At 50.3% G+C, this 103258-nt stretch overlaps 1 protein-coding gene across 6 annotated transcripts; it reads left to right on the top strand.

Moving 5' to 3' along the window:
- The first annotated feature begins 235 nt into the window (after positions 1-235).
- Positions 236-86280, top strand: BMP1 (bone morphogenetic protein 1). Of its 6 annotated transcripts, none has more exons than XM_043503038.1 (20): positions 236-366; positions 40433-40546; positions 43319-43480; positions 44817-44934; positions 49356-49534; positions 49768-49873; positions 57462-57586; positions 63598-63713; positions 66799-66901; positions 68617-68733; positions 69040-69185; positions 71525-71720; positions 72241-72366; positions 72566-72726; positions 73490-73673; positions 82239-82364; positions 82648-82775; positions 83290-83503; positions 84177-84427; positions 85563-86280. In XM_043503038.1, the coding sequence occupies exons 1-20, from the start codon at positions 303-305 to the stop codon at positions 85695-85697; spliced, it is 2871 nt and encodes a 956-aa protein (XP_043358973.1). In that variant the 5' UTR covers positions 236-302; the 3' UTR covers positions 85698-86280. The 6 variants fall into 6 exon arrangements, with proteins under 6 accessions (XP_043358973.1, XP_043358974.1, XP_043358975.1 ...); XM_043503039.1 differs by having other exon boundaries at positions 73493-73673; XM_038385011.2 differs by lacking the exon at positions 236-366 and adding an exon at positions 2690-3128 and having other exon boundaries at positions 73493-73673.
- The last annotated feature ends 16978 nt before the right edge of the window (positions 86281-103258 follow it).

Genomic DNA, 103258 nt, shown 5'->3' on the forward strand with positions numbered 1-103258 from the left:
ATACTCTCTGACTGATGCACACACTTTTATATATATATATATATATATATATATATATAAACACAGTATCCTTCCACACACCTTAATAAGTAAGACCACTGCTCCCGCCCATATGCACACAGCCTACACCTACACACACTCACCATATCAAAGGTGTGATATCCAGGGCTGCTGGGAAGGGACTGCAGTTTATGGCCTAGCCCCAGTCACGTGACCTGGGTAAAGGTTTCAAAAGTGTCTGCACAAGCTCCATTATAGTAGCCAACAGTTTCTACTACTCCAGCAGTTGCTAGTGCATTGAGATGCCAGGCACTTCTTCCCAGACCGATCATGCAGCCCAGGGAGTCCTAGGGGCAGGAAGGAAAGGTGAGGATCTCTTCAAAGTGGGAGATGTGCTGCCTCTGGTCATAGCTGCCCTTGGGATGGAGAATAACCTATAAGCACAACCCTACTGCTGTTCTGCAGATTGGGCACAACCAGGGTCCTGGGGAGATCCGAGCCTTAGCCAAGTCGAGGGGGCTAGTCCCAATCCGGGAGCAGGACTTGGAATGTTTGCTGAACCCTGTATCTAACTGTGCTCTGCACTCACCATGCTATCCTGGTAACCCCTTCCTTGGGCCTTCTGTTTGCAAACAGCTTGCTTCCCAGGGCTCAGCTTCCAAAGGGTTAAGAAAAACACAGGCTGGGTGGGCTCCTGACAACAGGCGGTCTCAGGGTCATTGTGCAAGGTAGCCAGCAGCCGCCAACCACAAGAGAGGCCTGAAGTGACATGGCTTGACCTGTAGGTGTCGCCCACAGACCTCCATTACAGGGGTGCTGGGCCCAGCTTCCCATGGGGGGAGCTCCCTGCAGGTGTAAAGGCTGTTCATCTCTCCTGGCTGGGGCTGCTGCCAGGGCCTGGCTTTATCCCTCCACTCACAGCTACTGCACCACCCAGCAATTCCTCTGCCCTGTTCCTTCTGCACAATACAGTCACCCGCTCCCAGCACACCAGTCACCCCAGGGTGATTTCCCTGCTGTTAACCTGGCTGAACACTGGGGCTCAGCAGCACCCCGGGCTGGTCAGACACCCTTCTCCAGTGGGCAGAGTCCATCCCTCTGCATCAATCCTGTGGGGAGAAGCATGTTGCACAGGTACTATGGTGACCAGATGTCCCAATTTTATAGGGACAGTCCTGATTTTTGGGTCTTTTTCTTATATAGGCTCCTATTGCTTGCCATCCCATCCTGATTTTTCACACTTGCTGTCTGGTCACCCTAACAGGTACAGGCCTTGTGCTAGAACAAGCTAGTGGGTTCTTGTGGGGCCAAGTGTCTACCTCACACGTGTGCAAGTGGAAACCCCTGCTGCAGCTGGCATGGCTTAGCCTGGGCAGCTCCAGCAGAGAGGTCCAGGAGCAAGTGGGCTGAGGAGAACTCTGTGGCTGAGTGCATTGGCGGGGCCCACTGTGTGCATAGGGGATGCTTGCCCCAGCTCTGTGCTAGCTCCAGGGCTAGAGGGCATCCTGCTCCAGGGCTGTCAGGCCAGCACATCTCACCAGCATGAAATTCACCTTGTGAGAAGGGCTGCTAGAAAACTGAGCAGGGCCAGATTTGCAAAAAGGTGCAGTCCCCAGCACCTGTGATTGCTCCTGGCCAAGGGTTCACACTATCCAAATCAGACTCTTACAAACTCTCCAATCCTAGTCCAGACCAGGCCCACGAGTGACACAGATTCACGGGGCAGAGACTGTGCTTCCCATCCTCAGTGCACCTACTGAAATGAGCGCAAACCAGCTGAGGGACTTCCCCCTGCAGGGTGGGGAGGGATGGCTAGATTCCTAGATGGAGAACTCACAGGGGCACTGCACTCCTCCCTGTATTTCCTCAGGCACTGGGGAAGCATGCTGTCCCCTTCCCAGCCTGGTTCTGTAGCCATTTACCCCTGTGACGAGTGAGTTGAGACTCCAGCGCACCAGAACGGCCCTTCGCACCACCAGCAGCACTTTGCACCCTCTTTGCATGAAGCCAGAGGCAGGGGGAGAATGTGATGCTCCGATCCTGGGAATGGCTGGAGCTAGAGTTTTGGTTCAGGCCTGTGGTGGAGACCCCAAGGGAAACCCCAATGTGAATGCTAACCGCAAGCCCCTATCAAAAGCAATCAACAGACTGGGAAATGAGCAGCCTCCTTAGCAGTTTCCTTCTCAGCAAGCAGCTGCTTTGGGGTCTATCCCATGGCACTCAAGCCCTGCCTCCCACAGACCAGCCCTGGGATCACAGCAGGGGATGACTCTCCCAGTCCTTCTCCCTCCCCAGTAAACATCCCAAGGGCCGGCGCAGAGAGGGGGCAGCGTTTCCTAGCTCCCCGGGTCTCTTCTCAGGCAGCTGGGAGCCCTGCAGCCGGGGGCTGCCCTTTCCTCTGGGCTTAGCGGCAAGGAGCAGCATCCAAAGCGGTGGGCGAGGGGACTGGACCACGGCGGGGCCCCCCCTCCCCCGGGACCCTGCAGCTCAGAGAGCAGGTCTGAACCCCCCGCTGCCGCCCTAGAGACACGAAGGGGGCCCCGCAGCAGCACCCTGCAGACCCAGCCCTCGGGGACCAGCCGCTGCCCACGCCGGGGCGGGGTCTGACGGTCCCACGCTGCGCCACGGGAGGCCGGGCACGGCCAGCCCCGGGCGGGCGGGTACCCCAGCGGCGGGGGTTGCCCGGAGGGCCCCAGGAGGGCGCTCCCTGGCCGGTGAGCGGCGATGCAAGAGCATCTCTGGGAGCCGCTTCTCCCCCACCCCGGGCTGGCCCCGTTCCCAGCCGGGCTGCGAGCAAACTCTGCAGGCTGGAGGGGCTGAGCTCCCGGCCTGAACCCGCCCCCGCCAGCTCTCATTTCCCTAAAAAAAAAGACAGAGAGCGAGGGGGGGAAACCCTCCCATCTCCTTCCACTTCTCTCCTTCCCCCTCCTTCCCGCTCCGCTTCTCCCTTCGGTCCCGAGGCGCGTCTTCCCGGGACTCGCCAGCCAGCATGTCCGGCGTCAGGGCGTGCTGGCTGCTCCTTTCCTTCGCGGTGCTGGCGCCAGCCCTGGACTTTCCCGACTACACCTATCAGCTGGAGGACGAGGAAGACACGGAGCCCATTGACTATAAGGATCCTTGCAAAGCTGGTAGGGCCAAAGGGATCCCCCGCCCCCCCCCGACCCCCGGTGCAAATGCGCCCCTTGATGGGCGGGTGGGGGGAGCAGCGAGGCTCCTGGAGGACAGGGGCTGGGTGAGCCTGGGTCATGCAGGCTCCGCCTGGCTGGCAGGGCAGCTGCAGACAAAAGAAAGGGGCCGGTGTGTGTGTGTGTGTTTAAGGGACGCTTTCAAAGTTGCTGCTCCTGCAGCCGGGGCTAGGAGGGAGCTGAGCCCGGGCAGAGACAGCCTCGGGCAGGGAAAAGCTCCGGGGCTGGAGACTTGAGTTTTCTGGGTTGTTTTGCCCCCTTTGTGCTGCAGGAAATGAAACTTTGCCGCCCCCCCCCCCACGCCGCCCCAGGATTTTTTCCTCTCCCCGGGAGTTTTGGGTTTCTTTGTGGGGAGGGCTGGGGGGGGGGGGCTAAGCATACCTCATGCAAGGGAGACGGGGAAGGAAGTTGCCACGAGGTTACGCTGGGGGGGGGGGGGTGAATCCATCCATCTGTTTATACTTCGGACGTGGAGGAGGCTGGAGGGAGAGGGGGGGCTCTCGCGCTTCCGCAGGAGGAGCTGTCAAAAGCAGGCGGACTCCTCCAGCCCGGATCATCCCCCCCAAGTCCCCGGCACAGCTGGCCCACTAGCAGCTAAGGCTTTGTGGCTACGAGCTCTCTGAAAGTCTCCTCTCCTTCACACCGATTTCACTCCTATCTCAGTCCGGTGTGAAGGGTGGGATCCCGCTCCAGAACCCAGTGGGGCAGGATCGGGCCGTACGCGAGAGGAGGATCGGGACCCAAAGAGTTTGCAAAAACTTTGTGTTCTTTCCTTCTCCAAGCTGTATACGCCGCTGCAAAACAGCAGCGGAAAAGCCTGGCGGTGATAAACCTGGGGGTTGGATTACAATTGATAAAGAGGGATTTTGGCTGGGAGGAGTGTTATCTCAGTTAGTGATTGTGACATGTTATTTCATCAGCGCCTTGGGTGTTGAGACTTGGGCTGGGAGTGAGGAGACTTGGCTCTGTTCCTGGGTCTGCCACCAGCCTGCTGCCTGTCCTTGGGCATGTCACCTCATTGCTTGGTGCCTCCTTTTCCCCAAAGGTAAAATGGAGATAAGGAGGACTGTCTTTTGTAAAGTGCTTTGAGATCTGCTGAGGAAAAGAGCCCTGTAAAGCCTAAGTAGTAATATATCACTGTTTATTATTATTCCAGTCATTATTATTAATCAGTCTAGCATGATGCTTTACCAACCAATAGTAAGGGAGTTTTAAATTTAAAGCTGCAATGGGATCCTTAGGGGTCCTGGGGTCCCCTGGGGCAGATTGGATTGTGGGAGTGGGGCTTGACTTTGTGTGTATACCACTGTGATCATACAAAACACCCTCTAAGTGCAGTTATTATTGTATTAGAATGATGTTTATAATCTTTCTTGAGCAAGCCAGGCCAGGAGATGGCTAAGGGGTTGGTATTTAAATTACAGCAGCACCTATAGGCAGGGCTTTGGAGCTGTGCTCCGGCTCCGCTCCAGCTCCAGGCAAAAACCTGCAGCTCCACTGCTCTACAGCTGCTCCGTGCACCAGCTCCGGGCTCCGCTCCAAAGCCCTGCCTACAGGCCCCAGCTGAGATCAGGGCTCCATTGTGTCAGGTGCTGTATTGAATGAGAGATGTTCCCTGCCCCCAAAGAGCCTGCAATTGAAATAGATAAGAGTGATGAAGAGTGGGAGGGGAAACTGAGGCCCAGAGAGCAGACATGAGTTGCCCAGGCTCACACAGTAGGTCAGGTGTTGCAGAGCCTAACCTTGTGCTCTGGACACAGGAACCAGTTGTCCCTTTAAATCTGTCCTGTTCAGCCTCCACTTCGTCACCTTGCGTGTGTGTGTGTAGGAGAGGGGGCTTTAATTGTTGATTAAATTAATAGAGGATAGGTAGGGACAAGAGGTAGGTCCAGAGACGTTCCTTCTGATTGTGCTTGTTGGTCCATTGTATGTGAAACACATGCAGAGCAGCATGCCGGAGCCCTGCCCCCCACCTTTATTGGATCCATATGTGACTAAGTCAGTTATTGCCATTTGTATGGTGGCTGCGTCCGGAGGCCCCAGTCTGAATCAGGCTCCATTAGACACTGCACAAACACAGGCCTTATCCCGAAGAGTTCTTTATCCCTCGATTAGCTTCAAGTGCAACTCAGGATCGGGGGGTTGGATGGGAACTCGCCCATTGCTTCTTACAGGACAGGGAAGCAGTTCCTCTGCTAAGATTGGCCTGGCCAACTACATATCCCACAAGGCTCTGGGAGCATGTGTGTGTTTTTGTGGTGGGTTTTTTTTTTTTTTTTTCAAGGCACCAGCTGCAGTAAGTTTCCTAGGACTTTAAGAGCAGCCGGAAACAGCTGACTCCTTGGCACTTGGAATTATTCCGTGGCTCCCTTAAATTCCACATGGAGAAGGAGCAGTTGGAATAGCCAAGAATGGGATTTGGTTTTCACTGCACAGTTCCTGCTCCTGAGGCCACCCGCCCACCAGGGATAACTCCCTGTGGCTCACAGCCTCCATAACTTTCCCCTTGCCATCTCTCTCCGCTGCAGCTGCAGAGCTTCCCCCAGCCCTGCCCCACGGTGGTACTGGCCCAGACCCTGCTGTAGTGCCAATAGGCGTTTTCCTGAGAAATGCAGCCAGGCTTGGGGGCCTGCCAGCTTTGGCATCAAAGCTCCCACATCACAGCTGTGCCTGCTCCCTAGATGGAAACAGTGGCCCTGGTCCTGCAGTCCTGTCTCCTTACCTCCTGTCAAAATAAACCTCCCTGGCTCTGATTCAAAGTCATGGCGGCGGCTGCTGCCTTAGCAGTCCAGTATCGGGGGTAGCCGTGTTCGTCTGTATCCACAAAAACAACAAGGAGTCCGGTGGCACCTTAAAGAATTTATTTGGGCATAAACTTTTGTGGGTAAAAAACCCCACTTCCTCAGATGTCTGGAGTGAAAATTACAGATACAGGCATAAATATACTGGCACCTGAAGAGACGGGAGTTACCTTACAAGTGGAGAACCAGTGCTGACAAGGCCAATTCAGTCAGTTAGCAGTCCAGACTCCACAGCGCTGAGGAGCCCCTTGGTAGTTTGCCAGGAGCAGTAGCTGCATCAGAGTCTGTGTGCACTGTGGGTTCTGTCCTAAGCACTGGGGTCCCCTGCAGCTTTCAGACTAACACCCCCTTGATTTCAACCCAGGGGGCTGGCAACTGTAGGAGAGGAGCCCTTCGCTGTAGTATTCACTCCCCTGTTTGGACCGGGAGAACCATGTCCATCTATTCTGTTTTACTGTGTATAGGTTCTCATACCGCCTTCATCACTGTCCTATCTGAAGTACTTCCAGCCGTGCATTAAGCGACATGCCTGACACCCTCACACGTGAGTTGTTCCCTCCCCAGGGCAGTGTGCAGTGTCTTGTTTGTGCAGTGAGGTGTCTTGTTTTAGAAGGGCTTTGTTTAATTTTTGTATATCTCTGTCCACGGTGCTCTGTACTATTGCTGTATTAATAGGGGGGCTTGCCCGTGGGGTTAGCAAGTCCTGTGGGGGGCCCATCTTTTGCCACTGAGTCAATCTTTTGTGACAGAGTCAGTTTATAAAGCAACTAAATATCGCTTTGTTTCCTGTTGTACACCGTGGGCTAGAGGAATAAGCAGGAGTTTAGCAGGCAGAACTCCTGGGTTCTCTTTCCAAGTCTGGGATGGAAGTGTGAATTTGTGGCTGGACTAAGTGGGGGGGACTGGCAGTCAAGACCCTTGGGTGCTATCCCTGGGAGGGAAGTGTGGTCTAATAGCTAGAGCATAGGGGTCTGGATTCTGCTCCCAGTTCTGCTACTGACTTGCTGTGCAGCAAGCCCCTTTGCCGCTATATGCCTCAGTTTCCCCAGCTGTGAAATTGGGATATTGATACTGACTGACCTTTACTGGTTTATTGTGAACAAGGCTGAGTTAACATTTGCACAGAGCTTTGAACACACAATGCCTTATTAAGTGCTAACCAAACACGTACAGCTAGTGTTTGTGCTTGCATTGTCCTTGGGAGATTAATATACAGTTGTTGAGCTCTTCAGCAATGAAAACAAACTCCTGGGTGTCTCCTGACCCGTTGGAGACGGACAGCAGCCGTGGGTTTGGCCCTGTGTGAGTCACTAGTTCCTATCAGCCCGATGTGCTACTGTTGTAACTCTGCCTCTGTGATGTGACGTCTTTGGGGGTGAAGCTGTAAAATATGGATCCAGATTTTGGACCCCCCCTTCCCAGAGTCAGGGCTGATTTGAATCTTCCCATTCTGAAGTGTAGTGGCATTCTGTTCCAGGGGTTTAGTCTGGACCCTTTGCTGGTCAAAATGTCCTTCCAATATGAAAGGGTGCGATGACATTTCATGGGCCCTGATTTCTGGATCTCTGAGCATCCAGGATAGCAAAGGGTGTGGGATACTTGATCACCAGGAATAAGATGGGAATTATCCCCCAAATAATTGGGATAGTTAGCGAACTCCACCATCTGCCTATGTAAGAACTCCAGAAATCATACCTTGGGTATCTCTACCATATACACCTGGTTGCAGGGGAGCAGGGCTTGACCTAAATTCCAGTTTCCATGTTGAGACAACTGAAGTCACTTGTTACAGTTGTATTTGTCATCATGATGCACAAACCTATTCCAACTGTTGTCATTTATTCATCCAGGGTGAAGTGCGCCACTGAGCAGAAGCCAGCGTGAGGCTTTTGTTTGGAGATTTAAAGCGGTGCATAGACCTTGTCAATTTCACAGCTTGACATTTGGATCTCCTCTATCAGTGCATTGTTTGCAGATTTAAAGCGGTGCATAGGCCTTGTGAATTTCACACCATGACATTTGGATTTTGTTTGTTAGTGCAGAGGCGTGGCTCATTTCACACTGCAGCATCCTCTGACTAGACACTGGTCAGGGATGGTCTTGGTCTTGGACTTACTCCTGCCTCAGTTTCAGAGTAGCAGCCATGTTAGTTTGTATTCGCAAAAAGAAAAGGAGGACTTGTGGCACCTTAGAGACTAACAAATTTATTTGAGCATAAGCTTTCATGAGCTACAGCTCACTTCATCAGATGTAGTTCACGAAAGCTTATGCTCAAATAAATTTGTTAGCCTCTAAGGTGCCACAAGTCCTCCTTTTCTTCCTGCCTCAGTGTGGTTGGGGCAAGGGGGAAGACCTTGTAAAGTCTCTTCCAGCCCTACATTGCTATGATTCTATAATAAACTGAACTGGGGAGAGGTCAGCTCTCATCCTGCAGCTTTGGGAGGGCCTGGTGATGGCAGTGTGGTTAATAATAGGTAAGGTTTAGTTGCATGCTGAATTTTGATCCCTGGGGTTTTAATCCTGGGGCGAGCTGGCAGGATTTCCCATGGCAAAGCACAAGGCTGCGTGCTTGGCTCGGCTGCACCTCCCATCTGCCCTTCTGTACACGCTGCCAGCAGCTTGGGAAATCCTCCTGTTATTGATTCGTGCCAGCGGGTCATGTCGACAGGGACGCAGGACTTCCCAAGGCTTATCAACCAGCACTGCCGCTGTGCAGGAACAGGGAGCACCTGCAGTGCACTTGGACAGGAAGGATGCTTCAGCCTGCTAGAGACGGAATGGGACAGAGACTCCCTGCAGATTTCTCTCTCCTCTCTAGTAGAGGAAGGAAAAGAGAGAACAAAGCAAAGCATCCCCAGGCAGCACAAGCAGAAGGGGAGAGATTGGCAAGAGAAACTAGATTGGAAAGATTTGAAGGGGCTTTAATTTGTGGATGAAAGAACTGTTTGAATGGAAGAGGAAAGGACCAGTTATCTCCAGGAGTTGATCTGCCTGAGGACTGCATTTCTTACCTACTTTTGTCTTTAAGGCAGCACCTAGAATCATACTGGGCATTGCTTGGGAGGAGAGAATGCCACCTCCCCCCCCCCCCCCGGTCTATCAGCAGCCCTGTGTGCTTCCTGGAGGTTTCCAGTCCAAGCAGTGACCCTTTGAAGATGTGATACTATCACAGCTTGAGACAGGGCCGCAGCACCTCCCTGACTAGTGAGCAAGTGGATTGAGAGGTCTTGGACAGCGCTGACTCATTATGAGGTCTCCTGGGGTCAGCCCCACGCAAACAATTTCCGGCTGGGAGAGGAGGACCTGAGAGCCGGCAGCATCATAGGCTGGAAGAAGGAGGCACTTGGGGAAGAAAAGAAAATGTCCTCTTTCCCCAAACCTGGGCTGGTGCACTAGAGAGACTGACAGTAACTCTGGCATGTGTCCTTCCCCACAGAGAGGAAATCCCTGCGTCCCCCTGGGCCTCATAGCTCCATTTCCCAGTGGCTTCAAATTTCCAAGCCAGGGCTACCTGGGGTCTGATAGTTCCTGCACCGTTGAGAGCGGATGCTGCTGGGGACATTGCCTCAATGGCTGGGATCTAGCAGGTCCTAAAGATGAGAAGCATCTGTAATAACTATTGGAACCTAGTTATTGAGCGAGACTGTATAACTACTGTATTCGGATAGTGGAATGCTTATTATACACGGGTATTGTGTTAATTCAGTAGGGCTGCAGGCGAAAGAACATACTAGCTCCCAGATAAGAACATCCCAGCACACAGTTGAAAGAAAGTGGGGAAAGCTATTAGCTTGGAAGATCCTACAGCCTGTCTCCAAGGAAGTTGCAAGGTTTATTTTGCCAGTGGTGGGAGGTAACACATCAAAGGGCTATAGACAGTTAAAAAACGACTTGATCCCTGGGAAGGGGTTGATCAAAAGATAGAGCAGGATTTAAAGGCACACTCTCTGAAGCAAGCAGGGAAAACTGCCTGGTTTAGTTGAGAGAACAAAGTATACCACCCAGACTCTAGAGGTCTTGAAGTGTCTGTAGGAAGTTTAGATCTGGATGTGGACGTGGAAGGTGGACAGATACCTGGTAAATTAGACATGCATAAATAAACAATATGTTGCTTTAAGAAGGCTGTTTGGTCACTGTCTACCAGAGGAACAGAACAGAGGGCATTGAACATAAGTCAAGCCTGATGAGGCAATCACAGTTAGTATCTGGGGTTGCAGTCCAGGGTCCAATCTGAGGGTGAGAGGATTGTGTGATTCCACCCAAAGAGAGGTGACGGCCCGAGGCCTGAGAGGGGATGCTCTTGGAGAGGCCAGAAGGGGTCCAAGGTGCAGTTAGCTTGGTAGCTGTGACACAACACCCCTGCGAGGCAGGCAATTGCTCTTCTCCCCATTTCACAGATGGGGGGAACTGAGGCATCAAGAAACTCAGGTCTGGTCAACATTTAAAAGTTTTGCTGGCATAGAATCATAGAACTGGAAGAGACCTCAAGAGGTCATCTAGTCCAGTCCCCTGCACTCGTGGCAGGACTAATTATCTAGACCATTCCTGACAGGTGTTTGTCTAACCTGCTCTTAAAAATCTTCAGTTATGGAGATTCCACAACCTCCCTAGGCAACTTATTCCGATGTTTAACCACCCTGACTGTTAGGAAGTTTTTCCTAATGTCCAACCTAAACCTCCCTTGCTGCAATTTAAGCCCACTGCTTCTTGTCCTATCCTCAGAGGTTAAGAAAAACAATTTTTCTTCCTCCTCCTTGTAACAACCTTTTACATACTTGAAAACTGTTATCATGTCTCCTCTCAGTCTTCTCTTTTCCAGACTAAACAAACCCAGTTTTTTCAATCTTCCCTCATAGGTCATGTTTTCTAGACCTTTAGTCATTTTTGTTGCACTTCTCTGGACTCTCTCCAATTTGTCCACATCCTTCCTGAAATGTGGCGCCCAGAACTGGACACAATACTCCAGTAGAGGCCTAACCAGCATGGAGTAGAGTGGAAGAATTACTTCTCGTATCTTGCTTACAACACTCCTGCCAGTACATCCCAGAAGGATGTTCGCTTTTTTTGCAACAGCGTTACACTGTTGACTCATATGTAGCTTGTGGTCCACTATGACCCCCAAATCCTTTTCCACAGTACTCCTTCCCAGACAGTCATTTCCCATTTTGTACATGTGCAACTGATTGTTCCTTCCTAAGTGGAGTATTTTGCTTTTGTCCTTATTGAATTTCAACCTATTTACTTCAGAACATTTCTCCAGTTTATCCAGATCATTTTGAATTTTAATCCTATCCTACAAAGCACTTACAACCCCTCCCAGTATGGCATTGTCCGCAAACTTTATAATTGTACTCTCTATGCCATTATCTAAATAATTGCTGAAGATATTGAACAGAACCAGACCCAGAACTGATCCCTGTGGGACTGCACTCGTTATGTCCTTCCAGCATGACTGTGAACCACTGATGACTACTCTCGGGGAACAGTTTTGTAACCAGTTTTGCACCCACCTTATAGTAGCTCCATCTAGGTTACATTTCCCTGGTTTGTTTATGAGAAGGTCATGCAGGACAATATCAAAAGCTTTACTAAAATCAAGATGTACCACGTCTACCATTTCCCCCCATCCACAAGGCTTGTGACTCTGTCAAAGAAATGCATCCGATGAAGTGAGCTGTAGCTCACGAAAGCTTATGCTCTAATAAATTTGTTAGTCTCTAAGGTGCCACAAGTACTCCTTTTCTTTTTGTCAAAGAAAGCTATCAGGTTGGTTTGATTAGATTTGTTTTTGATAAATCCATGCTGACTGTTACTTATCACCCTATTATCTTCTAGATGTTTGCAAATTGCTTAATTATTTGCTCCATTATCTTTACAGGCACAGAAGTTAAGCTGACTGGTCTGTAATTCCCTGGGTTGTCCTTATTTCCCTTTTTATAGATGGGCACTATATTTGCTCTTTTCCAGTCTTCTGGAATGTCTCCTGTCTTCCATGACTTCTCAAAGATAATCACTAATGGCTCAGATATCTCCTCCGGCAGCTCCTTGAGTATTCTAGGATGTATTTCATCAAGCCCTGTTGACTTGAAGACTTCTAATTTGTCCAAGTAATTTTTAACTTGTTCTTTCTCTGTTTTAGCCTCTTCTGATCCTACCTCATTTTCATTGGCATTCACAACGTTAGACGTCCAATCACCACCAACCTTCTTGGTGAAAACCGAAACAAATAAGTCATTAAGCACCTCTGCCATTTCCACGTTTTCTGATGTTATTTTTTCCCCCTCATTGAGTAACGGGCCTACTTTGACCTTGGTCTTCCTCTTGCTTCTAATGTATTTGTAGAATGTTTTCTTGTTACCTTTTATGTCTCTAGCTAGTTTAATCTCATTTTGTGCCTTGGCCTTTCTAATTTTGTCCCTACATATTTGTGTTATTTGTTTATATTCATCCTTTGTAATTTGACCTAGTTTCCACTTTTTGTAGGACTTTTTTTTATTTTTAGATCATTGAAATCTCCTGGTTAAGCCACGGTGGTTTCTTGCCATACTTCCTATCTTAGCTACGCTGGACAGGTGTGTGATGCGGTATGATCCCTGACCAGCAAAGCTGTGCTGGCAAATGGTTCCCTAGTGGTTAGAGCAGAGGACTTGGAAGTCAGGACTCCTGGGTTCTTTTTCCAGGTTTGGAGGGAGTGTTGTCTCATAATTAGAGTACCGGGGGGAGGGGTGGATTGGAAGTCAGGACTCCTGGGTTCTTTCTCAGCTTTGCAATAAGAGACATGACTTGCAGGTTGTATTCTTGTCTCTGCCAATGACTGGCTGTGTGACATTGGACAGGCCACTACACCTCTCTATGCCTCAATTTCCCCATCTGCACAATGGGAGTTAGTCAGTATTATCAACCCCACAGTCATGCAGCAAAGCCAGGAACTGATCCCAGCAGTCCTTGCTCCCAGTCCTGTTCATGAACCACAAAAACTGTTCTTCCTTCTGAAAAACCTGCTCACACCTCTGAAGATCCTGTTTCCATGCAGATGACCTTGATTATGAAGAACTGGGGAAGGATTAAAAAAAAATCTGGTACCCCCGCTGAATAGATTCCAAATATTTTTCATTCCAGCAGCTCTTCTTTCAGCAAGTGACTAGCTCTGCTGGCTCCAGTTCTGTCTTCATAGTCAACTTGAATTTGCAGATTGAATCCAAACTCAAGAAGGAGGGAGTGAGTGTGTGTGTGTGTGTGTGTGTGTGTGTGTGTGGTCCCCCCAGTGTCCTTTTGCAGCTTTCTTTGATTAATAAATATCCTTCCTTTTCCGCTTGCTTCCAGAGAGGCTTTGACGTGCATTGGGTTTGCTTCCTCGCCCTGCTTCCTTAGCTGGCAGCTGGGAAGCATCTAGTCTGTTCAGAATAGTGGAGCAGGAGCAATAGGAAGATGAATCCCACCCCTTAAAGAGAGTTCCCCTCCCTCTCTCTTTTGGGGTGACCAGACTATCTCCTGTTTGTGACCCATCTCTGAGCATGTGTTAGCTGGAAACCCTTTTATTGCTATGCAGGAGGTCAGACTAGATGCTCACAATGGTCCCTCTTGGCCTGAGAATCCAGAGAGCTCAGCTGAGCTCCTTTCATTGTTGAGTGGGCTCTGATTAAGCTGAGAGGTACCCAAGTCAGAAGCATTTTTCCACCTGCCCCACCCCAAGCTTTGTGGGATCCAGATGTAATGGGTGTGCTAACTTCAGAGATTTACAAAACAAGACCCAAAGCCACCCGGGAATTATCCCATCCCTAAGACACCACCTAAACAGCCTCCCCGTTCCACAGTCTCCGCAGCTTCCCCCACGAACATGGCTAACTTCTCTACCCAACCGCAAAGTAGCCTGCGGGTGGATTGGGCTAACTGCACTGACATCAGTGAGCCCAACTGCCCCAGTGTCTCCTGCCTTGGGCAGCTGTTCACCTGCGATAGCCTGGGCTATAATAGCAGGACGAAGGAGGCAAGGGGAGAAATGAAGGCAGAGAATAGAGCTGTGCAAGGCCTTGAGTTCTGGAAAGAGAAGTTGTGGACAAAAGGGGGAGAGGGCAAAAATGCTGAGCTTGCTACAAAAAGGAGAGAGAAGGGGCAGGGGACAGTGTGCTAGACTGAGACTCGGGAGGCCTGGGTTCTAGTCCCAGCTCTGTGTGACCTTGGGCAAGTCACTGTCCTGTACCTCAGTTTTCCCATCTGTAAAAAAGAAAAGAATAATACTTCCTGTCCTCTACCTTTATCTGTCTTGTCTATTTAGTATCTAGACTCCTCAGCACAGACAAAGGGCAGGAGGGGAAACTGGGGTCCACAGAGAGGAAGAGACTTTCTGAAGGTCACACAACAGGTCTCACATTTCCCCATCTGCTTTCCCAACAATCCATCCCACTTGCCTAATGCCCTGGTATAAAAAGGCCCTTTCCTCCTTATCCCCTTCTAGATTCCTCTGTTCCCCATATCTGAACCACCAACACCCCCATTTTCTGTTCCCAAGGATGCTGGCTCCCTCCCTTTTCTGATTCCCTCCACCAACAGTTAAAGAACATGAGAGGCCATCCTGGGTCAGACCAATGCTCCATCTAGTCTAGGGTCCTGTCTTCTCACCTGGTCAATACCAGGTGCTTCAGAGGGAATGAAAAGAACAGGGCAATTATCAAGTGACCCATCCCCTATTGTTCAGTCCCAGCAGCTGGCAGTTAGAGGCACCCAGAGCGTGGGGTTGCATCCCTGACCATTTTGGCTAATACCCATTGATGGATCTATTCTCCATGAACTCATCTAGTTCTTTTTATAGCTCACTTATATGTGTCTTGCTCTCTCCTGTCCATGCACCATCTGCTGTTTCCATCCTATGTGTGCCTTGGCGCATAGCATTCTCCTCGCGCTCCCCCTCGGCCAGCAAGCCTGGGTTGCGCTCTGCCTTTGCGCTCGGTTCGCACAGATGCATCCCGTGGTACCGATAGCTCTGGCGGCTGATCGGGCTGTGATTAGCAGCGATTCGGAGCTCGCCAAGTCTGTAATTACACACTCGCCGTGTAAGCCAAGAGGGAGGGAGGCAGAACAGTTAAGGAGACGAGCAGCTGGGGATCCACTCGGAAGTAGGGGCCTAGCAACAGACATTTAGCAGAGCTCGAGGAATACTGTGAGGGGCTCACTGCAGGAGCGGAAAACACACTAACTCCAGGCCCAGGGGCAGGGATACAAGGTGCACTGAGGAGGATGCATGCTGAAGAAGGAACCCTCAAGTTCTTCATGCTACTGCCCCATCCCAGCTCCATCCCAGAATCCCCCAGAGCCTTTGCCCAGCCCCTGCATGATATTCCCTGTTCCCCAGAATCCCCCAGGGCTCCCACTCTTCCCCAGCACCGTACCCTGTTACCTCAAAGCCACCGGCTCTGCTGTGTTATGACATGATGTTTTTTGTCATGCAGGAGGTATGTCCCGAACACTGATGTTAGCCTGGTCTCAGCACAGAAGGGAATTTTTCTCAACCTCAGTTAAATCAAGTCCTCTAACTGACACAGCTGTACCAACTGTTCACTCACTGCTAGCAGATACTAGTAAACGATAGTAAGATCTATATCTGGCTCAGATTGGGCACATGCCAGGAGAGGGTCCTTGGGTTCTATCCCCAGCTCTGATACTGACTAACTCCCTGGCCAGCCACTTCTCTGCCCAGTGCCTCGATTTCCCCCTCTGTTAAAACAGCATCCGTGAGAATGACCTGCTCCACAGCACACATTGTGAAGCTGAATTTCTTTTTTGTGTGTGACAGATATGAGTCTGGGTCAGAAGGAAGGTGCTATGGGAAAGCAAATATCCCTAGCCAGTGTTCACAGGCTGTTTCCTCCCCATCCCTGGCTGGTAGTGAGGGGCACTGCCAGGGGGCTGCAGAGTGGTGCATCTGGGAGGAATCTCGCAGAGGGCCTCGTTTGCTTTCCTGGTTTGTGTCTCCATCCCTCCTTGCTGTTCTCGGAATCTCTTTGCACAGCCGAGGCTGCTGCCAGGCAAACATTCTGGAGCCTGCCTGTTCAAACACTGCAGCAATCAGGAGGTGCGCTGGGACAGAGGAACAGAAGCTTCACCAGTGAGCAAGGCTGGTGCCAGGTAACCATCCACTTCACCCCAAGGAATCTCTAACGCTGCTGCTAGGGATTTATTCCCCCTCCCCCCCGCCATGACAAATGAGCAAGCTGAAGTTGCAGGACTCTGATCAGGACTGTGGATGCGGAGGGTTAGTGCAGAGGGTCACTCCCTCTGCAGCACATGCACTGGGATATATCCCCACTCCGGTATGTGCTCATAGGACTCCCTGCACGGTGCCTGGGCTCCATGGCTGGTCTAACATGAATGCCGTGCCTGGCTCTGGCCGAGCTTAGCAAATGCTAAGCATTGTGGAATGACTGCCTGCCTCTGAGCTGAGTGACTGCCCAAGGCCAGATAAACACTCCAACCCTGTGAGGTTAAACACAGGAAGGATATGGGGTGGGGATGGGCTGTTGGCCCTGTCCAAATGCAATGGGGACATGTTACTGACCATTCAAGCTAGCGTGTGCTCTCTGCACACTCCTCTCAGCTAGGGTGACCAGATGTCCCAGTAAAATCGGGACTGTCCTGATTCTTAGTTCTTTGTCCCGCGTCCTGACCAATGCACGGTCGGGATGCCATTTGTCCCGATATTGCGGCTTTGGCCACTCTGGCGTTTTTTTTTTTTTGCTTCCCCCATGTGTCCCGATATTTTGTCAGGTTCATCTGGTCACCCTAGTCTCAGCTGACAGGGTACACAGCAAGTCTACATAGTACTGTGGGTTCATGAGGCCCCATCCATGTAGGCACAAGCAGGATGCGCTTTCTCGGTTACACTGTAGGGGTGCTGTTTGCACGACTTCCATCTAAACTGGTGTTCCTGATCCACCCTGGTCCATCAAAGAAGAGCCAATCTGGGGGATTGGGTGGGCTCAGGGGATTAGAAAGGGGATAAGTGGAGCCTTTTGGCTGCAGATCACATTTCTGTCCAGCCTAGGAATGATGGGAAGGTGATCGGGGGTGTGGGGGTCTGTGTGAAAGAGCTGGACTGAGCCCTCTGCACTGAAATGAACTTCAGTTCCTAGCAGGAATGTGTCCACGGAGCAAATCAATGAGAACGGTAATCAACCTGGCAGAGAGGAAGGATGGCCCAGTGGTTAGAGTGCAAGTCTGGATCTCTGGGTTCAACTCTTTGCCCCATCATAGACCTTCTGTGTGACTTTGGGTAAGGCCCTTAGGTTTCCCAGCTGTGATGGAGGCATAAATAGCACTGCCCTGCCTCACTACTCCTGGGGTGATGGGGGCCACACAAGTCCCTAAGGATAAAGAGCAATAGTAAGGATTGAGTGGAGCATGAGGCCTGACCCTCCCCCGCCCCCCCAAATGTTACATCCTGATCCCACAGGGAAAGCTAATGCAGAAGCTCTCAGAGAAAGGCAGGGGCTGGTCCACACCCAGTTGTTAATTACACTGGGGCAAAACCCCTCTGGTGTAAAAAGTGCCTTGGTTTCAAATCACATTTAGTTCTGATGTCCTCCGGGTACAAGCAGAGTCATTAAGATCAGTGGTTTTCACCAGCGCTAAATTCACTCCCATAGAAGGAAGCCTGCAGGTTCTTTGGTCATATTGGGAAATGATCAAGTTTGGGGTTTTTTGGGTTCTTTTTTTTTTCTTGGCCAGTGCAGGATTGAGCTCCTTCCTGCAGCCCTGCCATCCTCCGCTGTGTCATGGAGCTCCAGTATTTCAGGGGGAGAACCTGGAACTGGCTGAATTCTACTCTTTGCAGCTTGGTGTCTCTGTGTGCTGGGAGCGTAGCATGTTCTGTGTGCAGCAGCCAGGCTGGCGTGAGCTAGCGAGGGGGAGGGGGAGCATTCCTGACATATTTAACAACTTTGGGATAGAAGTAGGATGCTGAGCTATTGAAGCTGAGGCTGTATTATTTGCCAGATCAGCACTTGTCCGGGATCCACATTTTTAAACTAGGGTGACCAGATAGCAAGTGTGAAAAATCGGGATGGGGGTGGGGAGTAATAGGAGCCTATGTAAGAAAAAGCTCCAAAAATCGGGACAGTCCCTACAAAATCGGGACATCTGGCCACCCTATTTTAAACAGATCTCCTCCTTCCACTGAGCTGCCTTCCTGTTCTGGGTAAACCCACAATCCCTTCCAGTGGTGCAGGAATGCAGGTCAGGGTCTTGTCTTCCTAGGGACTACACATTAAGTCCATTCCAGGAGGGCACAGGAATCCAGTTTGAGATCTGGAAAAGATCTTTCAGATCCCATCCAGTCCACCCCCAGAGATTTTGGAATATGAGACTTCCCACACTGGAGCAGATCCATAGTCTACCTAGTCCTGTCTCTAACAGTGACCAACTCCAGATGCTTCAGAGTAAGGTGCAAGAAGCCACACAGTTATCAGTGGTGACACAATCTGCCCCACCCCATATCAGCCGAAGCTTTCTTGCAGGAGTTTTCCTTACCCTTTGTTTTCTAGAGTTGTTTCAGGACTTGTTAGAAACCCCCTCATGTAGTGTGTCTGGCGAGAAGCTGTGTTGGCAGGAGAGCGTCTCCCACCTACATAGCGCGATCTGGCCGCACTTTAAGTTGATGAAACTTACGTTGCTCGCGGGGGCGGGTATTGTTTTCACACCCCAATCAACGTAAGTTACATTAACTTTCGTGGTAATGTAGGCCAGCCCTCTGTCAATTGGTACTGCAGGGCTGGGTCTTTTAGCTCAGGCAGTAGAGGTTTGTGCACATAAAGCCAGAGGACCCAGGTTCAATCCCTGATACCAACAACTCACCCAGCGTCATGGTGTTACATTGGCAGTCGATCAGAGGTAGCTTTTCCTCTGGCTAAGACTTTCTAGAGCATAAAACTGTCTCCTCGCCATTCCCTGGGAATCTCTTTGGTGGTATATGCCCAGCTGTGTTTATTATCCCTCAGACGTCTGGATAGTTAAAGTCTCTCCTGTGTAACTTCCTGCAGTTTTAAGTATCAGGAGAGTTGGCCTGGACCTTCTGTTTGCTTTCTCTCTCTCTCTCTCCTAGCTTTGGTCATCTGTGGAAAATGCCCAATGTGGTTTCTTCTTTGTTTTTCTTCCCTTTTATCCTTGTCTGGAGTGTTTAAGGCCAGAAAGGACCATTGTGATCACCTAGTCCAGGGGTGGGCAAGCTTTTGGGCCCAAGGGCCACATCTGGGTATGGAAGTTGTATGGCAGGCCATGAATGCTCACGAAATTGGGGGTTGAGGTGTGTGTGGGGGGGGTGAGGGCTCCGGCTGGGGGTGTGGGCTCTGTGGTGGAGCTGGAGATGAGGGGTTGGGGGTGCAGGAGGGTGCTCCAGGCTGGGACTGAGGGTTTCAGAGGGCAGGAAGAGGATCAGGGCTGGGGCAGGGGGTTGGGGCACAGGAGGGGGCAGGGGTGCAGGCTCCGGGTGACACTTACCTCAAGCAGCTCTCAAAAACAGTGGCATGTCCCCCCTCTGGCTCCTATGTGGAGGCGCAGCCCGGAGTCTGTGAGCACTGCTCTGTCCGCAGGTGCCTCCCTGCAGCTCCCATTGACCTCGGTTCCTGGATTTGGAGCCTCCTGGCTGCCCCTACGCATAGAAGCCGGAGGCGGGACATGCCACTGCTTCTGGGAGCCGCACGGAGTGGGGCAAGCCCCTGACCCCGCTCCCCAGCCGGAGCGCCAGAGCGGGGCAAGCCCTGGACCCCGCTCCCCAGCGGAAGGTCGAGGGCCAGATTAAAATGTCTGGAGGGCCGGATGTGGCCCCCGGGCTGTAGTTTGCCCACCAGTGATCTAGTCTGACCTCATGTATAGCATGGGCAAGAGAATGCCCCCCAAGTCGTTCTTGCATCTTGTGACCATGTTTTGATTTTGTCACCCCCTTTTCATTCTTAAATTGCAACTCACTGGTATTGAAAATACATTTGGAATGGGGCTGTCAATTAATCAATTAACTCAAGCGATTAACTCAAAACAAATTAACTCAATTAAAAAAATGAATGGCGATTAATCGCAGTATTTAATCGCACAGTTAAACAATAATAGAATACCAATTTAAATGTATTATAAATATTTTGGAGGTTTTTCAATGTTTTCAAATATATTAATTTCAATTACAACACAACACAAAGTGTACAGTGCTCACTTTATTATCATTATTTTATTACAAATATTTGCACTGTAAAAAAGATAAAAGGAACAGTATTTTTCAATTCACTTCATACAAGTACTGTAGTGCAATTTCTTTATCATGGAAGTGCAATTTACAGATGGAGAATTTTTTTTTTATGTAACTGCATTCAAAAACAAAACAATGTAAAACTTTTGAGTCTACAAGTCCACTCAGTCCTAATTCTTCTTCAGCCAATGGCTAAGACAAAGAAGTTTGTTTACATTTACAGGAGATAATGCTGCCTGCTACTTATTTGCAATGCCTCCTGAAAGTGAGACCAGGTGTTCACATGGCACTGTGTAGTGAATGTTGCAAGGTATTTACGTGCCAGATATGCAAAATATTTGTATGTCCCTTCATGCTTCGACTTGTAGATTGCACTATTTTTTATCTTTTTTTACAGTGCAAATATTTGTAATTAAAAAATAATAATATAAAGTGAACACTCTACACTTTGTATTCTGCGTTGTAATTGAAATCAATATATTTGCAAATGTAGAAAAACATCCAAAATATTTATAATAAATTTAAATTGATATTAAATTTATTGTGATTAAATGTGATTAATCGTGATTACTTTTTTTTGACACCCTAATTTGGAATAGGGGCCATATTCTCTTGGGGCGTCTACCCAGACAGAGTGTGTTGCAAATGGATAAGCTCTCAAAATAGTAAGTGGGACTGAAGTGGTGCAAAGGACTTGATCCGGCATTGCACAGAGGTTCAATTCACTCAGGTTGAGTTGAGATGTGATCTTCTTCTGTTTATCTGCATGACCCTCCTTTGCCACTATCATTCCCCCTAGTCCATGTTTGCTCTTGCTTGCTCACAAGAACACTGTTCACTTTTTGTGTGCGTGACCCCACTCATGGCCCCATTGCTCCTCCCCATTCTCCTGCTGTTCCGCCAGCCTAGCCAGTGTGGATGTAGGGTCTAACTTGTCCTGAAGTGACTGCTGCAAATGATTTGGGAAAGAATATTCTTTTGACAGAGCAGTGCAATTTTATCATGCCCTGCAGGATATTTCCAGCTTTGAGGAGCTACTGGAAGGCTACCGAGCTACCAGACTCTTTGGTTTGCCAAAACAAACCATCTGGGGTTGCTGGAGATCTTTTAACCTGGTGTGGTGCTGAGGTAGGGAGTGGGGGATTAGAAAGGGTGACTGAGAGAGGGAATGGGCTTTCTGTTTGTTAAAGGAGCATGCCTCTTGCAGTTCAGGGACTGGATACTTCAGGGACTGGCTTGTGTCATAATAAGAGCCTTGTTTGTACAAAGCTCAGCCCTGGGATTATATCAGCGTTCCAAGAAGCAAAAAAGAGAGAGAGACAATGTCAAATAGTTGAGTATTAAGTTATCTTCCAGCCGTTGGAAAAATCTGGTCAACTAAGTTCTTTTGTTCCAGTGAGAATTCCCAGGACTTCTGACACAGCAGCACCTCAGTGTGACCCATTCACAATAAAGCTGATACTTAGCAGCTTTCTAGTACCTTTCCCATGAGGAGCTCATGCACATGGCCCATGCGCCACTCAAATCTCACATGAGATTAAGCACAAAGACCGTGTGCTTCAGTTTGAGTAGGGCTTAATGAGGGCATAGACTTCTGCCCAGAGAAGAATTGTACCCTAAGCCTTTCAGAAATAGGAACTGATTTAATTCATTCTGGGGGGAGTGTAGGTCAGTATTATCCCAGAATTACTGATGGGGAAACTAAGGCACAGTGGGTTTAAAGACAAATTATTCAAAAGTAGCCACTACTTTGGGTGTATGTTAGGTGCCTGACCTGAGACATGTGGGTCTGATTTTCAGAGACTGAGCATACGCGACAGCGAACAAGATAACAGACTCTTTTTTGTGTTTGTGATTTCGTTATGAATTAAGGAACAATGTGCAATTGATTGGATTCTTCATGGCCACTCCCAATTGTTTGTTTACAGTAGAACTGCAGAGTGACAAACACCCGGGGAATGGAGGTTGTTAGTAACTCTGAAATGTTCATAACTCTGAACAAAACGTTCTAGTTGTTCTTTCAAAAGTTTACTACTGAACATTGACTTAATACAGCTTTGAAACTTCACTATGCAGAAGAAAAATGTTGCTTTCCCTTTGTTTTTTTAATAGTTTACGTTTCGCACAGTACTGTTTGCTTTTTTTGTTGTTGTTTTGGTTTTTTGTCTCTACTGCTGCCTGATTGCATACTTCCGGTTCCAAATGGGGTGTATGGTTCTCTGGTCAGTTCATAACTCTGGTGTTTGTAACTCTGAGGTTCTACTGTAGTTGTGTTAGGGTAGCGCCTACAGGCCCCAGTCAGGGACCAGGGCTTCATCGTGCTTCGTACTGTACAGGTGAACAATAAAAAGATCCTGCTCCAAATAGCTCACACTCAGAGTTATCTCTCAATTGACCCATCACCATGATCCCTCTACCCCCAGATAGAAGGCCTGATTGTCAGAGGTACTGAGCCCCCCACAATTCCAATTGAAGTCAATGGGAGGATGTCAGGCCTGTAGTATCAATCTCTGTCATCTCTAGGTTATTGTATTACTGTCAGCAATGATTAGGTCCAATGTAAGATCCACCCGGAACCCCTCCATTCCCACACCCGCCTCCCCTCCTACCCTAGCAATAATCTGGGAGAGCAAGCCAGACCAGAAGTTGATGCGCCATTTTGGCTTTGACAGGCGAGTAGAGGAATCAAATTGCAGAGTCCCTTCACTGGGGATGCCCGGCATCCTGTCCCCGAGGTGATCAGAGCATTAACTCCGTGCTGCTAAGGGAGGAGCTCAGCTGCCATGGTGCAGCATGGGGAGAGGGGCTCTCAGTTAATCAGGATGAAAGCACCTTGTGCCGATCACTCCATTGGAAGCAGGGAGTGCTTGCGAAGCAGATAGAGAGCACATTGCTGCGCTGTTAGGAAAGGCTCTTTTCAGCTTTGCAGCCCCCTTCTTTTTCACAATTTCTTTCCTTTTTCTCCTCCTCTCCCCCACTCAGCTACTGTTGATAGGAACTAGGTCGAAGGTATAGTACAGGAAAAACCCATCAGCACCAAGCAGCCGCCCTTGAACCTGCACCTGTGCAAGATAGCTGTGTTCTCTCCCTCCTCTGGCTCCAGCCCAGGCCTGATCTGCTGAGCCGTTATTTTGTCTACCCATGTGTGTTCAGCCCGCCATGCACTCGCTTGGGTCGAACCCGGTCTCACCCCGATAAGGCCCATCTCTGAAGAAGACAAAACAGCCACAGGCAGAGCCAAGTGGAGGTAAACCTGGACTGAGGTGCCCGGCTCCCTTGTGAATGAAATGGAGCACTGACATGAGAGCAGGGCTTGGTCCTGAGCCCCTTGATCAAAATATCCCCCTTCCCACTGGTTTGCATGGTGCTTTGCATCTGTCTGCTGCTCTCCTCCCCAGAGGTGGCTGCATTGCCATGGGACTGCATGTATAGCATTTGTGTGAAGCAATTTGGGACCTGTGAAAGCCAAAGGAAAACACCCCTGGTATTCCCAATGGCAGATTGCATCCTGCGATGGCGAGTACCTTCAGGGAGCACATTAATAATGGCTGTGACTGGATGCTCCAGACATGTAACTGAGCCAGGATTGACTGCCCTATAGCTCCTAGCTTTCCTCATGCCCTTGCGGCTATTGCTAAGTGCTTTGGTGTCCGTGACTCTCCCTGACCTTGCCTGAGGCTTCTGTGTCTGAGTTTTCCCCAGCAAGCCAGCTCCTACTCCCTGCTCAATTCAGTGCGCAGACCCCTAAGGCTGCTTGCTCAGCAGTTTTCTGATGCCCAGTGACACCCAACCCCGGCTTCCCCAGGTATAGACAGGCCACTGCACAGCTCCGGGACGAAACCCCAGGTGGCGAGGCTGAGCTGTCTGTCCCTCTGCCCCAGTAACTCTCCCACTCCTCCCCTTCCCTGGTGTCTCTCCCCTTTGCAGCGCTGGAATTTACAGTAACAGAAGTCAGTCGGAAACTTAAGCAAGGGATTTTTCTAAGCTCTGTGCGGACTAGCACAGCTGGCAGCCCCGAGGGAAGCAGCGCTAATACACATCCCCACCCTTACAGAAAAGCTTTACTCCTTTCACAAAGGCTCATCACCTCTCTGCAGGGTCTTTGAACCACACTGTAGAACTGAGTAGAGAATAAGAAAAGGAGTACTTGTGGCACCTTAGAGACTAACAAATTTATTTGAGCATAAGCTTTCGTGAGCTACAGCTCACTTCATCAGATGCTGTAGCTCAGGAAAAGCTTATGCTCAAATAAATTTGTTAGTCTCTAAGGTGCTACAAGTACTCCTTTTCTTTTTTGCGAATACAGACTAACACGGCTGCTACTCTGAAACCTGAGTAGAGAATTGCATCCCTGCTATAGAGTGCAATGGGATGGGTCAAAACCTCACCCTTTGTTACATTCCATGGACCAGATCCTTAGCTCATGGTCTCCTTGACCTCTGTGGAGCGGCGCTTTTTATACCAGCTGAAGATCTTGCCTGATAGGTCATTGTAATAATAGAACCCTGTTGCTTTCATCTCTGTTAAATTCTACCGGACTTTTCCCTGAGGAAAAGGTACAAAAGGACATAATGGGTTATGCCAAGCCCCAGCCTTCTGGCTTATTGCTCTGAGACCTTTAGAGTGAGGCCAGGGTTCAAATCACCGTCCACGTGTTGCTTGCTTTGTGGGAACGGGAGAGCCTTGTGGAGGCAGCACGTGCAGCCACTGTGGGAGGACGGCTCGGCAGCTGAAGAGCGGTGATTCTGCTCACCCAATCCAGGGCTTAGTGGTTATAGGGATCATGACCCGGTGGTGACATCTCTGATGTGATGGAGGGCAGGGCCTAGGGCCTAGGCTATGGTATTCGGAGGGTCACTAAGAGGATAAGAGAGAACACAGCACAGGATCTGAGGAGCAACCCCAGGGACTTCAATCAAATGCATGTCTGGGGCTGGGCAGGAGCCCGGGGTCTTTGGGTAACAGTGAATGTGACGCTGAGTTTGGCAGGAGCCCTAGTGGATTCTGGGTAACAGTGAATGCAGGGCTGGGCAGAGGCCCCTGCGAGTTTCTGGAGAACACAGTGCATGTCGGACCACAGTAAGGAGGAGGCACCAGCCTTGGAACAACAGGGTTTGTTTTCTATCCCGTCAGCTCACTACATATATCCCTAATTAGCCAGGGCTCACTTTTACCATTTTGCTGCATTATTTTTTAGACCTGGGGTTGGAAACATAGAACAGGAACAAGAAAACATCAAAGCATTGAGAAGGATTTGAGGGAGCCCATTGCAGGCGGGTGATACCAAAACCAGAACCCCTCTGTCCTGGGATTTGAGTCTCTTAATCACATACTTGATGGAAGCTCATTCCTAAAGACTCTGCGATGAGACTGCACAGGCAGACAATGCCACGCTTTGGCTCTTGGAAAGAGCCTTCGAAGACAACGCTGTAATTCCTGTGAAGAGAGAGGCCCGATTCAGCAAGGTGCTTTAAGCACGTGGGTTGCCATCAATGGGACTTCTGCTAAAAGTCAGACCTTGTCTGCACATAGAAGCTGCAGCACTCTGCTGTCTGGGTAGAACTAGGGAGGTGCAACCCCTTAGTGTGGATGCAATTACACTGGTATAAAGGTGCTTATATTGGTACAGCTATTGCTGTATGGGAAGGGGAACAAGCTATCCTGGTAAAAAGCATTTTTAATGGAATAAGTATATCTATACTAGAGTTGTACCAGAATAGCTATACAGTAAAAAAAAATGTCACTCCTCTCCGATGTCCAAATAGATGTTTCTGCAGTTATTCTGCAGCTGGGCTTCCACTACTCCTCCTCCCCACAGGCTGAGGAAGTCCAAGGCTTCTTTCCTGGACCAGGCAGCAGCACCAGGTTTGTCTGGAGCTTTACATGGAGCCATACCTGTGTGCTCGCCAAGGTGGGCTAGCAGAGAGAGAGGCATTTCAAAAACACGGTAGAGGTTTTAAAGGTAATGGGCAGACTTCTCGTCCCTGCAACTCCTGGGCAGCAGAATTGTGACCAGAGCTGTGGTCGTCACAGGGATGGGGCCATTGTGGGACTGTTGCTGGAAGACTGTTGACAGCAGATCAGCGAATGCAGCATCGACTCAGTGGTGGCACCTCTGGGATAGGGCTCTGAGATGGCTTGTGTTATCCATGGAGTTGGCTTACCAAGACACATAGAAAGTAAGGGTTTTACCAACAGAATGCAAAATTGCGTGTGGACACATGCAGAGATGTGTTGAAATGAGGCAAGTTTTACTGGTAAAACTTGGAGACCAGGCCTAATTGACGTTGTTATGCTGCTACAACATCTGTATGGAGACCAGGCAGCAGGCACACGGTTAAGTGCCATGCTGAATGGTGGCCGTAGCATTGGTCTCCAACCCAAGTTAATGTGCTCACCTACTTTTTTATTTTGTCTTGTGTATTCTGTGTTCTTGATAAGTACCAGGCTGACTGTCATGGCGAATGAGTGCCTTTAGTTATTGACCAAGCGGATACAGCATGGGCAGCATCAGGGCCACCTTTCCTGCCATGCTGGCCTGCCAAGAGGCATCCATGAGAAGGGATTTCAGTTTGGATGATCCAGCTGGTCCTTGGTCTGTGAGCTGGGACTTCCCGAATATGTTGTTAACTGCTAACCTGCAGGGGTGTTTGTTATGTAGGCAACTGTTTGGGGAACTGGGCTGAGACCTCCCACCCAGCACCTTTCACATGGTAATAGCCATGTTTTACACTTCTGCACAGGTAGCACTTTTTGGCCAAGGGGCTCAAAAGTGTCTGGTGACTTGGAAGTGCTCAGCTTGTGGCTGGCCGGCTTTAGGCCCCTTAGAAAGGTCTGATTTTCAGACCGTGCTGGGGACCTGCCATTTGAAACCAGGCCCCTTTAGGATGCCTTCAAGCTAGACAGCCAATATCTCACCTCCCTGGCCCTTTTGAGACTGAGGAGGGTAAGTCTCAGTCCATTGGTCACTGAGGAGGGTGGTGGTTGTAGTAGGAAGAGAGGCTGAGCCATAAGCCGTTGTATGAAGAAGTCTGGTATGAGGCAGGACCTGCTCACAGAATCTGGCAAGAACAGGGCTGATATTGCAGAAATACACATTCCTAAGAAGTGCTAGTCACAGAGTGCTCACGCAAACACATCCCAATATCATGGATGGTACAAAAACGTTCCCCAAGGATAACAGGAACACACTGACCCCTCCTAAAAGCTAAGGTCAGGATGACAGTACGTAATAATAATCAAACCAATATGTAAAAGGTGATGGATGATAACTAGCCATGTCAGGGGCAGTAATTAACTATGTCAGAAGGGCGGTACTAACGTGTTTGTAAAACTTGGTTTGTACCTCAGAGGGAGTATCTTTGCCCAGCATCAGGGGCAGTGAAAAGTCCCACCACAGATTGAGCTGCGTTCATTGTCACGATGAAGTGAGCTGTAGCTCACGAAAGCTTATGCTCAAATAAATTTGTTAGTCTCTAAGATGCCACAAGTCCTCCTTTTCTTTTTGCGAATACAGACTAACACGGCTGCTACTCTGATCCATGTCTTAGTATCCTTGTAGAGACTACCAGATGCTATTACTGTGCTTTGTGGACAATAAACCTGGCCGGGTGCCTTCATACCTTAACGGATCTTGTGGTCATTGGGCGGTTTGATCGAGGTCTGCTGTGCCAACTGTCTGTGGAGAGCTGGGACAGCACGCAGGGAGAATACACACATGCAGCCAAACATCTAACCACAGTGGTAACTTTCAGTGACTACTGGTCTGAGCTGGGTGTGCCCTAGAGGTGAAAGGCCCCCACATATGATCACCATTCCCCTGAGACATCTACCCCACCTCCTTGCCAGACTAATGTGTATTTGAGTGCATAGTGCTTAAAATTAAAGTGTTGTATCTTCCAAGGCTGCCATTCACCTAACTGTCTGCCTACTGTCTTCCTGCAAAAATGTGAGCAACCTCTTCTGTTCATAGCCAGGCATCTCCTGCACACCTGACTTCTATAAGCCGCCTCAGAGACTTCTAGCAGATTATGCTGTCTTGTTCCCAGGGAGATCATTAGCAAATTTAAGGCAGCCCAGCTGTTGTTGTTTATGGTGTATACTCAGCATATGGAGGAACTTTGTCACCATACAAAAAAACAACAAATCAACATGTCCATGTAAGATCAATTTGGAGAAATATGCAGGCCATTCCCAAACCTGTCCAGGAATGGTTCAATCCAGGAGTGTCTCAGCTTGTCTGTCTTGAAATAGCTCCACTGGTTCACATGGGGTCACTTTAGTGTGTAAAACAACACGGTTCATTGTCAGTGGCTGAGCTTATGAATTATATTGTAAACTCTTCCGGGCAGGGGCCATGGGTCTGATCCACCAGTGCCTTGCATCTTGTGGCATCATACACATGAGTGCAAACTGAGTGCAACATGCTGCTATTATTATTGCTTGTGCTCAGATACTGTGGTGATAAAACCCTAAAATAGATTATTTATATAGCAGTAGTGCCTAGAGCAGGGTTGGTCAATAAGCGGGACCGTTGGCCAAATCCAGATCATCAGATGCTTTTGAACGGACCCCACAATCTTTTTATTTACTCATTATTAGTATTATCATTATTGTTGTTTTTTATTATTTTCTCTGGATTCTGGACCTTGACTATACCTTGACCAAGAAATTTGGACCTAGACAAAAATAATTGACTCCTCCTGGTCTAGAGACTACAACCAAGATCAGGCCACCATTGCGCTAGCAGCTGCACAAACATCTGGTGAGAGACAGCCCCACCCAGAAGAGTTTATAGTCTAAATAGACAAGACAGACAATGGGTGAAAGGTGAGAGGAGTTGCCCATGGTTATGCAGCAAGTCAGAAGCAGAACCAGGGATAGACCTCTGGTCTCCTAATTCACCAGCTAGTGCTCGACCCACTAGACCGCACTGTCTCCCCTTTCTGCTGCACATGTTAGCCTCATTCATACAATACCTCCAAATGGTGCAGGGCAGTGACAGATCAGGTCCCTTTTTTTCGTACGTGTTTGTACAGCACCTAGCAGAGTGCAAACCCCACTCTTGAGTGAGGCCTCTGAGTGATGGCAGAAGCAGTATTGCCAGCCCTAAACGTTAAAAACTCAGGAGTCAGAGGTAGCCCCCGCACAAATCAGGAGATTGGCTTTAAAAATCATGAGATTTTTATGAATTTGGGGCTCTTGTTTTATTTGCCTTCTGGCTTTTGAGTATTTGGGGGAGGGGGAGTGTCACATTTTCAAGCTCATTTCCACAATCATGAGGGCCAGAAACTTTTTTTTTTTTTTTAAACAATGGAAGCTGCCATTCTCAGGTATTCACTTGACTCCAGGAGCTGGGGCTCAAAGAAAAACACCAAATGTCACAAGGCTCATGAGAAAATGGTGAGTTTGGCCCCATCAGCAGCATATTGGGACATGGGAAGCCCATTCCCTGTTTGTTCAGACACCAGTCACTACTCGAAGCCCTGCAGAGACTTGCTACCTGTGCGCTAAACCAGTTTCCTCCATCTGACAGCAGGATGAGAGGAGGAGCTGGCCCGGAAACCAGTTATCTCTTCCCTTCTGTCAGCTCTTGCTTGTGACCCCACAGTCTGTACTGCCATGTCCTGCCATCTGCCTGAGATTTGGGGTCTAGTGCTGGTTGAAGGCTGTTAAAATTCTCCGTTTCCCCCTTGCATGCAGAGAGGGTAATTTACAGGGAGCGCTCTGCTTGTTAATCTGCTATCACCTGTGAACTGCAAACATCAGACAGCAACAGCCATTATGCTAATTGGGGATAAACAAGTCACCACAACATTGTATCAATTGCAGCCAATGCTGTCAGAGAAATTAAAAGTGTCTTGGGAATCTTTGCAAATGGGTTGAACGCTCCTTCACTCCATTATCTGTGATGTGGCAGCGGAAACTCCAGTGGATCATTTTATGGCATTAGTTGAAATCTTTTGCTTGAAAAAAGATTTTTGATGAAAATTGCCTTTTCTTAGAATAAAAAAAGGTTTGTTCTTGTGACATTTTCTGGTTTTTTTTCTCAATGAAAAAATTATATATATTGGACATTGAAAATTATTAAAAACTGAAAAACAGTCATGAATTTTTAAAAAAAAATGTTTTATTTTGTTATGAAATTTTTCTTGGAAAATCTTTGCCATTATCTGACCAATTCTGTTAGTTTCTAATACCCGTTAAGCCCTGTGTGACAGTAGGGGGAAGGGATAGCTCAGTGGTTTGAGCATTGGCCTGCTAAACCCAGGGTTGTGAGTTCAATCCTTGAGGGGGCCATTTAGGGATCTGGGGCAAAAATTGGTGATTGTGCCTGCTTTGAGCAGGGGGTTGGACTAGATGATCTCCTGAGGTCCCTTCCAACCCTGATATTCTATGATTCTATGATTCTATACCCCTCTACCCATCTCAAAGCACTTTTCAAACAGTAATTAATTCAATCCCACAACCCTCTGCAGAATAGATGAGTATCATCATAACCCACTTTGCAGATGAAGGAAAGAGATAGCACAGGGAAGTAAGCGAGTTGGGATGTTGATCCTGCGCCCATTGAGACAATGGTAAAACTCTCATTGGCTTTAACAGGAGCAGGCTTTGGCCCTAGCCCAAGGGCACTCAGCAAGCCAATGGCAACCTGGGAATAGAACCCAGGGGTCCTGACACCTAGTAGCCTCCTGTACCTCAGTGAACACCACTTGCTTTCAGCCAAAGGAACCCAGGTGTCCTGATTCCCACTTAGCTGCTCTAGGCACAAGACCACAGTCCCCTCTCAGAGTCAGGGATAGAAACCAGGAATCCTGATTCCTAGTCCCCTGGTTTAAATACTTCTGCCTCTTTGGGTCCATCCCAGTATCTGCTCAACTCTGCTAGTGGTGCCAATGACTACAGACTTTTTAACCCCCAAGTCACTTAGGCTTGCGCTGAACAGAGTTAGACAACATGCCAGTAAAAACACTGACGGCTGGAGCTGATCTGGTGATAATGGGGGAAAAAGAGCTAGCGTACGTAGAACCACAGTCCTTCTCTCCAGCATTCCCTGACACGTTCCCTGACCTACAGTGATCCTCCCGTACAAGTCACCCATGGTGCACTGCAGTCATGTTGAAAAGGAGGACTTGTGGCACCTTAGAGACTAACAAATTTATTAGAGCATAAGCTTTCGTGAGCTACAGCACACTTCATCGGATGCATGAAGTGAGCTGTAGCTCACGAAAACTTATGCTCTAATAAATTTGTTAGTCTCTAAGGTGCTACAAGTACTCCTTTTCTTTTTGCGAATACAGACTAACACGGCTGCTACTCTGAAACCTGCAGTCATGTTGGTACATGTGTAGCTGAGCTCTTTGAAAGTGCTTATGGAAGGAGCTCGCAAATGATACTTTGCTGCCTTGGTTTTGCTGAATATTTTAAAAATATACGAATAATTATTGGTTTCCCATTTCCTGCCGGAGGCTTTAGGAGCTTGGTCAAGAGGGCAGATTTTAGACTGTCTATTCCTCTGATGGGCATTGTTGCCACCTTGTTGCAGTGGCCAATATGTTCTGTTTTTGTTCTGTTTTGTTGCTGCCGCGTGGGGGGGAAGATGGAACTTTTCCAAATCCTAAGTGTGCAGTTTGTCTGTGTTGATTCCCTTTACCAACGATCCCTTTGCTGCAGAGAATGATGTTCTCCACCCACGTGGCTATTAAAATACATTGCTTCTTAAAAACACATAAAGCCACCTTCATTTAGGGATACACCCAGCTTCAATGAGCCAGATCCTTAGCTGCAATCAATCAGCATTGCTTGGTTGAAAGCATCAGCCACTTTTCAGAGGAGATGCATTTATTTGTCAGTTATTGAAGATAATGGAATGAGGCTAAGAATCTGGCTATAAAGAGTTGCAGTTTCATTACCCAGGTCTTGCACGTACCATAAGTCTCCCCATGTGGCTTCTATACAGTCTCTTAATTTATATCTCTTGGGTGCATTCATAGCCTTGCACCTCCTTCAGCGAGTTTACTTTCCCTTGCCTTTCTGTACTGTTCTTTCGCAGAAAAGGATCTGTGGATTACAGTGGACAAGAAGCAGGACATGAGTCAGCAGTGTGCCCTTGTTGCCAAGAAGGCCAATGGCATATCGGGCTGCAGTAGTAGGAGCATTGCCAGCAGATCGAGGGAAGTGATTATTCCCCTCTATTGGGCACTGGTGAGGCCACACCTGGAGTATTGCATCCAGTTTTGGTCCCCCCACTACAGAAGGGATGAGACAAATTGGAGAGGTTTCAGAGTAGCAGCCGTGTTAGTCTGTATTCGCAAAAAGAAAAGGAGGACTTGTGGCACCTTAGAGACTAACAAATTTATTAGAGCGTAAGCTTTCGTGAGCTACAGCTCACTTCCGATGAAGTGAGCTGTAGCTCACGAAAGCTTATGCTCTAATAAATTTGTTAGTCTCTAAGGTGCCACAAGTACTCCTTTTCTTTTTACAAATTGGAGAGAGTCCAGCGGAGGGCAACGAAAATGATTCGGGGGCTGGGGCACATGACTTACAAGGAGAGGCTGAGGGAACTGGGGTAATTTAGTTTGCAGAAGAGAAGAGTGAGGGAGGATTTGATAGCAGCCTTCAGCTACATGAAGGGGGGTTCCAAAGAGGATGGAGCTGATGGGCAGGATCCCCTGGGAGAATAACATGAAGGGGAAAGGAGTCCAGGAGACCTGGCTGTATTTTAAAGAATCCTTATTGAGGTTACAGGGACAAACCATCCTGATGTGTAGAAAGAATAGTAAATATGGCAGGCGACCAGCTTGGCTTAACAGTGAAATCCTTGCTGATCTTAAACACAAAAAAGAAGCTTACAAGAAGTGGAAGATTGGACAAATGACCAGGGAAGAGTATAAAAATATTGCTCGGGCATTCAGGAGTGAAATTAGGAAGGCCAAATCACACCTGGAGTTGCAGCTAGCAAGAGATGTTAAGAGTAACAAGAAGGGTTTCTTCAGGTATGTTAGCAACTAGAAGAAAGTCAAGGATAGTCTGGGCCCTTTACTGAATGAGGGAGGCAATCTAGTGACAGAGGATGTGGAAAAAGCTAATGTACTCAATGCTTTTTTTTGCCTCTGTCTTCACGAACAAGGTCAGCTCCCAGACTGCTGCACTGGGCAGCACAGCATGGGGAGGAGGTGACCAGCCCTCTGGGGAGAAAGAAGTGGTTTGGGACTATTTAGAAAAGCTGGACGAGCACAAGTCCATAGGGCCGGATGCGCTGCATCCGAGAGTGCTAAAGGAGTTGGCGGATGTGATTGCAGAGCCATTGGCCATTATCTTTGAAAACTCATGGCGATCGGGGGAAGTCCCGGACGACTGGAAAAAGGCTAATGTAGTGCCCATCTTTAAAAAGGAAAGGAGGAGGATCCGGGGAACTACAGGCCAGTCAGCCTCACCTCAGTTCCTGGAAAAATCATGGAGCAGGTCCTCAAGGAAGCACTTAGAGGAGACGAAAGTGATTAGGAACAGTCAGCATGGATTCACCAAGGGCAAGTCATGCCTGACTAACCTAATTGCCATTTATGACGAGATAACTGGCTCTGTGGATGAGGGGAAAGCAGTGGACGTGTTGTTCCTTGATTTTAGCAAAGCTTTTGAAACGGTCTCCCACAGTATTCTTGCCAGTAAGTTAAAGAAGTATGGGCTGGATGAATGGACTATAAGGTAAGATAGAAAGTTGGCTAGATTGTCGGGCTCAACAGGTTTGTCAATGGCTCCATGTCTAGTTGGCAGCCGGTATCAAGTGGAGTGCCCCAAGGGTCGGTCCTCGGGCCGGTTTTGTTCAATATCTTCCTAAATGATCTGGAGGATGGTGTGGATTGCACCCTCAGCAAGTTTGCAGATGACACTAAACTGGGAGGAGAGGTAGATACGCTGGAGGGTAGGGATAGGATACAGAGGGACCTAGACAAATTAGAGGATTGGGCCAAAAGAAATCTCATGAGGTTCAACAAGGACAAGTGCAGAGTCCTGCACTTAGGACGGAAGAATCCCATGCACCACTACACACTGGGACCGAATGGCTTGGCAGCAGTTCTGTAGAAAGGGACCTAGGAGTTACAGTGGACGAGAAGCTGGATATGAGTCAACAGTGTGCCCTTGTTGCCAAGAAGGCCAATGGCATTTTGGGATGTATAAGTAGGGGAATTGCCAGCAGATCGAGGGATGTGATTGTTCCTCTCTATTCGACATTGGTGAGGCCTCATCTGGAGTACCGTGTCCAGTTTTGGGCCCCACACTACAAGAAGGATGTGGAAAAATTGGAAAGAGTCCAGTGGAGGACAACAAAAATGATTAGGGGACTGGAACACATGACTTATGAGGAGAGGCTGAGGGAACTGGGATTGTTTAGTCTGCAGAAGAGAAGAATGGGGGGGGATTTGATAGCTGCTTTCAACTACCTGAAAGGGGGTTCCAAAGAGGATGGATCTAGACTGTTCTCAGTGGTAGCGGATGACAGAACAAGGAGGAATGGTCTCAAGTTGCAGTGGGGGAGGTCTAGGTTGGATATTAGGAAAAACTTTTTCACTAGGAGGGTGGTGAAGCACTGGAATGGGTTACCTAGGGAGGTGGTGGAATCTCCTTCCTTAGAAGTTTTTAAGGTCAGGCTTGACAAAGCTCTGGCTGGGATGATTTAATTGGGGATTGGTCCTGCTTTGAGCAGGGGTTGGACTAGATGACCTCCTGAGGTCCCTTCCAACCCTGATATTCTATGATTCTATGTTCTCTGTGGTGGCAGTGACAGAACAAGAAGCAATGGTCTCAAGTTGCAGTGGGGGAGGTCTAGGTTGGATATTAGGAAACACTATTTCACTAGGAGGGTGGTGAAGCACTGGAATGGGTTACCTAAAGAGGTGGTGGAATCTCCATCCTTAGAGGTTTTTAAGGCCCAGCTTGACAAAACCTTGGCTGGGATGATTTAGTTGGGGTTGGTCCTGCTTTCAGCAGGGGATTGGACTAGATGACCTCCTGAGGTCTCTTCCAACCCTAATATACGACGATTCTTGGGACTACCTAAGCGAGGGTATTGTCCATTAATGTATTTGAGAGTCAGAACTCCTGCAATCCCTAATCTTCCCCTTGCAGGTTCTGACATGTTCCGTAGAAGCTCTATTTTTTTTATTATCTTGTAATTATTATTATTATTTTTGCACTACTCCATTGCCTCCTTGCCCACATAAATGGATAGCCAATCCAAATATTGCACAGTTCATAGCCAGGTTCCTTCTTCTAGCTGCATGAGGCAGTGTGACACAGTGGGTAGAGTGCCAGACTGGCAGCCCAGACACTTGAGTTCTTCACCCCAGGCCTGCTCTGTGACTCTGGCAAGTCACCCTTTGTGTGTCTCGTTCTGCTCTGCTGTAAACTAGGGAGAAAACCCACCCTTCTGGGGGAAGTGTGTTGAGATACTGGAGACTTCACAGCACCGGTGCTGCGGTAAGATCTCTCGTGTAGCCGCTCTATGCTGATGGGAGAGAGCTCTCCTGTTGACATAATTCAACAGCCCCAGTGAGCGGCAGTAGCTATGTCAGCGGGAGAAGCTCTCCCACCGACATAGTGCTGTCCACACTGCCACTTCTGCCACTGAAACATATGTTGCTCAGGGTGTGTGTGTGTGTGTGTTTCACACCCCTGAGCAGCATAAGTTTTGCTGACATAAGTGGTAGTGGAGACGTGGTAGTGTAGAACATCATTGTTCTGTATCTGGGTCAAAGCTGTGATCGCTAGAGACTGGCCTGAACCATGAGGTCCAGAGCCAAAGGTCTCCAAGTTTTGTTCAGAGCTGGGGGGTTGGTGCAGCCATTGTAAAAGGGGGGCAGGTACCACATTCATCTCTGGGTTGGGATCTGATTCTAGCCCAATATTCAGAAGGCTTTTGGTTTTCTCTAGTTACTCTAATTGTCCTGCCTCATTTTCATAATTAAAGATATAATTAAAGATGTTCAATTGCATCAAAGCAGGGACTGGGCATCACCTTTCCTTACATGTTAACTGATCCTGTCAGCTTCCTTTTCATTTTTATTACTCTCTCCTCTACCTTTTCCTTGGTGCCAGAAAATGCTGGTGAGCTAGAAATGCAGGAGGAGGTGGCTTATTTCATTAAGTCCTATGATTCTGTCCTCCTCATTCCACTGTGCTGGCTCCTTTCCCTTTCAATGATTCTAACATGGACTGTGGCTGCCCATTGATTGCATTGTAGAGGGAAGGGCAAGACACTGCCTCATGCAGTCTGCAGCTCCCCGTTAATGGACCTGGCCCATGGTGCTAAGCACTGTGCAAACACAGAACACAGAGATGGATGGTCCCTGCCCCAAAGAGCCTGCAGTCTACTTACGTCTTTCGACTCTGGGCTCTTAAAGGAACAAGATAAATGACCTAAACCCCCTGCTCCAGACCTGCACAGGGTGTTTCAGTGAAAGACTGGCTCCCAAGGCAGACAGTTGAGCCAAATTCCTGTAACTGAACTGAATCGCCATTCCAGGGCTGGCTGGCTGAGTTCTGATGGTGTATCTCTGAGATGCAGCCCCTAGGGTTTGCATGTGGATTCCATCTACACAGCGAAGAGGAGAGCTTAGATGGCTTTTCCAGGGGAAGGGAATGGAGGGAGGAGGAAAAAGCCATCTGCCAAGCCAATCGTTAAGTCTGGGGAATTCTTTCTCAGCCTCCTTTGGCCAGAAACCATCCTGTTTCTTTTTAGCACTGTTTTTTTCCCTCTGTGGCAATGCAAGTTATATCCTTTAAAGATTAGGTTGCTCCCATGGCCCCCCTGTGTGCAGCATACAGCACAGGCTTTGTTTACCCTGGTGATTCCAGCTATCAGTAGCCAGTCACTCACTAGTGCAGAAGTGCAAGCCCAGAGTATGTATTATCCAGTCAAATGGCTGTGGGCACTGTTCCCTCTAAGCTGTGCGCGTGCCTGCGCACCCGGCGAAACACTGCGCGCATAACAATTTGCACAGAAACACAACAATTTGCACAGAAGAAATTTTTTGCGCACACGGCCTGTCAAAAATAAGAGGGAACATTGGTGGTGGGGCAAGTCTGCTTGATGAAATAGGAAGGAGGCTAGAGCTGGGCAAGGGGAGCGAGAGGAGCAGAGAGAAGGACCAGTTGTGTGATAACAGCAGAAACGAGTCCATGAAGGGTTTTAAACACAAGAAGGATAATTCTGAACTGGCTTCTGGTCTATTTAAATTGTAGGCTGCTCTGGGCAAGGACTGCCTGGTTTGACCATGCCCAGCACAGTGGGGTCCCATTCTTGGTTGGTCCCTAGGCGCTACCGTAATAAACATGATTAATAGTAATAATGGGATTTCAGAAGCTGGATACTGGGATTCCCTCATCTCCTTTCTCCTACCACATGTGCTAGGTGTCCCCATTCCGTGCATCCCGAACTCTGCTGTCACGTTCTGGCTGTGGCTTCCATTCTAGGTGTGTTCTACACAGAGGATTGACTGGCATTATCTGCTTGCATGGCGCAGTGCGGTTCTTAACTACCCAGAGCTCTACTGTGATGCCTGGAGAGCTTGTTGCTGTAGAATTGCCTTTGTAACCAGGAGGACGGATACTCCATCTTCTCTGAGAGTCAAATTCCACTCATACACCGAGCACTGGGCCAGGACTACGTCTATGCACGAGGCAAGGCCCAATCTGAGGGCTTAAGTAGGACTAAAGTGGTGCCTAGCCTTGTGGGTACTCTGCTCAGGGGTGAATTTCATTGGACACATGGGGAGAAATCTTCTGGGCCTTCCTTACCCAGGCGACACTCCCAGTGGTTGTAGTGAGATTTGGCTGAACGAGGGCCGTGCCGCAAGCTCAGGGGTTGGCTTGCAGCTCCTGATGGACCCGAACCAAACCACTGGATCAGATCCCAGATCTGAACAATGCGCTTGGGCCACTAATCTTTATACCAGGACAGCCCCAAACTTAGCTCCAAACTTAAAATGCGAGTAAAATCTGAATCCAGACTTTGCAGCTTGAGCCCCATCTACCCTTTGAACGTTGGACCCCCTCCTCCAAATCGGGCACAGGGCCCCCACCCCATCCTCTGAGGGCCTCCGTTGTGACTCTGGGGCTGTTGTCCGCAGTGGCCATCATGCGAAGGAGCTGAATCCAGGTTCACTGTGGGGAAGGAGGGAGGCAGAGGCCGTGTTTGCACCAGTGATCTCTCAGTTGTACCATATGGTTTATATTCTCTTTGGCAGAGGAAGCTGAGGTTATTTGAGTATCCCTTGGCCGTAGACTGGTGTGTGTGTGGAGACACAAAAAAGGGAGGGTACAAAGAGGGAACTTGCAAAAGAAGCTTCAGGTTAAAACAATGTATGTAATAATAATTAATAAAAAAAAGTCCCGAGGCCTGTTGTATCCAAACCAGATGTCTGAGCGTCACTGCTGCCAGCAGAGCTGGTGAACCGGCACAATTGTGGGGCACAGAGCACCGGCGGGTGCTCCAGCTTCATCAATCTTCTTTGTTGCTGCTTTCCCTGCACGCACTGTGTTTTTATTTAAAAAAAGAGAGTGGGGGGGAAGGAAGGAGAGGAAAAGCCAGCTACATTCTTTCGGAGGTGCATCTGAGGTGGAGATTAACTCCTCACTTTTCCTGTCCTGGGATTCAGGGGAGGCTGGGCAAGAGGAGAAATGGAGAGAGAATCTGCCTTAGTTATCCCTGGATTGAAGCCGCACTTTGCTCCAGTAGTGTGTTTTCTGAGATCGGTTATCTGGGATTATGACATGGCCTGTGCACAAGAGAATCCATGGGCAGGTCCCGGGACACCAAATACTGTCACCCCCCTCGCCTGCCCCATTCGTTTACAATGGTTATCAGTGTCCCTTGTGAGCTGGCAAATGTGCCCCGACCCAAACCTGCAGGATACTCTGCAGCTGCTGTGCAGCTAAGGAAATACGGTTGATCTGAGCTCAGTTTACTGGCGGCAATGAGAACCCAACAGACTAGAGCGTGTGCACTGGGCTTCTAACTCACCGAGCTACAGAGTGGAATTCTCTGCCCTGTGATTTATCGCAGTGTTCCTGTCTGGCCCTGGACTCTCTGTATCCATGAGGCACCCTCTGAGCTGCACGTCCAGGAGCCTGATCCTGCGTTGTCCACTTTGTGCAATCATTTGCACCAGTGCCAAGTGACTGTAAGATGCCAGTTCTGAAGGATAGCATTTGACACCCTGTTGTGCTGGTGTAAATATGACTGCACAGGGCAATAGAGAATCGGGTCTCCAGTCTTTTGCCCTGCCTCCTTACTCTTGTCAGAAGGTCCAGTGGAATGTTCTGAAATAATAACCCTGGAGAATAAATATACGCTGGCAGTATCGCTAATGTCAAGCCTTTATAAATCATGAGCTGTGTCCCAAAAATCATGGAACTGGCTTACAAATCATGAGATATGGGGCTGGGGGGGGGGACCCAGCAACTGTTGAGTTCTTTTTCTTTACCTCCTCATGTCTGGGCCTTTAGAGTGCCTTTGGGTCCTGGTTTCAAGCTTTTCTCGGCAACCATAAGTGCTAGAAACTTCCTCCTTTTTTTTTAATGAAAGTGGAGATTCTCACCTAACCATGTTCATCTGTGGTCAGAAAGTGCCTTGAGAAACACACCAAATATAGTGAGACTCCGTGACAGAATCACAAGAGCTGGCAGCGCTGAAGTCTTGTGATGCCTACAAGTCGTCACCAGTTGTCCGTCACTCTCCTGCCCCTTCTACTTGGACTATGATTATGGTACCATATGGGACCCTGGAACCAAGACCCCAAAGTCCCGTTTCTAGAGCATTGATTGCTCTGGCAGCTAGGTGCTGGTCTTAGCCTTCCTGGTGACAGAGGGCCAGAACAAACCCGTGCATCACTGAAACCCTGAATGTCCCCGTTTTTTACCTTCAGTGGGGCATAAGCGCTGAAAAGGCCACGTACTAGGAAATTTTACCCATAAGCATTGCAATGGGAGCTGAGCTCTTGAAAATCTGGCCCAGCAGTGGCTGCAGGACATTTGAAAACCCAGCCCTGAGTATCTGATCTTTTTCTTGATTCTTCCCAAGCTGTCAGCTTGAATAATATCCCATGACTGCAAACTCCAGGGTTCCCCTTATAAAACTCCTACCCTGGAAGGGCAGCAAAATTAAAACCTGACGATTTCTGCCCCATAACTGGCCTGTCCCCTTTTCTGTTTTCCAGCTGCCTTTCTGGGAGACATTGCATTGGACGAGGAGGATCTCAGGTTATTCCAAGTGGACCGACTTGTGGACCTCAAACGCCACACCATCGAGAAAACAGCCACCAACACCTCGGGTACAGTAGCACCTTAAGAGCGGTCGTAACTGCTCAGCTGCCAGAGCTCTTTACTCTGGTCCCTTCCAGGTGCTTCCTTTAGATGCCTCCGCACATGGGGGGTCAGAGAAGAGTGGGGTTGCCAAAGTCTTTCACAGTTACTGTTATTTGGTAAGATTACTAAGTGCCTCCCAGCCCCAAAGCAGAGGGATGTTTCTGCCCCATCTGCGGAGCTGCTGATGCTGGGGTGGTCCCCGAGGTCACATTTCTAAATGATTTCCGGCAGGTAGTGTCACATGTTGTGCTACACAATGAAACGGAGGGAGAGTCCCCAAAGCAGAAGGGATCAGCTGGCAGGGGATGGCTTGAGCCAGGGCCCCTTGAGAAGAGGGGATCATGGACTGAAATTTTCAAAGGGTCCTGATGGGAAAGTCAATGGGAGTTGAGAGCCCTGCTCCCTGAAAGCGCCTTTGAAAACTCCATCCTGTATCGTTAGCCCAATATTCGTTACTGGGGAATGCCTGGCTGCAGGATGCTGTTAGAAGGGAGACCTTGACTCAATGGTAGGGCACTGGCCTGAGAGTCGGGAGGCCCCAAGTTCCCGGCTCTGCCACTGCTATACTGTGTGACGTTGGGTGAGTCATGTCACCTGTGTGACTCAGTCTGGGAATGAGTATCGCAACACTGGCCCGTCTTCATGCAGTGCTTTGAGCTTGAGTGATGGGAAGCACAGAGGTTTATTATTCATGTCCTGGTTGTCTCTGGCAGGGCCTGTGTTGTATCTCTCTTAAAAGGAGCAAGATATAGAAGGGACCTAAGAGATTTAATTCCCCCTGCCCCCATCCATTTTACGATATCAAGCATCTGGATTATTTATAGTATCCATAGCTCGCAGGAGCCCAGGTCCTGGACCAAGACCCATTGTGCTGGGTGATGTACGAACGCAGAACAAAGGGATAATCCCTGCCCCCAAAGAGCTCACTGGTTTAGCCCCGAGAGCCACAGGTAGGAAGGACACTTCCCTGTCTCCAGGATTCTCTTTCCTTGTCACATTGCAATCACAGACCCTCCTGTTCTAGCTCTGTTCACCACAGGCCCTTAACTAGTGTCTTGAGCACAGGAGCCATTTGGTGCAACCCTAACATCAGGGCTCCCCAGCCGTGTTCTCCTGCCTTTCTTTCATCCTTCCCGCCCTGCACCAAAGATAAACAGAATGGCCTGGCCAGCGCTGAAGGATTGCATAGACCCTATCACCCGTCCTGTGAGAGGTAGGGGTCATTAGCCCTGCAAGCTGCCCCACTGTTAGCTCAGCTGCTAGTACTGAGACAGACTGAAAAAGGGGCAGCCACCTCTGGCATGGCTCCACTGATAATATTTGCAGGCTGCACGTCTGTTTGGGATAAGACAAAGGTACCCCAGCTCAGGGCCAGTTCCCACAGGCACCTCAGGGTAGCTGTTTAACCATTCACATTCCCCCGGAGTTCCTGGGGATCTGTCCTCCAGTCTTGCTGTCTCCCTGGTGGGGGGATCTATTAAGCTGTAGGGAGACTCTCCCCAAAGAGAAGAGCAGATGCCCCATTGCTTGGAATTGTAGTAGCTGGGCTAGGCAAAGTGCTGGGAAATAGGATGGAGGGGACAGTCCTGCTATGGGCCCTGGGGGCAATGGACCAGTCGGGAGCTAATGGGTTTTCTCCATCTGTAGTTTCTCCTACCTCATGCACCATCGTGGCTCACACAAAGTGGGCCCCATGGTCCGCTCTGGCTGAGATTCTGTAAAGTGATTAATCCTTGGGGATATCTCTGTTCTCAGGTGCCTGGCCCAAAACCATCCAAAGGGGCCTGACTTTCAGACGGTGCTGAGCACCCGCCCTCTGGTGACATGACCCCTTTAAGACATCTTGAATTGGGCATCGAAAATCACTCTGGAAAATCTCTTCCTATGAACCAGTCGGGGTCCCAGGGCAGAGCTAGGGACACAGCATAATCCCAGTGCCTAAGCCCTTCCCACAGACCTGGGGACGGATCTGTGGCAACTCGCTCTCCTTTGACTCCTGTCCTGGATATTGTCCGTTGCGAAATCAGCAAGCCCCATGCACTCTTTGCCAGGGGGCCCATCTGTGCGGCCTTGGCCATGCCATGTCCCATCACAACCCCAGCCCATCCCGACAGGCAGCATCTTCCATGAGCCCTTTGATGGCAGCATTCCAGACTGTCTGGAGACCAAGAACTTGGTGCGCCCCGGCTGCTTTTATTTCATTTTCTTACAGAGAGAGGAAAAATTTTGGAACGGCTGTGATTCCCAAGCCAAGCACACATCACTTGAGATCCTGGGGGCACTAGCTGGCCTCTGCTCTGCCCCATTCTAATCCAGCTCAAGAGGGACCACTGTCTCCTCGGCACTGTAGAGAACTGGTGGCTTTGGCAAAGGCCATACTAGATGAGTAATTAGTCCATTCTGCCTGTAATCTGGGCTAGCGGGGAGATCACATCCTGACTTTCCACTGTGAAGTCCTGGGTTCAAGTGTGATGTAGACTCGTTCCTGCGATGAGTTTGGTGGTCTCATCTTAATCCCTGTTATCATGACCGTCAAACTGGGCCTTGGATTCATCACCCCAAAACAGATGTAACGGAGCATGGATTATTGATCGGTCTGGTGTGTTGGGTTCGCTGGGCCAGGTCCATCGCTGGCGTCACTGAAGTCAGTGGTGTTACACCAGGGAGGAATTGGGGACAGTCAGGTCACCACGGTTCCATGGTCACATCCCCTGCCTTCGCTGCCCTCCTGTCCCCAGGAATCAGCACCAACAGCACCAGCCTGAAGTCCAGGAGGCAGCGGAAGAGACAATGGAGGCAGGGCCGGGAGCGGTCTCGAAGCCGCCGGGCAGCCACTTCCCGTCATGAGAGGGTGTGGCCGGATGGGGTCATTCCCTATGTGATCAGCGGGAACTTCAGTGGTGAGTGGGGGTGATCGGCATGTGCTGGGCCCGCCGGCTCGTACGCTGGGAGCGCGTTTCATTGCCAAGCTGTTTTCCTTTCTCGTTATCTATTGCTGAGGAGAGAAGGGCTCCAATGTGGCAGCAGCGCAGTCCAGTGGTTAGAGCAGGGGATTGGGAGTCAGGACCCCGGAGTTCTATTCCCAGCTCTGCCCTCAACTTGCTGTGGGACTTTATATAAGTGGCTTCCCCTCTATGAGCGTCAGTTTCCCTCTCTGTTAAAATGGGGATGGGGATGACTAAGGCCCTACCAAATTCAGTCATAGGATTTTAAAAAAAACATGATTTCAGATATTTAAGTATTTCATGCTGTTGTAACTGCCGGGATCCTGACCCAAAAGGAGTCGGGGGGTGAGGGGGACAAGATTATTGTAGTGAGGTTGTGGTATTCCAACCCTTACTTCTGCGATGCTACTGGCAGCGCTGCTGCCTTCAGAGCTGGGTGGCTGGCCAGAAGCTGCCTTTCTCCAGCCACCCAGGTCTGAAGGCAGCACAGAAGTAAGGCAGGCAATACTGCGACCCCCTGCAATAACCTTGCAAACCCCCCACCCTCGTTGACCTCCTTTTGGGTTGGGACCAATGTTCCCCTCTAATTTTTGACAGGCCGTGGGCGCAAAAAAATTTTTCTGTGCAAATTTTTGACAGGCCGTGTGCACAAAAAATGTCTTCTCTGCAAATTTTTGTGCGTGCGGTGTTTCGCCGTGTACACGGGGTTTAGGATCTGTGTGCGCACGCACATGCACACAGCTTAGAGGGAACAGTGGTTGGGACCCCCAGTTTGAGAAATGCTGGTGAAATCTGTATGGTTTAGGGTAAAAGCACACAAAAGACCAGATTTCACAGGGGAGACCAGATTTCACGGTCCATGATGCATTTATCACGGTCGAGAATTTGGTAAGGCCCTAATGGTGACTCTTACCTCCCTTGGTAAGAGACCTGTGGATTGTGCATGCAACTGCTTCCACTGAGAACAACAGGAACTGATGGGTGCTGGGCCCCTTTGAAAATCTGGCTGTGCAGGGCCATGTAAGAGTGAAAGATCATTGCTCATTCCAGCACGTTGCTCTGCCAGGTACTGTAGGACTCTGTGACAGGTCTGGCTCAGCCGTAGTCCTGTGCTGCCCCTCACCCACCTCAGCAGGGCCAATGGTGATTATTTATTATTACAGAATGTGGGCTCTCTAGTTACGAACCATGGCCCCCTGGTGCTAGGCACTGTACAACTCGAGAACAAAAATCCCATGGGGCTTAGAGTCTAAGGAGCTGAACTCCTGGTCTCCTCCTGCCTCTCTTGCAGGCAGCCAGCGGGCGATTTTCCGGCAGGCCATGCGCCACTGGGAGAAGCACACCTGCGTCACGTTCTTGGAGCGCAATGCTGAAGAGAGCTATATTGTGTTCACGCACAGGCCATGTGGGTGAGTGGGGCTGAGGCTGCTGCCGGGCGGGAGGTGGTTCTCGCTCACCAGAGCCCAGGGGGACATTGTGCACTGGACAGAATCACCCATACTGGGAACTAAGGCTGAGATTTACAAAGTAGTCCAGGGGAGTTAGGTACCTACTTGACTTTGAAATTCAGTAGGAGCTGTGCACCTTATTCCCATAGGGCCCCTTTGGAAACCCTAACAACAAGTGGGGCAACATTGCCGAGTGATTAAAGCACAGCCATGGGAATTCGACCTGTCCTCTAATCCGCTTCTGACTTGCTGGGTGACCTTGGGCACATCACTTTGCCTCCTGGGACCTCAGTTTCTACATCTGCCCAGCGATGATAACAGTGCGGGCCTGCCCCCACAGGGGACTGGGAGGACTCGTTTTGTAAAATGCTTTGAGATCCTCAGATGGAAGGGGTGAAAGGAGCCTTGGCTTAAGAACTATGATTTTAATTATAAAGGACATTGGCAAATTGGAATTCAGAGGAAAGGTGGCAGAAAATTATGATGAGCCAAGTTTGAAATGTGGGTGCCTGGCTTTGCAGTGGATACAAAGGGCCTGACTCTCCTCTCACTCTGGTGTAACTCTGCTGAAGTCAAGTAGCTATGTGGTGTAAAAGTGAGGAGAGAATCAGGCCTCCAAGTTTCATGCAGCCCATGAAAATTTTATTCTTTTCATTACAGTAAGGCCTAGAAGCCCACGATCTGTGTTGGGGCCCCATTGTGCTGGGTGCTGTCCATGCACATAGTGAGAGTCAGTTCCTGCCCTCAAGAGCTTACAATCAAAATAGACAGGACTAGACAAAAATTAGGAGGGTAAACTGAGGCATAGAGCAGGGCAGTGACTTGGCCGAGATCAGGCAGCAGCTCAGTGGCAGAGCCAGGGATAGAACGCAGCTCTCTGGAGTCCCGCTCTAGTACCTTAACAACTGGACTTTGCTGCTTATCTGACTCCCCTTCATTTGAAAGAGCAGGTCCATAATATAGAGCAGGTCCATTGCATGCTCTGGGGGCCAATCCTGCAGCCCTTGCCTACCCAGACGGTCTCATTAAAGTTAACAGGTCTTCTCGCTGCAGGCTCAGGTCCCGTGCTAGAAGCAGACCACATGTGCCATTCCGGTGCAGTCCCGTCTGTCGCGGTCACTGCTTGTGATCATTCAGCTGTTACACAGCGATCCTTTCCAGAGGGCAGAGTGTGTCAGTGTTGTGCTCAAGCACCAGGCTGCGGGGGGGAGGTTCAGGCTCTAGGGCAGATGTGGCAGGGATCCATTTGCTCAGAGGTAGGGGTGGACTCCTCCCCTGTGTGATGACACTCAGCTGCCGGTGAACAGAGTGGTGGCTTGTGGGGCACTAATTAGACCCACTTAGGTATCTTGGCATTGAAACTCTGCCTAGCAGAATTTGCTCTGCCCTAACTCAATAGAAACTTTGGTCCTGATCCTGAAATAAATGGAACTTAGGCACTTGAATGACTTTGAGGATCTAGCCCTTTGTGCCTGATTTGGGAATTTCTTTTTTAAGGAGTTGGGTGCAAAGATCCTTTCAATATAGCACTACAAATTGGGGTTGCCCAAGTTGGCCCTCCTAGCAGGATAAGAGGAAACACTTTGTCACACAGTCACGCTGTGGAACTCATTGCCACATGATATAGTTGGGGCCAAGAGTTTAGCAAGTTGCAAAAAGAAGGATTGGGGATTTTTATGTGGATAATAAGACTAATCAGAGTCCTAGTAGTAAGAAAAAAATAAAACAAGAGCTTGGAAAGAGAGAGAAATCTTCATGCTTCAGGGCATGTACCAATCTCTAACTAATGAAGGTCAGAAAGAAACTTTTCTTGGAGGGCAGGTTATCCCACATTGGCCTTTTGCAGTTTCGTGCACCATCCTCTGAAACACCTGGTGCTGGTCACTGTTGGAGACAACGCTCTTGGCTAGGTGGAGCCCTGCTTTGACCCAGTCCCTATGTTCACAGACCCGTTTGTGCACAGTGTGCATATGCCTGCAAATTAGAAACTTTGGTAGAATAATGAGGATGGATTCAGACAACCCAGTCTGATTGTGCTGGTGAAGCAGCAGTGAAAAGTAGGTGGGGGATGTGATAGTTGTCCACATAGTCAGCGAGGAAGGAGGAGAGCCCTTGGGGTGGGGGCTGAAATAGGATAAAATTAAGCAAGGGGAAAGGCAGGCTGACTCTGAGCAAATATTTCCTGACAAGGAGAAGTATCAGGCTGTGGAACAGCCTCCCTGGGGAACTGATGGATTCTGCAGGCCTTCAGCTAGCCTACTGCAGGGATCAATCCTGGGCTGGCCAGGCTGGTTAGACAGGACGGGGCCAACCTGCTTTGTTCCATCTCCACATCAAGGCAGAAGGCAACTCTAGCTGGAAGGAGGGCTGCTCCCTGGCATGGCAGGAGCTGCGTGTTCTCAGCAGGTGCGGTGAGCTGGGGAGGCAGCTTTTGCTGGGAGCTCCCCAGCCCAAGTGCTGGAGCCGCATGAAAGCCGCCTTCTCCTCCCCGTACCTGCACCTGCGTGTGGTACAAATGCAATAAAGCAGGGTTATTAATTAATCCTCTGGTTTAGCGGAGTCAATCCACGGAGGAGCCATGGACCCACCCTCTTCCCACAGCCAGCCAGTAACAGCCAGGAGCCCTGCTCATTCCCTGGGAATGAAGCCTCTTGGTAGGAGACTAGCAGGGACTTGGTGCACTGCAGAGGTGGAGGAGCAGGAGTGATGAACTCGGTCGTGCTCTGGAGCAGCCCCTATTGGCCAGCATAAGTAGCAATGCCAAAGCATGACACTCTCGAGGTCCCTTCCAGTCCTAGGATTCTTTCATCCCTCCGTTAAGTGACAGCGGGTTCAGCTTCTTGGTTGCTTGCTTTGTTCAGATCCAGTTCTTCCTCTTCCACCTCAGCCGTGCCTAGCCATAGAATAAGGTGCGCTATTGAATGAAACAGCTGGATTCACTAGAAGCCTGCACACTGAGCTGAGAGTACTATCACCTGAGACGAGGTGCCCAGTACCTCACCGGATCAGGCCCTAAAGGATACATTTTACCTTGATTTGCTGTCAGCACATTCAGGCCTCCAAAAGTCTTGGGGAGGAGAAAGCGCCTCTCTCTGGCTACTCAGCCTGGTGCGGCTTTGGCTGACTCCACAAGTCTTTAAGGAGAGGTGTAGACAAAAACAGGGCATTCCCAGCGGATCCACCTCTAATTGCAGGGGAGAGAGAGAGACATGTGACAAAGTGCAAGATGTTAGAACCATCACCCAGGAAACGTCCACGCATCCTGAGCCAGGGGGCCAGATTCTGACCCTTTTGGAAACTGGCCAACTCCTGCTGAAGGCAATGAGTATCTCTCCATTGACTTTAATGGGTGTATAGACCAGGGTGCGCCATTGATTTCAGGGGAGCTAGATCAGTCTGGTCCACAGAGTGCAGCGTTCTCCTCGTGGGCCCCAAGTGGCAGCAGCATCCTGGGGTTCGGTTCAGAGCAGCAACCAGCAGCTTGGACGCTCATGCAGACCTCGTCGGAGCTCTCGGAGCCTCTGGCGTCTGGCCAAGGAGCCTTCCTGGTGGTATTTTGGCTCTACTAGTTCCAGTCCTGGCCAGAGCGCAGAGCTACAGAAAGGAAAGACAATTGTTCTTAGGAGTTAACCCCAAACTGGTCCCAGGCAAAGATCCAGGCCAGGTCTTTCTCCATCCAAATTGGTTCCCCCATCCCCACCTGGGGCAGCTTCTCCCCCCGCCCCCTCCTTGCTGGTGACATTCACTTTTCCAGCTTCCACTTTTCCATCCACAGGCAGCTGCAGCCTCTCAGCCCAGTGGGATGTGCTAAGCCTTCCCAGTTTCCGACTAGACCCTTCTCGAGTTAAAGTCACACAGGGTTTTGTTTAAATAAAACCTGGGCAGGCCATTAAAAGTTTCCAGAGAGTAATGCTTTTCCATATGCGCTGCCTCTTGTGGAGACTTTACAGCGCTAACACTTATGGCCCTGCTGATTTTCAAACGATTCGAAGGGTCATAATTTCCCCATGGTCAGAGGGGGACGCTCCCTTCTCCACCCAGCTCTCAGACGTGCTTCGGTCATGGGAGGAGGAGGTGGGGTGTCCCCGCGAGCACAGGTTACTCCAGACCTTCCATCATGTGATTGCAGACACCTGCTCATCTAGGATGATGGATGGAACCCGAACTCTAACTCCAGGCCACTTAGCGCCAGGGGAAGAGCATAGCCTTAAGACCATTAACCCTTTGGAGACTGGCATATCGGCACCTCCCCCTGAGCACTGCCCTCGGAAATGGCAGTGATCGAAGGGTTAAGGAGAGTTGCTGATGGGCTGGCTGATTTCTTGTTCTTGCTACGCATGGGGTTCGATGGGGCTCTTATTCGCCCTTTCCACCCACTCCAGGTGCTGCTCCTATGTGGGCCACAGAGGAGGGGGACCCCAGGCCATCTCCATTGGCAAAAACTGTGACAAGTTCGGCATCGTGGTTCACGAGCTGGGTCATGTCATCGGCTTCTGGCACGAGCACACGCGTCCGGACCGGGATGACCACGTGTCCATCGTCCGGGAGAACATCCAACCAGGTAAAGGCCCCTGCACTCCTCTCCACTGCCATCTTCCTCTGTCCTCCCTTTCCCTTCGTCCCCAAGCCCGGCACCCTCAAGGATGCAACTGGGAAGTAGCTGGCAGTAATCAGTCCATGCTCAAGGGGAGAAAGCGAGACCAAGGACGTGCGTGGCTTATCCAGGTTCTCCTTCTCCACCCACTGCTGCCTCCCTTGCTTTATTCATGCCTCTGTCTCCCCCGGTTTCCGCAGGGCAGGAGTATAACTTCTTGAAGATGGAGCCCGAAGAGGTGGAGTCCCTGGGCGAGACATATGATTTCGACAGCATCATGCACTATGCCAGGAACACCTTCTCCAGGTAAGAGTCCGAGGAGATGTTGCTTCATTCACTTGCTCAGCCCATGTGCACACACCTGGCCTCTCCCACCGGAGTTTCTTCGTGAAAGCCACGCCTTGGGCCCGAGCCCTCTCTAGTGCCCTATGGACCTGCCACAGGGATGAGCCTCGCCCACTGCGTGAGACATAGCAGGCTAGGATGAGATTCCCAGCCGGGCGCTCTCTGCTGGCTTGTTGGCCAGTTCAGGTTAGGATAATTGTTCCTGTTGCCCTGGGAAGAGGCCTGAGGGGACCAGATGTCTTTCTTGGAGGATGGGGGTTAAAGAAGCCAGGGGATGTAATAGGGAGGGAATTTGCAGGAGGAGGCAGAGAAAATTCCTTGACTCAGGCTTCTGCAGGTGAGCAGCTCCTGAGGAGCTGCAGAATTAGACCCCTAAGCCCAGTTTGTTACTGGCATCACTCCACTGACGTCAGGGAGGGATCCCTTGTCCGTGTGTGCCTGGTGATGAACCGGCTGCGGCTCTAGGGAAGTTCACCATCTTCCCCCTCTGAGGGAAAGCCAGGAGGGTACTCTCCTAAGGCGGCTGGGCACAGACAGACCCTACAGGTCTCTCTTGCTCCCTGGCTGTCGCTGCCCAGTGTCCCCACACAAGCTCCCCCACAAGTCCTGGCCTGGATTAGACAGTCGGGGCTACTGACAGCATGCAGTGGCCAGAGGGGAGATGGAGAGCGGCCAGAGAGAGAAGCAGCCACCTCGGTCACACGGCGAGGAGGTCGGGAACTGGATTGGGAGATGCAGCCTCTAGCAGTGAAGCCTGCAACTAAGGGCACTGAGAAGGGGAGGAAAAATCATCGTCTCAGGGAGGCTCGGTGCCTCTGGGACATTTGTCCAGAATCTCAAGGCACATCCTGCTCTAGGTCCCATGTGGAGGCAGCGTCCTTCAGAGGCCTGTGCCAGAGCATTATTTGACAGAAGCTCTTGAATCAGCCTGAGCTAATACTCCAGTAAAAGCCCATCCCAGGCAGCCCACACAAACAACAACTCTGTCAAAATAGTCCTGGCAGTGCTTACAAGGGCTGGCCATGGCCGGCTGCCTCCTAGGAGTCAGGAATAGGAGCTGAGGGTTTACCTTAGAAAGGCAGAGGAAGTGCAGAGCTGGGCCTGGAAATCCTCTCATTGCCCTAGGGAGAAGGCTATGCACTCCCAGGTTGCGCACACCTGCCTCCCACGCTTCCCTTCTTCACCCCTGATTCAGTAATTCCTCATCCACAGCAGATGTGGAAAGCCACAGAATAGGGTGCCTGTGTACTAGCATGGAGAGAGAGGAAGGAAGGAAGGAGAAAGCAAAAAGCTCTATTTAATAATGATACCCAGCTCTAAGATAAACATTTAGCTGTAGTACTGAGGCCTCTCCTGGGTCTTCTGCCCTGGCCAATGCAGGATTGTTCCCTGCAGTACATTCTCCAGGGTTTCGTCCCATCTAGGTTTCAATGTTTCAACTCGTGAGGCTCTTCCTCCTTACCAAACATTTCCTGCTCTTCAGCCCCAGTTTCTGCAGGATGCAGCTGGCAATAGTACCGGCTGAAACACGCCAGGCAGCAACACACACACCGCAGGTCAGGTGTATCTCATCCCATCTTCCATGGCCATGAATGATTCTCCTACCCCCTCTGGGATCGCACCTTTCAGTGTTTGCAATAGGAAAGCTGGGATCTCCTCCGAGGTGCATTGGAGCAGAGAGAGAGAGAGAGGCCCAGAATGCATTCTCACTTGCAACAAGCTGTGTATGAATCCTGATTTTAAATGCATGAAAAATCCCCTTAGGAGAAGTTAACCTTCTGACACAGCTGCAGCCAGGGAAAGGGCTTTGAAAATACAAATCGCTAATTACTGTATCTTGCGGATCGCTGGGAGCGAGCCAGCAGCACCCCATCTGGATCTGCCACTGCAGCCTGACTGCACTGCGCCACAGCCCACCTCCTGGCGGATTGCATCCTTGCATGCTATGAGCTGACGATATCCTCTGCTGAGCCTGTGGGCTCCAGATTATTCCTCCTTTTGTTGCCGCTGTTGGGCTTGTTGGTCTTTTCCCCGGGGAGGTTGGCTCGGCAGGTGAATACCAGATTGTGAATTCCTTTCGGCCGAGCCCGTCGGTGCGCGCTCTGCAGACACATGTCACTGCAGGCTACGAAGGTGCAGCTGGTGCAATTTCTCCTAGCGCTGTGTTTGTGTTGCTGCCTGTCATGTTTCAGCCGGTACTATTGCCAGCTTCATCCACGCTGCCTGGGACATGCTGCTGGGGCTTGCTTTCGTAAGAGACACACAACGTTCCCCAGAGGGCATGAACCAAACCTACCCAAACCACCTGTTATCTGTAATGGAGGCAGGTCCCTCTGGCTATTTACCATGGAGTATAACAGGACAGGGGTCCAGAGACACAGAGTCAGGCCTGAGTTAGCATGGGGGCTCCCTTCCTCTGCTGCATGTCAGTGGATTCAGTGAGATCAGCCAGGATCAGGCCCCGATTCAGCAGGTGCAGAAGCATGCGCCCAGTCTGTTACACTGACGTCAGCAGGACTACCTGGGTGCATAAAGCTGGGCGGGTGCTTAAGTGCTTTGCTGGATCAGACCCTGCAGTGTCCTAGGCACCTTGGTCCTACCGGGTCACGTTTTCAAAAGTCGCTAGTTAGAGCAGCCTGAACCAAGGGGAGGGGTCTTGGTTCTATTCCCAGCTCTGCCACTGACAGACAGGGTGACCTTGGGCAAGTCACTTCACCTCTCTGTCTCACCTTCCTTTTCTGATTTAGGCTGTAAACTCCTCTCAATGGTGGCCCAATTTCTGTGTGCTACCATAATAATTTGAGGTGCTTTTGGTGCCCAACTCAGGACCCCTCTTTGCAGAGGTGGTGAGCACTCTCAGCTCCAATTCTGGGCAGTGGGAGATGCATGCATCCATCTCCTCTTAACCAGGAGAAGAAGAAAAGTTCAGGTGAATTCTGCAGAATTCTCCACCAGTTGGACACCAAGCCTTCAGGCACCCTGAAGGAGGGGCGGCTTTTGAACAGTGTCCTGCTGATCTGGGAAGCTGGACACCTGCCCGTCACTGGTGAAGTGGCATCTGGAGAGCTACAGCAGCCTTGATTGCCAAGAGGTCCTGGCCCTCCATCAAGAACATTGCAGAATTGCGGTTGCTCGGCACTTTTTTTTTCTCTTTAATAAAAAAGCCTGTACTTCCACCCTGCCCTGCGATTCCATGAAAGCTGGGCACGGGAGGCTCAATATGGGACAAACGCTTGGGCTGCTCCCTCATGCTTCATATTCCCAGGGTCACTGTCAACTCGCCACCTGGTTACTCACTGCGGAGCAGCCCTGAAATTTCATCACTTATTTTCCATCTCTGGCCAAAGCCAGTTGAGGAAGAAAAAGGCTGGACATGAGGCATCTTCTAGCATGATTTGCCGCACACGATGGTGCTGCTGCTGGTCAAGAATGTCCCATCGGCCTTGCCTTGTGCTGCTCTTTTAAATTCTGTTGCCTCTCCTGTCTTTGCCCCAGTTGCCAGATGAGGATCCCTGCCAACTGGGTGAAACGTAACAATAACTCCACGGGGCCGGGAAAGCAAGCCTACAGATCACTCAGGATGGAAACTATAGAGAAATAAAAGCCCCCTTTCCCCCCGCATACTCCCCCTTCCAGATTTAAACAGATCCATATGGTAACAGGAGCAGGGAAAGATTCCATTCATTAATGGCAGAGTCCCGACCCGTTGGGGGAAAGCGAGCCCAAGCTGCTTGCACAGCCTCTCTCTGTCTCAGTGCCTGGTTCTCATTCTTTTCCATTTTCCTCCATTCCCTCTTCCTCTCGTTTTCTTTCATTTTCTCTCTCTCTCTCGGGGGATGTCTACACTGCCACAGTGCGTCAGGCCTGGTCTGCACTGGAAAATGAGGTCGGTTTAACGACGACGTCGGTCGGGGTGTGCAAAAGCCACGCCCTCGAGCGGGGTAGTTCCGGCAACCTCTCGGAGAGCTGGATTAACGACAGTGCGGGAAGCGGTTTCCCCATCGCTGTGGTAACCCAACTCCCTAAGAGGCAGTAGCTAGACAGACGGAGGAATTCTTCCGTCCACCTAGCGCCGTCTGCCCCGGGGGTTAGGTCAGTGTAGCCTCATCCTAAATTCCCCTAAGCTGTGCGGCCGCGCAGCTGCCTATAAGCCCTGCGCAGGGCTCAGGGCTGCAGCGGGGAGAGGTGCCCCTCCCGCCGGCCCCAACACGAATCTGCTGCAGCCGGGGGAAAGGAGCCCCTCCCTTGGCCTGGCCCAGCCCAGCCGGAGCTGCCGCAGCTGAGGAGAGGCGCCTCTCCCCCAGCCCCGAGTTGCTGCGGCGAGAGGGGGCTGAGGGGAGACCTCTTTCCCCAATGCAGTCCCTGGGCAGCCTGCAGCCCAAACCCTGCATCCTTGGCCCCACCCCAGAACCTGCACCCCAACCCTCTGCCCCAGCCCTGAACCCCCTCCTGAACCGGTCATCCCCAGCCGCAGCCAGAGCCCTCACCCCAGCCAGAGCCTTCTCCCTCTCCCCCACATCCCAATCCTCTGCCCCAGCCCTGAGCCTTCACCCCCAGTCAGAGGCCTGATCCCCCCAACCCTCTGCCCCAGCCCTGAGACCCCTCCCACACCCCTCATCCCTGGCCCCACCCCAGAGCCTGCACCCCAGCCAGAGCCTTCCCCCACCAAACCCCAACCCTCTGCCCCAGCCCTGAGCCTCCTCCCACACTCCAAACCCCTTGGCCCCACCCCCACCACATGAATTTTGTTGTGCGCACCAATATGGAGGTGATGTGTTATACATCACTTCCATATTGGTGCACATAATAAAATTCCTTCTGCACATGGACGTAAAATAGAGGGACCACTGGCCACATCTCTCAGAGGCGTGGATTTTCACATCCCTGAGAGATGGAGCTTTGCTGGTGTAACTTCCCTGTGTAGACCAGTCTTCTGTTCCTCTTCCATACACATTCTTACTCATTTTCTCTCCTCCTTTTCCTTGCCCTTTATTTTCTCTCTTTCTCTCACTCACTCACTCACTCACTCACTGTCTTTAGCCTGCCAAGCAGCCTGTGGGCACCATGGAACTTGCTCCCTGTTGAGCTTGCTTTTGAAAAGAGGCAAGAAATATAGACACCAAAGCATGGGGCGTAGGATGGGCCAATGCTATGTCTGCAATACCTTTTGGGCCCGATCCTGCTCCCGTTAAAGTTGCTGGGGAAACTGCTGTTGCCCCAGGATTGGGCACACTGGCGTATCAGAATGTGGGGGAGTTAATCTCTTTGGTTTGGGCCCCAGGGGAGGCCCGGCTGTAAAACTGGGTGCAAGAGCCTTGCCCTTCGGGATGGTGTGTCTGTGGGGAAGGTCCTGCCTTCTTTGTAGAGAGCAGTTGGATTAGATGGTGTGAGAGACGAGGGGCTTCCCAGCTGGCATCCTGCCATCTGCCTTGGCGATGGGGAGTGAAGCTGCTTCCCTGACCCGCTCCTGTTTGTGGGATGAGCTCCGAGCAGAGGTGGGATAATGCCCTCAGACCACAGCCTGGCCCATGAGCAATCCCTCTTCACTCCCCCTTCAGGGCACTCCTCCGGTGGTTTTGGTCTCCGGTGACGACAAAAGCTTCCCCCGGAGGTTCTCCCTGCATGTCTTGGGTGCCCTGCTTGCTGGTAGCTGGGTTTCATGACAGCTCCGCACCCTTGTTTACATTTTGGTGTATTTTCACGTTTGGTTGTGAAATGGCAAAGGGCCATGGGGAGCTGCCCTGCTCTGTACAGCTGCTGCTGGCTGGTCAGGATTATGCATCAGGTCACTCCAAAGGCACATGCTTCATGTAATCAGTGTCAGAGATGGAACTAGAACCCAGGACTCCCTCTGCTCTCACCTCTCGACCCCACTCCCCTCCCAGGACTAGGGATAGAACCCAGGAGTCCTAACTCCAAACCCCCTCTGCTCTAACCATTAGACTGCATTGCCCTCACAAGACCCACCCTAATTGGGGAATGGCACAACCCCACCCCAGCCCTGCTGCTCCCACTGCACCCCAGGTCTCAATCACTGATTGGCTGATGAGTTAGCTGCCCCTCTCCCCCCACCAGCTGCATGCAATCCTGTTCTTCCACCGGTATGGGCCTCCGGCTTGTTTGACTCACTTTCCTTCATATATTCAAGGAGCACTTTAATTACAGGGGCGTGTGAGCTGTTTTTAGCAGCTTGCCCCTTTTTCCCCCCGGGAACAGAGCTGACCTCCGCCTGGAATTTTACAGCTGTGCCACCCTTTCAGGGGCGCGGTGTGTGACGCCCACACTGAGTCCCAGGGGAGGAAGCCAGCCCACATATTAGGGAGTTCTGACTCAGCTGCCTTGATGTGGACCCCACAAGCTGGGCTAGATCTGGCACAAACAGGGTCGTGACCCCCTCCCCACCTGCCCTCAGCTAGGAGTGCTGCTGCTGCCTGCTGTACTCCTCCTGCTCCAACATCAGCCCCCTCCCCTCAGCACCTTTCCCCACACAGTCATGATTGTTACCCCTGGATGGCTGATTTAAAGCCATGTGTTTGTTACAGACTCCTGTCGGCCTGGCCCAAAGCAGCACAGCTCCTCCTGAATTGTCCCCCTCCTGCACCCCGAGCTGCTGCCCCAGTTCCATCGAGTGGCTGGTGTCAAAGCAAACTTCCCTCTGGTTGATAACTGACGATACTGCTGACCGGAGCAATGCCATGGCTGGTACTAATGCTACCGATAACTGACGATACTGCTGACTGTAGCAATGCTAATACGATGCATCGCACTGTGGTGCTATAATATTAATATTGCTATTCATAGAATCACAGAACATTAGGGTTGGAAGAGATCTCAGGAGGTCATCTAGCCCAACCCCCTGCTCAAAGCAGGACCAACCCCAACTAAATCATCCCAGCCAAGGCTTTGTCAAACTGGGCCTTAAAAACCTCTAAGGATGCAGATTCCACCACCTCCCTAGGTAACCCATTCCAGTGCTTCACCACCCTCCTAGTGAAATAGTGTTTCCTAATATCCAGCCTAGACCTCCCCCACTGCAACTTGAGACCATTGCTCCTTGTTCTGTCATCTGCTGCCACTGAGAACAGTCAAGCTCCATCCTCTTTGGAACCCCCCTTCAGGTAGTTGAAGGCTACTATCAAATCCCCCCTCTCCCTCTTTAACTGTGTGGCCAGTCGGGGTCTGGGCCACGTTCATCTCTGGGATAATTCCACTGACTCGAGCCTTTCGCCAAGCGCGGTGAGTGGGGTTTGCTGTGACTGCATACAGCTTAGACACGAGCGGACCTGGACTCTCGCCAGAATGGGTGAGCCATGCCCACCGAGCCTCACTTAGGCTCTCAGACTGGGCCGAGGCTTGCTACAGAGGCAACATGCTCAGAAAGGAGAGCAGGACCCTTCACTGCTCAGCAGCCAGTTTGGGCAGCCGGGGAGCACTGCATGGAACCCATGAAGTGTGAATCTCTGCCTCAGGTGCAGCTTTGCTATGGAGGCCCCAGGGGAGCTGAATAGCTGGCGTCCTCATTCCCCTCACCCCTCTGCTCTTGTTCCAGGGGGGTTTTCCTTGACACCATCAAGCCCAAATACAATGTGAACGGGGTGGTGCCCCACATCGGCCAGCGGACTCGGCTGAGCAAAGGGGACATAGACCAGGCACGCAAGCTTTACAGATGCCCAGGTAAGAGCCACTGGCTACTCAATATCCAAGATGCGGGTAGGGTAGGTGCAGAACATACATCTGCCTGCTGGGATCAAGGGGAAAAGGGCAACACAGAAACCAGCTACACTAGCCTTACCTGATACTTTATTGTTATTACTGGTATTACAGTAGCATCCAAAATCCCAATTGAGTTTGGGGCCCTATTGTGCTAGGCGCCACACATATGCTTAAGTCAGGGACAGCACCTGCCCAGAAAAGCTTGCAATCTAAAGAGAGGAGGCAGACAAAGAGTAGAAAAATGGGGGATTATTATCCCCATTTTACAGAAGGGAAACTGAGGTCACCCAGGGAGTCCATTGCAGAGGCAGGAATTGAACCTAGGACCCCAGGAAACCTTAACCACATATCCCTCCCAGTTGAAATTGTTCACATTTTGAAATTTCCACCAAAAAGTTAATCAGAATTTCAAATTTTTGACCAAAAAAATGATGATTTTTTTTCACCCGTGCTCCCTGGTTTTCAATCAACCATGGAGTGGCTAATTTTTTACCTTTAAATATATAAATATATATATATAATTTTTTTTTGACAATCTTCAAACAAAAATAAATAATAAAACCACAGAAATAAATAAATAGAGAGAGAGGAAAAAAAATGTTAAAAACCCAAAGCCCAGCTCAAATACTCACGCTGTGACTGCGATCAGAATGTGGCATGCATTCTTTATAGGTCTATAATGTATTTTGACCCACACACCTATTTTGTTTGTCTCCTAGCTGCATGAGTGTAAAATCTTTGGTAAGGATGACTCAGAGGGCAGAGAATGAGTCAGTGACCCGTAGGGAGTTCCACTGGGAATGGAATCACAGCCTCCGATTTGATAACACCAGCTGGAGTAAGCTGAGCCTGGTGTCCCAAGTCCTTCCTTGTGTGTTATGTCCCCTGAGTTCTGACATCATGCTCTGATCTGACCGCTTCCCAATGCTTTATGAATGGAAATAGCATGACATAACCCAGGTCTGAGAGCCCAGTCTGGACCGACAGCTTCCATCTTCACCAAGGCTTTGGAGACCGTCCAGCCATCCCCAGCTCTGGCGCCAGCAATTAAACAGATGTCAGAAAAGAAGGCAGGGACAAGTAGTCAAGAGAAGAGCCGGGAGTGTGTGAAATTTCTGGTTCCCATTTGACTCCTGAGTCTTGTCAGGCCGGAAGATCCCAGACAACCGGCCTCGCTCACCCTCTATGCTCACAGAGAGGTCAAAGGCTCGTAAACAGAATAGGCTTGTTTTTCCACCAAGGAGTTCAGTGATGGCTGCGGGAACGTTTCTGAAGGGAATGATGAGTCAGGGCCAGGGAATAGGGGGTGGTGCAGCAGAGGGGGAGTTACTGGCAGAGTTGAGTATCTGAGGAGCTCGGGGCTTGGATAGCAGTGGCAGGATTGAGGTGCATTGACGGAGGTGGGGTGGGTAGCCCAGTGCTGGAATAACAACAGGTGCAGTGGGACAGGACTGAGATGCTCCGGCAGAGTTGTGTGTAGGGAACTTGCATCCCACTCTCCTTTTGGCTGGCTCTAACTGGTGCTGATCACTTTGGGTACCACTCCATTTCCCCTAAATATAGTCAAAACAGAATGAAAATAAAAATGATACAAATCTGCTGAGTTTCCAGAGCCCTAGAGGGGCCTTTTCTGTTGCTTTCTCTGGAGCCCACCTGAGAGAGTCGGCAAGCTGTTATAAACCTTCCCCCTTGTGCCTTATGGGTTGCTGCCAACGGAGGATGTTACGAAGAACCAAAGCACGTGTCAGGCAAATGGAATGGGGCTCTGGAGAGCCACCCACAAAAAATAGCCATGGAGACACATGCCTTGTGACTGTTGCCTCTCCAGCCTCCCCCACTCCCAGCTGACAGGATCTGGATGGAGAAGACAAGCTGGTCAACAGCTGTCAGTCTCTTGTCTTCACTAGGGCTTCCTGCAGGCATCAGAGCGAGTATCTTCCAGCTGGTTTTCCTGATGTGCACCTGACCCACCTGGCTGCAGAGGCAACAGGGTCAATAATAGTATTGTTCTTCAATGTCAGTGAGAATGAGTCAGTTTTGCTGCAGTTGTCCATGGCTGGGGGAGACACGGTTGAATCTCCTAACAAGTTCTAATCGGCTGCCTCATTGCGCTAGGCGCTGTACATACACATAATAAGAGATGGCCCCTGCCTCAAGGCACTCAAAATGTAAATAGACAAGACAGACAAAGGAACAACTGAGATCCCCGTTGTACAGGTAGGGAACCGAGGCACAGAGAGAGAAAGTCAGCGGAGTTACTCCCCGTGCAGCCTGAGATCTGAACCTGGCCCTGTTAGCCAAAGAACAATGCTGTGTAGGAGCCGGGGTGCCTGGGTTCTATTTCTGCCTCTGTCACTGACTAGGCTTGAGCAAGTCATTCCACTTATCCATGCCTCCGTTTCCCCATCTATTAAATGAGGGTAATACCCAGCTCCTTGGGCCAGAGGAGAGTGGAGTGCAAGGTTGAATTCATCAATGTGTGCAAAGTGCTTTAGGATCCTCAGGTGAAGATGTTAGAAATGGGTAATGTATTTACAGGGCATCTGTGGTAGATGCTATGGTGACAGAGGCATTACAAATGTGTGCTATCTAAAAAAGAAAAGGAGTACTTGTGGCACCTTAGAGACTAACAAATTTATTTGAGCATAAGCTTTTGTGAGCTACAGTTCACTTCATCGGATGCTTATGCTCAAATAAATTTGTTAGTCTCTAAGGTGCCAAGTACTCCTTTTCTTTTTGCAAATACAGACTAACACGGCTGCTACTCTGAAACCTGTGATATCTAAGTACACTACAGATAACAGTCTGAGATTCAGAAATCTAGATGGACCCTGACTCAGGACAGGAGCAGACCATGCAGAAACCCCTGCTGCTCAGAGATAATTTTTACAGTGGAATAAAATGAGACATATGCCTTATTGTTGCTTCTTTATAATGGAGAAGGAAACCTGAAAGGAGGTTTGTTTTTGTTCTGTTTTGTTAATTAATCACATAAGTAAGGAGGAGGGACAGCTCTTCTTCCGTTTGTTTGTTTGTTTTTCTTTGTTTTAAATTGAAATTCGGGTCCGCTCTCAGGTGGAAGGCTCTATGGAGAACTGGAGAGCTAGGAAGAACTATGACATCACATAGGCAAGGAGAGCACAAGTTGGGCAATTGAGTGGAAAAGGGATTTTTAGTCAAATATCTTAGAACTTTTTGTGCCAAATTGTCTCCTGGGATAGATGGACACAGCTCCTTTGGCTTCGCTGGAGTTTTGTCCTTTTGCCCTTTGTTGATCATTTGTTCCTGTTTAACTCCAGTGACTAATTGGCCTCTTGGAGAACGGAAGTCTTTGTTAAACATACAACACCTTTGCCTGGCCCTTGCAGTGAGAACACCCCGGAGACCTTCAAGAGGTTCTCCAGCAAACTCAGGGCAGAGCAGAGTTGAAATTGCTGATATTTCTAAGGTTAGAAATCAAGCAGGGAAAATTATTATTAAAAAGAAAGGGACAGGGAGGGACAAGATCTCCTTTTTTCCATGGCAGGGACAGGCTCAAACCCCAATTCTGAAATTATCTTTTACATTTCACCTTTAATCTTGCTCCATCAAAATAGTCCCCAGTGCTGGCTCCACACTCAGGGAGGCGGGGAAGGATGTCTTGGCCCGTGGACAGCAGTACTGAAGTGCCTCTGAGCTTCGCCACAGCCGACTAGATCATGTGGCTTCCAGATGGTAGTGCTGGGCTAGCTCCAGATAGTGCTAAGCAGTAAACCTGTCATGGGCCCCACTGGCTGGCTGGCCACGGCATGGCGTGGCAGGGTTGGGGAGGAGGAGGGGATTCCTGCCCTGATGGAAGCGGGGCTGCCATGGGGACATGACTTCAGATTCAGCTCCTGGAAAGCCTTAATTGACACTTGGATGCAGCTCACCCCTGGCTGGCTTTGAGGCTCTGGCTTGGTGGCTATTGGAGCTGGGAGGCAGGGGAAATTGTTTATAGGAGAACATTCAATCCATGGTGCTGTGCTGGAAAGGCTGAGACTTGAGGGGCGGGAGGGGGGGTGACACGAAAACTCTTGTAAGGTTTAATTTTCCATCTTAAAGTTGGGACTTCTGTTGCTGTGGCAACATGGCACCAGGTTGGGTTTCCATGGCTACTTGGGAGCTTCAGTCCAGGCTATTGATTTGATTGGAGGGGTGAGGGGGATGCATCTTAAAAAGGCCAGCGCTGCTATTTGGGTGACAAGAAGCAAAGCCTACAGATAAAAGACAAAGATTTCCCTTGGAGCAATGCAGCCAGAGGGGTTGGGGGTGTGTGTTAAACATCAGGTTTGGAAGTGCTAACTTCTGCAGGAATGCAGGGTCAACGCCCAGCCAAGGTGATTCAGTCCAGCTAAGGGGGATCAATTGTCCTCTGTGTGATGTGCTGTCTGGGGGAGGTCTTTGGGATGGGATCTTTGAAAGCTGCTGGTTGTTGAGCCTGATCCAAACATCCCTGAACTTTGCATTCAGATCTTGCAGCAGCCTCCCTCTGGATGGGACGCTGGAGTCCGTGAGCGCTACCCGGGGCAGACATGCACTCTGGCAGTCCAGAGAGGCAAGCTTGGCCCGATTCCCTGTCTGTACAGTAACTGGGAGCACATTGTGCTGTGCTGTACGGCCCTGTGGGAGCACTTCCCAGGGCTGCAGAGTGCACCCTCTCCTAGTGCCCAGGATCAACTCTCCAGCACACCTTCAGCGCTTTCGTTGAGCCATTTCCTGTGGGCACTTGCCTCCCTTGCCCTGGAATCGGCCTCAGGGTCCAAAGGTGCCTCCAGTCCCATTACAGCCTCAGGAGCCCAGACTGTTCAGAGCTGCTGGGCCCACAGAAGGAGGCTAGAGCAGCGCAAGAGCAGAGAGCTATGGGGTATACCTGGCGCACGTGTGAGGTTCACCTGGTTTGGCATCAGGACCACAGACCGGTCAGAACGCTGGGAGTTCAGAGTCAGACCCCAAGCAGGCCCTGGGGTTTCTAAGGTTCCCTATAGCTTTAGTTCCCCGCCACTACCCCAATCCATATAATCCTTCTCAAGAAACCACCCCACACGCAACCCTGCGACCATCCCTCGCTCACATCAAGCTATTATTCGGGAGCTCTTCAAGCTTCTGCCCTCCTCCCACTGCTGCTTTTCCTCCCTAATACAAACCGAGCAGCTCTGGACACTTCATTCCACCTGCTGCTGCTAGTGGTACCCGGCCTCCCCTTAGATGCTGGAACTAGGGCGCTGGGGGGCAGGAAGGGGGGCTGCCGCATCCCTTGGTTGAAGTGGATTCCATCATATAAAGGATTTACAGTTCGAGTCTATACAACTTGTTCCAGTGCCTCTGCCCACCTGGCCATACAGCTCCTTCTGTCACAAACTCTTTCCTTGGCTCATCATGCACCTTGCGAATATCAGCCAGTAACATGTCCCCGTGTGTCTCCACAAAAGCCAGGAGAGACACTAAAGTCAGCCAGCCTGGATACCTTCTGCTCACATTTGCAGAGCTGGTGGGAGGGTGGGGGGGTGTTGCAGATGGGAAAACTCAAGGCACTGCTTTGGGTAGTGCTGGAATCAGAAGCTGGCAAGGGCAGGGAGTGGTTAGCGACACGTTAACCCTTGTAACAGTGGGAGCAAGTAGCTTGGATCCAGAGTTTGATTTTTGATATGTCGTCTGTCTGGGGTCTTCCTACCCTTGTGCTGGACTTCGGGGAAGACTGGAATAAAATACTTTCATCTCTCCGATTTGGATGTTTCTTACCCCCGATCTATCTGCCTCTCACTCCCTGCCCTGGCAGATTTATGGGGGCGTGGGTGGCAGTCCGTCGGCATTTGTTCCTTCTGACCCAACCTGCTGTTGAAAGGGGGATCCGCTGTGGGACTGCTTGTGAGGGATGCGATGACTTGGCTAGGTGTTGGGTTGGCTTTGCTGCTGGGTTTTTAACCTTCCGCCCTTTCCTGTTTCATCCCCAGCCTGTGGAGAGACCCTCCAGGACAGTCAGGGGAATTTCTCCTCCCCAGAATTTCCCAATGGATACCCTGCGCACGTGCACTGCATCTGGAGGATATCGGTCACCCCGGGGGAAAAGGTACCAGAGCCCACCCCGAAGTGTCTGGGGTGGGGCACACAGTTGCAAAAGGCTGGGGGTAAAGGGATTAAATGAGGGAAATCCAGGTGTTGAGTGATGCTTTTCTTTCTTGTTTCAGAGTAGCAGCCGTGTTAGTCTGTATTCGCAAAAAGAAAAGGAGTACTTGTGGCACCTTAGAGACTAACAAATTTATTAGAGCATAAGCTTTCGTGAGGTGAAGTGATGAAGTGAGCTGTAGCTCACGAAAGCTTATGCTCTAATAAATTTGTTAGTCTCTAAGGTGCCACAAGTACTCCTTTTCTTTTTTCTTTCTTGTTCCTCCTTCTTCCTAGTCCCCTTTTCCTTTCTCTGTCTCTCCCCCCTCTCTTGTTCTCCTTCCTTCTTTTTTCTCCATTTTTCCCTTCCTGTCTTTCACTCTCTGTCCCTTTTCCCTCTCCCCTCTTATCTTCTCAGTAACACCCTCCCCCCGTGGAGCACTGGATGTAATGCCATACAAATCGTCATCTTCTCTCCTTCCACACCTTTGTGCCCCTTGTGTAGTGGTTCCTTCTCCTACACACACACACACACACACACACATATGCATGCTCCTTTCCCATTGGCAGGTCAGCCCCAGCTTTCAGCGCACAATGTGGTGTTAGCTTTCTTATGGCCATACCTCTGCTCTGGCTTGCTGGCTGGGATCCCATGTTCTGGGAACTGTCTTGACAGCTGCAGCTATTTAACTGCGCGCTCCCCAAGCTCCAGGGCACGGCTCTGCATTACCAAGGATCCCCTGGAAGGGCCTCGATACAGAGCACAGGGCAGGGAGCAGAAACGGGGTGCAGAGCGGGAGTGGGAACCACTCCTTTGCTGCACCCCATTGGAATCTTACCCCCTCCTCTAGTCTCATGCTTTTAGGGTCACCAGGCTCCTATCAGTTAGGGGTGGGAAAGGCCAGTAGAGCATGCGCCTTCAATGGGGGGCATTGGGACCATCCTCCCCTTCCCATATTGCCAATAGGAGAGGATCCTAACTAGATCCTGGCTTGGGGGCAGGGAATGGAAAAGGTGTGAATCACTGCATTAGAGTCACCAGAGCCATTTACTCTTGGGGCAGGGACTGTCGCTTTGTTCTGTGCCTAGCACCATGGAGTCCTGGTCGATGGCTGGGGCTCTTAGGTGCAATCGTACTACAAATAGAAAATGATCGTTAGAGCACGGAGCCCATCCCCCTTCAAGGACAGGGTACAGGCCCCAGAGCCGGGACATCACAGTGAGGTGATACTTCGCCTTTGGCTGTGCCTACCTGTGTGGGAGGGGCAGTGGGAAGGTCAGTAGCCAGCAGCTGGTGCCTCTTGGGGGTCCGAGTGCTCCTCCCCAGAGTGGGGGATCACTGGAGAACCGGGGCGGTTTGGGCCAGGACCCAGCCTGCTACTCGGGTCGCAAGCAGTGGGGTCCTCACTCTTCAAACAACCTGGTTCTCCCCTTTACCCTCAGGCCTTCATAGCCAGGCGCGGTGATTCAGCCCTCCCGTGGTGCCCACGCATTGTCCGTGCCACAGTCACTAATGGGATGGCCACACGTTCATGCCAGCTGGGGAGGGAAAAGGCCTTGTGGGCCATCCCCAGTGGGGGATAGCACAGAGGCATGGGCTATTCCCTGGGGCTTTGGCCAGCCTGTTGGAAATGTCCCAAGCACAGGGGGGCTCCCAGTGCTTTCCCGGAGAGGGTCTCAGAAAGATCTCTTCTTTGGGAAGCTTTTCCCCCCGATGAGCTGCCTGAAGGCTCAATCCAGAGCCTACTGAAGTCACTGGGAAGGCTCCCAACGAGTTCAAGGGGTGTTGGATCAAACTCTAATTGCTCCTCTTGTTCAACTTTACCCCATTCCCCTGAGTCAGACACTCTAGAGTTCCCCAACCCTTCACCCCGGCCTTGCTGTTTTCTGCCTGTGAATCGTGCAAGCAGACAGTTCTCTTGGCTTTCCATAGTTAGCAGCTAGCCAAGCTAAGCAGCTCTACGTACTTAGTGCCTCTGGCTGCCATATCTCAATGCAAGCACCTATCCATCCCTGAGCCCTTCAAGACTTTGGAGAAGGACCCAGATCTGACAGTGCCCATGCGTGGGTTGAGTGGTGATCTGGAGCCCGGCTCTGCAGCCTAGGCCCGTTTCTAGCAGGAGGAGTTAAGCAGCAGAGCTTTACGTAGTCACGATTGCCTGAGTTGGGGTTTCATTACGGACTCGTAGCTTGAACCTGGGTCCTCTCACATGAACCTGGGGCTGGTGCTTTGCTTTTCTGACACCCTGGGATGCCTGTGGTTCCCACCTCAAAAATCAAACGAAAGTCTGCTCTTTCCGTTGGAGTTTCTGCCATTTATTCCACCCTGACGTTCAAAGCTAAACCCAAGGCACGTGGCCTCCTACGAACGTTTTCCTGTGTTAACTGACAGCTTTCCTCAGCCAGCGGTTGCAGCGCCTAACGATACTTGCCTGGGGTGATCACAATAATGGATGGGCCGTGGGCTAGCTGCAGTGCAAATGCTCTGCTTTTGGAAGTTTGGGCCTGTGACTAGTGGTACCTCATTTGTTAGCTTCCCAACTTGAAGTGCCTGAATGGACCGCGGTTTTCAGACAGTGCTGAGGATCCCGCTCTGCAAGTCGGGCCCCCTGTATGGTGTCTAGCCACTTCTGGAGATGTGCAGGCCTTTGATCAAAGTGGCATCTGGATATGGTGGCTACTAGAGATACCTGAGGTGAATGAAAGAACTTTAGTTGAGCAGAGGATGCGATTAGTTCATGATTGCACCCAGTGGAAAGCCCTCCTGCTGCTTTTGGGTTCACTCACTCCCCCTGAAGCCTGTTGGAGGGAGATGGCTGGAATGGCCTAATGATCTCCTGGATGCGTTTGAACCTGGGAGCTTCAGTAATGCAGCACAGGCTAATACCACATCAGCTCAAGGAGTAACTCTGTGAGCTGGCACCAGTAGTAGGCTATTATCCTGTCATGGACGAGCTATCAGAGGACGAGGAGATACTCACTTGGCCAGTGTGTTACCATAGGGTCCCTCCATGGGGGGTGTTTTAATCTCTGCTTGTTTTCCCTCTCAGATCATCCTGAACTTCACATCCCTGGATCTGTACCGAAGCCGGCTGTGCTGGTATGATTACGTGGAGGTGAGAGACGGGTTCTGGAGAAAGGCCACACAGCGAGGTAACCAACAGGAATCTCGGGCAGGCGGGCCAAGCTATGCTGTGCAGCTGAAAGTCAATCCCTCTAATGACCCTTTCCTCCACCATTAACTCCCAGCTCCAGGAAGATGCTCTCCCTCCCCACATTCCCCACCTTCTCTGCTTTATTTGCTTGTGGCAAGGAACTTTCCACAGCAATGCTGAATGATCCACATGCCGTCAGCCAGAGTAGGGAGAATAACCAGTGTCTTGGGCCTGGTTTTCCTCTCACTCACCCCATTGGTTCAAATGGGGATAATCCCAATTGACATGAGTGTGAGATCAGAAACTCACCCACAGAATCATAGGAACAAAATGCTGGAAGGGACCGAAGGTCCATCTAGCCCAGTATCCTGTCTTCTGACAGTGGCCAATGCCAGGTGCCCCAGAGGAAATGAACAGAATAGGTCATCATCTAGTGATCCATCCTGTTGCTCATTCCCAGCTTCTGGCAAACACAAGCTAGGGACACCATCCCTGCCCATTCTGGCTAATAGCCATTGATGGACCTATCCTCCATGAACTTATTTAGTGCTTTTTTGAACCCTGTTATGGTCTTGGCCTTCACAACATCCTCTGGCAAGAAGTTCCACAGGTTGACTGTGTGTTGTGTGACGAAATACTTCCTTTTGTTGGTTTTAAACCTGCTGCCTATTAAACATCAAGGAATCATCTAGTCCAGTTTCATAAACGACTGGTTGGGGACTGGCGTCAGTCCCTGAGATCTCCCTGACACAGTTTAGGAAGGCAGAAAGCCAGTCCCTGGTATCAGAGGTTGAGAAACCCTAACTAGTCCATCCCCCGTGCCGAGGCAGTATTAAGTCTACCTAGATCACCCCAGACAGGTGTTTGTCTTGCCTGTTCTTATGAGCATCCAATGATGGCGATTCACAACCCCATGTTCACCCGCATCTTCCAAGTGCTTTGCAAGTGAAGCAAGTGCAACTCCGTCAACCTCAGTGGAGTGACCCCTGCATATGTGAACGCTGCATGTGACCATTAGCAGATTAGCCTAATCCACATGGCATCTGGCAGGCAGGCAAGTCAGTCTTCCCATTTTGGGAAACAGAGGCACAGACAGACATGACGGGCCAGATTTTCCAAAGATCTCGGCCCTCATGCATGAAGCTCTTTTGAAAAATCTGGCCCTCGAAGTCTCTTTGAGAGTCCCACAGTGAGTCAATGCTGGGAACAGAACCCAGGAGTTACTTGATTGCTAGTCCCCAGAACAACCACTAGCCCACGTTGCCTTTAAAAAATGGCTGATTCAGACTTATGGCTGCACAAGCTATTTTGAGCCAACCAACGTAGGGGCCTGCAGAATTCCTTACCCAGGAACAAACTGGGTTTCCCCGGGGCGGGGACCTTTTTGGTAATTTGCTCTAGCCCCAGAACTTGATCTCTATGACAATGATGACATAAATGTTCCCCAGAATTCCACATCCTTACATTCTGGGCCACTTCACCCGCCCCCCCACCGGCCCCGGAAACATCAGATGTTTATGAAATTGCCATAGAAAGGCCATTTTCCCATCCAAAACTGGCCGCGTTTCAGGGCCAACCAGGTATTGTTGGGAAGCGATGTTGCCTTGCCAAATGTTTTGCTCCGCAATGACAGGGAGCAGAGGGCGTGAGCCGCTGCCAGCCAGCAATAAATGCCGTCGAGAGATACCCAATAAAGCACGTGTCCTTCTCCAGGTAGGTTCTGCGGGAATAAGCTCCCCGAGCCCATCATCTCCACCGACAGCCGCCTCTGGATTGAGTTCCGCAGCAGCAGCAACTGGGTCGGCAAAGGGTTCTTCGCCGTCTACGAAGGTACCGGGCTCTACCCCGGGACTGGCTGGGTCGCTCATGTTGGTGTGGGGAGGGAGATGACTCCATGCGGGGAGAAATTCCACGCTGTATCTTAAGGGTTACTTTTCTTTGGGGAGGGCTGATTAGGATTCTCTGTGCTAAGCCTTCTCCTGGGAATGGGCTGGGTGGTCCCAGGCCCTCCAGATAACTTTCTCCCCGGGGGCTGCCCCAGAATGTGAGGGCCGACCCTGGCAGCAGCGTCACCTCTCCCCCAGGCCAGCGCCACCCTGCTGCTTACAGCTGGGCTGGCGTTACCTTCCCTTACAGCCATTTGCGGGGGAGAAATGAAGAAGGATAATGGCCACATCCAGTCTCCGAACTACCCAGATGAATACCGGCCCAACAAAGTGTGCACCTGGAAGATCACGATCTCTGAGGGCTTCCACGTGGGGCTCACCTTCCAGTCGTTCGAGGTATGGGCCGCATGAGTGTCCAGCCCGCACTGTGAGTTCGCGCAGGGCAATGGGGACAGGACACAGAGCCTTGACGCTCACTGTGGCCCGGATCCTGAGACATGCTGAGTCTCTGGGACTCTCTCTGGCCCTGTTGAGGCTGGCAAGAGCCCAACACCTCTTGGGATTTCACCCAAAACTTCACTAGCGCCTTTTGCGTGAAGATCTCAAAGCGCCTCCAAAGCATTAATTAGTTAATCTTCGCAGCTGCTGGGTGAGGGGGCAGCATTTCCCAGTGGATAGGGCATCAGGCTAGGATTAAAGGTTCTATTTCTGGCTCTGCCATGACATACTGGGTGACTTTGGGCAAGTCACTTTCCCTCTCCCTTCCTCGGTTTCCCCATGTGGGGGTAATGGTCCTTTAAGGTTCCTGGGGGAAAAGCCCCATATAAGAATTAAGTACTGCTATCTTACCCATGGTAGAGCTGAGACACAGAGAGGGGAAGTGAGTTGGCCGAGGTCATTCAGCAAGTCAGTGTTGGGATTATAACACACAATGCTTGATTCCCTATCCTCTGTTTAAAACCCTTCTAAATCCTTTTGGCAGCACTGAGAATCTGAGCCCTAGATCAGTGCTTCTCTAGCTATCTGATGTGGGAGACCAGCATTTTTTCCCCCAATGTGCGCGCAGATCGGCAGCCGATGGCTCGCGGACCGGCACCGATCCGCAGACCACCACGGATCAGTAGCACTGCCCTAGATCACACCTCACTCGTGTTTACAGCAGTTCCCATTAAGCTGCAGCAAACGCACACTCTCCTCTTTTTCACAATCCCCTCTTCTTGCCCAGCAACAGACAGGCTCACAGAAGTCACCACATGCCTCCACTCCGTAATCAAAGCCAGAAAACTGAGTCATCGGCACTCATCCGGAGTCACCCACTGGCTCTTTCCCGTTAGAACAGCATTCCTTAGCAACGAGAAACCTACTGGTGAGCTCGCCTGCAGAGACAGTCAGAACTCAGAACTTCCATCCCCTGGGAAATCCTGACATTGCAAAATTTCCTTGTTCCCGAAATCACATCGACAAGTCAAAATTTCCAAAAATTCCCATGAAATGAAATTTCAGAAACATGGTTATGTGCTAATATCGAAATGACCTTGTCAAAGGGCTTGGTTCTGAAGGAAGCATTTTGACTCTGATATGATATTAATCGAAATGTAGCGCTTTGCCTTATCGAAACAAAACGTGCTGATCATTTTTCATCCTAATTATTGAGAACACGCGAAATGTGTCGATTCCATTGAAACGATATTTTCCGACAGTAAATGGTCCCGCTGGAGGATTTCTGTCCAGCTCAGCTCTACAGCGGTAGGAAGCCAGCATGGGCTTGTGGTCAGAACCAAAGGGGGCGGTGAGTTGTATAATTGCACCTCAGCCCCACCTTGGAACAGCTCCGCCAAGGCAAGCGTCATTTGCCTTTTCAGGGTCTATGTACACTGCAGTGGAGAGGTCTCATTGCAGCAGGGGGTGCCCTCCCCGTGCTAGCTGTGATTGAGATAGCTTGCTAAAAATAGCAGTGGAGACTTGACTTAGCGCAGGTGAGTCCATACCGGGAATCTAAGGAGGGCTGCTAGCCTGTGTGGCCCTGTCTTCACCACTGTTTTTAGCAAGCTAGCTCGATGGATGCTAGACCAGGTACACATGCTGCAGTGACACCTCCCACGCTTCGCGCAGACATGCTCTTACATGCACTTTACCTACCCCTTGTGGGCTTGCTTGTGCTTTCACAGTGGTGTAAATCGGGCATCCCTGCTGAAGGCATTAGGATCATACCAGTATAGAAGTGGTTCACGGGAAAGCAGGATCCAACCATGCATCCACAACTTCCATTTTGTAGCTGCAATACCATGACCCCCATTCATACACCTGGTCTACAGCTCTCAGGCCTGGTTGCATGTCGAGTTTGTGTGCTGGAGTATGAAATTGTTCGCACCTTAACTGAACCTGTAACGCTTCTCGTTTGGGTCAGTTGAACTAGCTCCTACTCCCTTCTCTGCCACTGACCTGCTGGGTGACCTTGGGCAAGACCCTTCCGTGGCTCAGTTTCCCAAATTTTAAAATGGGGGTCATGGTACCGCCCCTGCCTGCTGGGGCTGCGTTCAATTGCTTTGGGATCATTAGCTGAAAGAAGCTAGAGCTGCCAAGTGAAACCACAATGGTTTGGGCCATTGCTACTGGATTTGGGAGGTAACCTCAGCAGGTGAAGTTGCCATCTGGCTGATCAGGCCCCTGAGGAGCTGAGGGATCCTTGGGAGCCCTCCGGTGAACTGATGTCTTGCTTGCTCCCCCTATCCCAGATCGAGCGGCATGACAGCTGTGCCTACGACTACCTGGAGATCCGGGATGGTAGCACCGAGTCGAGCAGCTTGATCGGCCGGTACTGCGGCTACGACAAGCCCGACGACATCAAGAGCACTTCCAACAAGCTGTGGATGAAGTTTGTCTCGGACGGCTCCATCAACAAGGCTGGCTTCGCCGTCAACTTCTTCAAAGGTACCGGAGCTGCCTCCGCCTCTCCTCTGCCTGCGGCGTCTAGAGCTCATGTGGCAACAGACCCTTTCTTCTGAGCCTTGAGGTGTATGGGGTGGGCTTGGCACAGCATGCTGGGGCAGATGGACTCTGCTTGCCAGTGGGAAAGGGGCAGGCTGAGCTGTTTCCCCCATGTCAGCTGGGGGAAGATCTTTGGCTTTAAATTCTCAACCTTTACCCTTGAGTTTCCTGGAGCAGAGGGACCAAAAGCAAGCCCAGTCCAAGGTATGATCCAACCCTGTAGCAACTGGCCAGGAGCTTAGCTTGTTCAGAAGCCTCTCTCTTTCCAGGCCACTGCTCCCCAGTTCTTCTCCTGAGTGCCCGACTGGGGCTGCAGTCCCCCGCCCAGCTTGGTTCCTGTCCTCCTTGGGGGGCTCTGAGAGTGGCACTACCCCCCTTGCTGGCCAGCGCAGAGACATGGCCCTAGCAGCCTGTTCCAGGTGTCCCGCTACCAAAACCTTTCTCTGCTTTTGTCCCCTTGCAGAGGTAGACGAGTGCTCGCAGCCCAACAACGGCGGGTGTGAACAGCGCTGCGTGAACACTCTCGGCAGCTACCGGTGTGCCTGCGACCCTGGCTACGAACTGGCTTTGGACAAGCGCCGGTGTGAGGGTCAGTATGTACGGGCAGCCAGGACCCTTCCCTTGACCCTGCTGACCGCTCCAGAGCTGTAACTGCTCTTCCCCACTGCACCTAGCCCCGCCCTGCTCCAGCACGCCCATCCGCTTCTGAGTGGTGCCTGGCCTAGGACAGTCAAAGTGTCACGCAGGAGGGAAGCCTGGCCAATGCTCCCATGCTTTGTACCCTTCAGCCGCCTGTGGAGGCCTCCTCACCAGACTCAATGGATCCATCACCAGCCCTGGCTGGCCCAAGGAATATCCGCCCAACAAGGACTGCATCTGGCATCTGGTGGCGCCCTCCCAGTACCGCATCTCACTGCAATTCGAATTCTTCGAAACCGAGGGGAATGACGTGAGTACCAAGGCCCCATCTCCTTATGGGAGGAGCTCCTCCTTTGTGAATTCCTCACCACCACCTGCAAAAGACTAGCTTGCTGCGTCTCTGGGTGCAGATCCCCACAAAGTTTTAAGCCCCTCCATGCATGGTCTGGGCTTGGGGGGAGGCATGGCTGCAGAGGGAGGTCAGATGTTCGTTTCTCATGGTGGTACTACGTCCTGGAAAGTGCATGGGTCAAAGCCAATGTAGTAGCTCTCAGAGGAAGCGAGGGACTTTTCTACACCAGGTTGGTTGTTGCACGAGATTCATAGACTCTAAGGCCAGAAGGGACCACAGTGATCATCAGAGAACTTCCCTGAAATTCATTCCTGTTTGAACCAGAGCAGATCTTTTAGGAAAACATCCAATCTGGATTTTAAAATTGCAGCTGATGAAGAATCCACCATGACCCTTGGTAAATTGTTCCAGTGGTTAGTTACTCTCACTGTTGAAAACGTACCCCTTATTTCCAGTCTGAATTTGTCTAGCATCAGCTCCCAGCCACTGTCTAGCTAGGGCTGATACATTGGTGCAAAGCTTTAGCATGCATGTATGCACTGCTGTAAATTGTGACCTGCCTCCCCCAATTGCTAGTCAGTTTCTGCCCACTGTAGACAAGCCCTGAGCTCAGTGGTCTAAGCCCTGCTCCAGATTAGCAGCTGGTCAGCTCCTGCTGGCTGCCTCTCCTCACCCCGTATCAGCCTGGCTCCTCTGTCTGTCCTCTCCACCCTCACCCCAGCAGGTTTGCAAATACGACTTTGTGGAGGTGCGCAGCGGGCTGTCGGCCGACTCCAAGCTGCACGGCAAGTTCTGCGGTGCTGAAAAGCCCGATGTCATCACTTCCCAGTACAACAACATGAGGATCGAGTTCAAATCTGACAACACCGTCTCCAAGAAGGGCTTCAAAGCCCATTTCTTCTCAGGTAGACCCACTAGCTTGCAGCATGGGTGTCCTCTGTCCCTTCACCCCCACCCTCTCGCTAACCACCTCCAGCCACTTACCTATGCCTAGAGGGTGCAGTCCCCAGCCCCTTTCACTGGAGGACACTCTGCTGCCTCCAGGAAGTTATAGATTCATAGATACTAAGGTCAGAAGGGACCATTCTGATCATCTAGTCCGACCTCCTGCACAGCGCAGGCCACAGAATCTCACCCACCCACTCCTATGAAAAACCTCACCCATGTCTGAGCTCTTGAAGTCCTTAAATCATGGTTCAAAGACTTCAAGGAGCAGAGAAGCCTCCCTCAAGTCAACCATGCCCCATGCTACAGAGGAAGGCGAAAAACCTCCAGGGCCTCTTCAATCTGCCCTGGAGGAAAATTCCTTCTATGTTCTATGTAAATGCCTCCCCCTCTCCACCTGCAGCTGCACTGGAGAGCCAGGGAGGAGTGGGGAAACATGTTCGAGGTTGTGCAGCTCGTTCCAACTAGGAGCAATGGCCAGATCCTCAGCTGGTGAAAACCAGCATTGGTGCTACACTGATTTGCACCAGCTGAAGATTGGAAATTTAAAAAAACAAACCTGGAACTAAGGCTGTTTACGAAACTCTCCGTTTAATAGGCAAAATCTCGGTCCCTCTGGAGTCGGTTTCTGTGGCGTCACTGTATGCTACGGGGCGTGTACAGTATATGGGCTGCAGTCTGCCCCCCATTAGACGGATAAATCCAGAAGATGCTGAAGTGGCTGCAGGTCTGCACCAGCGTACTGGAGATGGGAATCTGGCCTAGTGTACCTGGGCCCAGATCCTCCGGTATTCAGGCACTGAACTCTCATTTAAAACACTGCGAGTCCGGTGCCAGACTATCTTCAAGGATGTGGGCCTCGTGGCTTACTCTGGTCCTGATTCCACCACCCTCACTCACTCCAGGTGTGCTAGAGGAGTCAGTGGTACAAAGGCAGGACTCACCATGAGTGAGGGCAGCAGCATCTGGCCCTGTGTGTGTCAGATAAAGCTGGCCACCCCCTGGGATGAGCCCGGGCAGCCCCAGTGGATCCCTCTGCGCCAAGTTCAGCAGTGACATAAAGCTGCACTGTTACCGGGGTGAGTTATATGCACTGGGCTAAATTCGGCTGTCAGCAACATGGCCGCTGCTCCCGTTGACTGCTGCGTGTGGCTAAGGATACGTCTGTACGGCAGACAGGGGATAGCAAGCTCTAAGTAAGGGATACATGCCAGCTAACACAGCCTTATGCCAGCTCATGCCTATGGGCCTTCATTGGTTTCAAAGAAACTCCCCATATGACTATTCCTCCAGCTAGGGAAGCTTTTAGTGGCATTGATGCAAACAGGGCTTGTCTACACAAAGACTGAGTGCGTGGCCAGCTGGGGTGTGAATCTACAGCCTGCCGCACACTAAGGGGCTGTGGACCCTGCTACCATGCACTAAAATTTCCCTACTGCACTTTGGCACCTTGCTGCTTGAAATTCCAGCTTGCCACGTGCTAGGTCTCTGAATAGACAAGCCCACGTGCTTTTTGTTTCATTTGCAAGGCTAGACCTTGAAGTCAGCCTCTAAGCCTTTGGCCCCTGCAGTCAATTACAGGTGCAAAACTACCAGAGCAAATGACAGAACCAGCGTACAGCTGCACAGCCAGTTGTTATTGCCTGCCTGACTTTAAAAGGTGCTGAGCTCCCACAGGGCCAAATGAAGTTAATGGGGCCTGCCAGCGTTCAGCACCTCTGCAAATCAGACCACAGATATCTAACTGCTGTCATTTGTGTCTGTAATTATGAATTATATGTATTGCAGTAGCACCTAGGCGCCCCAGTCATGGACCTCTTGTGTTAGGTGCTGTACGAACACAGAACAAAAAGACAGGCCCTGCCCCAAAGAGCTTGCAGTTTGATTAGTTGTGCTACATTTAAAGGGACAACTCCTGGGAAAGCAATGAGCTGCCCTAGCCCCTGACTGCCCTTGGTGCTGGCCTTTCCTTCCCAGGGCACTGCATTCTCTAGCATAATTGTATCATAACAGCTTCAAGGAATTTGAGCTTTCCGAGTGGGCCACTTCTCGCCTTGGCTACGGGTTTCTCCTCGCATAGCCTCCTCCGCTTTGCCTGTCCCCGCGGTGCATCCCAATCCCTGGCTCTGCTTTTGTGATGCCACTGTCTGCTCAATGCCTTTGCCACTTGTCCCTTCTCCTGCCATGCTGGGGACGTGGCAAAGTATCGGCGCACCTTCTCTGCTCGAGGGTGTCCTCTCTCCTCCTCCTCCTGCTGGGATGTGCGCTGATCTAGAATGGACTAAAAACTCCCCCTACTTTCCTAGACTAGTAACAGCAGTGAGATATTGACCCGTCCTACTCTCTTGGCTATGCAGGGTCATTTGGATCCCTGGCTTGTACCTTATGCAGCAATGGGATTGCACTGGGTCTAAGTCTAGGGCATTGCACAGGGTCTAAATCTAGGCAGGATTAGTCCTGAGGTTCCTTAATTATGCCGCGGAGGTGAATCATCTTTGATACATGGAGCCATTCAGCTGCCTACGCTCCCTGGGTTGGGTCTCCTTCTTTTAAAGCAGACAGGGAATGTTGGGACAGTTCCAGTAAAAACCATTACCTGCTTATTTCCTGTGTGTCTTTCTCTTCTTTCCTACACCAATGCCTTGAAAGCAGCGTTAACTTTTGGAAATCCTTTATCCGCTTCTTTTAAAAAATACAAACTCCTGGGTGAGCCCTCCAGTTGATGTAAATCAGCGTAGCTCCATGGAAGACAAGTTCAGGGGCTGGCTCTAGGACCCCAGTTCATTTTTGTTTAGGACAGGTTTTAAGTCTGGGCAGGATTTGTCCTGAGGTCCCTTCATTACGTTGCAGCTGCGAATCGCCTTTGATACATTTCATACATGTTTAGGGCATGGTTATCTTTAAGCGCATGCTGAAGTCCCAGTGAAGTCCAGGCAGTTGAAGGACATGTTTAAAGGGAAGCACATACTGTCTTGAATAGGCATGGATTTAAGCCTGTGCATATGCCTAAGGGCATTCCTGAATCGGGGCCAAAGAAAGATTCCTCAAGGTCTTGGCCCCTTCAAGCCGTCTGCCTGAGCAGTTTTGCCCTCAAAGCTCAGAGAATTTTCTTCAGCTCCTGGTGAGCACCCTGCCCCATCCCATGTGGCCACAGGAGACGTTCCAAAGAACCCACCCAACAGGGCTTCTGCAGCTCCTGTTGTGCCATCACGTCGCTCGTTAATCAAGGCCTTCTGCAGCTGGCTGGAATGAATGAAGAGCAAATGGGCAGGCTTCGGGTATGGTATTTTTGCTTTTTTTTTTTTTTTAATGAAAACAAGGCAAGTAAGGTAATCTGGCCTGGCCCAGCTGGCAGGAATCGCCACCATCCAGCAAAGAACGACCTCAGATAAGCCTCAGCAGCTGATCATCCAGCAGGATTGCCGAGGCATCAGGGTAAGTGTCTTATTCTCCTCCACTTCTTAGCTTAATGGCCTGCTCCTGGATCCTTTACTCACCTAAGTGAATGAAATCCAGGCCCTGCTGAAGTCAATGGGAATTTCATCATTGACTTCAATAGGGTCAGGATTTCACCCATTGGTTTTAGTGGCACTACTTGGGTGGGTAGGGGCTGCAGGATCCCAGGTGCCAATTTAGGTCTTTCTCAGCCTTTTGATGTGCCTTGTGTTTGTTTGCTCCCCTGCCCGATCTGCTGTTGTAGAAACACAGCGTTCCCCAAAGACTTCCCAAATTGCGCTACCCGCCCACAGAACCATTCAGACCCAGGGCTTTATAACTGCGATGGCCACTACATACTCTTGTTCACATTTTGTGGCAACTAGGGAACCGTGGGTGACTTCTCGGGGAGCCCCCAGTCTGTCCCATGGGCTCTACTCGCTGGAACGTCCTCAGGCTATGGATTACCAGAGGTGCCCACTGCAAATGAGGCCATAAAAATATCCCTTCTGTCTCTTCACTCAGGTCACAGCAAGGTGAAGCTGGAGGACACAAAAAGAACTGGATTCCCTATTTGGCGCATCACCCCTATTTGCTCCCAGAATATTCTATTGTTACAGTCCAACATCAGGCAGGGCCAACCATGAGCAGCTCCCAGATGTTTGCTTGGCTGGCTGGTCTCCTCTCTAAAGGTATTCCTATTCCCTTGGTCCTCTCTGGAGTTCTTGGGCCATTCATGCTCCCGATTCAGGCCAGAAGCAAAGCCTGGCTGCCACTGTCCTGTTGCGCAGGAAGGAACCCTCCCGTCTTTGTGACGGAGTCATCTTCCTCACCTCCTGGGCTGCTTTGGGAACTGGGGATAACCAGAGTCAGCTGGCAGGAGGCAGATTGCTCTGGATTCTACTGGAGAAAGCACCGGCTGGGAGCAGAGCTAATGGCCTGGGTTAATGTGGGTGTGTGCATTAGACAAGCAAACGAGATCAAGAGCCGTGGTGGAACAGCAGCTGTTGACCAGCCGAACAGAAGACATTGGCTGGAATGTCCTATTCCTTAGCAGATGCTGCAGAGTCTTGGTGCTTATCCATTTCCACTGGAGCTGCCAGTGTCAGTGCCCAGGTAAGCTCCCCTTCTAATGTCCTTTCCACACCGGAACATTGCTTCACTGCTGTATGTTTGTGTGATTCAGTACCTCTTGGGCTTAGGTATCTTTCTGATCCTTCATTACTATTGTGCAGTGTTATCTGCCTAGGTTGTTGCCCTCCACCCCAGTGGTGGCTGCATTTCATCACCGCTACATGTGGTCCTGCTCCAGGAAAGCACCTAACCACATGCTTAACAGTGGAAGTCAGTGGGACTTAAGCACGTGCTTTGGCCAATGGTGTGCTTTCGTGGTATCGGGGTATATGTCGATACAAACAGGTGTATACGGCCCAATGCTGCATCGCTCGATTGTGGTGGGAGTTTTGAGTGCAGACGGAAAGCAGAATTGGGCCCAGAGCTTGTAAGATGCTTTGGGAACCTTCAGGATAAATGTCAGACGATATCATTATTGCTGATTTATTTATTTTCAATGAACGAGTTGATAGAATAAACAGTTACTAAAGACAGCTTTCCAGTGGGCTCTTTTCCTATGCAAATTCTCTTTCTTTTATCTCCCCATCCCAGGTGTCCTTCCTGAAGGGAGTCTATTACACACAGTCCCCCTTGCAGACACCTCGCCTCGATTGAAACGCTTCTCCCCCCTGCTCTGTTTGCTGCCTGTACAGTTAGGCCTTTCAGAGCCCCCTCCTCTGCTGCATCATGAACTTTGAGCTTTCTGGTTATAGGCTTCCAGGAAACAGGTCTGGCTATGTGCAGCAGTGGGTGGTCAGAACAAGGGGGTACGTACCGTTGCACAAAGGGGTTGTAATGGCACGTCACACCTGTTCTTAACAGTAGCCAGGCTCGTAAGAGTAACTGGACCATGCATCGTGCTAAACAGAGCCTCGCATGCATGTCTAGATGAAAGAGCCTCCTGAATGCAGCCTGTAAGCAGTGTCTCACCTGGAGCCTTGGGCATGGGAGACCCCTGGCTTCCTGGGGGGGTGTTCTTTTCCCCACAAGACAGAATGGTCACGGGATTTTTGCTATTCTTTGTATCATAGTAGCAGACCTAAAGGCTCTAACTGAGACCAGGCTCCTATTGTGCTAGGCACTGCCCGTGCACAGAGTTGACCTGCAGAGTTGACAATCTAAACAGATGAAGGAAGGACTGTTAAGCCCCTGTTCTACAGATGAGGAACAGTAGCAGAGAGGTGAAGTAACTGGCCCAAGGCGGCATGGGGAGTCTAGGAACTAAGCCTGGATCCCATGAGACCCAGTGCGATGCCTTAAGCATAAGACCAGCCTTTTGCTCCAGCAAACCTTTCCTGGATTTGTGCTGTCTTGTGGGGAAAAGAACACCCCCCAGGAAGCCACGTGTCTCCCGTGCCTGAGGGTCCAGGTGAGATGCTGCTTATAGGCTAAATTCAGGAGACTCTTTGACTCGCTGACTAGAAACAGGTGCTTCTTGCAGACTAATCATTCTTGATGTTTAAGCCCCTGATTGTGTGCTTGGCACGGTACAGGGCTAAAAGAACCACAGCTCCTGGGGGCTTACAGTCTGAACAGGTAGTGCACGCAAGAGCTCAGTGCAAGACCAGGGGCTGGGGCCGACTTACTGCCATTTTTAATACTTGGTTGTCTGCCCCCAGAGTCAGGATCTGCCATAAGTGGAAATCTCCAAATGCCCAATCTTAACTGTCCTGTTATTGTTATTTGTATTACAGTGGGGCCGCAAGACCACAACCGAGATCAGGGCCGTGCTGTGCGAGGTGCTGCACATATACATAGTGAGCAACAGTCCTTGCACAAAGAGCTTACCACTTAGACAAGACTGGCTAAGGGTGGGAGGGGAAACAAGAGGCCGAGAGAGGGGAAGTGTCTTGCCCAACTTCACACACACAGGTCAGTGGCAGAGCTGGTGAATAGAACCCTGGTCTCCTGGCTGCCAGTCGAGTGCACTATCTGCATCACCGCGTGGCCTCTTGGCCTGTCCTACAGCCAAAGAAATTGCCCCATGGGGAGCCCTAAGTAACCAACCTTCCTACACATGCTCCAAAGCCTTGAGACGACGTCGCCTTTCAGGGGGTTCTGCCATGTGCAGGGGCAGGTCCTTCCCGTAACAATTGCAGCCAGGGTTCGGCGGAGCGGAGGTAAGTGGGTAGGCGGGAGGATTTTGCCTCCTCCCATCTCCACGCACCGTCCCATTGCAGGTGCTCAAAGCGCAAACAACGATCCCTCAAAAATTCCAAAACCTCCTCCAAATTAACACTCTGCAAACCCTGTGCCCTCTAAGTTATGTATCTGGAGGGCTATCCCTCATGATGTGGAATTTGTATTGGCTTTTAGCAGGTGACACCTAGCGAAGACTTTATTTGACTGATAGCTTGAAAGGGCCAATTTGCTCCCAATACTCCCTTGTCTCAAACCTCTCTGGAGTCTGCCAGCTCACCTCTGCCTCCTCGCATTCTCCTCTATGCAGAGCTAGAGCTGTGTTAGGCCAGTGAATGTAGGATAACACGGGAAAGGAGGAGACACTTCTGCCCTGAAAGGAACACTCCCCCAAGCGCCTTGAGGGGGTGCTGCACCTGAAAGTTCCTCCCGACTGGCCCATCCATCACTTAATGCTGGAGCTAAAGTTTGCTTTCAAGAGCCAAAGGGGACGGGTGGGGTGTGACTCAGTGGGCTCCAGGAGATCTTGGCGCCTTTCCCTTGTGCTGTGCCTCTCCTGTAGTTTGGCAGCAGTAGCTGTATCTGTGCTTCCCCTTTCGCTCAGCTCTGTAACACGTGCTACTGAGTATGGCCCCCGCTCTCTGCATGTCCCTCAGCCCCCCAGCCCTTTCCTTGGCTCTCTTACCTTGGTGTCCAACTCTCCTTCCTGGCACAGCAGCACAGGTTCGTTTTCATTTTCTCCCTCTGTCGTTTCAGAAACAAAGCAGCAGCCGCCACCGCCCCCGAAAGCTCGCCCACCCGGCTTGAAGTTCCGCCTGCAGAAAAGAATACGAGGCCCTAAAGGAACTCGGCCAATCCTCCGTTCAGTTCCTCAGGAACACCACTGCCCCTCCAAAGGATCCAGGGAACAGGGAACCAATGTCCTTCCGTTCTGTCCTAGCTCACAGCCTCGCTCAGAGAGCAGCCCAGGCCCCAAATTCCTTGCTTGACAGAACTGGTTGTTGGCCTTATTATTTTTTTATTCACCATTGTTTTAGACTCCTCTGGTTTGTCATTGACCAGTTGACCTTTATTTCCGATTTTTATTGTGTCTGTGACATTTCCTATTGATAAGTAAAGAAGGACACCATGTCCTGGTCTTTCTTGCATCTTTGGTTGTCCTTGTGTCTGTTTTTCTACCTACCCGTCTGTACAGTAAGCAGGTAATGGTTGTGTCCCATATATATTGAATTGATTTCCATATGGAATTAGCACGGGGCAAGATTTGCAGACACGGAGCTTGATTCTCCTCTCGCTTGCACTAGTTTTGTGCTTCAATCACTGCATTCACTCTGGTGGAAGTGAGAGCAAGGGTCAGGCTCATAGATCTGGTTGCTGCTGGAAATAAGAACTTGCTTGTCTGATAGTTTCCTTCCACTGATAGCTGAACGTTTCGAGTCCAGCTCCGGGGACTTTCAGTAACAGAGCACTCAGAGTCTGAGAGTAGTGAGTGAGGTATGATTTAGTTGGCACAATTTGTCTCCATGGAAGATGTTTCCACTCGAACAGGCGGTGGTATGGATTGAGGTCCCTTAAGCTGATGTTCACCCCAGTGCAGAAGGGTCACAGGGAGGCACTGGACACCAATTCAGTTATGGAATTTAAGTGGGATTTTGCAATGCACAGAACCTTGTGAGTGAGCCTTCTGCACTGGGGGTGAGTCTGAATGGCTCAGCTGCCCTAGATTTTACCCCATTGAGAAGGGTCATCCATTGCAATGCTGGCAATTCACCATAACCCAGCAGGGAACAATACCTAGGCCCAGCTAAACCACGGACTGCTTCTTTTCTTCTCCTTAGACAAAGACGAATGTTCGAAGGATAATGGGGGGTGCCAGCACGACTGCCTAAATACCTTTGGCAGCTACCAGTGCCAGTGCCGCAGCGGCTTTGTGCTGCACGACAACAAGCACGATTGCAAAGAAGGTATGTTTATCCCCAGGACAGCAGGGAAGGTACAGTTGCCTTGCTAGGCTTCTCCGTGCACAAGGTCTCTGAAGGGTTTGCTGCCAGTTTCCTCTGGACCATGCACATGTTTCCCCATCTCTTCATTTTTCCCAGCAACAAGGGGCTGGCGAGGGAATAAACAGCTTAGCTACCCCTTTGGGAGTGTTAGGTGAGTGAGTTTTGGAGGTGGGGGAAGGATGGAGAAATGATCCTTTGGGGGATAGGCCCCCTGGCTGACTCCTTTGGGATTCTCTTCCTGCAGCTGGCTGTGATCACAAGGTGACGTCCATCACTGGTACCATCACTAGCCCGAACTGGCCCGATAAGTACCCGAGCAAGAAAGAGTGCATCTGGGCAATAACTACCACGCCTGGGCACCGCGTCAAACTGGTAACGTATAGCGCAAGGGACTAGCAGCAGAAAAATACACATGTGATATAGCGACCGCAGCCACCGGTCCCCGTGTGAAGGATACAGCACCTAGGAATTTCCAGTCTGCTTCAGACCAATGTCTGTCTAGTCCATTGTCCTCTCTCCAGCTATGTCCAATACCAGATGCTGTGCAGGGAGGTGGATAGCCTCTCTAATGGACAATGGAGCCAGGACACACATGGGAGGAAGGGGACAATTACGCAGTAACATCCCCATGGGACGTTTCTTGTTAACGGTGCTTTGAGAGCAGTCAAATGGGATGGGAGTAGATTGCAGATAAGGTGACCTCTGCACAGAGAAACTGCCCGCTGCATCCAGACGAACGTGGGTCCTAACAGCATAGCCAGAGACGTGCTGTATATGGGACTTGGAATGGCCCCCATCACTGTCGTGACTTGAGATCCATAGAACTTCGGTGCTTTGCCACCTACTATCATTGTAAGTTTCCCTCTGTCTCCTCCTGTCTTCCCAGACCTTCACAGAGCTGGATATTGAGGGTCATCAGGAATGCACTTATGACCACCTGGAGGTTTACAATGGGAAGGATGCCAAGGCTCCAGTCCTGGGCAGGTTTTGTGGGGCTAAGGAACCGGACCCTGTCATCTCCACCAGCAACAAGATGTTCCTCAAGTTCTTCTCCGATAACTCCGTCCAGAAAAAGGGCTTCCAGGCCACCTATTCAACAGGTAACCGGGTTTTTGTTGCTTGGTATTTGGTTCAGTGGCAGATAAAAACTCCGGAGAGTTGTGGCGATGTCAGGCCAGGTGTGAAGCTCTGGTCCCAGAAGAGAGGGGCTGGAATATTATCCCACTTCACCCTTGTGTCTCCCTAGGAACTGTGGTGTTTTAAAGACTCCGAGGCTTGGCGTGGTTCAGTATAATGTGTATGTATAATGTGTTGAATGTGTGGAGAGAATCAAGGGGAGGAGAAGAACAGAAAGATTAGAGATCACTGGCTGATAGTAAAGCAACGTTGATAGGAGCAAGCAAAGCAGCTGCCATGTTTCTTTTTGAAGACGTGCTTTTGGGGGGCAGATGGCTCAGGAGATCAGTGATGGGACAAGGAGCCGCTGACTTCTGCATGGCCCATTTGGCCATCTATCTCACGGTTGCTCAGTGGACCCTGTGCAAAAAACGCCCACGGCTGGCAGACTAAGCAGAGAGGCCAAAGGCTGGATGGGGCCAGAGGCTGAGCTGATGGGGTGGGTGTTTGGTGAGCTCCTGGGTAGAGAGAGGCCCCCCCTGGGCTGCCAGAGGGAAGACATTAGGAAATAGGGAGGAAAGAAGATGACCCTCTCTGGCAATAGGTGTGCACCCTTCTTCACCTCCTTGCTATGCACGTGCATGTTCTTACTTCCAGTCTGCGGGGGCCAGATGCGAGCTGAGGTGAAAACCAAGGACCTGTACTCACACGCTCAGTTCGGAGACAACAACTACCCTGGGGGCTCGGACTGCGAGTGGGTGATTGTGGCGGAGGAGGGCTATGGGGTGGAGCTCATCTTCCAGACCTTCGAGATCGAGGAGGAGGCCGACTGTGGGTACGACTACATGGAGCTCTTCGACGGCTATGACGGGACAGCGCCACGCCTCGGGCGCTACTGTGGATCTGGGGTAAACTTTCCCTGCTGTCCCCCCTCCATCCCACCCCCACTCCCGCTTGGCCCCAGAAGTCAGGGATAGCGGCACCACATCCCAGAGCAAAACCGTGCGCTCTGAGCCAAGAATTGATTGTTCGGTTTGGTGGCTGAATGGAAAAATCTAGGGGAAAAACAAAATGTTTTTGTTTGACCTACAATGAATTTTTTCCCCCAGTGGTTTTATTACGGTTTGGAGTGGTCTTCAGCCTTTTTTAAAAAAGTTTAAGCAAATCTAGCTACATTTCTAAACAAAAAGTCAAAAAGGTTTGTTTTGAAATGTCTAAACGAACCATTTTGACTTTTTCTACTTTTTTTTTCATTTGTTTTGGGACAAAACTATTCACTGAATTCAATCTGGATTTCCAGCCCGGATAGGGGGCGGAGTTTGGACTGAAAAATGCCTTTTCTGGCAAATAAACTATTCCCTGAAGAAAAAAAAAACTGGCCCAGCTGTAGCACTCAGCTACTGCGGAGATGGGCACAGTATAAGAACCTATAGGGACTGGAAAAACCAATGATAATGCAAAGCACGGCAAGCCCATTGAAGGAGAGCAGGAAACACCTCACCCCTGGCGGGGAAGCGATTGAGCTTTCAGAGCTGGGGGCGGGGTGGTTAAGACTAGGGAGGGATATTTCAGTTTAACGTGGGTCCCTTTGGAAAGAGGGGTAAGCCAAACCGAAATCAGTGCCCACCCAGCGTCCGTGGCCATGGAACTAACCCAGTTTAGGTTGGTGCATAGATAAGCCTGTTGGTGCTAGCCCAGTGACCGCCTACGCTCAACCCTGCCATTGGACGCTGCCTCAAGCAAGATGGGGTGCAAGCTGCCCCACCCCAGGAGTTGCCCTGGGATTCAGACATTGCTGTCAGCCCCCCAGGCCTTCGCCCTGCTCCCTCCTGGCTCCAGGGCCGTTGATGGTTTGCTGCTGACCTCTCTCAGCAGCAACTTGTGCCACTGGCCCGTGAGGAAGGGGAAGATGGCTTGGCTCCACCAAGCCGTCCCAGAGAACCTGTAGACTCTCAGGCCCCTGCAGTCTCTCACCCTCTGGGTCTATGAGGGAGAAACAAGTGTGCCCTGACCGGCTCTCTCCACTCCGTTGCCTCCCCCCAGCCCCCGGAAGAGGTCTCCTCCGCCGGCGACTCGGTCATGATCAAGTTCCACTCAGACGACACCATCAATAAGAAGGGCTTCCACCTGCGGTACACCAGCACCAAGTTCCAGGACACTCTGCACACAAGGAAATGAAGCCCCACGGCCACCAGGGTCCTCGCCACCCCACGCTGGAGGGACAGTTCTTTTCTGTATAGAACAAATCCATGCGCGGGGAGGTGGGGGGAACCAGACAGACTGGATGGAGAAACACACAGTCAACCTCAGCACTAAGACACACTCACACAGAGGCTAAGATGCAGTCAGCTGCTGGCATCGACCAGATTGAGGGCGGGGGGGGGGAGGGGGATGTCTTCTATCTCTTTAAATATCCATTCCTTGGCCTCTTTTTGTTCTTTGAATCAGGGCACTGCCCAAGCCAGGAGCAAATGTTCTTCTTAACCACTTTGCAACTACCGTTGATGAATCGATTGTATCCCCCAACTCCCCTAACACCCCCCCCTTCGGGAGGTATTGCTTAATGCAGGAAAGTCCAACTGTATGGCAGACGTTTACCTTTTTAACTTGACAAAGCAGGTATCAGCTCAGCTCCCTGAATGTACAAAGCCCATAGGAGTGAAGAGCCCAGCACGCGCACAGAAGCTGCTGGCTATCTGTTGTAACGATGTAATAAAAATTCTGTCTTGTAAGGAGATGGCCATCGGCCTCTTTAACTCTCGTCTGTTTGGGGTTTTGTTTTAGTGATGCTTTTATGAGAGACACCTAATGTATCGGAGTCCTTTTCCCCCAATGTACGTTTGTTCTTTTTAAAAGTCTGATCTCCAGTTGGAGCGTTGTCCTCTTTCATGACACATCAGTCGATCTAGAGACAGCCCCGAAAGCAATTGCGGGAAGGAGCCATGCACTACCTCCAGCCCCACTTGGAAAGTCCGCATCTAATAAATGGAAAGTGTTGCAAACAAAACCGCCTGGAGTCCTTGCTGGTGTGCGCCTGCTATCCAGGTATTCCCATCTGTGCGCTCTCTCTTTTGGATCCTTTTTGGATTCTCTTTCATCCTCTGCCATCTGGTGGTGGTTTCCAGTGATGCTGTTTCTTTCTGGGGTCCTGCTTTTCAGAAGCCATTGTCCCATTGGGTTCCAGCCGTGCTGGATCCTTCTTGGGAGAGATTCTGATCTCTTGGATCCTATTCTCGTGCCTGCTCTCCAGCTCTGCCATCTCCTCCAGGGCTCCTGCGGTAGTGTTCTACTCTCCAGATGTTTCCAGCTGTGATCTCTCTTTTGTCGATCCTTTTCTGCAGTATCTCTTAATCTTCCATGCGTCTGATTCTCCTTTCACACTCATGTTAATCTGGAGGAATTCTAGTGGACTCAGTGAAGTGTCTCCACTGTATGGTAAATGAGAAGACTGAAAAAGGCCCTATTTATCTGGGCTTGAGTCAGCAAAGCAATTAAGCAGTTGCTTAAACTTAAGCGAGTACTTAAGTGCTTTGCTGATTCAGGGCCTTAGGGAGACAGGAACGGCTTTATTGATCATATTTAATTTTTTTTTACATGTTTTTATATTCAAATAACTTTTCCCCTCACCCCACGTTGCAAGGGGAATAGCCGGAAAATATTGCAGAGCAATTAAGAGAGACAAGAGAAACCTATAAGGTAACATGGGCATTTACAGTCAGCAAGGAGCGGAGTCCTGGCTCTGAACCCTGGCATGGCTGCAAGTCAGGTTTGCTAATGTGAAATGCTCATTTGCTGGCTCATTCTGCAGGAGGCGCTACACGAGCAAGGCGAATGCTGTTCACACATGAGTAGGTCTCTCTGAACCGGAAACGCGGCCGAACCCAAACTCCAGAGCTTCAGGAAAGCACAGAGCCAGGCCTGCATTGTGCAGTCCAGGCCCAGCTCTGATTGCAACAGCCATTCTGGAGCCTTTAACTGAGGCTTGAAACAAATTTGTAGAGCTTCTGGTCAAATGCATGTCAAGGGCAAAATGCAGACACTTGGATCAAACTCCATTCTCAACCCAAACAGTCTCCAGAATCCTTGTGGGCAGAGGAGTCACCAGCTCTGTCATGGGTGTGCGAGAGGCACGTGGAAAACCACACCCTGGAAACATTTATCCTCAGCCCTTTCAAACTCCCCCCCTCCCCCCCGTACAATCCAAGAAACAAGCTGAAGTTTGATATTGCCTCCATCCCCTTGCCCAAGCCTGCCTGTCCCTCTTCCGTTCCGTCTTGTGTCTGTCTCTACATGAGCTGCTTGGATAGCTTCGCTCCTGTGGGTCTGAGAGTAATACAGTGCTTTTCCTCCGGAAGGCTCCCAAGGCACTTTGTGAGCCCCATACAGGGTACTTAGCAACACTGGGAAACAGTAGCCCCTGGGGTAGGGTGGCAGCTCTGTCGACAGCTAGCATACAGGGCTGTGGGAGATTGGGGGACACCAGCAGAAACACTGATTCCAAGTGCCAAAAGATCTTAATGTCTTTGTAGAGGACACAGGATGTCAGCCTTCTCCAAAAGAAACAGCCTGGGGTCTCATCTGATCTCCCTTGAAAGGATAACGGTTAGATGCACTAAACACCACCAGAGACCCACATGGCCAAATCCTCAGACCCTCACTCAGTTTTTAGGCCACCCTTACTCAGCAAAACTGCCAGTAACTCCAATTAGAGTTTGCTTGATTAAGGAAAGAGCAACTATGGAGTAAAACCTGAGTAAGGACCTCGGGAATTGCACTGTTCTTTCCATCTGCTTCATCGTGTGTGCTGTAATGACCTTGCTAAGCAAACTACTTCATTCAGCGTGTCCCTCCATCCAGACGCTTAAGTTTCTGTTTTGCCTGCTGTAGCAAAATTATATCCCTTATACATTTTTAACTCAAATAATCTAACTGAGAATTTCCTATTTACCCATATGATTTCATTTGTTTTAATCCTCTTTTGCCCGCTGTTGCTCCTTCCTCGGCCCAATTATGCTAGAAAAAGAGAATGATGCCCAAATAATGTGACGTTGGATATCCTAGAGTAAATGGGGTGGATACGTTAGTTATCATCAACCTTTTCCATAACTGTGCTCTTCTAGCCAGGGCCTAGCTGGGACCCACCCCATCTTTCATTTAACAACATGAGAAAGGCAGGGAGGGCATGACCCCCCAGCACCAGGTCATGGCCCCCAGCTGGAGAACCCTTGAATTCAAGGATTCCATGAAACAGGTCACTGAACTTTGTCCGGAAAGTGATGAAACTGAAATCCACCTCTTGAAGATCTCTGATGACAGCCTAGGTATGAAGCATGCTTATGACATCACCCAGGCAGCTGCTGATGTCACAGAAACCCCAACGCCGGGCACAATACTCAAGTGAAGGTAGTATGGAGATGGGTCAGGTGAGCGGAAAGGGAGCAGCATGAGACTCCAGAAAGAAAAATGGAAGGAAATGCACTACACCCCACGGCAGCTTTCCAAGAAGATTGGCGTCACCTACTCCATGGCCCAGTTCATAGTGCAGAGCTATCGCAGGCCATGCCACGCCAAAGCTTGCCAACGTGTCACCCACCTTCAACCAACTCCCAAAAAACAGAATGTGACTGTGTATAAGGCCCAGTGCACGTATTGTGTCAGGACCAGGGGCCGACGCCAGGAGTTAACAGACTCTGGTGCATCTTTGACATCTTGCTGCAGAGCAAAGGGGAAAGCGGAGGAGGATATGCGTGGCTATGACGCTCCGTTGACATCTAATGCCGGGGGAAAGAGAGGAGCCAAGAATATGGGTGATTCTGCTGTGCCTTCTCTTCACATCTATTCAAGATCTTATTCCAGGGCCAAGTCCAGAAAAGAGCACGTGAGCCCCTCCACATCCTATTCCAGACCCTGCAGGGGAAGAAGCTATGTGGCTTCTCCTCTTAGAAAAGCAAAATTTTCTAAAGGAAGGAGGGGAAGAAGGAGGCAAAATGTAAAAAGGAGAAAAGGAGCCCAGGGCGGGAGATACCAAAGGGTGAGAAAAGCTGTCCCTTTTGTGCCTTCTAAGCAGCCCTGCCAGGGAAGAGGCAGAGAAATACCCATAACCCTCCTTCTGGATGTACCATTGAACATATACCTGGAGGATGAACAATGGACAGTGAAAGGAGAGCAGAGGCAAACAGGCAAGAAACGGAGGAACAAAGGTGTTGCTGTCCAAGTCCCTTCCATCTGCACCACCGAGCTCATAGCAACAGATGGCTATCAAACCGATTCTTCTTGCGGACACGGGGAATCCAGGACCAGGCAGTGGGCTGCAGATGCATCCACGACTGTAGATGAGAGCCCAGGGGAGAGGAAGGTTCCTGTCCCTGAGGAGATTTCCTGTGAACATGGGGCTTATCCAACAGGTGGAGAGGTCCCAACAGAAATCAGCAAGGAATGCACTGGCTCTGGGTGGTGGGAAAGGATCCAAAACTGGCTGCTGTCCTTCGGAATGTATTTGGAAAATATAATAAAGTCCTAGCTCTCCCAGCCAGATCCTCTCTTGTTTGCTATTGTTTCATTCGTCCCTAATGTGAGCATGCTTAGAGTGCTGAACCAGGGACCATCTGCATCACAGTGGGATGTGGGCACTTGCAGGTAGCCTGCTGTGAGGCGCTGGAGAATCTAGCGAGCAAGGCTTTGAGGACCTGATTTAAAGGCCACAGGAGTCTTTGCACTGACTTCACTAGGCTTTGAATCAGGTCCTTATACAGCCCTCACCACCAACATCTGCTGACCACCTCACAGGCTGCACCGCAGGTGATGAGGATGATCAAGTGATTACCTGCTCCCTGGCCACAGACCCATCACCTGGGAGGCAGCTTAATTAATCACAGGCTGGGGACTGAACCAGAATCCCTTTAAAGGACCAGCCCATCCTGGGAGAGTCCCTTGGATTTTAGGGGCCCAAATTGAGACCCCTGACAGGGGCCTGTTTTTCAGAGGGAGGGAGGGTGGGTAGGTAGGTGGGTGGGTAATAAACACTGTCTAAAAATTAGCCCCCGTTAAGTTACCTTAAGTAGAGCTAGGTGGGGAACAGTTCTTCATCCTGGTAGTGTTTTTGAGAGTTCCAAGTTTTTTCCCATCCTGAATTGGGATGAAAAGTCAAAACTCAAAAAATGTTTGCAACCTGGCGATCTGAAAAATGTTTTGTTTCGATCATTTTGAAATGTCTCATTTCCATTTCAACCTTTTCCCCCATTTTTAAAAGCTTTTTTTGTAGTATAAATTAACTAAAATGTCTGAACAGAAAATCGCTTTGCACCAGAAAACGAAGCTGTTCATTTTGGTAATGTCAACGCGGGATGGTTCTACAATTTCAGAACTTGTTCTTCTCAAAGGGGGAGAGTTATCAGAACCGACCCTCTCCCACAAACAGTTCCAGCCCCAGCAAATTGACATTTTCTGACAAAAAAAAAGTTGGGCTGGAAAACTCGCAACCAGCTCCAGTCTCAATTGGGCCACTTGGATGCACGAGTTGCTTTTGAAAACCTCAGCACGCAATTGCCTCTCCTTGGAACCTCTGGGTCGCCCTTTGATTTATGGGTGCTGCCAACTGCCAGGAACACTGGCCTCCTTTTCCCTTTCCCTGTCTCCCTCGCATCTGCCCAGCTCGCATCTGGATTCAATCTCTTTTGGCCCTAACACTGTCTTTGTATCATTGCCCAGCCAGCCGTTAACATTTCAGCAGCCCCAGTTCTGTCACTCGGGGAATGCAGCTTCTTTCAGCTCCCCGGGCTATATCTCAGAGTTGACATAAAGGGCATGCCCGGTCACCTGTGAAATCTGCAGCCCGATTTGCAATAGTTTGCAGGCCAGTCCCAGTTTTAACCTGGTCCTTTCAGTAGCTGTCGATCAGCCCTGTGCTAATTGGGCCAACTTTTAGGCAGAGACTGAGTCGGGAGAGCGGACCTGCCGCACTTCTCTGCTGACTAATGAAATTCTGCGCTAACTGAGCTGGCCGATGTGTATGTGCACCACTGCCTTCTACTGGATGGTATCTGAACTGCTCAGCTGTGTGGCATGAGTCTGATACTATCACTAACTACTAATGGAGATGTGACAGGTAGCATCATCATCATCATCATCATCATCAAACACAAATAGTCTACTGAGGACCATTGCACCAGGCAGAGTGACCATGGTGGATGGTGTCGCACCAGGGATTGTGTAGTGAAGTTCCCAGATCTGGCTCAATTCTGCAAATCCACAAATCCCTGGAATGGCCCCACAAAAGGGCTCCTGGTAGGGTCAATGGAGAGTTTTGGAGAGAGTGGTGTGGTGGGGTGTTTTTGTCCATCCTGGCAATGGGGTTGAAGAGCACGCAATGCTGCTTTTGAACTTAATAAGTGAAGAGAGTTCATCTGAAATCAACAGGATGAAATACAATGAGAATAATCATGAAGTACAACACTTGGAAGGAAAAATCAAATGCCCAACTACAAAATGGGGAATAACTGGCTAGGCGGTAGTGTGGATGAAAAGGGTCTGGGGGTTACAGTGGATCACAAATTGAATACGAATCGTCAATGTGATGCAGTTGCCAAAAAGGCTAGTATCATTGTGGGCTGTATTAACAGGTTGTTGTAGATAAGACATGGGAGATGCTTGTCCCTCTCTGCTGAGCACTAGTGAGGACTCGGGTGGAATATTTGTGTCCAGTTCTGGGCACCATACTTCAGGGAACATGGATAAATTGGAGAGAGTCCAGAGAAGAGCAACAAAAACGATAAAAGATTTAGAAAACCTGATCAATGAGGAAAGGTTACAAAAACTGGGCATGTTTATTCATGAGAAAAGAAAACTGATAAGTCTTCAAATCTGTTCAGGGCTGTTATAAAGAGGACAGTGATCCATTGTTCTCCATGTCCACTGCAGGTAGGACAGTATAACAATGCAGGTAGTACACAGGTTTGATAGATCCTGAACTTTGTCTCAGCACAAAGATATTTTGGCACCCATAAGCGAGACGTGGACATCATGTAGGAGGCAGTGAGAAATACTACGACTTTGAACGTGGCTTGCAGCCTAGGTAGATAAACTTGTCAATCGCTCCACAGAACTCAACTCTGCCTGCAACAGGAGCTCTGCTGGCCCTGCTCTATGGTTCTGGCCCTTGATCTTCTGCCATGAGAAGCAAGCAGCATCTTGGAGACTTTGGAATGGGGAGGCTGAAATATTTGGACTTCTCCACAAGCAAGGCAGTGTCGTCAGCAGAGTCTCGATGAGTGAACACTTCTTCACCACCCTTGACTCTGACGTGGAGCGGGAAGTCCCAGTATCCAATCAATCGCTCAACACAGAATAGTAGCAGGGTGAGAATTCATCCCTGCCTCACGTTATGGAGAAATGCGGCAAAAGCCGTGAACCAAGTGAAAATGGCCTGTACTTTTACAGTAGCTAGTGCTGAGTTCTCTCTTTGTTGGTATTAGGGTGACCAAAGAGCAAGTGTGAAAAATCGGGACAGGGAATGGGGAGTAATAGGCGCCTATAAAAGACAAAGCCCCAAATATCGGGACTGTCCCTATAAAATCCGGACACCTGGTCACCCTCGCTGGTATCACCATGAAGTTCAGAGTAGCTCTGGCATGCAGCACAATCCTGGCATGGTTTTGTTTCACTGCACCTTTCAGCTGGGGATCGCAAATCATTATAACCATCAAGCAGTGATTTGCCATAATGCAATACATTCACCCCAGTTCCCTTCTGTTTGTCAGGCAGCTCCAGTCTGGGGGTTCACATCTGGTCTCAGAGGCAGCTGGAGAGGGGCTGGGGGAGGGGGGAGTGAACCCAGTGGCCAATGCACCATGTACAATGTCCCTAAGCACAGATGTCATCTTGCTGGGGGCAAAGGGCAGGACACTGTGTGGGGCTGAGACCCAAGAGAACACAGCAGAGGTCGGTAATTGACATGGTGCAGAGATAACCAGTTCTTCGGCATAAATCTTGTTTCCTGGGAGCCTGGATCCAGGATTCTGCATTCAGGTGGTGGCTGCTGGCAGTCATTTTCAGCACTAAGATATGGGACATCCCCAGGTCCACGTGAGATAACAAAGGTGAGTCTAAAATGAGACACACTCCCCTAGGGAGGAGTGGACTAGAGGTAGGCTAATGCACCTATGCACCCTCGCTCCCCCTGGACTTTGTTTAGTGCCTTTGCATTTCAGAAACGACAGCTTTGCGGCTCCCCCTTGTGACCAAACTAGCTAGTGATGGGAGTAACTTTGGGGGGGAGGGGGTTTGTCAGCAATGGAATAGCCTCCCTCCTTAACGTTTCTCAGAGGCTGGTTTGTTCTAAGTGTCAAGTGGCATCTGTGTACTGCACTAGCCTGTTCTGGGGTGCGGGACAGCAGCGGGTAGTGGGGAATGGAGGCGGCGGTGGTAGAGGGCCGGGGCTACTGAAGAGATGGAGTAGAGAGAGCACCTATTGTAGGGGCATTGTGAGGGTGTTTGTTGCCAAGGAGCATAATAGCGAGGGCACCTGTTACCAGGCAGGCCTGGCAGTGAGCTCTGATTGCAGGGGTGCTACGGCGTTCAATAATAATTTTTCATCTTTAGAGGGTGGGGAAAGATTATGGTTTTAAGTAACTTGAAATTTTCAGGTTTCAGAGTAGCAGCCGTGTTAGTCTGTATTCGCAAAAAGAAAAGGAGTACCCGTGGCACCTTAGAGACTAACAAATTTATTAGAGCATAAGCTATCAGTGAGCTGTAGCTCACGAAAGCTTATGCTCTAATAAATTTGTTAGTCTCTAAGGTGCCACGGGTACTCCTTTTCTTTTTGAAATTTTCAGTGTCCATTTTGGGGCAGCTGCAGACATTGTTCTGTGTGTGTGTGTGTGTGCGCTCATGCTCCTTGGAGAGTCTTTTAAAACCTACACGCCTCCCCTCTAGGTCCCAGGTTGTCTAGGTGGACAGAATGACACTATTCTGCTATGAAAACAGGAAAAGGGAGCTGAAGGACACACGTGGGACTGGATATGCATGGGTTTGCTGATGAGTTACAGAGCTTCGCCACTAGATCATCTATCCAACCCCGCCTTTGGACAGTAATGATCAAAAGCTGTCTCTGTTCGAGGGGTGCCCAGTGGCCCATGTGAAATGAGTTTGCTGGGTCTTGGCCCAGTTGGGCAGGAATCAACATCCCAAAAACAATGATCAATTGCACAAATTAGTCCCCTTGGTTGGTAGCTTCAGCAAAGGCGCCATGGACTGAATGGGACATTCAGAAGAAAGCACAGTGTGGTCTAGTGGATAGAGCATTGTACTGGGAGTTGGGAGACCAGCTACCTAGCTCTGCCTATGTCCCATCTCTGTGCATCAGTTTCCCCATCTGTAAAATGGGGATAATTATACTGATCTCCTTTATAAAGCACTCTGAGATCTACTGATGGAAAAATGCTACAGAAGAGGTAGATGATATTATTACTGGTGGGTAGGATTGTAGGGAGAAGCTTGCACTGCCTGCCTCTGTCCATGCTGTACCTGCTCCATGCACAATCTCCAGGCTTGTCTCTTATGATGCAAATTGTAGATAGGAAAGCTGAATATCCTTTGGGAGAAAACTCTGATCTGAGGGTCATAGCTAGATCCCTAGTATAAGAGGCACCCCAACTCCAGGAGGAAGGGATATGCAAACAAAGTGGCAAGTTTTCTTTTCTTTTTATGTATTTCCTGCTAATATTACGAGTGGGATAATAGTGCAAAGCATGACGGGTAATTGCATGCTAATTGCCAGTTAGTCAGTATCTTATTTAGCAGTGTTCTCTCTCTCTCTCTCTGTAGCTTGACTAATTTGCAAAGAACTTGTGCATGAATAGGATCTTTTCATATATAATTTAATAATAACAGGTTTCAGAGTAGCAGCCGTGTTAGTCTGTATTTGCAAAAAGAAAAGGAGTCCTTGTGGCACCTTAGGGACTAACAAATTTATTTGAGTATAAGCTTTTGTAAGCTACAGCTCACTTCATCAGATGCATTCAGTGGAAAATACAGTGGGGAGATTTATATACATAGAGAACATGAAACAGTGTATGTTACCATACACACTGTAATGAGAGCGATCACTTAAGGTGAGCTATTACCAGCAGGAGAGCGGGGGAGGGGGCGGAGGGGGAACCTGTTGTAATGATAATCAAGGTGTGCCATTTCCAGTAGTTGACAAGAACATCTGAGGAACAGTGGGGGGTGAGGGGGAATAAACATGCGGAAATAGTTTTACTATGTGTAATGACCCATCCACTCCCAGTCTCTATTCAAGCCTAAGTTAATTGTATCCAGTTTGCAAATTAATTCCAATTCAGCAGTCTCTCGTTGAAGTCTGTTTTTGAAGTTTTTTTGTTGAAGAATTGCAACTTTTAGGTCTGTAATCGAGTGACCAGAGAGACTGAAGTGTTCTCCAACTGGTTTTTGAATGTTATAATTCTTGATGTCTGATTTGTGTCCATTTATTCTTTTACATAGAGACTGTCCAGTTTGACCAATGTACATGGCAGAGGGGCATTGCTGGCACATGATAGCATATATCACATTGGTAGATGTGCAGGTGAATGAGCCTCTGATAGTGTGGCTGATGTGATTAGGCCCTATGATGGTGTCCCCTGAATAGATATGTGGACACAGTTGGCAACGGGCTTTGTTGCAAGGATAGGTGCCTGGGTTAATGTTTTTGTTGTGTGGTGTGTGGCTGCTGGTGAGTATTTGCTTCAGGTTGGGGGGCTGTCTGTAAGCAAGGACTGGTCTGTCTCCCAAGATCTGTGAGAGTGATGGGTCGTCCTTCAGGATAGGTTGTAGATCCTTGATGATGCGTTGGAGAGGTTTTAGTTGGGGGCTGAAGGTGATGGCTAGTGGCGTTCTGTTACTTTCTTTGTTGGGCCTGTCCTGTAGTAGGTGACTTCTGGGTACTCTTCTGGCTCTGTCAATCTGTTTCTTCACTTCAGCAAATGGGTATTGTAGTTGCAAGAATGCATGATAGAGATCTTGTAGGTGTTTGTCTCTGTCTGAGGGGTTGGAGCAAATGCGGTTGTATTGTAGAGCTTGGCTGTAGACAATGGATTGTGTGGTGTGATCTGGGTGAAAGCTGGAGGCATGTAGGTAGGAATAGCGGTCAATAGGTTTCCGATATAGGGTGGTGGTTATGTGACCATCGCTTATTAGCACCGTAGTGTCCAGGAAGTGGATTTCTTGTGTGGACTGGTCCAGGCTGAGGTTGATGGTGGGATGGAAATTGTTGAAATCATGGTGGAATTCCTCAAGGGCTTCTTTTCCATGGGTCCAGATGATGATGTCATCAGTGTAGCGCAAGTAGAGTAGGGGCATTAGGGGACGAGAGCTGAGGAAGCGTTGTTCTAAGTCAGCCATAAAAATGTTGGCATACTGTGTGGCCATGCGGGTACCCATCGCAGTGCCGCTGATTTGAAGGTACACATTGTCCCCAAATGTGAAATAGTTATGGGTGAGGACAAAGTCACAAAGTTCAGCCACCAGGTTTGCTGGGACATTATTGGGGATACTGTTCCTGACGGCTTGTAGTCCATCTTTGTGTGTAGTGTTGGCGTAGAGGGCTTCTTCATCCGTAGTGCCAGGATGGTGTTTTCAGGAAGATCACCGATGGATTGTAGTTTCCTCAGGAAGTCAGTGGTGCCTTGAAGATAGCTGGGAGTGCTGATAGCGTAGGACCTGAGGAGGGAGTCTACATAGCCAGACAATCCTGCTGTCAGGGTGCCAATGCCTGAGATGATGGGGCATCCAGCTAATAAGCGATGGTCACATAAACACCACCCTATACTGGAAACCTACTGCTAGTAATAGTTCACCTTAAGTGATCACTCTTGTTACAGTGTGTATGGTAACACCCATTGTTTCATGTTCTCTATGTATATAAATCTCCCCACTGTATTTTCCACTGAATGCATCCGATGAAGTGAGCTGTAGCTCACGAAAGCTTATGCTCAAATAAATTTGTTAGTCTCTAATGTGTCACAAGTACTCCTTTTCTTTTTAATAATAACAGATTCTGACATAAAGAAGAATGACCTCTGCAGTGACACTTGCTGGGATAAAAATTACGTGGGCCATCAACCCCCATGCTCCCCTGCACAGGCTGCCCACCGGCCGGGGGTCAGGAGGGACCCTGCACTCTCACCCCTGCCTAGCATTGTACTGCACAGTTGGCCAGGAGCGTGGTGAAGATGTGCCAAGCCTCACTCATTCTGGATTAATTGCCAGGCAGCTTCTGAAGTGCCTTGCTCTTGTGGAGATGGATTTTGCAGCATTTTAGATGAGTAATTTAAAATGTCTCACTGGCAACATCTATGAAATCAGGCATTTAAACTGTCACGGCTTGGAAAGCTCTGCATGAATTAAGCTTTTATTTATTTTTTCACCACTCCTGAAACATCTGGCATTTCCTACGGATAACAGACAGGACACCAGCCTAGATAGACCATTAGTGTCCCAGTACAGCTGGAGGCAGGATTCTGTGTTATCTCAATGCAGATGGAGACCAAACTAGATTCAGATGGAGACCAAAAGAGAGGGCACTGGGCTCTCTGTGTAGATCGAGACAGGATACTGGTGCAGTTGGAAACCAGACTAGATGCACCCATGTTCTAGTCAATGCAGCAGGAGACAGAATTCCAGACTAGACTGATTTCTGGGCTGCTCTGAAGTAGTGACTTCTGTGTTCTGAATCCGGAACCTCTTCCTGCTTTGTTTGTGTTCATTGCAAACTCTTTTCCTCTGGTTTGCAGGCACTTTGGGCACTGATCCTCAAAGATACTTAGGCACCTAATTCCCATGGGAGTAAGGTGCCTAAATACCTTTGGAGATCAGGGACTTTGTGCCCAGCTCCAAAAGCAGAGGATTAGCCAAATTCTGCAGACCCCATTGCAAAGTGAGTGGCCAGTCTGTGAGCAGCATTCGAGTCACCACAGGACAGATGGGGAGGAGGGGATTGGACCCAATGGGCTGCAAGATCCTCTCCACCCTTACAGGGAGAAATACTGCAGTCTTCTGTAGTGATAACGCCAAGTAGGGTGGGCCATACTCCACAGTCCTTACTCAGGCAAAGTCAAGCATAGAATAAGGACTGTAGGATTTAGCCTAGTAAAAACTCTTTTATAAAGCTATTGTGCTTGGGGTAATTACTGTAGGATACTGTTGTGTTTTTTGTTACTGTAGTATTAATTACTGCTGAGCAGTGATATGCTCTTTGAAATTCTGTAATATTATTTACTGTAGAATAATATAGCATTCATTTCTGTTGACCATTGTTCTGTTTTTTAGTACAGTAGTATTAAATACTGTTGAGCTGTGTGGTTGGGTCTGTTTCTGTGGAATACTGCAGTATCAATTACTGTGGAATCGTGTAGCAATTCTTGAAAGCAGGGTAGAATTCCTAGTTCATCCTGCAGGCTAGTCCTGCATGTCATGACCCCATAAAGTCATGGCTTAAAGTCAGAGCAAAGTCACCCAAACGTGGCCCTGTTAGTGTCATACGGAGGTTGCTCTGATCTGGCTCACAAGGTCATTAATGTCCCCTCAAGACTCCATCCATCCATCCATCCCATTGCAATTGTGGTGGTAGCAACCATGGTCCATTCCTCCTTAGTTGATGTGTTCCATGGGGACCTATTCATTCAGGGTCCTATACTGATCCCCATGTTTTGAAGCACCAGCAGGTGGGAGAGGGAGAAGCCAATTTGGTAGCCCGTCACAAGTCTGCTCAGGAAGACCTTCACTACAGAGAACCCCAAAAGGAAAGAGGGATGCCATGTTAGCCACCCCAGGAGCACCCCAGCTATACAGAGAGGCCTCCATGGGGGAATGCTACAGCAATAACCCCAGAGGTTATTGAGCTAGAGGATATCTTGAGGCCAGGCAGGAGGTCAGGTAGCAGAGTTAATTAACAGGTCATGGTTGCTGGGATGGGGTGGGGACTCTATGTTCACCATTGCAACCTCATCCATTTTTAAACTTTTCTTCCTTTTGACCTTAGAAGATATTTCAGGCTCCGTTCAGTTGGGAGAGCTTCAGCAATGGACCAGCCACTGCAGCCCCACCCCTAAGTTTCCCACTGCCACACACACACCCATATATAAAAGCCCTTTCCTTGAGATTGGATCACCTCCCTGGTGCCCCCCACCCCCCTCCACACACACCCCGCTGCCCCAAGACGCCAATGCAAGCAGCAGGCTGGGCTGCACACAGGTTGTTAGTTTATTGATACATACTGTCAGCACAGCACAGGTTTGTAAGGGGTTTTCTTTACAGCGTGCATCATACACAGAGCCTGGGAAAGCATCACATCAGGCCAGGGATGGTGCGGACACTGCCACACAAGCGCCATGCTGCGGTTCTCAGCCACGGGCGGGGCACAGAGGGCAAAGGGGGATGGAGTCTCTCACAACTGATGTGGCCTCTTCTGGCTCCCACCCTGATGCTGCGGAAAGGGAAATCTAGCCTGCGTCGTCTTTAAAGGGACAACAAGACGCTCCCAAGCAGAGATCTGCTCCCCCCCTTGTGGACACCCTCCCAGCCAGAGCAACAAAGAGACCCTGACTCTCCCCTCCTGGTCTCATGGGGACACCTACGTCAGGCTAGAAGCAGTCTAAATTCAATCAACCTCCTGCCCCACAGTGTGCGTTACACCAGCCTCGACTCCCCGACTGTCACACGCATTGGCCAATGGGCAACTTGCAACCCCCTTACACAACACCTCTGAATTGGGCCCACTGATTCAATGAGTTCACAGTCAGCTGTGCCACACACCTCCTCCTCCGGTCTCTAGAGAAATTGTCAATCCCACTCACCACCTCCCCCATCCAGCTGTCTCTAGGAAAGGCCGATTGTCACCAACCCCCTCCTTCTCCTGTCTCTAGGGAATACTCTTCTGTTATGTCTACACTGCAATAAAAAACCCATGGCTTTGGGTCTCAGAACTCAGGTCAGCTGACTTGGGCTCGGGCTGCAGGGCTAAAAATTGCAGTGGAGATGTTCCGGCTCGGGCTGGAGCCCAGGCTCTGAGACCCACTCCCCTTGTAAGCCTGGGTGAGCTTGAATGTTTATATTTCAATTTTATAGCCCCACAGCCTGAGCCCCGCAAGCCTGCGGCAGCTGACCCAGGTCAGCCAGAGCTGTGCTGTGGATCTTTCATCACGCTGTGGACACACCCTTAGTCACCACCACCCTCCTCTGCCTGTCCCCCAGGAAGGCTGACTGTCACACCTACCACTCCCTGCCTGTACCCAACTCCAGTATATTACTTCAATTCCCACATTGCCATGAGCACCACATGATGCTGCAAATCCTGTGGCCTTTGGGGGAGTGATCTATCAACATTACTGCTTGGAGACGCTTCCGATGATGCAGCAGCCTTTGGAACCTCTGTGTCAGTTATCAGCACACAGGCCAAAGACCAGCCAGGAAACCACGCGCTACCTCTGCACAAGCCACATCGCAATGGACAACTGGGGTTTTTTCAGTTGGCATGGCTGGATTTTGCGGTATGAGGGGCAATCAAAAGCTAGTGTAAAAAAAGCCAAGGTCCTTATCGCTTCCTGGCTGCAGCACTAACAGCACAACACAGCGAGGGCACACAGCAAACACTGCACAGCTGGATGCTCAAGCACCCCAAACGCCACTAAGAATGAAAACACTACTGTGCTCACCAGAGCAGGGCCTCCCTTCCCGGAGCAATGGCCAGCACTGAAAATTTCCCTCTCCCTTTAAGGGTGACTGCTTGACAATAAACACCCTGCTCTATTTTTCTGGGCAGTCGGGGACATGCCGGGTATAGAATATGACTGCTCACCAGGAGCCTATAGGATCTTTATCTGCTGCTAGTGGCTGGTCTACATAAAATCTGTTTGTGAATCTACTACTTCTGCTGCTAGCAGGGGGACTTGCTCCTTTAACTCACACAGTAGCAGCTCAAGCTTTTAAAGCTGAAGATTCCCGGGTTCAAACCCCTTGCTGGTGAAGGAGATGGCAATCAGAATTCGGGGACGCTGAACATCTTCCAGCTGTTGGTACCAGAGTCCTTAGTTCATTTGCTTGGACCTGCTGCTTTGGATGCCCACAAGCTCCTCTGTGGGTCTTATCTGATTTCCAGATGCCGAAAAACCTCTCCACACAGAACATCCCTGTTGCCTCTGTCCTCCAGGCCCTGGCCCCAAACTGCAGCGTGCTGTGGTGAAAGGGTAGACTCTGCATCTCTCTTCCAACTTAGGAGATGCCCCAACATCCTGTCCTGTCTCGGGGTCAAGGGCAGCTTGCAGGCACGGCTAGAAGGCTGACGGGCGCCTCACGCTACACGTTCGGGCTGACTGGGTGCCAGCAGACTCCCCGGGAAAGCTAAAGTTTTCACATGACACAGAAAGCCCAGCACTATTTATAAAGAGGAGGGAGGGAGGCCCAGCCTTGGGAGGAGGTGGCTGGTGTGGGGAGCAGGGGGGCCTGGGGCAGGAGCTTAAGGAAGTTCTGCTAGGCTCAGGCTGCCTCAAGTGATGGGCAAGTTAGGTTGAAGCAAGGATGGGGCTCTGCTGTGAATGCCTTGGGATCTAGCCAAGCCTCTTTTCTCCCATCACTTGGAGAAAAACTCAGCCCTTAAGACCCCTCTTGGGGCAACACATCAGCAGCCGTAGCATGGCAGGCAGATCATGCCCGAGGGACATGGTAGCAACAAGGAGACCCAGCGCTCCGATCAGCCTGGTTCCATGGTGCCCAGTGGCAGGAGGCCAGGGGAGAGCCGTGTTTGGAGGGGGGAGTGGGCAAGGGGGACAAAAGGAAGAGAGGCAGCAATTGCTCCTCACCCCAGATGCTGGCAGCTCACTCCAGGACATGGCTGAAGATGCAAGCAGGAAGACTGCATTCCTCTCCCCGCCAAGCCGGGGCGGGGGGCTCCTGGGCAGGGCTAGGCTCCAGCTGAGACAGGGGAGCAGGTACATTCACGCTGCAGCCACCCCCAGGAATTCCAACACACCCCAGGAGTGCCACGGGGCCTGTCAGGACCTGCAATGGGGCCGCTCACCCATCCCACATGGCACTTAACCAGGTAAATAAAGGCTGTGAAGCAAGAAGCTCCATGACAACCTGGGGCTGAGACAGAGCCGAGATGGAGGGACCTGAGGGTGGGGTAGCTGTATGCTCTTTCCTGAGCCTGCCAAGCCCCTAGTAACTGAGTCTCCGAACCAGGAGAAAACAGCAGGCTCTAGTTTTACAGCAGGCCATCTAAGCTAGGACCCACACCTGGGCTAGGTGGTTAAGAGCATGCTGGGCTCACAAGCCCCCCGTGCAAATCTATCTCCTGGGTTAGGAGGCTGGCTCCCAGCTGCAGTGTGACAGACCCTTCGGGGCTCCTCAAGTGGGAATCAGGTGGCAGGTGAGGATCTAGCACACCTGGGCAAGGTAGGAGTTGACTGAGCACTTAGCAAAGAGCAGGGTTGGGGGGAGTAGCAGAAAGGGAGGGGCTCATTGAATTGACAGGATGAGGGAGGGCTGAAGGGGCAGACCTAGGAGAAGGGGAGCTCATATCAGAGATGGAAGAGCTCTGGGTTCCCCTGGTGATAACCCTTCCAAATTAACCCAAAGCTCCTGTTCTTTCCAACTTGAAAATGGCAATGAATGGGCAGTTTGGTTCCGAGGGGGATGGCGCTCACACTCCCCAGTGGGGCAAGTGCGGAAGGGCACGGGTCTTTCCACCT

This window comes from Dermochelys coriacea, chromosome 26, assembly GCF_009764565.3.
Source record: "Dermochelys coriacea isolate rDerCor1 chromosome 26, rDerCor1.pri.v4, whole genome shotgun sequence".
NCBI classification, from domain to species: Eukaryota; Metazoa; Chordata; order Testudines; family Dermochelyidae; genus Dermochelys; species Dermochelys coriacea.

What these genes read in the sequence shown, in the direction of transcription:
- BMP1 (XM_038385010.2), top strand. Translation starts at nt 2,990, where the DNA reads ATGTCCGGCGTCAGGGCGTGCTGGCTGCTCCTTTCCTTCGCGGTGCTG. An exon ending in TCGAAACCGAGGGGAATGAC is followed by an intron (nt 72,727 to 73,489) that starts GTGAGTACCAAG and finishes CCCTCACCCCAG; the next exon opens with CAGGTTTGCAAATACGACTT. An exon ending in CCAGGCCACCTATTCAACAG is followed by an intron (nt 83,504 to 84,176) that starts GTAACCGGGTTT and finishes TCTTACTTCCAG; the next exon opens with TCTGCGGGGGCCAGATGCGA.